The sequence below is a fragment of the Vombatus ursinus genome, unplaced genomic scaffold (genome assembly GCF_900497805.2).
Source record: "Vombatus ursinus unplaced genomic scaffold, bare-nosed wombat genome assembly UNPS02007284.1, whole genome shotgun sequence".
Classification (NCBI taxonomy): Eukaryota; Metazoa; Chordata; class Mammalia; order Diprotodontia; family Vombatidae; genus Vombatus; species Vombatus ursinus.
In genome coordinates this window covers 26,619,279-26,763,457 of record NW_020947062.1, presented here as the reverse complement: position 1 = coordinate 26,763,457, position 144,179 = coordinate 26,619,279, and the positions used below count along the sequence as shown (strand labels likewise).

The following is a 144,179-nucleotide window of genomic DNA, read 5'->3' as shown; positions in this document are numbered from 1 at the left end:
AGGCCCAGGTGCAGTCCAGAGTGGACAGCGCCCAGCTTGCCCGGCCCACCTGCCTCGCTTAGAAGCCGCAGCCCTCCACCCCCCAGGCCCCTTACCATCCCAGCACCAGGCCTGCGGTCACGACAAAGCAGGTGAAGACCAAGGCGATATAAAAGAGTGGTGAATACTCGTAGAGCATCACCAGAAACACGGCAGCCATCGGGGGAGCACGGCGAGGATCCCAGCCCTGCCAGGCCCTGTCCAGCTCCGACTCGACTGAAAACCACCCAGGGATCCCGCTGACTATGGGAAGCCAGCGTGGACAAACATGCTGGCTTCGCGTTCGCAGGGTGTTTGTGTACAGGGAAACAACTAACCCGAGTACCTGAAGCTGTGAACCAATCAGGACCCTGCATTACCCACCTCCGGATAAAGAACTGTTGTACACACGGAGCACAAAGAGAAACATTTGCAAACATGGCTGAGGTGTGGATTCATTTTGCTTGACTACACAGTACTTATTTTTATAAGATTGTTCTCCTTCCCTCCTTCTCTTGGCTTTTAATGGTGGCGGGATGAGGAGGGTAGGAGATGGGGTTTAGCAATAGTTATGGGGGGAAAAGGACCTTGAAACAGCTTTTTTTTAAAATGCACAGAAGGAACTAGGAGGTTCAGAAGGAAGCACAATCAGGACAGTATTGAATTTAAATTCAGAAAGAATTTATTACATGCTTTTTTTTTAAGTAAGAAGAATGAAATGGAGATTCACAGTTTCACAGAGAATCCTTTTTGTTCTGCTGTGTGTACAAAAATACTTTTTTTTTTAGTATATAAGTTAAAATTAAAATAAAAATTTTAAAAGAATTTAGACCTTTAAGAGATTAGGGTTGTATTAAAAGGCAAGGTGACAGTGCTGGTAACTTTAACTCTGCCAGAGAAGAGAATTTGCCACTACAGAGTGCTGCATAACCTACAACCTCAGAGAAAAAATGATGGTATATTAAGCCTTTTGTCTAGTGTAACTAGTGTCTTTCTGATTTGGGCCCAACTTTCCTAACTGGTTCTTGAAGAAACAAAACCACCAGTGTTAACTCTTCACTCCCACCCCACCCCCACTCCCATCATACATCCCACCTCCCCCCATGCAGAGTATATGAGAGAGACAAAGAGAGAAACAGAGATGAAGAGAAAGAGAAAGTACAGGGCAAGATCTGTAGAGTTAAAGAAAAAAAGGAAATATACTTCCATGAATTAAACTTATTTTAGAACACTCAGTACAGACTCAGAATATCAGTTTTTAATAGCTATGGCTGAGGGATCAGACTAGCCAACTAGCCAAATAATATTTTTAAATTTCAATTGCCCTTTACATAGACCACTTTGATTCTGGAGAGCTTTCCTAACCTTAATAAGCTTCTGGCTATTGTTCCAAAGAGTGAAGGCCTAGAGACTCAAAATATGTTTGAACACTAGGCTTTTATCTCTATCCATTGCATAACTTTATGTACAACTTTGATTTTGCTTCTGTTTTCTCTACTATGAAGAACAATCTTCAGACAAGGAAAGAGAGAACAAAGTGGTTAACAAGGAATCAAAATTCAAAGTAAGTGAGGAGGTAAGCTACGGGTCTTCTACCATTCCATGTTACAAGCCCTGAATGAATTACACACCAGGGTTTCAAATGGTCCTTATTGATCTCTGAAGAATCATGAATGGAAGATGCTTTAGTATTGTAGATGGGTGAATGTTGTTTTGATGCTCAAATAGGGAAGAAGATTGATTCTTTAACTCTATGCTATTTAATTTGATTCTTACTCAAATTCTAGAACATATTATTAAAGCCATGGTTTGTGTGTGAGCCTTCGGAAAGTCAAGTAAATGATAGAGACTAAGCCAGCCTAACGGGAAAAATACGTCATGCCAGATCACCCTCATTTCTTTTTTTAGTATGATTACTAGACTGGTATTTTAGTAGAATTCAGTAGCTAGGATTTAGTAGCACTGGATTTGAGAAAGAGAATTTACAACATCTTTCAAAATTAAAAACAAAATCTTTGTGAGCAACAGGAAGATACATGACTGAAATATGATACAGTCAGGCAAATTTAGAATAGATTAAATAGAAAGACTCAAGAGTAATCATTAATGGGTCAATGTCAATCCAGGAAGCAGTCTCATTAGAATGTTCTCAATATCTCTCCTTAGCCTTGTTCTGCTTAACATTTTTTTTTGCTTTTTGGTGAGGCAATTGGGCTTAAGTGACTTGCCCAGGGTCACAGAACTAGTAAGTATCAAGTGTCTGAGGCCAGATTTGAACTCAGGTCCTCTTGATTCCAATGCTGGAGCTCTAGCCACTGCACAACCTAGCTGCCCTTGCTTAACATTTTTGTCATTTACATGAAGGCTGTGGTAGAAAGAATACCTGCCAAGGTCCCCTACCTTGTAATTTAGGCTACTTTCCCCCTGAAAGGCAAAGAAAGCTTTCCTTGAGTCTTGGTTGTCTAGGAACTAAGGCTTTAACCTACGGGCACAAGAGACCAGCCCATAAAGAACTTGGAAGGTCACTATTCCTTGCCTTACTGAGCAGATGCATTTCTGTATAGAGATAGGGAGGTCTGGGGGCCTGTCTGGAGATGAGGGCCATGTCTACCTGAGTTAGTACCATATCTTTGCTAAATATCCTTTCCATTCCAAACTATTAAGTGTGCTGCAAGTACCTCATTTCATTCCAATCTTGAACCTAAACTACCTGACCAGGCTGAGTAAAAGTTGGCCTACAATATTTTGACAGTCAAAGGTGGGACAGGTATCATGACTCATACTTGGTTTCAATGAGATAAGGGCAATGTAAATGCAAAGGATGGGGTAACAAGATGGCCAGAGAGCAACGTGGCACCCTGTGGAAAGGGCCCTTCTGGTGGCATATCCTCTCAATGGAACAGAAAGAACCAACTTCCCCCCTTCCCCCCATGATTGAAAGCAATTAGCTCAGTGGAGGGATGCTAAAGTTGGCTAATAGAAAGGCTAAAGAAAGCACAAAGTCCAGAATTCCTTTATTATTGTTAATGATCCTAGAGAAATTTTCCAGCATAAGGAAAATGAAGGTGAACTGACCTGGCATATTCAGCAACTAGAGACAAAGTTCTTGGTTTTTAAAAATAGTGCCATGAAGGCAGAGCAGCTGCTAGAACTAGTGACAGCACAACTAAAAAGAGTGATGCTGATGGGGGCAGAGACCTACAGGCTTCAGGCAGGAACCCACAGGCCAAGGGCAAAAAATATAGTCTCTGACCCAAAGACCTTGCTTTGTCATTGTTCAGTCATTTCAGCTGTGTCCAACTCTTCATGACCCTATTTTGAGGTTTTCTTGGCAAAGATACTAGAGTGGTTTGCCATTTCCTTCTCCAGCTCATTTTACAGATGAGGCAAATAGGGTTAAGTGACTTGACCAGGGGTCACGCAGTGACTAAGTGTGTGAGGCCAGATTTGAACTCAGGAAGATGAATTTTCCTGGTACTCTACTCACTGTGCCACTTAGCTGCCCAAAGGTTTTGCTGGAAAGAATTTAATCTTTCTGAGAACAAAACTAGGAAGCAAGAGAATAATAGTTGGATGAAGTTGGAATTAGTATGAGAATTGGAAACTTCATCAATGGTAAGAAAGCTTCTTACTTATCCTATAACTTTCCTCCTACCTCTCAGTTTCCTTCACAGAGGGGTCAGAGGATGAGTGAGGTCTGACTACCAAGGACCTGAGGAAATTGCAGGAAAAGTTTAAACAGCAATTTAATGAATCATTGGAACAGTGGCTGATGAGAACCTGTTCTATATATAGCCAATGCAGAATCCTTTTCCACCCCGAAGTTCCATGGCTTAGGGAGACTGCAGAGGACTTACTTTTGCAAAGGCCTACTTATGTCCCTTTTTAAGTGACTAAGATGGATAGTTGCTAATGAAGATGAATTCCTTATGTTGCTTGTTTTTCACTAGGGCTTTGTGAGAGAAGGTGTGAAATTTTTTAAGAGATCAGTTTGGTGGACTGGATCTATATCACTCCAACATAGGCTTACCAGGCTCTCAGGAGCAATTAGATCCCACTTTTTGGGCAGAGCCATTTTCACTTATATGGCATGAGGCTTTAGCTATGGGTCTCTTCTGCCCACTATTGTATAGGAGTGGACAAATCATGTGGTGATTTTTTTAGGCAATTGGGGTTAAATGACTTGCCCAGGGTCACACAGCTAGTGTCACGTGTCTGGTCTGAGGCTGGATTTGAACTCAGGTCCTCCTGACTCCAGGGCTGGTGCTCTATCCACTGTGCCATCTAGCTGCCCTAATCTGGTGATATGTAAGCAGAAAATCAAGATAATCACAGTGGCCTTGTGGACAACTACAGATGCTGGTATAAGTGGCGCTCTACAGGTAGAAGAAGAAATGCTAGGTGTACAGAGGGTGCTTTGGTTGTGGTTGCTGAAACAAGGGGTTAAGAGGCAACAGAGGGTCAAACTATGGTGATACTGGTGAAACTGTACCATGATATTTGACAATGGAGCCCACAAAGATCGTTTGTCCCCACCCAAGCCTAATACATCTAAGGGAAGAAGCATCATGAGCTCTTGGGACTTGATACTTGTATAGGTCCTTTTGGTAACCTCTACAGCAATTACTGTGAGCAGGCCCAAACTGAAGTCCCTTAGAGTTGTCTGAGCCATTCCAGGAGTTAATAACAGGTCCCTAAGTGTGTGTGTATGTGTGTGTGTGTGTGTGTGTGTGTGTGTGTGTGTGTGTTTGTGTATTTCCTCACTAGTGATGAAGATGAAGAAGGCTGGAGCACTTCACTATATTAACTCCCCTTATGAAGTCTCTGTGTGTCCTGTTGAGGCAGGCAGATAGCACATGACAACACAGAGTAGATTACAGGGAGGTGAATAAAGGTGACATGTTAACTGCAGAAGCTGTTTCTGACCTGGTCAGTATGATAGATTATGTAGCTCAAGTTGCAGGTAAGTGGTTCAGTTTTTAATCTCACCAATGCTTTCTCCCACCTCTAATTATGTGTCTAAGACTAGTAAGGAACAGATCATTTTCACCTAGAAAGAAGTCCAATATGCCTTTACTACCCTTCCCTTGCTGACCTAAAAACTTTCCCTCATAATGCCATATTCTGGTGAGCAGAGACCTAAAAAAAGACTCCACTTTTGGAGAGCACTGACATTCATCACTATGTTGCTGAAATAATGTTGATCAAGCTAGATGAGCCCATGGTGGCAGAGGAACTTAAAGTTGCATGACAGGTATGTAAGAAAGCCTTGAAGGACAGGTCAGATAAGATCTTCTTTACATTAATTACTGGGTGGTAGTCACGCATCTTGCCAAGTGGTCTGTGGCTTAGAAAAGACTGGAATGGATAATCCATTTCCAGTCAAGACCAATAGAGGTTGCCAATGTCTTCCCCTTTAGCTGTTTGTGGGGTGTATCAGCACCTGAAATATATTATGTCCCATTTTGAAATGAAATAGGATGATGTTCTTATGAGACTGTCAGAAGTTGGGGGAGTGAACCCATTGCCTACCTCAATATAGGGGCTATGGTGCCCTGTTGTGCTAGGCCCAATAGGGTTCCTCATGCCAGAGTACCCACTTATCCCAAATAGTCTTCCACCTGTTCCCAAGTGGCAAACTGGTCCTCTTTCCCACCTCAGAGCAAGAGGTTCGTCCCCGCTAAACAGCTTTGTCATCATGCCTCTGAGTATCAGGAGTGGCTACCCCACCCCTCAGAAACCATGTTCATATTAAATCAAAGCAACTCTAGGCAAGAGAGGGCTCTCTGGTCCAATTGTTTCTCAGATCCAGCCTTCAGGAAGACTTAGCTAACTAGGATTGACTATTTTTGGACAGAATTCTACTTGATCCTCTCTGATATTTCTTTATTCTGTCCCCAGGCCTTGAGGTTATCTACCCACCCAGAGCGTCCCACACACCCTGGGGAAATAGCTCACCCTGTGAATACAGGTCTCGTTTCACCAGGAATGGTTAAAACAAATCCTTCCCAAAACAGGTTTGGAGGATCAAGAGGTGGTATTGTTGCAAGGTGCCTTGCTTCCTAACTTAGCTTCCTGGTCACCTAAAAGGACAGCACACAAGAAGTCAATGCCTCTTAGACTTAATAGATATCCCATAGCCATGTGAGTCACCACACCTGCCTATATACATTTCTGTACAAAGGCAATATCTACTGAACTACTTTATTCCTAATGAATATCCTTTTTAAACTACTGCTAAGTAAAAGTGAGACCTAGTGTCTTATTTCATTCCAATCTCAAACCTAAACTACCAGACAGGTCTGATATACAATAAAGGCAAAAATGGCATGCTTGTCCACCTTATAGATGACAGAAAACTAGGAGGGATAGCTAACATGTTAGGCAACAAACTCAGAACTCAAAAAGGATCAAAGGAGGCCAGAAACATGGACTAAATCTGATAACGATAATAACTGACATTTACATAGCACTTTATTCATAAAGCACTTTACATATGTTATCTCGTTTGATCCCCAAAACAACCCTAAAGGTAAATACTACAGTTTCCTATTTTACAGATGAGGAAACTGAGGCTTAGAGAAGTTAAATGATCTGTCCACAGTCACACAGTTATTATGTTTCAGAGTTATATTACCAGGTTTTCTAACTTTAAAGTCCAGCAACCTATACAATATATCCTGATATCTCCACAGCATGATAAAAGTCAACAACTCAAAAACTCATCTGCACCAGTAAAGTATGGGTGATGTGTGACTGACTGGACAAAAAGCGTTTTTGATGGGTTATAATATAGCTCAAGATGAGTCAATGGTATGTGTGTGATATGACAGTCAAAAAAAGCTAATGTGATATTAAGCTGTATTAGCATAATTCTATTGTCCAGAATGATGGTGGTAAAAAGCCTGAAGTACTATATTCTGGTCAGATCATATCCAGAATAATGTGCCCAGTTCTGGGTGCCACATTTTACGAAGAACATTATTAGATTGTAGATTATCCAAAGGAGGTTGACCAGAAAATGATACTGGAGGCTATGATATGAGGATCAAAGGAACTAAGAACTTTAGCCTAGGGAAACAAAGATAATCAAACTCAAATATATAAAAGGCTGTCATGGAAAGGAAAGATCAGATTTATTTTATTTGATCTCAAGAGGAGAAAGTGGAAGAAAAGTGAAAAGTTGCAGAGAGCCAGATTTCATTAGAAGAATAAACTTCCTAAAAATGAGAACCAACTAAAAGTAGGAGGGGCTACTTCACAGGATAGTTGGTTTCCTGCCAAGGGAGGAGAGGGGTGGGGAAGGTCTTTGACTGAAGGATAAATGATTACTTGGTTGTTGTTTTTTTTTTAAAGTAATTTTATTTGTCTTTGAAACAATTCTTGAATTTCTTGCTGTTATCCCATTATCTCTGGGGAGTCCACAGGATTCTTTCATCAGGCACTACTGGTTCATTTACCTTGATATTATAATATTTAAGTGTACTTTGGGGTTATTTTTGGAGGTTTTGCTCACTTTTTCTTCTCTTTTTAGAATCTTTTCTAATGGAATATTTGCATGTGTACTGGGCTTTTATTGAAGCTCTTTTCTTTACAGTTTTTGGGCATTTTAGTCTTTTCATTGTTTTCTCCTTCATTCATTCTTTGTTTTTCTTCCTCTCCCCACTTCTCCAGCAACGTGGTACACAATGGAAGGGCACAGACTATGGAGTCAAAGGACCTAGGTTCAAATCCTACCTTTCACAATCACTAGCGCAACCTTAAGCAAATCACCTAATTTTCTTGGGATTGTTTCCTCACCTGTAAAATGAGAGGGTTGGACACTTCCAGCTCCAGTGTTAGGATGGTAAGGATCCTAGAGTGAATGGGGAGCTGGCTTATAGGGTAGGCACAGATCCTGTGTTCCTTGCAAAGGGGTTAGAGGATAGGCTCTAGGCCAGATCTGGAGTAAGGAGCAGGCGTGTGTGTGTGTGTGTGTGTGTGTGTGTGTGTGTGTGTGTGTGGACACAACTGGTCCCAGGTGGTTTCTGGTCCCATTTATGTTAGGCCCAAGGGGCTATTCATCTTCAACCTGAGGGTGATAGTATTGAGTACCTAGTATGTTTTTGAGTCTGCCCAATTCCTTCTTATGCTCTCCTTTCCTTCCTATGACTGGGTAGAATTAGCAGCTGCCACTTATTGTGGGATGAGGGGGTTAGGGAGGTGTCTCTGTCCTAAATCCAGGCCCCAGCAACAAGACAGTACATTTTTAGACCACTTCCTCCTCCTCCTTTCCTTCACTTGACTGGGCAGAATCAGTGTCTTCTGCTTTCTGTGTAGTGGTGGGAGGGTAATACAAGCATTCAGTCAGGATCATTACAGCTACAAAGCATCCTAAGACTAGACTGAGTCACAAACTTGTGCTCACAATGGCAGGCAGAGTCATGGTGCCATGAGAACTCTAGGTATTAAAGTTCTCTATTGTTAATTCATGAGTTCTTTACATTGTTCAAGATGGGGAGGAGGAAGTTGTCATCACGTGAAATTAGCTGTAATGAGTCTACTTCTGTCAAATAATTCTTATGTTTTGGGGTTGGCAAAGGAAAGTAATACAACCCCACCTCCACCCCCCAGCTTTCATACATTTTGCTGGTAACATAACTAGATGTTACCGATAAAGGATATCGTATGATACTGTATTCACAAAATCTCAGAATTGGAAAGGACCTTAGGAAGTCATTCTAATATAATCATTAGCAAAATTTGAGTGGTACAGGCTAGACTACATGATCTTTGAGTTCCCTTTTAAGTCTTTAAAATAATTTGAAGAACAAGATCAACAATAAAGAGTCTTTTATTTGGACTCTATTTTCTTCAACAGTGGAAAACCTCTTAGGTAAACATATGTTTTCCAGTTTTGTCTTGCTTGATGTCAAAATGCTATCACAGAACAAAATTATCTTGGTATTCACACCTCCCTTAGAATTATATAATTTCACTGTGTGCATTGGAGACACCTCATTAAAGGTCAGTTCTTAGTCAGAGCTATGTACATTTTACTCAGTCAAATGCTTTTTAAACATCAATAAATAAGTTAAAATGATATCTTATATTCCATATGCCTTTCAGGTCAATTGTGAGTCTAAAAAGATGTGGTCAGCTATGAAAGAAGCTATGACTTTTTTCTTCTAATAATCAAGGATACCCTCAATATAAACATAGGACACTCTCAAAGATATTTTTTAAAGGTGAGAAAAGTAGGCATATGAGTAAGTAGTATCTGATGCCTTCTCTGTTGCTTTATCATCTCTGATCTTTTTCATACTTTAGAAGTTTCCTCTCCTTTTTAAGATCTGGAAAAATCTGCCTTTAAATGCTTTTAAAATTGCGTCCCTTCCAACTTAGATTTCTTCTCTCTGTAAGATAGTCAGGTGCAGTCACTCTTTCCAACTTCATTTCTAGTGCCACTGTAACTCCCTCACATTGTACAAAGTAGCACAGTCCAAACGTGATCGTTCCTTTATGTAACCAATTAGAATACATTGTTAAAGAAACGCCAGTCAGGACCTATTCCATTTGATATTTCTGTTGTCTTTCCAGTTTCAACATAAAAATGTTCTTCACCTGACCTGATTTTCCTACAACTCACTGCAAGCTCTTTTCTACTTTTAGCACTTTTAAATTTTCATCTGAATTCTCTCTCAAACTAGACTGCACTGATATTTGAGAGGCCCATTTTTAAAAAATTTCTTTCTTATGTGCATTGTTAAGAACTTAACCATTATCTGTTCGATGAATTTCAGCAAAGATTACTTAGGAAAAAAAATGAACCTTCCATATAAATAAGGGACAAAAAGAAAAATTCAATATTCAGCCTAAAAAGGTAAGTTTATGAAGCACGTAGAAATACTAATTATTGCTTCACATTCCCGGGGAGGGTCGTGGGATCCTAAGGCCCATGACGCCTACGGGGTGTTTACCTGTCGGGCCGGGGGCAGGTCAGAGGGGACTTCCCACGGGCCTCGGGGCCGCGTCCCTCGTCTCCTCCCGCTGTCATCCCCTCCCCGGTGACCATGACCTCCCCCCACGCCCGGCCTAGAAGCCGGCTCCCCCCTCACCCCAGGCCCCTTACCATCCCAGCACCAGGCCGGTGGTCACAATAAAGCAGGTGAAGACCACGGCGATGTAAAAGAGTGGTGAATACTCGTAGAGCATCACCAGAAACACAGCAGCCATCGGGTAAACTCGGCCAGGATCCCAGCCCTGTCCAGCCCTGACCCGAGTGAAGTATCCCGGAAATCCTGCTGACTATGGGAAGCCAGCGTGGACAAACCTGCTGGCTTCGCGCTCTCCCGATGTTGTGGACGAAAGTGAAACCCTGGAATCTGAATATCTCGAGTCTGGGAACCAATCAGAACATTGATGGGGTGGAGAGGCCCAGCCCTTTTGCCTTGGTGAGTGGTAGGATGGAGGTGCCCTCAACAATGCTAAAGGAGTTAAGAAGAAGAGAGACTTCGAGTTCCGTTTTGGATATGTTGAGTTACAGGCCTTCCAGTTCCAGATGGGAGAATGAAAATTAGCAGAGAGATTAAGGGTGGATAAATAGATGTGAGAATTATTAGCATAGATATGATCATTGAATTTATGGAAGATGATGAGATCACCAGATGAAATAGTATAAGGGTAAAAGAGAAGAGGACCCAGGACAGAACCCCGGGGGGCACACAGAGGGTGAAACCTAGGTGAAAATAGAAGGGAGACTAAAAGTAGTTAGGTGGGAGAAGTAGGAGAAAGAGTAGTGTCACAAAAAACTAAAGAGTGGAGGATGACGGACATTGTCAAAGGCTACAGGGAGGTTGAGAAGAATGATAACTGAGAAAAGGCCGATTAGATTTGGCAATTAAGAGATCGTTAATAACTTTGGAGAGAGCAGTTTTGGTTGAATGATGAGGTTAGAAGCCAGACTGTAGTGAGTTAAGAAGAGTGAATGAAAAGGAAATAGTGGAACCTATTATCGTAAATGGCCTTCTCAAGGAATTTAGCCACAAAAGGGAGACAAATGGGACAAAAACTAGCGGGGAGGGATCAAATGAGGGTTTTTTGAGGGTAGAAGAGATGTGGGAATGTTTGTAGACAGTAGGAAAGCAGCCACCAGACGAAGCAGCAGGAAAGATTGAAGATAGGTGAGAATGAGAATAATAAGGAGGAAGTCTGCTGGGATAAAATGAGGGTTTTGCATTGACAAGGAGAAGGGCCACCTCATTATATGAGAATGGGATGAAGTAAGAAATAGTGGCAGAAGGCATCTGGGTGATGTGATATGAGGAAGAGAAGAGGGAGGGTTTTTTGTTTGTTTGTTTTTGTTTTTGCAAATGACCCTATATTTTTGTTTTTGCAAATGACCCTATATTTCAGTAAAATATGAAGCAAGGTTCTCAGGAGGGTAGGGGAGTTTTGAGGAGGGATGGAAAATTTTGGAAGAGCTGCTGTGGTGAGTGGGATAATGTTATTTGGATGGTGTTAAAGAATTGCCTTGCAGTCATATGGACCCAGTTGAAGTTACATAACAAATAAAGTCAGGCACTGAATTCATTGAGGAAAGAAGGGGTGTCCTGGAGGTTGGGAAATAACTACCAGAATTTTAATTGAGTCGTACATGTGGAATGAGTAAACTTCAAAAGAGAAATTTCAGAGTGATGGTGGTAGATCAAGAACCTGGAAGTGGCATTGGAAACAAATGTGTTTCCACTGGATGAATGGGATGTGGGATATGTATGGATAACCCACCAGATCCAGACTGCATACCAGCAGCATACATGAATCTCATTTCATTGAACCAACTTCTGTTGACTCAGTTGCCTGTGTATCATTTGAAGGGAACAGAAAATTGACAAAGGGCTGTGTGAAGTAACACAAGCCAAGACTAAGTAAGGTGGCATTGTCAAATAATGCTTCTAATAGCACTGTATTGTTGAGACAATGGCAGAAGTTGGAGCTGTGCAATGAAGTACTGTACCAGACTGTTATTAATCTCACTCAATAGTATCAGGAAGCAGTTGGATGCCCAAGTCGTATCACTCAATGGCCATGAAAGCTTTATGTGATGGTTTTGGACATATGAGTTAAGAAAGGAGAGGTAGAAAGGTAGAAAGGGTAGAAAGAAAAATATTTTACTGATCCAAGACAGATATCACTGAGAGATGTGAGACTTCTGCTCACTGCTTGCAAAGTACTATCAACACATTTGGCTTATTTGGATAATATGAGTACTAGAAAACTTTTGGAATTCATTTGCATTAACTTCTACCACTGGAAGGAGATAGCAAGAATATATTGGTTGTGATAGATGGCTTTAGTAGTCATACTCAGGCATCTCCAATAAGAAACCATAAAGCCTCCACAGCTATGAATGTATTGTGGGAGAAGTATTTCTATGTATGGACTTCCTACAAGGATCCCCTCAGACGAAGGTAGTGACTTTAGTAGTATAATACTCAAAGAAATGTTGTCTCTGCCTGACATCAAGAAATGTAGGAAGCACCTTACCATCAAAGGGACCCATAATCTGAACATTTCAACCACACTGATAAACATATTAGGGACACTAAGACCAGAACAAAAACCTCAGTGTAACCAGCATATAGCATTTCTGGTATATATGTATACAACTCTTCCAGGAATAATGTCATATGCATTACCCTATACCCACTGTTTCAGTGTCAGCAACACCTACCTTTTGAGCTATGTTTTGGGGTCTCTGAGGAGAGAGACAGAGAGAGACTACATGTAGATGTTCATGACTAGAATGTTTCTCAGATTGAGAGAGAAGTTTAAAAAATTACACCTTGCTACATCATCAAAAAAAAAAAAGAATGTTAAAGGAAACAAGGGGATATGATGTTCCTGTTCGTTGTCAGGACTTTTGATAAAGTGACAGTGTCCTGCTAAGAAATCTTATTGTTCATGGGACACACAAATTAGCAGAAAAAGGTGTGTACTGGAGCCATTCAAACCAGCAAAAGAGCCAATTGTTAAATTTTCATCGTGAGCATTTATACCTCAGAAATCAGTAAACATTATGAATAAAGACTTAATTTATTGTTTTCTTGATTTTCTAGATATAAGAAAGTGAAGGAAAAAATGTTAATAGTGAAGATTAAACTTAATTTTTTGTGTGTTTTCAGAGAATGATTATTAAACATTTACCATGATGAAATGAAATGGAATGTTATTCCATACCTAGTTGTGGAGAGGCCAGGCAACTTGCCTGTTTACAAAATAGCCCCTGAGACTAGTGGAGGGACCAGTAAGGACAATTCATCACATTCACTTATTGCAAACTGGTGAGTTAATTGGGAAGACTAAGGCTGGGAGATGCTTACTTCAGCAGACTCTAAGCAAGAATTCACCTGACAGTCATTCAAAGATTGTCCATCCAGACAAGGGATCAGAAACAGACGTTTCAAAAGACAAAGACCCTGTATGCTATACTCCAATAACCAATTCAAATGAAGAAAATCAACTGAATCCAGTGGCAACACCTATTCTGCCTAATACTTTAGCCATAAGAACTCCTTGGGGACAGACATTTCCCCTAGGCAGTCACACAGTAGTGTGACTATCTAGCCTGGACCTCTTATATTTAGGTAGATAAGACTCTAATTTAGATGAAGATTATGATTAGCCTATAACAGAGGCTGGCATTAGGGTATAGTGGCAGATATATCCGCTCTCAGTGAATAGATAATTTACAACATCCCAGATGAAACTGGGAAATGGTTACAATGTAGCCAGACAAGAATGCCAATATTTACCTTGCAATATAATATATGCCTTGAATGCAATTGTAGATGTCCGTAAATGCATGTGTTTATTCAAGTATGCTTTTGCTTATTAGATTTCTATGTCACGATTTTTGCTTTGTATTAGCAAAATACCTGTTTTGTAGCTCCATTTGTTTGTTTATCTTGCTTGGTTTTCTAGTTGGTTTATCATACTGGTTAGTAGCTCTATCATTATTATTTCTATGCTCATTTGCTTTTGTTTTATGGATATGTTTGTCCTGCTGTGAAATGTGCATATTATGTCCTGCATGTAATTTAGACTGGTAGTCACTGAAGCAACCTGTTAAGTACTTCTCTGCAGTGTGCGGGTGGTGGAGGTGGGTGTTTTGGTTTGTTTTTTTGGTATTTGCTGTGTGTGGGTATTCTAAAGTGACTTCCTGGGATAATAGTTAATAACTTTTATTCTGTTATTTGATGTTATTTTATATGAGCACAGGTATCAGGCTTGTTATAGCTTATTTTGCAAGGGACAGCAAAATTACAAACCCCAGGAAGGAATGTAATAATCTCTGTTAACAATCTGGCTGTCTACAAAGACGCTGGGAGCTGTAGTTCTTCCTACCTTGGGAGGAGTGGAAACTAATGAATAATTAGATCTCAGATGGGAAGGTGGAGGTTTTTTGCTTATAAAGGGAGTTTTGAGGAACTCTTGAAGGAGGGTGAGGAGAGGAGAAAGGAGAGGTATTGTCCTAAGCTTAGGGTTAGGGTTAGAGTCAGAGGCAGAGTATATAGGGTTAGGGTTTGGTTCTGCAACAACACCTGCATCTCCCTTCTTCAAGAATGTGAGAGATGAACTCTAAATGGATAAGCAAAGAAGTGCATGACTGTTTTTTTTTTTTTCTGAGAGGCTTAGCTTCTCATTTCTGCCCTATCTCTGACCCATACTGGCTATGTGTGACCCTGGGCACATTTAACCTTTCAGAGCTCTAAGCAACTTTCTAAGACAGTAAAATGTAGAGAAAGTATTAATCTGCATTGGTAGAGGAAATTTTCTCAACCAGCAGTTTCCTATTCTAAGTTAATCACAAGTCCAGCCCCAATCCCCTTATCCCTAAATTATGGAATACTCTTTCTTATACAGAAACTGTCCCATTAATATGATCTCAGAACTTCAGCTTTTAGTGTTTACAGTATACTTCCCACCTCACCCTGAATTTGTACTTCCAAATTAAATATTTGATTTGATTCAGTTCAATAAATGTCTATGAACCAAGTACTTTGTGTCAGACACTGCAGTAGGTAGATATGTATTATAAATACAAAAACAAACATTACTTACCTTGAGGGTGTTTACAGTCTATCTTTGGACATTCAGTCCAAAGTGGTATAAAGGATGGAGAGCTGGAGCTGTAATTAGAAAATTCCAAGTTCAAATCCTGCCTCTGACACTTATATAACCTTAGTTAGCTATATAACTTTAGGGAAACCATTTAACCCTTCCTAACCCTCAATTTTCTCATATAACAACAGAACTTTTCTCCCAGAGTTTTTGTGAGGATCAAATGAAACAATACATGTAAAGTACTTTGCAAATCTTAAAGTGCTGTATAAATGTTTACTTATTATTATTTTGGGAAAAATAACTAAATGCAAAATTAAATAAAAAATAGTAAATAATTACCTGTAGGCTTCCTAGGTGGTGCAGTGGATAGAGTACTAGGCCTTAAGTCAAGAAGACCTGAGTTAAAATCTAATCTCAGACACTTATTAGCTGTGTGACCCTGAGCAAGTCATTTAACCCCAGTGTGCCTCAGTGGGGATAATTATAGCACCTACCTCTCTGGTTGTTGTGAGGATCAAATAAGATAATAATTGTTAAAAACACTTAGAGTGCCTGGTACATAGTAAATGTTATAAAATTAGCTATTGTTATTGTCTTATAAGAGCTAGAACTTGAGTTGACCTCTGAAGGAAGCTAGGGATTCTAAAAAAAGACTATGAGGAGGGAATATATTTCAAGGTTGAGTGTAACCTGTACAAAGGTATAGAGATGAAAAAGAGAATGTTATATATTTATTATCCTTGTTTGAAAAGGACCAAAATGATAGCACTATGTTGAAGTCAATGTACAGTGTGTCCAACTGTGGCTGATCAGACAATCTCCAAAGGCTCTGCCACAGGTTGGTCACAAATAGTCTTCATGAACATTTGGAATGTAGAAGTCACAAATTTATACTACTGCAATTCTGCTTTGCTCATAGAGCATAGCACCTTCTTCTACAAATTGATTCCAAAGTTCTTCAGAGAAACCTTGAGAAAGTCCTTGTATCACTTCTTCTGACTTCTGTCTGAGCACTTGCCTTGTGTGAGTTCTCTGTAAAATAGTCCTTCAGGCAAATGTACATTTGGCATTGACACAGTGTGCCTAGCCTGTGCAAGTTGCACCCTCTGCAATAGGGTTTGAGTACTTCTCAATTCAGCTCAAGAAAGGACCTTAGTGTCCGGTATCTTATCCTGCCAGATGATCTTCAGAATCTTCCTAAGACAATTCAAATGGAAGCGATTCAGTTTCCTGGCATGGCACTGGTATATTGTCCAGGTTTCACAGGCAGACAACAATGAGGTCAGCACAACAGTTCTGTAGACCTTCAGTTTGGTAGACAGCCTGATACCTTTTCTCTACCACACTTTCCTTTGGAGCCTTAAAAACACTGAGCTAGCTCTGGCAATGTGTGTATCAACTTCATTATCTATGTGTACATCCCTAGAAAGTATGCTGCCAAGGTAAGTGAACTTATCCACACCATTCAAAATTTCTCCTTTTGCTATAACCAATGGTTCCACATATGGATGGTGTGATGCTGGCTGGTGGAGAACCTCTTTTTTCTTGGTTTTAATTGTTAGGCCAAAATTAGAACAAGCAACTGCGAATCAATCCACACTTTGTTGCATCTCTGCTTCAGAGGCTGCATGGAATGCACAATCATCTGTGAACAAAAAGTCAGCTCTCCTACTGTAGTCTTGCCATGTAGCCTTTTCAAGTTAAATAATTTACCAACAGTACTATAACTGACCTTGATGCCATTTTTATCCTTGTTGAAGGCATCTGATAACATTGCTGAAAATGTCATGCTAAAAAGCATGGGAACAAGCACAGAGTCCTGCTTTATTCTGTTGGTGACTGGGAAAGCACAAGAGTATCATCCATTATCCAGAATCTATGCAAGCATGCCATCATGAAGCTGACATAAATATGGATGAACTTCTCTGGGCAACCAAATTTTGCCATGATTTTCACAAGCCCTCACAACTGAGTATCAAAGACTTTGGTCAGATTGATAAACATTGTGTACAGTCCTCTGTTCTGCTCCTGGCATTTCTTCTGGAGTTGTGGGGTAGCAAACACCATATCAACCATTCCTTGGCCCTTTCTGAAGCCATACTGGCTCTCAGATTGATGATTACTTTCCAGGTGAATGATCATTCTATTAAGGAAGACTCTGGCAAGAATCTTGCTAAGAAAGAGATCCCACTGTGATTGTCACAGGACAACCTATTTCCTTTTCTTTTATAGAGATGGACGATGGAGGCATCTTTGAACTCCTGAGGGATAACTTCTTCTTGCCATATAATCTGGAAAATTTCAATCAGCTTTTGTATGAACAATGGACTCCATGTCTTGTAAATCTCAGCTGGCATAGAATCAGCACCAAGTGCTTTGCCACAGGAGAGAAGCCTAATGACCTTCAAAACCTCTTCTTCAGTTGGAAATTTGGCTAGAGAGGAATTGACTTAAAGCTAAGGTTACATGGTCAGTGGTTTCAGCATTGATTGATGATGGTCTGTTGAAAACATTATGGAAGTGTTTGGCCCATCTCTCTAGGATCATGTCCTTATCACTAATCAATGTGACTCTATCAGCACTGGGTAGTTGAGATGCACCATAGGTCTTTGGCTCATAAATAGCCTTCAGGGCATCATGAAAGTACTTTGAATTATTACTATCATCATAAAACTTAATTTCATCTACCTTCTTGCTGAGCCAAGAATCTTGCATCTCTCTAAACTTTGCTTGTACTTTACTTTTGATGAAGTTAAATTCTGCCTTCTAAATGAAAACTCCTATGAATATTACAGCAAAAATCCAAAGCTCCTAAATAAAATAAGAAATAATGTAAGCAGCCAGAAAGAATTCAAATACCAACACCAAGGAGCTGCAATTAGGATGAAATAAGATAATAGCCACCAGCATAAAGAAGTAGAATACTTCTAACATGATATTCCAGAAGATAAAAGTTCTAGCTTAAAATGAAGAATAACTTATCCAGGAAAACTGAGTATAATCCTACAGGGGGAAATGTATTTTTAATAAAGTAGAAGACTTCTAAGCATAAATGATGAAAAGGCTAAAGCCGAGTAGAAAATATGACATATTAACATAGGAGCTAAAAGAAGCATAAAAAGGTAAACATAAGCGAGCAATCATATTCTCATAGTGGACTAAACAAGGTAAAACTGTATATATTCTTTTGTGGGAAGCTAATACATGTATCTCCTGAGAAATCTATCATCAGTGATTATAGGGGGAGTCTGATTAGACAGAGTGCATGGGAGTGATTCTATTATGTTTTGATGATTTTAAAATATGAGTGGAAAGAGATAGGAAAGTAGAATACACTTCAAAAAATGGGGAGGAAGGGAGAGGAAGAATGAAGGCATTAATCTCACATAAATGGAGTAACCAAGTAGAAGTCTGTACAGCAAGTAGAAGTGTGTGGAGGGAAGTAGTGAGTAACATTTGATTCTCACTAAAATCTGAAGTGGTCAAAGGAAGAGTACACATATACACAGTAGAGAAATATATTGTACCCAAAAACAAAACAGGAGAGGAGTTAAGGGAATTGGAGGAGGTAAGAGAAAGTGTAGATGAAGAAAGAGATTAGTCAGAAGCAACACAAACTTTTTTTTTAAAAAAAAAGTAATTTATTTTGATTTATCAACCATCACTTCCTTAAGCTTTTGAGTTTTAAATCCCCCCCCCTTCCCACATCCCTCCCTAGGACGGTGTGCAATCTGATATAGGCTATACATATACATTCCTATTAAACATATTTTCACATTAGTGATATTGTAAGTAAGAATTAGAACCAACAGGAGGAACCACAAGAAAGAGGAAACAAAACACAACAGAAGAAAAAAATAGCAAATAGTATGCTTCAATCTGCATTCAAACTCCATGGTTCTTTCTTTGGATGTGGATAACATTTTCCATCATGAGGCCTTTGAAGATGTCTTAGATCCTTGTATTACTGAGAAGGGTTAAGTCTATCAATATTATCTCACAATGTGGCTATTACTGTGTACAATGTTCTCCTGGTTCTGCTCACTTCACTTAGCATCAGACCATACAAGTCTTTCTAGGTTTTTCTGAAGTCTGCCTGTTCATCATTTCTTATAGCACAATAGTATTCCATTACATTCATATACCACAACTTATTCAGCCATTCCCCAATTGATGGGTATTCTCTCAATTTCCAATTCTTTGCCACCACAAAAAGAGCTGCTATAAATATTTTTGTACATGTGGGTCCTTTTCTCATTTTTATGATCTCTTTGGGATATAGCCCTAGAAGTGCTATTGCTGGGTCAAAGGGCATGAACATTTTTATAGCCTTTTGGGCATAGTTTGAAATTGCTCTCCAGAATGGTTGGATCATTTCACAACTCCACCAATAATGCATTAGTGTTCCAATATTCCCACATCTTCTCCAATATTTATCGTTTTCCTGTTTTGTCATGTTGGTCAATTTGATAGGTGTGATGTGGTACCTCAGAGTTGTTTTGATTTGCATTTCTCTAATCAATAGTGATTTAGAGCATTTTTTCATATGACTATAGATAGCTTTAATTTCTTCATCTGAGAACTGCCTGTTCATATCCTTTGACCATTTATCAATTGGGGAATGACTTGTATTCTTATAAATTTGACTTAATTCTCTATATATTTTAGAAATGAGGCCCTTATCAGAGAGACTGGTTTTAAAAATTATTTCCCAATTTTCTACTTTCCTTCTAATCTTGGTGGCATTGGCTTTGTTTGTGCAAAAACTTTTCAATTTAATGTAATCAGAGTTATCCATTTTGCTTTTCATAATGTTCTCCATCTTCTGTTTGGTCATCAATTCTTCTTTTCTCCATAAATCTGATAGGTAGACTATTCCTTGCTCTCCCAGTTAGCTTACAGTATCAGCATTTATATCTAAATCATGGACCCATTTTGACTTTATTTTGGTATGTGGTGTGAGATTTTGATCTATGCCTAGTTTCTGCCATGCTCTTTCCAGTTTTCCCAGCAGTTTTTGTCAAAGAGTGAGTTCTTATCCCAGAAGCTGGGGTCTTTGGGTTTATCAAATAATAGATTACTATATTCATTGACTACTGTGTCTTGCATACTTAAGCTGTTCCACTGATCCACCACTCTATTTCTTAGCCAGTACCAAACAATTTTGAGGATTGCTGCTTTAAAATACAATTTAATATCTGGAATGACTAGGTCACCTTCCCCTGTATTTCTTTTCATTAGTTTCCTTAATATTCTGAACCTTTTGTTATTTCAAATGAATATTGTTATTATTTTTTCTAACTCTATAAAATAATTTTTTGGAAGTTTGATTGGTATGGCACTGAATAAGTAAATTAGCTTAGGTAGAATTGTCATTTTTATTGTATTAGCTTGGCCTACCCATGAGTAATTGATGTTTTTCCAATTAGCTAGATCTGACTTTATTTGTGTGAACAGTGTTTTGTGATTGTGTTCATATAGTTCCTGGGTAACACAAATTTTTAAAGAGGGGTTGGGAAGACTTTTGGGTCACATGATCAACAAACTAGAGGACTAGATATTTTCTCTGATCCCTACAACCTCTCAAAGCTCTCCAAAACAGAAATTATGAGCCAAAAATAAAGCAACTTCAGCCATCTCTATGGTCTAGAACACCTGGAATTCAAAAGGTTAAAAAAAACCAAACCCCTAAACTGAAGCCTACTGTGAGTTCACTCAGCACTCCTTCCCTTACCACCCATGCTCTTACCTGCCTTGAGGCTATACTAACTGACCCCAAGATCCAGTATATGGGTTTGCATTAGTAGCCAAGGACTCGGAACAGGATTGCAATAAAACCCAATGCTATACCCTGGTACCTCTCTCTCTTTCCAGTGCCATAGAGATCCTGCCTCTAGGCTATGGAAGTTTGCTCAGGCCCCAAAAGACAAGTAGCATCATGACAACACTCCAGGTCGCAGAACCTTATTGGGTTCAAAATGGAAGAGCCAATGTAGAGTTAGTAACATTCTGTGCTACAAAAGATCTCCGCAGGAGAGTAGATGAACAGAGTGAAAATATTCATAATTGTCCTCTTATGATAGCAAAGAACTGCAAATAAAATAGATACCTATCAATTGGGGAATAGAAAAATTATTATGAATATAATGCAATATTGTGTTGTAAGAAAAAATTTGAAAAATTTAGATGAGCATGGGAAGGTTTATATGATCTGATGTGGAGTTAATCAGAATCAGGCAAAACAATATGCATAGTAATAAGAATAAAGGAAATGGAAAGCATGCTACTTACCTAGCTGTATGACCTAAGCAAAGGATAACTTCAATAAAATCATAAAAATCAAAAAATTTGAGTGCTGGAAATGACTTCAGCAGTCATCTAGGCCAACCTATACACCAAATGAATCTCTCCACAACTTATTCAATAAATTGTTGTCTAATCTCTCCTTGAGGACCTACGAGGAGTCTTACCATCTTTCAAGGCAATGCCTCACACATTTTTATGGCTGTAATTAAGTCAGGAAGTTTTTGCTAATATCAAGCCTAAATTGTCTTCTTTGCATTTTCCACCCATTGCTCTTAGTTGTGCACTATGAGGCCAAAGAAAACAAGTATAATGCGTTCCTGAGATGAGATTCATTTAAATACTTAAAGACAGGTATTAAGTCCTTTCAGAATCTTCTCTCTCTCTCTCTCTTTTTTTTTTTTTTTGCTTTTTGGTGAGGCAATTGGGGTTAAGTGGCTTGTCCAGGGTCACACAGCTAGTAAGTGTCAAGTGTCTGAGGCTGAATTTGAACTCTGGTCCTCCTGATTCCAAGGCTGGAGCTCTATCCACTATGCTACCTAGGTGCCCTCAGAATTTTCTCTTTTTCATGCCCAGTTTCTTCAACTGATCCTCATGTGACATGTAACCACAGCCCTTTACCATTCTGTTTGCTTTACTCTAGACAATCTTCAGATAATCAATATCTTTCTTAAACCATGGTGCTCAGAATTGAGCATGTCTCTAGATGAGATCTCATGAAAACAGAGTTCAGTGAGACTATTACCTCCCTACTCCTGTAAGCTATGCCTTTCTTAATGTAGCCTAATGTCACACTGAATCTTTTTTTTTTGGTTGTCACATTACACTGCTGACACATTTTGAACTTTAAATTCCACTTAACTGCCCCCCCATCTATTCCAGAACAACTTCTGTCTATAGTTATTTCCTTATCTTAGACTTGTGATTTTTTATCCAAATGTAAGACTTTACTTTGACCTCTCTTGAATTTAATCTTATTGGATTCAGCCCAACACTCTAACTTATCAAAACATTTTAGATCCTGGTTTTCTATGGTGTTAGCCACCCTCCTAACTTTCTGTTTGCAAATTTGATATTATCTCTGCCTTTATCCAAGTCATTGATAAAAAATATTAAATACCACAGGACTACAGATCTCTGGGGTAGTCTACTGAAAACCCCTGGCCCTGTTGACATTGAGCAATAGTTCATTTATTCTTTGATTTTTGTCCACAGGAAGAGGGGCAGGGAAGTGAGTGCCGTTAACATGTTTTCCTGGTACAGTGTGATTAATGGTGTGATTTGCCTTTCTCAGCAGTGACACCTGGTGGTTACATAGAGGAGGATTAATTGTTCATTTAAAAAACATTTTCAAAGTATAGAAGCTAAATATTGAGAAAAGGATTAGATGGAAGAGAAGGCAAGGCATAATAATACATAGGAAGGTTCTGGCTCAATATGAACGAATGTTTAATGCCCAGTGTTCAGTTATTCCACTTCCTTGATTCAATCTATCCCATAATCTTTCTCTTATTATGATTTTTTAAAAAGGAAAGAGAAGCACCTGTATCCTCATTCTTTTAGAATTCTTTTAGTAGAGAAAATAGCTGTGGTGGAGTAAGTTCAAAATGGGAGTGCAGCCCCAGTTTGATCTAAAAATGAAACAAGGATTGTCATTATTAAACAAAGAGCCTCTTGTTAGTCTCAGAGTGCAGGGCTACCCTGACTGTCTGTTGGTAGTATGTTTCTGTGCCATGAGTGGAGTGAACTTTCTCATTTTAAGGCTGCAGTATGATAAGGTCTTTGTTCCTTTGTTTAATACCCCCTTCTGCTTGATGAATTGCCCATAATGAACAGGCTATTCAAAGAGCAGTGACCTAATCTTTTGTTGCTTAACCTATCTTCATTTCCCTGTCTTAAATTTTGATTGAGGATTTATCTGAGGGGTTATCTTTGTTTGGAGAATTTCCTCCTAGCTGTAGTGAAAGTAGAAACCATCTATGTGTCAAAGGTTTTCCTTCAGAGCCGGTCTGTTTTTCTCTGACATACTAGAAAGGTCTTTGAGAGAGGCAGGAATGAAATATAAATCTCTTTGGGACAGAGAAAGGAAGTGTCACTGTATTTCTTCCATTAAAAATAAATTCTCAGAAACATGTTTGCTTTGACAATATTCCATTCTCCATTCCGTAGTGTCTTCACAATAGAACTCCTTGTTATAGTATACTTCACATTATACTCTCTTATATGACTAGAAAATTTCAGCTTCTTCCCTTGGATTTTAATTTTGACCACCAAGGAAGACATTTCTAAGCTTTAAAGTTACAAATTGTTCTTAAGTGGATTAAAAGTAAGAATTATAATGAAATCAAAAGTTATTGAAGAACCAAGAAAATAAACCATCAATAGGGAGAGAAAATATACAGCAATGAGTAAACCAATAGTAGTTGAATCTGAAAGAAAAAAAAACTTTATTTTTACTTTAGAGACTTGACTTAGTAGAGACATATCTAAATAAAAATGCTGAAATTTTGTTTGACTCTTTGGTACACTGCTACCACCATGTGTCTGATCGAAACATTATATCCTGATACTTTTCTGTTTTATGCATGTAACTATGCAGAGGATAAAAAAGAACCTGTGAAAATGTCTTTGCAAAATAAAAAAGGTTATAAAATTAAAATGTGATTTTCTGCTTGTTCTCTGTTAGAGTGATCTAGGTAAGCCTTTCATTTCAGTAAGAAATCATTTCGTTTTTATTCATAATACCATTGCTGTAGGGATAAATTTAATCTTGAGAAACACTGGCTATGTTTATATTAAAGATGTGAGTCACAGTGTGGATCTGCTAATAATGTCTTGTTTTGGGGAAACAATATGGCTTTTCACTGATGATGATGACATTTCATTTCAATATCATTTTAGTATTCAATTAAAATTCTGAAGTCAGATGAATGTAATTTCCAACAAGAATCTGATATGAAGATAACACCTAAATGTTATTTTTTTTTATCCACCACAAACGCATAAACTTTGAAGTAGTGTTTAACTAACTTTGACCCTAAGTATTTCTGTATTGGCTTTTAACAGGACTTTTGTAATTTACTAAGTAAGTTCAATGTATAACAATGTGTGCTTGAAGAAATAGCCTGTACCTTTTATCCTTTTGCAATAGATACTGCTTTGATCCAGTTAATCGTATACTGTTTTTATAGAGGTTTCAGCTATAGTTAATTGCCTCAACCCTATTATCATTTATATCTTTTCAAAGTAGGTGGTTCTAAACTTTATTTGTTTTTCTGTATTATGTATTATTGTACCTTCTTAATACAGAGAGTCAGCAAAGAATAAGCTTAGGCCTTAATGCTTCTCTGTATAGAATATGATATAAAATATGCAGTGGTAAAAGTGGGCCCCAAATGTATAAAGAGGCCAACATGTGGCAAGAAGAGCTTTCCTTGAGTGATTTAATGGAAGGTAGGATATCTCTAGCCCCTTTTCCTTTCACCCTTTTCCAAGGGAGACTTTCACTCCTCTCATGACAGGAAGCAGAAGGTTCAGGCTAGAGACCAGCACTTTCCTCTCCTCAGGAGGAGGGAATACTGGGCTAGAAGTATATCTATCCACACCTTTAAATATTGTTTATCTAGGAACCCATGATTGGGTTCCATCTAACTTTTGATTGCTTTCATTTTGGGGTGAAGGCGACCCCAAGTTCTATATCAAAAGTTTGACTCTGTTCTCTACCAACTGCACAATGAACGCAAAAATGAACAGCAAAGAAACCCATTTATCTAAATCATAGCAAAACATTAATCAAAGAAGGTATGCATAAGAGTGATGGGATGTGTGGGTGCTTGTACTGGGACCCCAATTTCTCCCTAGCCCCAGAAACACTATACCTGGCAGTTTCTCCTCAGCCCAAGGACACTGCCTAGCAATTACTCATGAGTGGGCCCCAGCAAGACCCTTCTCTCTTTCCCTGGTGCTGTTACAAACAACAACTGAAGGAATTATTAGTTTGAACTGGTTTTGCACTGGGTCATAAAGATATTCTTACCCACTGGACTATTTATACTACTGCCCTACCTCATTATCTACATCCTGGACTCCTCATTATCTGTATTCTAGACCTAAAACATATGTATCCTACATCTATCTTGTCAAACAAGACACTGACTGGTGGCAGACTGGACAACTCTCAGTTATCCCTGAACTCTAGTTAACTTAGTGATGTAGCAAGCCTAAAACCACACCTCCATGTGGCCCCACCTTGTGGTTTTTTCCCAGTGAACTCTGGGTAAAATGTCTGTGCAGTAGGTACAAGAAATGCATGTTCCTTTAAGAACTGACCACTCCTTAACCACTCCCTAATCCCATCCTGAATCACCTAGTTAGCATATTTGACACATGTTTTATTATATTTTATCCTATATAAACTTTAACTGTACCCCTCTAAGGTCGCAGTTTCCTTAAGAATCCTTGCCTGCTGAAAAGCATAACAATAAACTTTTTGCCAACTTGACTTAAAGAATGCTTGAGTCTGTGAATTCATTCCAGATGACCCCGTCCTTACTCCAGTCTTTGAGGGATCTCAACCTCTCAGACCACAACAGGAGTACATTCCAAACAATACAGAGTAAAGTAGCTTTCCCTTTGGGAGTGAGATAAATCAGCTCAATGGAGAGAGTATCTTTGGTTTTACCCAAGGGGAACCTCCCCAAAGTCTCTAAAATAGCAAGCTAGATGTAAGGACATTGGAGAATGCCAGCTCCTCATATGTCTTCCCAGAGTTTTCCTTCAGCAACCTGAAGTGGGGTTGACTTTTTCCATCTTCTCTTTTAAAGTTGGAAACCAAGAGTGCCTGAAGTGACTCAATGTCATGAAAAGACTCTTTTGGAGAGTACCCAAAGGAAACATTGGCTGAGAACAGAGGCTCTGGCCTCTCACCAACTCAGCCCCACCCCTTATGCAGGACAGGGCCTTTATCTCCATAAATAAGAAAAGAGTCCCAAACAAATGGGCTTGGAGACTGGAGTTACAAATATAATTGCTTCATATTCAAATATAATTATCTGGTGTGTCTTCTTTGCTTTCAATGAAAATCTGTTGATTATCAACTATGTCTTAGAGTTTCTCTTTTGGGTACCACAGCAAACCTAAAAGTAATTCTCTTGTGTTTAGAGTGTAGGGAAGATCAATGAACTCATATTGGTCTTCAGTGAGCACATGAATCCCTGCATATATAAATGAGACTATTCTGCTCCCCTACTACCTGTGTATTGATAAAATATAAATTCACATATGTTATTCATCCATGGAAACTGTTTGAGTTTTTATTTTCTTCATTGAAATTAGGTGTCATTCATAACCATCTTTTCCTAATGCTGAACCTGGAAAACTCATCCCTTACTGATTTTAGTCCAAGGTTTCCTCTTTAAGAAGTGTCATTTTAGGGCCAGCTAGGTGGTGCAGTGGATAAAGCACTGGCCATGGAGTCAGGAGGACCTGAGTTCAAATCCAGCCTCAGACACATGATACTCACTAGCTACGTGACCCAGGGCAAGTCACTTAACCCTGATTGTCTCACCAAAAAAAAGAAAAATGTATCATTTTATTGTTATTTATTTCATGGAAGTGAAATGAGGGAGAAGGATAAGATTTCCAGTTGACCTCAGCTCTCTCATCCCTTTTGTTATGGTTTCATGTGTTCTAGGAACTCATTTAGGGTTAGATATTCTTTCTAATAAGGCATACTCAGATTTTTTCCCCCTATTTTCTACTTCTTAGTTTATTTCAATTTTTATTATTTTTTTCTAAGTGTTTGAACTGAGAGAATTTTTTAAAATTACAAGGCAGTTAGTAGTTTTTGATAAACTTTGTAAACTTTGCATAATTTAAAGTTAGTGAGGAACAGGACTTCTTTATCCTGGTGCAGAGGTTCAGCTTCCATTTCCAACTATGCCCTTTTCTTGTTTAATCATTAGTCTTTGAAGGGATGAGAATCTGCAAAACAGAGCTTTTCATATGACCATATGACCATGTGCCTCACATATCATATTGCACTTGCCTCCAGCCTTCCCCCATCCCTATAGCATCCATTGGCATTGAAAGTAACATTTGTCTAGGCTACAGCTCTCTCAATCTCCTGCTCAAATTTCACCAGTGGATCAACCTACTTTGGTAGCCTGAATCTATTCAGGTGGGACTGTTTGGAATGCAGAGCCTAATTATCCCCCAGGTAGGTTGGCCATGGAGTCTAGCAGGCAGTGGGAAGAATAAATATAGATATAATCTATAAAACCTCTTTCCTTTAAGAATTTCACCCTCTCCCTTGCAGCTTCCCTAGTGGGGAACTGGCTATAGTGGGAATTCATGACTATTGTTCCATATATATGTAACTTCCCATGTTAGCCAAATGAAAAGTGACAAAAGATGACCTCTATGTAGAGAATATAATTGGTTCTTTTGAGTATGAAAAATTATTTCCTAAAACAATTCCCAAGCCTTTGGAACTGCTGTGGAAAGAGGCTTCTTGTTGGTTCCAGTTTCCCCCGCAGTCATTTTCCAGTGCCTCTTTAGTCTGCTGGGTGAACTTTTCTTGCAACCTTCCCAGTTCCTTGGGGGTGAAAAGTTTGGCCATCCCTTGCTCTCTCATGGAAGAAATTACATTCCTAGGAGCAATAATGGTACAAATCTGGGGCTTTCTTATAATCAGTTCCACTATTTCCTTCTCACTCTTCTCAGTCTCCTGTGTGATACAAGAAAATCTTAATATCATATTAAATCATCTTTAATATCATATTAAACTTATTTCCACATTAGTCATGTTGTGAAAGAAGAATCAGAACAAAAGGGAAAAGCCACAAAAAAGAAAAAAACAAACAAAAAACAAGAAAATAGTATGCTTCGATCTGCATTCAAACTCCATAGTTCTTTCTCTGAATGTGGATAACATTTTCCTTCATGAGTCTTTTGGAATTGTCTTAAATCATCTACTGCATAGTTCTTAAAATCCAAGAGTTCTATTTCTCATTTCTGAGTGGGCTGGTCAATTTACTTTCAGAAGTCTTATGCTGACACTTCAACTTCTACAGAATTGTTATCAACAAAGCCTTCTCTAGCAATTAGCTTGAACTAACTGATCTGCATCAACTCTTCCAATAAGAGTTAGCACTTTTCCAGTGCTTTAAGGTTCACAAAGTGCTTTACAAATATCTCATTTTATCCTCATGACAACCCTGGGAGGTAGATGTAATTTCGATCCCATTTTACACATGAGAAAACTGAAGCAGACAGATGTTAAGTGACTTTCCTAAGGTCATATAACTAGTACATGTCTGAAGCTAGATTTGAAATCAAGTCTTTCTGATTCCAGGTCTTAGTTCTCCATATATCATCAGAAATCCTGCCTCAGGGTGTCATGGTGCAATATCTTGACCTCTAATCTCTCCATGCTATTTATTTGCATTGCCTTTCCCCCTTTTCAACAACAATTCCATCTTGTCTCATTCACTGACTATACCAAATGCAATGGGCTGGTTTGATTCAGGACAGAACTCTGTTAGTTCAGGTTTGGTGTTGTTTCAAAATGAAACACTCATAGGTGTCAGCAGTTAACAAAAGGAGGTTTACTTAGCTATCACTTAGAAAGGATATTACTTAAACAAGAATATTGAATCATGTAACTTGGGTTGATAGGCTCCCCTTGCCTCCATATGGAAACCTGTCAGGTCGACAAAGTTAGGGCTTGCCAACTTTCTGGGGACATCTGCCAAGTCTAAAGGGCCTTGACTCCATGAGTGGGTCTAATCAATGTTAGAGACATGGGAACCTTGGCAGATAGTGGTTTTATCATATGAAATGAGGGACCACAAGGTGCTGAAGCCTCAAGCATTCTTGGAGCAGCTAGGTGGTGCAGTGGTTACAGTGTGGGTCTGGAGTCAGGAAGACCTTACTTCAAAGCCAGCCTCACACACTTACTAATTTGCATGACTCTGGACAAATAATTTGCCATCTCTTTGCCTCAGTTTCCTCATCTGTAAAATGAGGATAATAATAGTGCCTATACATCCTAGAGCTGCTGTGAGAATCAAATTAGATAATACTTGTGAAGCACCTAACAAAATTCTTGGTACATAAGTGTTATATAAATGCAAGCATTTGTTGTTGTTGTTCTCTATCCTCAAACAGATCCTCTCAGTTTTCTACTCAGTTCTTCTATCAGTCTGTCTCATATCTAACAGAAAAACTGTTTCTTCACACATGTATGTTAGTAGATTTTCATGCATAAAGAGGTTTTTTTTTTGCACTTGTCAGTTACCAAACTGTTTACATGTGACAAGGGTAATAACATATCTCCCTCAGTTGATTTCTTTACATAAAAGTTAAATTTCTGCCTCTTTCAACAAAATGCTCAAAAGAAAAAGGACGATATTAGGATTCTATGATCCTATAACTTATACTTTTAGAGAATTTGTGTGCACACCTCAAACACTCTGCTTAATGTGAAATAAAAAGATGGTAATTTCACAAGGTATATCTGAAAAGGGATCTGGAATATCATGAAAATATTGTTCTTTCTTACTCTACTATCTTTCCTATTCCCTACCTTCACTTCATTATAAACAGTGTAGTGTGTCAAATACAGTTATCTTTTTGTGGTAATAAACATCTGTGATAAAGAGAAACTGAGGCGCAGAGTTCCAAGCATGATCAATTTATTAGCAAGGCTAGCAATTGCCTGTAAAAGGGATCCAAGACCACCTCAGCTGGTACAAGGATATTCATGCCAGAATACAGAGCATTCTTACAGTTTAAAAAGATGAATTAATCAAAATACATATTCATGAAATTAAAACATATTCATGATATTGATGCATATTCATAGGATTTACAGGAATAGAGAAGTGTAACAGGAATAGGGAAAAGGTCAATTTGTAATAGTGAGCTTCAGGATATGTTGGGAGAATGCCATTCATCAAACTGTACACACTCCTTCTATCTGATTGGTTATAGCATTACAAAAGTTGTGACAAGTGGCATAATTGACATTATGGAATTCTGTGTCATACAAGGGAGTTGGTTAGGACCAGCTGAAAAAAGGAATTGGAAAAATAATACAGTTCCTGAGGAATAAATAAGCCTTCTTGTTGATTGACTGAAGTATAGGTATTGATTAATGGAATATTTTACACAAGCAGATTATTGACAGCATCAGACAGAAACAGGGAGGTTCTAAAATAGGACAAACAAAAATAGGGGAACTCTAACTGGGGAACTATCTCTCATACTCACTCTCCTGTCTCCTATTTGCCTTCAGTGAGCACTTCTCTTAAATCACGTTCTTTCGTAGCATAGCAAAGCCTAGCTCACAAAGCAAGGGTTAATTGTGATATAAAATGGAGTTGGTTGATTAATTAATTTCACATTTTGAATCTATCTCTCTTCTCAACTTACACTGCCATCTTAGTTCAGGATGGTACTTCTTGTTTGATATGCTAGAATAACCTCATAATTGTTCTTCTTTCTTTCAATCTCAAATTTTTAATCCATTCCCCAAAAAGCTACAAAGTAATATTCCTGAAACATGCATTTGACCATGTCCTTCTTCTGCTCATTAGCTTCAGTGGCTCGTTATTGCTTTACCATAAAATGCAAACTACACAGCTTGGCATTTCAATAATATTAGCTCATATTATTAATAATGTTTTGGAAGTCCTTTATATAATACATTAACACTGCGAGGTATAGGTCCTATTATTGTTCCCATTTTATAGATAAGGAAACCAAGGTTGTCCAGGGTCTTCCTATAACCAAGTCTAGCCTGCCCTCCACTATACTATGCTGCCTCTCATTTAAGGTCCCTCAAAAACTAGCTCTAGCATACCTTCACAGAATTATTTCATTTTATTCCTTTTCACACATTCTTCATATGCCTTGTGCCTAACACAGTGCTTGTTACCTGATCACTTAAAAATGCTTGTAAAATTGAACTGGATCTGGAAACTGAAGCAGAAGGATTAACTGACTTTCCCCAAATTACATAAGTAGTAAACCAGCAGAGCCAAAATTGAGACTTGCTATTTTGACATCAAATCAAGTGCTTTTCCCCCTAAATCATACCCACATTTCAAGATTGGGTTAATGAGAGTAGGTCTATTTGGCTGGTACATAGAATGTGTATAAAGATGAAAATAAAATATTCCCTGACCCCAAGGAGTTCATATTCTATTGGAAAGAAGCAACATATAGATAGAAAATTAAATACAAGTACATACAAAGTAACTTTTGAGGGGAGTATTCAGGTCTAATATAAAGAATAGTTTGTTAAGTTAAATACAGGAGGCCACAATGGAGGGGTAGGGTAGATTTGGATATGGGAATATCCAAGAATATGGGAAGAATTATAGGTTTGACTAGATGACCAGATGACTCGATCTATGATCCTACGATTCTCTACCCAGGTTGTCTATCATCCCTAGAATGCACTCACTCTGTGCCTATGATCCTTAGATTCCTTCTAGGTTTATATCAAATAATACTTCCTATGAAGAGCCTTTCCAGACCCACCTAGATAGTGCTCTCTACCTCCACAAATTATATTGTATTTACTCAATCTGGGGAAATGTATACTCACAGTAGAATATAAACTTTTCAAGGGAAGGAACAGTTTTCCATTTTGTCTTTGTAACCCCACCCAGTACCAGTGCCTCCAAGTCATTTAATAAATTCTTGTGTAATTGGATTATATTCTAAACAGACTAGATCAGATGCCAAGTCAGCTTTACATATGAATCTGTGGTTGCATAATGTTTTAATCACTATGTGATTCTCTATTACACAGAATCTAGCCTGGTGAAAAATTAATCCTAATTGACAACCCTTTTTGATACATCCAATTAACAGCATCTTTAGATGTATCAGAAAACTGTCTTTACTCAATCATCATCCATGATCTAGGCCAATCCTGGGAAAGGAAGTTTCCTTCAAATCGAACACAAAGCATTGCCTTTTCTATTAGAATTCTGTTACATTCTCACCAGATCTGAATTTTATGTCCTACACAAACCAGGCTTAGCAACAAGAATTTTATTGGGAGCAGAAATAAACCACTATTGTTCCTTTTTAAATGGATAAATTTAGATCGTATAAACCAACAGGAAAAAGGACAGCTGCCCATCATGTCTCCAAAACAGAATCTCTAAGACTTTGGTTGGTGCCCTGAGGAAGGTTAAGTGTAAAAAGAAGCAAAGAAGGAGAACTATCTTTAATTCTTTACCAAGATCATTCTATACATTATTGCCACGCTTGGATTTAATGGGTAGAACTGACCACCTTAAACTCCAGAGCCCCAGGGACCACTGACCAAATTGGTTGTAATGTATCCTACTGAGGAAGGCGATCCTAGAAAAGGGGGTGGGCGGGGGAGCAGAACTGGTGAGGCCATATCCCTCAGGGTGCGTAGGAGTAGGGAAAATGAGAGATGAGTGAGAAGAGGCGGAGTTTACGGTGTAGAAATGAGCCACTCCAGAGAGGCAGAGCAGGTGCCAAAACAAGACGCAGGGAGTATGAGAAAAGGAGCTCTGGAGGCTGAAGTGGCGACCCAAGTCCCGAACCCTAGGCCTGGGGGCCGAGTCCAGCCCCATGATCGGCCTGGCTATGTCAGATCGTGGTTTATCATGGTCTCTAAGGCGTTAAGGTGAGTACTCGCTTCCTCCTCCCTGTCTACCACCTTCTCAGGTTACTGGGCAGGACTTGTTCCTGTATGCCCCAAGGCCTTTCATTCCCCTTCGTCCAACTTGTTATAGTTTCCGTCTGGGCTAGTGAAGTATTCTGGGGCTGGTGGGAGGGGCTGCTGGTTGGAATAGGTGCAAGGACCTGCGCTCAGCCTGTCAGAGCTGATCTTCCTTGAAGGGGAGAATCATGCAAACCAGAACGTGGGACCCATGATATTTTGACCTGGTGCCCAACAGTGAAGGCAAAGCAGAAATCAAACGAGTTAAGAACAATTAGGAGGGACAAATTTCTCACAGGCAAATTGTTGGATTGGGGCAAAAAAAAGAGTCCTCCAAGTTCTGTTCATACGACTGCATCCTTAACCTCAGAAAAATATCTGGGGCAGAGTTGCTACAAAGCCACCCCACTGCTCAATAACTTCAAGTGACTCTGTATCACTTCTAGGTTCAACTATACATCTGATTGGCATTAGACACATTATTAAACCCTTCACAACTTAGTTCCCAATTACATTTCCAGTTTTATTTTATGTTCACTTTATAGTCTGGCAAAATTGGCTGTATTGCTATTTCTCCTATGACGTCCTGACTCCCATTTCAGTTAACTTCTACCAACTGTTCCTTGTTCGGCCTTCTGCAACCAAAATAGATTAAGTCTAATCCCTTAAATACTTAAAAACAACAAAAGCCTCCTTTGAATCCCATGACCTACTCCTTCACTCCCTCAGTCACACTTAGATTGTCACACACTAGATATCACCCTTATCTGCCAACTGTTCTGTTACCATAATTAGAAACTCTGATAGTGTCCCATGGACCATAACCTCCTCTTATTCCACTTCTCCCTAAGCCACATCTATCCTAAACTTATTCTTTGCCCTCACTGAAATCTCCAATCTTTCTACCCTTGAGTATTTTCTCAGACCATTATTCTTGTTCTGGCTTTACTTTCTTTCCTCTTAGATCCCAACCCAATAGCTATTTCAGCTTCACACTGTCCTCTGCTCTCAAATCCCCCTTGTTCCCTTGTCCTATAAACTCTCATCTCTTCCCCAACTTCTCCCCAGATCACGCCCAACATCGGTGTGTCCTTCACTACTACTCACCAACTGTTGAACGTAGCTGAAGTATGTCTCACAACTATGCTGAGAGGGTATTTATCCAATCTCAATTGCTCCCCCTCCCTGTCCTTCCCCCCTTTTCTCTTCTCCCATCTTTACTTCTCTCTTAGCAAAAATGGGTTTAACTATCCTCTCTATGCAAATGATATATATCCAGGTCTAGTGTTTCCCCTGACCTTCAGTCCTGGATCATCAATTGCCAGTCATACATTTCAAACTGCATGTCCCTTAGATATATCAAACTCAACAGGTCCAAAATTGAAGTAATAATCCCCCCATAACACCCCACTTCCAAAACTTCCTTACTTTTATTGAAGGAGTCACTATTCTTTCAGTTTCCCAGGCTCATAACCTTTGAGATCAACTTCTCACTCTTTAGCATCTCATATATCTATTCAATTGACAAATCTTGCTGTTTCTACCTCCAAATCACTTGAAACTGACGCCTTATTTCTACTCAGATAGCTACTACCTTATGTCAAGCCTTCATCATCTCTCGTCTAGATTACTAAAATTGTAGTAAGCCTCTCTGAATTCTCTTTCTCACTCTAGTCTTATCCTACACACTACCTTGAATTCAGCTACTATATATATATATATTATATATATATTTGTATTTATTAACTTTATTAAATTTTATGTTTTTCAATTTGTCATAATTTCCTAGACCATCAAGATCTTTTTGGATCTTAGTTCTATCTCTGTGGTAGCTCTCTCTCCTAGTTTTGTTTTATCTGAAAATTTGATAAGAATGCCTTTTCCCAAGTCATTGTTAAAAATCTTAATCAGCACAGATCCTTGGGGCACTCTCCTTGGAGAGATGCCAAATTGACATTGAACCATTAAAGTTTGGAAGCCAGATATTCAACCAATACTGAATCCATTTAATTGAACTAGTATCTAGCCTATATCTCTTCACATTTTCTAAAAAAAATAGCATGAGAAACTTAATCAAATACTTTGCTAAAATCTAGATAAAGCATATCTACCATTCCTCTGATCTACTAGTTTAGTCACTTGTCAAAAAAAGGAAATGTGTGGTTTGGCTTATTCTTTTTTGATAAAAACCATGCTGAATCTCTGTTTATGTATCTATCTCTTTAAATAATGCATTCTGGAACTTTAATGGAATATTAATCAAGTTCCTTTGCCTTTCTCACAACTGAGACAGTTATTCTTCTCCAGCCCTCCTGCATGTTGTTTTTTTTTTTCCAACAAGATCTTTCAAAGATCATTGGCAGCACAATGTAGGTGTCCATTGACTGGCAAATGACTAAAGAAATTTCAGCTATATGAATGTAATGCCATTTTACTGTGCTATAAGAAATTATTATCAATAAATTGATATAGAATTTAGAATAAGCAGAGCCAAGAAAATAGTATACATAACAACTGAAAATGTAAGCAGAAAGAACAACACAAAAATCAAAAGTGAACTTTACAAAATTACAAAAAAACCATCATAGCCCCAAAGATATGAGAGGATACATGTACCTTTGCAGAGGCAAAAAGTCCAAGAGTATGGTACATTGCACATATTTTCAAATATATTGATCAGCTTTGCTCACACCCCCCTTTTGTCTTTAAAATATTGTTTGCTCTATGAGATGGCTTTCATGGAGTGGAATACTAGAAGAATTTTGGTGATATGTAAAAAAAAACAAATCAAAACCTCAATAAAAATTTATTTTCAAAAAGATTTCTTATAGTGGCTCAACAATTACAGGTCATTATTTCATCTGGGCCTGTTGATTTAAATTCCTTAAAGGTCATCTCCCTTATTGTCTCCCTACTTATCTTTGTATCTTTGGTATTTGTTATCTATTTTTGTTCTGTCCTTTCTTATACCTAAATCATTGTCCTTGGCAGAGAAATCAGAATTAAAATAAAAATTGAGCAGCAACACCTTTTCTCTGTCATCAGTTATCATCACTTATTTAATTCCCCTTTTTCACTCTAGCTAAAGTTACAAATTTGAAAAGAGTGCTAAATAAACTGTATCTGATATGAATAGATATATATCTACAAAATTGATATTATAACAGTAATGGATAAAATATTGTCAAAACTATAAAATGTATAAATTTACAAAACTATATCCATAGCTAAGGAAAGAGAAAATTTGAATAAACCAAACTCAGGAGAAATCAACCAGGCCACTAAAGAGGTATCATATAAAAAGATATTAGAATAAAGAGGGAATTTTATTGAAGTCAAATAAAAAATTAGTAATAATAATAATAATAATAACTTTCATTCACACATAATTTTAAGGTTTACAAAGCAAAAAAAGTCTTACTGTTAATCTACTTGGGTACTAGGCTTATTTATAGTTAACTTTTTCATCTTTCAATATTTTGACAGCCTCAGGCTTCTCATCTTAGGTAGTGTTTGGCTCTTGCTCCCTGGTGCAAGCTCCACTGGTACAAACTCCTTTTCTAGGGTTCTAAAATCCCTTCCCTTGGGCAGAGAAGCCCCATTTTCTTTTAGCCATATATTCCTTCTTCCACAATTATACCTGCTTTCAATCACATTCCTGGACAGGATCCACATTTTTCCCCCCTTTAATGAGGTTTGAGTCACTGAGAGGAACAGGTAGAAATAATAATAGCTCCACCCTGAAAAACAAGGCTAATAGCTTGTTTGTGTTGAACACACCCAATATATGAGATTGAGTGAGTTGGAGCTTTAGGCTGTTAAGCTCTCTGATATATTTTCAAAGTGCTTTACTTTGAAGGGGGTGTTGTGCCTTATTATTGCAGCTATAATTATGCTAATTTGGTTGTATTTTTTGTTTTGAGTCAAGTAAATATGCATTTATTAAACACCTACCATGTGCTAGGCACTGTGCTAAGTATAATAGTCTAATTGGGAAGGCTGCCAAGAACTATAAACAAATTATATATCCATATACACATACATACATATGTGCGTATCCCCTTTATATACATATATGTATATATACAGAATAAATTAGTGATAATAGAAGGAAGGTACTACAAATAAAGGGAATTGGGCAAGGCTTCTTTTATTTTATTTTTATTTTTTTATGTTTTTAAATTCTTTCATTTTTTAATTAATTTATTTTGAATTATCAACATTCACTTCCATAAGCTTTTGAGTTTTAAATTTTCTTCCCCTCCCCACCTCCCTCCCCAAGATGGTGCCTGATATAGGCTATACATATACATTCCTATTAAGCATATTTTCACATTAGTGATGTTGTTAGTAAGAATTAGAACCAATAGGAAGCACCACCAGAAAGAGGAAACAAATCTCAACTGAAGAAAAAAAATAGCAAATAGTATGCTTCGATCTGCATTCAAACTCCACAGTTCTTTCTTCTTTGTGGACAGCATTTTCTATCATGAGGCCTTTGGAGATGTCTTAGATCCTTGTATTGCTTAGAAGAGTTAAGTCTATTAATATTAGTCATTGCACAACGTGGCTGTTATTGTGTACAGTGTTCTCCTGGTTCTGCTTATTTCACTCAGCATCAGACCATACAAGTCTTTCCAGATTTTTCTAAAGTCAGCCTGTTCATCATTTTTAAAAAAAAAAACTTTTTAAAAATTTTTAACGTGTGTTTTTAAAACTTTGGGTTCCAAATTTTCTCCCTTCCTCCCTCCCCACCCACCCTCATTGAAAAGGCAAGTATCTCAATACAAGTTACAGATATGTAGCCATGTAAAACATTTCCATAGTAGTCATGTTGTGAGAAACTAAGTATATTTCCCTTCATCCTATCCTACCCTACCCTCCATTTATTCTATTCTCTCTTTTGACCCTATCCCTCCTCAGAAGTGTTTGCTTCTGATTATCCCCTCCCCCACTCTGCCCTCCCCTCTATCAAGCCCCTGCTCTCTTGTCCCCTTCCCCCCTTATTTTCCTGTAGGGTAAGATAGATTTCCACATCCCATTGTGTATGTTATTCCCTCCTTAAGCCAAATCCTATGAGAATAAGATTCACTCATTCCCTCTCACCTTCCCCCATTTCCCCTCCACTGTAAAAGCCTTTTCTTGTCTGTTTCATGTGAGATAATTTACCCCATTCTACTTCTCCCTTTCTTCTTCTTCCAGTATAATCCTCTCTCACCCCTTAATTTTATTTTCTAGATATCACCCCTTCATCTTCAACTCACCCTGTGCCCTATATCTATCTATCTATCTATCTATCTATCTATCTATCTATCTATCTATCTATCTATCTATCTGTACATACATATAATTTTTCCCTACCACTACCTTAATACTGACAAAGGACTCATGAGTTACAAATATCATCTTGCTCTGCAGACATGTAAACAGTTCAACCTTAATAAGTCTCTTATGATTTCTCTTTCCTGTTTACCTCTTCCATATTTCACTTGAGTCTTGTATTTGGAAGTCAAATTTTATATTCAGCTCTGGTCTTTTCCTCAGGAATGCTTGAAAGTCCCCTATTTCATTGAATGACCATTTTTTTTACCCTGAAAGATTATACTCAGTTTTTCTGGGTAGATGATTCTTGGTTGTAATCCTATCTCCTTTGCCCTCCAGAATATCATACTCCATGCCCTCTGGTCCCTTAATGTAGTAGCTGCTAAATCTTGTGTTATCCTCATTGTGTTTCCACAATACTTGAATTGTTTCTTTCTGGCTGCTTGCAATATTTTCCCCTTGACCTGGAAATTCTGGAATTTGGCTACAATATTCCTAGGAGTTTTCCTTTGGGGATCTCTTTCAGGAGGAGATCGGTGGATTCTTTCCATTTCTATTTTGCCTTCTGGTTCTAAAATATCAGGGCAGTTTTCCTTGATAACTTCTTGAAATATGATGTCTAGGCTCTTTTTTTGATCATGGCTTTCAGACAGTCAAATAATTTTTAAATTCTCTCTCCTGGATCTATTTTCCAGGTCAGTTGTTTTTCCAATGAGATATTTCACATTCTCTTCTATTTTTTCATTCTTTTGGATTAGTTTTACAGTGCCTTGATTTCTCAAATAGTCACTAGCTTCCAATTGCTCCATTCAAATTTTTAAGGAAGTATTTTCTTCAGCTTTTGGACTTCCTTTTCCATTTGACCAATTTTGCTTTTTAGGGCATTCTTCTCCTCACTGGCTTTTTGGACCTCTTTTGCCATTTGGGTTAGGCTATTTTTTAAGGTGTTATTTTCTTCAGTATTTTTTTGGGTCTCCTTTAGCATCACTCTCAGTTTTTCTTCTACTTCTCTTACTTGCTTCTCAAAATCTTTTTTTGAGCTCTTCCATGGCCTGGGACCAGTTCATATTTTTCTTGGAGGCTTTGAATGTAGGAGCTTTGGCTTTGTTGTCTTCTTCTGGTTGTATGTTTTGATCTTCTTTGTCATCAAAGTAAGATAATATAGTCTGACTCTTTTTGTGCTGCTTGCTCATGATCTCAACCAATTACTTGAGTTATAAACTCTTTGTTAAGGAAGGAGTCTGTCTCCAGTGTGGAGAATGTACTGTCCCAAGTTTCAGGGGTTTTGTGCAGCTGTTTTTAGAGATACTTCTAGGACTTGTAAATTTTCAGTTCTTCCAAGGTGGTATGATCAAGGGTGAGGTATTTACTCCTTTCCTGTCCTGTGCTCTGGCCTATGAGTGACCACAAGCACTCTTTTCTTTCTTGGAACTGTGAGGAAGATTTCCTCTCCACAGCCATTATAAGCTTTACCACACCAGAGCTCCTCCTCGCCCCAGGACTGCCACCCAGAACTGTGACCCAGATCCAAGCATAGGCAAAGCAAGAGAATCCTGCACTAGCAGAGAGATCCCTGCAATCCCCCTCTGATCAGCCACTGAATTCCCCTTCAGTCTGTGGGCCAGAAGCTCAGGAGGCAGCCACCGCCCTGGGGCTGAGCTCGGGGCTAGAGTTGAGACCACAGTGCTTCTCTCTCACTGAAGAAACAGACTTTTCCCACTGACCTTCTAAGTTGTCTTTGGCATTCATGGGTTGAAAAGTCTGGAAACTGCCACAGCTGCCCGTGAGTCAGTCCTCTGAGGTCTGTTCCAGGTTTGCTGAGGCCTGCATGCCCACTCTGAACTGTGCTCCTCTCCCAGCTCAATGCAATATACCTTTTCAATCAACCATCTTGGGCTGGAAATTTGTTTCACTTTGTCTTTTTGTGGGTTATGCTGCTTTAGAATTTGTTTAGAGCCATTTTTTATAGGTATTTGGAGGGGTTTGGGGGAGAGCTCAAGCAAGTCACCACTTTTACTCAGCCATCTTGGCTCCGCCCTCCCCCCACCCCCCAAGGCTTCTTTTAGAATGTGAGAATTTACCTGAAACTAGGAAGAAGTCAGGGAAGCCAGGAGATGGAGATAAAGGTAGAGAATTCCAGGCATGGGAGGCAGCCAGTGAAAAATGAATAATAATAAGATGGACTGTCTTGTTAAACAACAGCAAGATGGCCAGTGTAACTGAATTGCAGAATACTTGGAAGGTGCTAAAGTGTGAGAAAACTGAAACATTAGGAAAGTACCAGGCTGTGAAGGGCTTTAAAAGCCAAATGGAGGATTTTATACAGTGTCCCAAAAACCACACTGACTTAGGATATGCTTATTTCATCCTGGATATAATAGGGACCTGCTGGAGTTTATTGAATAGGAGAATGACATATACAGACCTGTGATTTAGGAAAATAAATTTGATAGTTGAGTGGAGTGGGAAGAAACTTGGAGGAGGAAGACCAACCATAAAGATATCGCAATAGTCCAGATGTGAGGTGATGAGGGCTTGCACCAAAATAGTAGCAGTGTCAGAAGAAAGAAGGGAGTAAGTATAAGACATATTACAGAGTTTGAATTGACAGGGCTTATCAACTGATTGGATATAGTGGGTGACAGATATGAAGGAGTCAATGATAACAACTAGTTTGTGAGCCTGGGTAACTGGGAAAATGGTGACACCCAAAAAAAGTAATAAGAAAATTATAAGGGAGAATTGAGGTAGCAAGAACAAGAATAAATTCAGTTTGGGATGTTGAATTTAAGGTGTCTATGAGACATCCAATTTAAAATGATCGGTAGACAGCTGGAGATGTGAAATCAGAGGTTAGAAGAAAGGTTAGAGATCCCAAAATCCTCATAGAAATGATCATTGAATCCATGGGAATGGATGAGACTGCTAAGTGATATATTATAGAGGGAAAAGAGAAGAGAGTCAAGAATAGAGCCTTAGGGAATTCTCAGGTTTAGTGAGCCTGACCTGGATATACATCCAGTAAATCTTAGGAGTGGTCAGACAGGTAGGAGAAGAGTCAGGAGAGAATAATGTCCCAAAAATCTAGAGAAAAGAATATTAAGAGAGTGATTGACAGTATCAAAGAGTGCAGAGAGGTCAAGAAAGATAAGGACTGAGAAAAGACCATTCACTTTGGCAGTTAAAGAAATAATTAGTAACTTAGGAGAGAACCATTTCCATTGAATGATGAGGTCTAAAGGTGGATTGTAGAGTTAAGATAAGAATGAGTAGAGGAGGCATTAATTGTAAATAGCTTTTTTAAAGAGTTTAGACATGAAGCAGGAGATAAAATATGATGATAAGTACCAGGTATGGATGGATCAAGTGGGGTTTTTTTGAGGATGGGGGAAATATGAGTATCTTTAATAGGTAGTAGGGAAACATACAGTAGACAAAGAGAGACTGAAGATTATTGAGAGATTAGGGATGATGGAGAGGGCAAACTATTGGGAGAAGATGGGATAGAATGGTATGCTTTGCAGATGTGTAGGGGTTTACATTGGCAAGGAGAAGCACTGTCTCTTCATGTGAGATGGGTCAAAGGCATCTGAGTGATGTGAGATGAGGAGGAAGGGGAAAAAAGGAGCTCTGAGCAAGTGGCTGAAGTATTTTCCATAAAAATGTGAAACAAGGTTCTTCGCTGAGAGTTGGAAGGAAAGAGATCCATGAGAGTTTTGAGGAGGCATAAAAAGATTTGAAAAAGTTGTTGTGGTGAGTAGGATAGTCAATTCAGGAAGTATGAAATGATTGACTTATCAAAGTAAGGGCCCATTTGAGAGTATATAAAATTTTGTAGTAGTCTCAGTCAGCACAGTTTCATGATTTCCCCCCCTCAGCTTCTTTCAGAAGCACATGAGTAGAAAAAAAAGAGCAATGGATGATTAGAGTAATACAAGTCTGTGACTTGACACTGCAAAATTGGCAAAAGGATAAATGGACAAAGGACTAGAATGAAAAGGACAATGCAGAATTGACCTGGCTCCCCAGGGATCATGATGGGGAAGGGAGGAGTGTGTTGTGATTGTTGGGGGTAATTGCCTGGGAAAGAACTGAGGGGTGAAGGGCATTGTGATGAGGACAAAGAACAGAGCTAGTGGTTGTAAGGCAGAGGGAGATGTGAAATGACAACAGATCATGATCAGATAAGGAAATTTCAGATTGCACAAACAAGGAAGTTGAACATTTTTGTGTGATGACAAGATCAAGGATATAAACATCTGTGTATAGCTGAGGTTATGGTGGAGGAGTAGGGTATGGGGAATATGTAATTTGGGAGGTTATTTTGTTGAGGGAGTGTCAATGTGTATATTTAAATCCTCTCTTATGAAGGCAGAAGTAGGGGAGGAGAGAAATACTGTGAGCCAGGAACTAAAAACTCCTTGACAAAAAGAGTTCAAGTTGGTAGATTACAGCTACCAGAATCTTAATTGAATGGAAAATATATGAATTGAATGAACCTTGAAGAAAGAGTAGTTACTGAGTGATGGTGGTAGAAGTAGAGCCTGGAAGTGGCAATGGGGAGTAAGGAGTAATCCAACACTTCTACCTTTAGCAGTTATTCGGAGATGAGTGAAAATGCAAACAGGACTGGAAAGGGTAGCCTGGGAAGTTCTGTCACTGGGAGAGAGCAAAGTTTCAGTGAGGGTAAGAAGAAGGAGCAAAAGAGGAAAAAATTCAGATGAAAGTCAGTTGTTTCTTAGGGAACAGGCATTCCAAAGAACATGGTGAAAGAGTTGGGTAGCTTTACAGTGGTACATTCTAGGGACTCATGTTGAGTTAAGATACGTGTTGAGTTGAGAGGGATGGAAAAGTACAAGGGAGGTCAATGACAGATGTTTTGAACAATGATTTTAAAAAATACATTTTTATTTATTTTGTTAAATATTTTCAAATTATATATTTTTTCAAACATTAATTTAAAAAATTTTTGAACTTCAAATTCTCTCCCTTCCTCCTTCCCCTCCCACATTCCATGAGAAGGCAAACATGCTGCAAAAGAAAACACATAAATGAAAAAAAAAAACAGAAAAAATAAAGCGACAAAAAATATGCTTCAATCTTCACCCAGAGGTCATCAGTTTTCTCTCTGGAAGTGATTAACCTTTTTTATCATGATTCCTTTGGAATTGGCTTGGATCATTGCCTTGATCAGAGTAGTTAAGTCTTATGCAGTTGATCATTGTTACAATATTGCTGTTACTGTGTATGGTATTCTAGTTCTGCTCACTTCATTCTACATCACTTCATATAAGTCTTCCCAGGTTTTTCTGCAATCATACTGTTCATCTTTTAGCACAATAATATTTCATCATAATAATATACTGCAACTTGTTTAGTTATTCCCCATTTGATTGTTATCTCCTCAATTTCCAACTCTGCCACCACAAAAAGAGTTGCTATAAATACTTTTGTACAAATAGGTCCTTTTCCCCTTTCTTTGATCTTATTGGGATACAGACCTAGCAGTGGTATTGTTGGGTCAAAGGATATGCACAGTTTTACAGTCCTTTGGGCATAGTTTCATTTTGTTCTCTGGAATGGTTGGAGCAGTTCTCTACTACACCAACAATGCATTAGTGTCCCTATTTTTGCCACATCCCTTCCAGCATTTGTTATTTTCTTTTTCTGTCATGTCAGTCAATTTGATAGGTATGAGGAGGTACCTCAGTTGTTTTAATATGAATTTCTGCATTCAATAGTGATTAAGAGTATTTTTTCATGTGACTGTTGATAGTTTTGTCTTCTTCTGAAAACTGCCAGTTTATATTCTTTGGCCATTTATCAATTGGGGAATGGCTTGTATTTTTATAAGTTTGACTCAGTTCTCTATAAATTTGAGAAATGAGGCCTTTATCTGGGAAACTTATTATAAATTCACCCCTCTGGCCCCCCCCCTCAGTTTCTTGCTTTCCTTATCATTTAGTCACATTAATTTTGTTCATGAAAAACCTTTTTAATTTCATGTAATCAAAATTCTTGTGATCGTTCCATCTCTTGTTTAATCATAAATTCTTCCCTTCTCCATAGAGTTGACAGGTACAATTTTCCATACTCTCCTAATTTGCTTAAAAGGGCGATCCCTTTATGTCTAAATCATGTACCCATTTTGACATTATCTTGGTACAAGGGATGAAATGTTGGTATATATGGTTTCAGCCAAACTGCTTTCCAGTTTTCCCAGTAATTTTTGTCAAATAGTGAGTTCTTACCCCCAAAGCTAGGATCTTTGGATATCCAATCTTAGATTACTGTGGTCACATTACTACTATATATTATGTATTTAATCCATTCCACTGATCTAATATCCTATTTCTTAAACAGTAGCAGATTGTTTTCATGATTACAATTTTATGACATAAATTGAAATTGGGTACTGCTAGGTTGCATCTCTTCACATTTTTTTCTTTGATTCCCTTGATATTCTTGACTTTGTGTTCTTCCAGATGAATTTCATTACTTTTTCTAGCTCTGTAAAATAATTCTTTGATAGTTTGATTGACATAGCACTGAGTAAATAAATTAATTTAGGTAGAATTGTTATTTTTATTATAGTGGTTCAGCCTATTTGTGAGCAATAATATTTATCCAATTGTTTAGATCTGTCTTTATTTGCATGAAAAGTATTTTATAATTGTGTTCATATAGTCCCTTGGTTTGTCTTGGCAGGTAGACTCCCAAGCATTTTATAATGTCTGCAGTTATTTTAAATGGAATATCTCTTTCTGATGTATTTTGTTGGCAATTTATAGAAATGTTGATGATTTATGTGGGTTTATTTAAATCCTGCAACTTTGCTAAAGTTGTTTCAACTAGTTTTTTTTTAGGTAATTCTCTAGGATTCTCTAAGTATACCATGACATCATCTACAAAGAGTGATGGTTTTGATTCCTTATTGCATATTTTTATTCCTTCAGTTTCTTTGTGTTGTCTTATTGCTATAGTTAGCATTTCTAGTACAACATTCAATAATTGTGCTGATAATGGATATCCTTCCCTTACTTGTGATCTTACTGGGAAGGTTTTAAGTTTATCTCCATTACAGATAATGCTTGCTCTTGGTTTTAGATAGATGCTACTTATCATTTTAAGAAAAGCCTCATTCATTCCTATCCCTTCTAATATTTTTAATCAGAATTGGTGTCGCATTTTGTCAAAAACATTTTCTGCATCTATGGGTATAATCACATGATTTTTGTTGTTTGTTGTTATGGTCAATTATGTTGATAAGTTTTCCTAATACTGAACTAGCCCTGCATTCTTGGTTCAGATCCCACCTAGTCCTAATCTTTGTGATATACTGCTATAATACACTTGTTAGTATTTTATTCAAAAATTTTAAATTCATTAGGGAAATTGGTCTATAGTTTTCTCTTTTTGTTCTCCCTGGTTTATATATTAAAGCTATATTGGTGTCATAAAAGGAATTTGGTGGGCTTCCTTCTTTGCCTTTTTTCAAATATTTTATATAGTATTGAAATTAATTTTCCCCAATATATTTGGTAGAATTCACTTGTAAATTCATCCAGTCCTGGGATTTTTTTCTTAGAGAATTCATTTATAGCTTGTTAGTTTTTTTCTAAGATGAGGTTATTTAAATATTCTCTTTCTTCTGTAATCTGGGAAATTTGTATTTTTGTAAATACTCATTTATTTCATGTAGATTAAGTTTTAATGGCATTTAATTAGGCAAATAACTCCTAATAATGACTTTAATTTCATTTTTATTGGTGAAGTATTCACCCATTTAATTTGTAACAGAAGTCATTTGTTTTTCTTCTTTCTTTTTTTAATCAAAATAATTAAGTTTTTCTATTTTATTGCTGCCCCCCATAAAATCAGCTCTTTGCTTCATATATTCATTTTTTACTTTCAGTTTTAATGATCTTTCTTTTGATTTTCAAGATTTCCATTTTGATGTTTAATTGGGGAATTTTAATTTGTTCTTCTAGTTTTTTTTGTTTTATGTCCATTTTATTGATCTGCTCTTTCTCTCTTTTATTGATATAATTGTTTAGAGATACAGATTTTTTTGGTATTACTGCTTTGTCTACATGTCACAAATTTTGGTGTGTTATCTCATTGTTAGCAGGCCCTTAAATGAAAATATTAATTTGTTATTTGATTCATTCATTCTTTAGGATTAGATCATTTGGTTTCCAATTAATTTTTAATCTATGCTTCCATGGCAATTTTTGAATGTAATTTTTATTGCATTGTGGTTGAAAATGATGCATTAAACATTTATGCTTTTGCACATCTGTTTGTGAGGTTTTTATGCTCTAATACGTGGTCAATTTTTGTGAAGGTGCTAGGTACTACTTAGAAAAAATGTATACTCTCTTTTCCTTTCAGTTTTCTCTGGAGGTATGTTACCTTTAATTTATTTTTTTAAGATTCTATTCCTCTCTTTAACTCTTTCTTATCTATTTTATAGTTAGATTTATCAAGCTCTGAGAAGGGAAATTTGAAGTCTCCCAGTAGTATAGTTTTACTGTAAATTTCTTCTTGTAATTCATGTAACTTTTTCTTTAAGAATTTAGATGCTATGCCATTTGTTGCATGTGTGTATGTATTGTATTGATATTTCTTCATTAGATACATAATTTCTTTCCTTATCTCCTTTCATTAGGTCTATTTTTTGCTTTAGCTTTGTCTAAGATCATGATTTCAACCCCTGTCTTTTTTTTTTTTTTTACTTCAGTGGAAGCGCAATAAATTCTGCTGCAGGTCCTTATTTTAACTCTGTGTCTTTCTGTATCAAGTATGTTTCTTATAAACAAAATATTGGATTCTAGTTTCTAACTCATTCTGCTGTACACTTCCATTTAATGAATGAATTAATTCCATTCACATTCACAGTTATTATTACTAACTGTGCATTTCCCTCCATCTTATTTTATTCTGTGTATCCTTTTTTCTCTCCTTTTATCCAGTCCCTCCTCTAAAGTCTATGTTGCTTCTGACAACTGCCTTCCTTTATCCATTCTCCATTTTGTCATCCCTCCTCTCTCTTATCCCCTTCCCCTCCTACTTCCCTGTTGGGTAAGATAGATTTCTATACCCAATTGAGTGTGTATGCATTTTCTCTCTTTGAACCAATTTAGATGAGAGTGAGGTTCAAGCATTGCCTCCCCCACTTTCCCCTCCACTGTAAAAACTCTTCCATGTGCATCTCTTTTATGTGAGATGATTTTCCCCATTCTTCCTCTCCCTTCCCCCTCTCCAGGGCATCTATCTTTCTTGTCCATCCATTATTTTTTACATCATCCTGACATAATCAACTCACTCCCATTCCCCCTGTCTATGCAGAATCCTTCTAATTGCCCCAATAATGATAAAGTTCTTAAGAGTTGCAAATATCATTTTCCCATATCGGAATATAAAGAGTTTTACTTTATTGAATCTCTAGTGATTTCTCTTTCATGTTTATCTTTTTTATGCTTCTCCTGAGTCATATTTGAAAGTCAGATTTTTTATTCAGCTGTGGTATTTTCATCAGGAATGCTTGAAAGTCTTCTGTTTAATTAAATATCAATTTTTCTCCTTGAAGGATTAAATTTAGTTTTGCTGGGTAGGTTAGTCTTAGTTGTAATTTTAGTTCATTTGCCTTATGGAATATTGTATTCTAAGCCCTCCACTTCTTTAATGTTGTAGCTGATAAATCTTGTGTGATACTGACTTCAGCTCCATGATATTCAAAAGGTTTCTTTCTGGCTGCTTGAAATATTTTCTTTTTGACCTGAGAGCTCTGGAATTTGGCTATAGCATTCCTGGGAGTTTTCAGTTTGGGATCTCTTTCAGGCAGTGATCAGTAGATTCTTTCAATTTCTATTCTGGTTCTAGGATATTGGGGCAGTTTTCTTTGATAACTTCTTGACTTTTTATTTCATCCTGACTTTCAGGCAGTTCAAAACTTTAAAAATTTTTCCTCCTTGATCTATATTCCAGGTCAGTTGTTTTTCCAATAGATAGTTCATATTTTCTTCTATTTTTCATTTTGACTTTATTTTATTTTTGTTGTTGAGGCAATCAGGGTTAAGTGACTTGCCCAGCATCACACAGCTAATAAGTGTCAAGTGTCTGAGGTGAGATTTGAACTCAGGTCCTTCTGACTCCAAGGCCAGAGCTCTATCCATTGCACCACCTAGCTGCCCCATTTTGACTTTATTTTACTGTTTCTTGATATGTAATGGAGTCATTAACTTCCACTTGCCCAAGTCTAATTTTTAAGGAATGATTTTTTTCAGTGAGCTTTTGTATCTTTTTTTTTCCATTTGGCCAATTCTGTTTTTTTAAGGTGTTATTTTCTTCAGTACTTTTTGTGCCTCTTTTTTTTTTAACCAAACTGTTAATTGTCTTTTCATAATTTCTTTCCTCACTCTCATTTATCCAATTTTTTCCTCTACCACTCTTATTTGATTTTTTTTGAGGAAATTGGGGTTAAATGACTTTCCTAGGGTTACACAGCTAGTAAGTAACTGAGGCCACATTTAAACTCAGGTCCTCCTGACTCCAGGGCCAGTGCTCTATCCCCTGCATCATCTAGGTGCTCCTCTTATTTGATTTTTAAATATTATTTTAGCTCTTCCAGTAATTTTTGTTTGGATTGTGTCTAATTCACAATATTTTTTTCATTTGAAATTTTGCTTGTAGTTATTTTAGTGTCATTGTCTTCTTCTGATTTTACATCTTTATCTTCCTTGTCACTCTAGTAGCTTCGTATGGTCAGGTTTTTTAATGTTGTTTATTCGTTTTTCCTGTCTATTTCTTGGACTCTGTTCCTAGCATTGGGATTTGGGGGAGAGACACTGTCTCAAGTCTTAGACTTTTTTGAACTGTTGTTTTCAGAGCTAGTTCTGGGGGTGTGGAAGTTTTTGGCTTTTCCAAGGAGATATGATCTCGAGATGCGGTCACTGCTCTCCTGGTATGAGCTCTGCTCCTTGCCCTGGAAGGGCCCCTGAGATTGCAATTAGTAATGCCCCTCAAGGCCCCTGCTTTTTTGGGACTGAAAAATGACACTGCTTCTCAGGGACGCTGCTCCCTTGTGACCAGGAGTGATTCTGCTCTTTTGGGCCCCTGCTCTTTTAGGGTAGCAAGCAGGGATACTGCTCCCTCATGACTGAAAGAACTACTCCCTGCTCTGGAACTGTGACCTGGAAATGGGTATGGGCAGTGGAGTTGCCAAGAAGAACCCTGTCCTGCACCAAGTGCTAGAACAGGGTAGTATCTTTCTGACCACTTGCCAGATATCCTTACTGTCTTTGGCTTGAGAACCCCTAAAGCTGCTGCTGGTGCTGCTGCTGCTGCTGCTGTCATCACCACAAAGTCCTACCATGGTTTTGTTCCATGTGGGCTCCAGGTCAGCCTCCACTCATGTATCATGGATTTTTTCCTTCAGACCTCTAAGTTGTCTTAGGCTTTAAAGAATGTCTGACCCTGACCTTTTATTGGCTCTGCCACTCCAGAATTTAATTTGAGGTGCTATTTCAATAAATTTTGGAGGGCAATGCTGGGAGAGGTTGGCTGAGTGCTTCCTCTATTCCCTCATCTTGGCTCCATCCCTGGAAGATCAAACAATGATTTGAGGATGCTGGAGTGGTAGAGTAATGCTGAAAAAAACTTCTTCATGAACTTGATTGCACAATAATATGTTTTTAAAAAATTGTTAATTGTTAGGTTTACCTTTGTACCCACATTTTCAAGCAGTTGTCCTTTCCTCTCCTCAATGTAATTATTTCATTTGTCTTCAATATTTTTTTTAGAGGGCTTCCCCAATCGATCCTCATCTGAGTCATGGATTTTTAGCCCTAAATTTTAGTTTCCTTCTTTCCTTCCTTCCTTCCTTCCTTCCTTCCTTCCTTCCTTCCTTCCTTCTTTCTTTCCTTCTTTCCTTCCTTCCCCTGCTCCCTCATGACTGAAAGAACTACTCTCTGCGCTGGAACTGTGACCTGGAAGTGGGTATAGACAGTATAGTTCCTTCCTTCCTAACTTTTAGCAGAGCAACACCAATTCATTACAAATGTATAGCAGTAGTTGTCCCACATCTGTCCCCTCTTCTATCCCTACCTTCTTTGAAACCCTGTCATGATATAGTTGATGGCTGAAAAGACTACTCTGGGAAAGTAGAATCTATTTTTCTTTTTCCCTTTTTCTCTCTTCCCCTAACACCTCAGTATCCATCATGTTTATTGGTATCAAGTCAGGATCTTTACTTATGACATTCTCAACATTTTCCCCATCAACTCCCAGCACCTAGACTTGATGAGTATCAAAGGGCAAATAAAGCTTTCTTAGTTATAATGTCAGTTGTGGCTTTCAACATTAGTCCCTATAATTTAAATGTGACAAGCTGGATGTAGACATGAGAACAGTGTTGGAATGATTTTGTAAGCTTTATATGCTTTGCAATTTTTTGTAGATCCCTTTCACACTCTGGACCAAGACTCAGAAGAAAGGTGGTCTCTCTGTATGAAAGCTTTGTTAACAAATCATTAAAAGAACATTTTTTACCACCTATTATGGAAAAGGTTATTTTCTTTAATTTTTGTAAGTATGAACATTTTATAAGTTTGACTATGACAATAATAACAAAAACAGTAATTATTTATGTTTTTCTGAATATATAACATAGGGCACTAGTAAAGCAACAGATTGTAAATATAGCCAGTTCTCCCTTGTGTAAAGTGGACCATTTTAATTTCATGTAATTAAAATTATCCATTTTATTTCTTGTGATCCTCTCCATCTCTCATTTGATCATAGATTCATCCCTTGTCCAGAGATCTGATAGGTAAAATTTTCAATGCTCCCCCAGTTTACTTATGATATTGCCCTTTATGTGTAAATCATGTACCCATTTTGACCTCATCTTGTTACAAGGGGTGAGATGTTGGTCTATACCTAGTTTCTGCCAAACCACTTTCCAGTTTTCCCAGTAATTTTTGTCAAATGGTGAGTTCTTACTCTTAAAGCTAAGATCTTTGGATATGCAACTTTAGATTACTGTGGTCATATTACTACTATATATTGTGTACCTAATCCATTCCACTGATTCATCATCCTATTTCTTAGCCAGTAGCAGATTGTTTTCATGATTGCCACTTGATAATATAGGTTGAAGTTGGGTACTGCTAGACTGCCTCACTTTACATTTTTTTTCTATGATTCCCTTGATATTTTTGAGCTTTTGTTCTTCCAGATGAATTTTATCATTTTTTTCTAGCTCTATAAAATAATTCTTTGGTAGTTTGATATGGCACTGAATAAGTAAATTAACTTAAAGATACTTGTCATGTTTATTATATTGACTCAACTTATCCATGAGCAATAAATGTTTCCTCCAATTGTTTAAATTTTTCTTTATTTGCGTAAAAAGTATTTTGTAATTATGTTCATATAGTCCTTTAGTTTGTCTTGGTAGGTAGACTCCAAAGTATTTTATACTGTTTGCAGTTATTTTATTTTTTTAAATATATTTTATTTTCCACAATTATATGTTAAAACAATTTTTGACATTTAAAAAAATTTTGAATTCCACATTCTACCTCTCCCTTCCTTCCTCCCCTCCCTAGATGGTAAGCAATTTGATATAGGTTATACATGTCCTGCAGTTATTTTAAATGGAATTTCTCTGTCCATCTCTTCCTGTGGATTTTGTTGGTAGTTTATAGAAATGTTGGTGATTTATATGGGTTTATTTTATGTCCTGCAACTGCTGAAATTGTTAATTATTTCAAATTTTTTTTAGTTGATTGTTCAATTATAATTGAAAAGTTCTTAGGAGATACAAGTATCATCTTCCTACATATGAACATATGTTTAATTTTATTACCTTTTTATTTTTCTCTTGGGTCTTGTGTTTGAATGTCAGATATTCTATTCAGCTCTGGTCTTTTCATCAGGAATGCTTGAAAGTCTTCTATTTTATCAAATGTCCATTTCTCCCCCAAGGGATTATATTCAGTTTTGCTAGATAGGTTTCTCTTGGTTGTAATGCTAGCTCCTTTGCTCTCTGGTCCTTTATGTGGAAGTTGCTGAATTTTGATTTTACCTCCTGGGACTAAGACAATGGGGTGGTTTTCCTTTATAATTTCTTGAAATATGATGTCTAGGTGCTTTCAGGTGGTCCAATAATTCTTAAATTATCTCTCCTCAATCTATTTTATAGGTTGGTTGTATTTCCAATGAGATAGTTCATATTTTCTTCTGTTTTTTTCATTCTTTGACTTTATTTTATTATTTCTTGATATGCTGTGGGGTTATTAGCTTCCACTTGCCTAATTCTAATTTTTAAGGAATTATTTATTTCAATAAGCTTTTGTGCCTCTTTTTCCATTTGGGCAATCCTGCTTTTTAAGGAGTTCTTTTCTTCAGTGAATTTTTGTGCCTCTTACCAAGCTATTAATTCTCCTTTCATAATTTTCTTCCATCACACTATTTCTTTTTCCATTTTTCCTTCTACCATTCTTATTGCTTTCTTTAACTCTTCCAGGAATTCTTGTTGGTGTTGTGTCTAATTAGCATTTTTCTTTGAGGTTTATGTTGTAGCTGTTTTGATATTTTTGTCTTCATCTGAGCTTGTGTCTTGATCTTCCCAGACACCATACAAAGTAGTGACTATTTATGGTCAAATTTGGTGTGTGTGTGTGTGTTCATTTTCCTAGCCTATATCTTGACTTTGGACTTTATGTTAAAGTTAGGCTCTGCTCACCTCGTGGTGGTGGGGCACTGTCCAAAACTTCAAGTTTTTATGTGCTGTTGTTTTCAGAGCTAGTCTTGGAGGTCTGAAAGTTTTCAGTGCTTCCAAGGTCATGTGATCTGGGGAGAAATGTGGTCTCTACTATCTACTGTGCTCTAGTTTTTATCCAGAAAGGGCCCCTGTTCCCCTGTAGCTGCAAGCACTAGTGCTTCTCTTGGTGCTGGAAGTGTGATCAAGTCCTCTCTTCTCCTGCAGCTGCAGGTGCTAGTGCTCTTCCCTGCCTTGGAACTAGGATCATGGTCCTTGTCCTTCTCCACCTTGAAACTGTAATACAGAACTCAGTGTATGGGCAACAGAATTGCCAATTAGCACCCACTGCACCCAAGGCCAGCAGAGGGTCCCTTGTAATCTCTTTCTTACCAGTTGTATGACTCCTTTGCTATCTTTTGGGCTGCGAGATTGCAAAACTGCCACTGCTGCTGTTACAGCTGCCTCCAATGCCCACTGCTGGTGCTACCACCATGTGTACTCTTGGCCAGTCTCTCCCTGATGTCATAGACCTCTCCTGCAAATTTCCTAAGTCACATTAGGCTGGAAAAATATCTCACTTTGACTTTTTGTTGACACAGCTGTTCCAAAATTTGATTTGAGGCATTATTTTAAAGTGATTTGGAGGGGAATGTTGGGAGAATTCATGTGAGTTGCTACCTCTACTCTGCCTTCTTGGCTCTACCACTATCAATTATTTTCTTGGGAATTAAGTGCAATAGCATAAATTCAGAAAACAAACTCACATTGGCAATCCATCATTTAGTTCATAATAAAAAGATACAATTTGGCAACTGACTTGTATTTTCCAGGGAAAGCTCCATTTCTAGTGGATTTGAAGAAACCTGCATCTTGTATTCCACACACCATTAATTTCTATATTAAACCTGAAAATGGAATAACTTTAGGTGTCTGGTAAGTGTAGTGATGTGAAGAATATTTCTAGATGTATTTTAATGTAAAAAGGATGGGGAAGAAGCATCAGGCTCTCGTCTTCATTCCATGTGGAGGGAAGGCACAGGTGTAGAAAAATTTGTGAATGGCCTCAGAATATGTTGAGTATTTCTATATATCTATATAATCTTTGGGATCCCTTGGTTGGGGTTTGAGGGGCATATGGGAAGATTGGGGAGGCAAGTGGGGACATTGACTCACAACTCAACAAATTAAAAAAAACATTTAGTAATGCCTACTATATGCAATATACTGGGCTCTGTACTACAAATATTCACTATTATCTGCTTTTTAATGGTATTTTATCTGTTTTTATTTTTATGATGTGCCTTCAATTTGCATTTCAGCTATCTGGGTTTTTATAGCTAATTCTAGAGTTTTTAAGAGCCTGTCATGCCTTTTTGGTGAAATGAGGTTCAGAGAGGCAATGTACAGGCTTTTGGTTTACCTATCATTAAGAATGTTTGGGTAATAAAAGCAAACTTCAAACTTAGTTTTATGTTAAAATTTACTTCTCATATACTAATGTCTAACACATTACTCTGTGTAAGTAGGTACTCAATTAATGTTGAACTCATTTTTTTCCTGTAAAAACTGATCTTTACATTATCTCCTTGATGTTTCCCTTGATGTAGCCATATTCTTATTTCAATTTTCATTTTCCATTTGTTTCTACATAGGGTAGATATAAGAAATTAGAAAGGCTACAGAGGATAGTGGAAGAAAGAGGAGAAATAAATTATTTGATAAGGCTGGAGGGGGGAATCTATGTACAAATATTTGTTAATGTCTCATCTTTGATTTTCAGGCATATAGTACCTGAAAGCAGGGGGGAAGAAGCAAAAGGGAAGGACCGGAGTTGGTATGAGACAGCTCTTCAAGATGGCAACCCAATTATAATTTGTCTACATGGTAGTGCAGAAAACAGGTCAGTATCCTGCCCTTAGACAGCATTTTTTGAAATAATTTCAGCCCTGGGAAAAGTAAGAGGCTATTCTTGTTTTACCTCGGGTTCACTTTAAATTCTGTAAGCATATTCTGTCATGCTACTTTTTCCTGTTGAAACCTGAAGGTATACTCATGGGAGATTATTGCATTTTAAGGAAGAGAACAGGGAAAGGGCATGGATATGGGAGAATTAGTTCTTACTGTGTGCAAGGAACAAAGAAAGGGCCAGTTTGTCTGGATTGCAAAGTAGTATTTTGTTTTAAATTTGGGAGTTATTTTACAGAGTGGGTCCTTATTTGAAGGGCTGATCCTAATCTTAAGAGGATATAGTTTATATGAAATGAATGAACATAATAAATTTTCATGTCAACAAATACTTATTGAGTATCTGCACTATTTAGAACACTAAAAGTCAGTAGCACAAAATAAAGTTTGAGGCTTGCTGTATTACTCCTTTTTAAATTAATTCTTTTTTACCTTTAGTGCTAAATTCTCTCCTTACCCACTCTCCTGACTCATTGAGAAGGCAAGAAATAAGATACCTATTATATACATTCAGTCACATGAAAGTTATAAATGAATCATATGTTGACAAAAGGGCAATCTCATATTATAAATTGACTTGTCCGTATAGTTTCAAATTCTCATTTAAAAAATCTCTTCTACAGGGCATCTCATCATAGAATCAAGCTTTTGAAGGTATGTTTGAGTAAGCCTCAGGCCATTCATTTGAGAAGTCTTTCTTTTTTCTGGGCTACAAATTCTGCCTCCCCCAAATATCCGATTCAGGGACTGGTAACTTCAGAATGATAATCTATATGACTACTTATCTTTCCAGGGCCATTGGAGCACAGATCTATGCCCAAGACATGGATGTGGTTGGAAGCAATGTTACTATTTTTCATTTTCTTTGGAACAAAATAGATGTGTGTGTGTGCGCGTGTGTGTGTGAGTGTGTGTGTGTGTGTGTGTGTGTGTGTGTGTTACAAACCATGAGAGTTAAGTTTCAGCTTAGGGTCACAGAAGAATCCCATGAGTTAGTTCACAATCCTTTGGGTCCCTTTTGGCAAGATGGAAAAGACATGAATTTTATTTGGCTTCATTGAGTGTTGGAAATAAGAAGGTGGTATGTGAGAGTATGTGTAATTTTCCACATTTCTATAAATGAGATCCTTTGAATTGTTTTCAGTCAGACATTGGTCTCAGCTTCTTTATGCTTCATGAAGTTAAAGTGATGACATCATCTTTTTCCTGTTTCCTAATATTCTAGTTAATCTCAGTTGTTGGGAAATCCTAGTTAACATGCTGACCAGAAGTGGTGATATATTTGAGTTTTTCTATCCAAGTGTTTGAGTTTGAAGGTAATAGTTTGTATGTCACCAAGGTGCTGAGTGAAGGTGGATTTCATGTTCTGGCTATGGATTACAGAGGTAATGTGTTAAGAGTTAAGTACACAGATTTTTTTTTTTACTGCTGTACTTTTTTATTGCATTTGTGAAGTGGTGACCTTGGACATGCTTTTTGATTGCAGGATTTGGGGATTCTACAGGTAAGCCCACAGAAGAAGGCCTGACCAGGGATACCATTTATCTCTATGATTGGACCAAAGCACGAAGTGGAACTACACCTGTCTGTCTCTGGGGTCATTCTCTAGGAACAGGGTAAGTGAAGTAAGCAAGTGCTTCATCTTCATTCCACCAGAATTGTTCTGTTATACAGTGAAAAGAGGCAATGTGGCATTTATGTGTAGTGTAAAGAGCAGTAGATTGAGAATCAGACCAGAGTCCTAATTTCCACTCTCCCCTTAGCTTGCTATCTGACCTTCAGAAATTCACCTAACATTCTGTACCCTCAGTTTCCTTGACTGTAAAACTAGTTGTTAGACTAGTTCTTGCCACTGAAAGTATTTAAGAAGAGGTTAGATGACCACTTGTCAGGCACATTGCAGAGAGCAAAGTACAGGCTCATGCCTACTCAGTTAAGGGTTAGACTAACCAGGTTGGACTAAACCACTGACAGTCCCTTCCAACTCTTAGATTCTGTAATAGGTTCTACAACTAGACAATTTATACATTTTTTTCCATCCCTGTGATCTATTACTATAAAGGCTTCTTCAGAACTCTTTTTGAAAATTACTGTCCTCTCAATTCAAGAAAACAAGGGCTATCCTGTTGAAGTTGTGCTAGAATCTAACATTTGACCAGAGAAAACTACTCTTGTAATTGATTTAAGTTCAATTATTCTACATTGTAAAGTATTTGGTTAAAATCAATTTCTTATACATTAATTTCCTCTTAGCATTTATTGAACAGACATTTTTAACAGTTGGTCATTCTTTAAAATCACAATCTTGGTTTTGCTGAGTACTTTTTAAGTATTTAATTTCTACCATACCTAAAAAAAAATAAGATGCCAGTTGTAGAAAAAGCAATGGATTTGTGTCTAAATTCCACCTCTACTATATACTACTGTATGAACATGGTCAAGTTATTGTCTCCTGTATAAAATGAGCATAATAATACATATAATACCTCCTTTATAAGGTCATTCTGAAAATGAAGTAATGTGGGTAAAACAAATTGATGTGGAACACTATATGTAGTTACAATATAATGTGTGGTAGTATTTATTGTTATCAGAATATATTTAAGATTACAGAACAGAAGTAAAAGCATTTATTTGAAGTGGAATATGGTTAAGTTCAAGTGTAGTAAGAAGACAACCAAGCAACAAGCATTTATTGAGTACCTACCATGGGCTGGGCAATAAGTTAACTGCTAGGAATACAAAGACAAAAGTGAAAATCCCCTGTCCTGTGGGAGCTTACTTTGATGGAGAATCCAACATGTGTGAATATAGGTGCATACAAGGTACATATGAATAAAAAATAAGATAACCTTTGAGGAGAAGTAGCAGCAGCTATAGGGGATGAGGAAAGGACTCCTGTAGTAAGTGGCACTTGAGCTAAGTCTTGAAAAAATACTATATTCTAGGAGGTGGCAGTGAGGAGGAAGATCATTCCAGACATAGAGAATAGCTAGTACCAATAGATAGGGAGTGATTGATGATTAAAAAAAGAAAAAAGGGGATTGTGGGACAACCTCCCAAAGAATATGGATTATCATTGTTGTTCAGTCATGTCTGACTCTTTATGACTCCATTGGGGTTTTCTTGGTAGAGATACCAGAGTGGCTTGCCATTTCCTTCTCCAGCTCATTTTATAGATGAGGAAATTGAGGAAAACAGGATTAAGTGATTGTCCAGGGTCATACAACTAGTAAGTGTCTGAGTCCAGATTTAAGCTCAGAGAGATGAGTCTTCCTGACTCCAGGCCTGGTACTCGATCCATTATACCACCTACCTGCCCCAAAGAATATGGGAGGAGATGGGAATTAAGTGGACATATAGAGGGTTTTGTGTTGGTAATGAGAAGAGCCACCTCTTCATCAGAGGAATTAGTAGAGGATCAACTCGAGGGATTGTTAGATTCTCATCTTATATCTCATCTTGCAGCCTAATGCAAATAATTATGTCCTCAGCTTAGAGGGAAGAAGCACTGTGGGAAATAGGATTGAAAATCAATTTAGGAGTAAAAATCTTGCCTTCCTGAAGTGAGGACTCAATTGAGATTAGATATCATAAATTTGTAGTGGACAGTTAGCTTGCTAGCATGACTTCTTGTTTTGTTTATCAGCATTCAAGCAGAAACAGAGGATGCAGATGGCAGGAGTAATCCAGGGTTGAGGGTTGGCAAGTTGTAAGGGGTGTTAGGACAAGGGAAAAAGGAATTTGAGAGTATGCAATGTCATAGATTTAAAATGGCTCACTAAGGGGTCAAAATTGCAAGGGTGGTAGGAATAATCCAGGATGAAGATTTGGCAAGGTGAAGGGGGTTCTAGGACAAGAGAACAAGGGGTTTGAGAGTAGAAGATGTCATAGAACCATAGAAATGGTTCACTAAAGGGTCTAAATTGGCAAGGAGAGGAGAGTATAGTTAGAGCAGGGGTAAAGGTTTGGAAAGGAGCTGAGAGGTAAAGTGAACAAGGATGAAGACTAGATTTAGGAGAAATAAGGCATGGAGAGATGGAATGGTGGAAGACTGTAAACAGACAAAGGAACCTATAATGTCTTGATCATGGAAGTGGACTTGTGGGTGATGGATCAAGATCAAGATCAAAAGTGTGGTCATCTTTGTAGCTAAGGTGGAGTAGAGAAATTGAGTAGATTGAGGGACAGGAAAGTTAGTGTATTTGAGGGAAAAACAATATGTATGTTGATGTACTCCAGTATGATGGAAAGAGTTGGAGTGGAGATGAAGATTCTGGGTCAGGCAGTGAACTCTTTGAGAAAAGGGGAAGGATGTCTTGGAGACTGGTAGACAACAGGAACCAAGAAAAATGTTGATGGAAATACTCTGCACAATCCATTTATTACTTCTGCTGGATCCCCAGAATAATGGTTTGATAATTTATTATGGTCATTGGTATTGAGTTCCTAAAACTGGTTTTATGTTTGTATTCTGTTTAATTCTTTTGAATGTTCTATTGTTTATATACTTTTTTTTTCAATAGAGTTGCAACAAATGCTGCAAAAACACTGGAAGAAAGAGGTAATTTAAAAGTGGGTTAAAATTATTGTTTTAGATGAAGAAAAATTTAAAAACAGAGGCCTATTGATTACAACTTACAATTACAAACTCAAATCACAAAATACCTGTTATGAATACAAGCAACAGATATTTGAATTATCCAAGCCAGAGATAGAAAAAGTTTTAGTTTAATTTTCTTTTATAATTGATATAAAGTAACAGCTGCTGCCCTAACATAAGAAATTCAGGAAGGATTCTTAGGGAAGTAATTTAACTATTTTAGAAAAGGCACTCTTTGGAAAGTACTAGTTTCTTTACATTACTTCTTTAAGAAGTAATGAAAACAGGCAAGACTTGACTTCTAACTCTAACCTTCATCTGATTAGGCAGAAACAATAAAACATTTTAAAACAATCTATCCAGCATTCTTTCTATAAAACAGTTATTAATCAAGTAATTCAGGTGAAATTGAGGCATTTTTCTTAATTATTTAGATACCTAACTGAAAACCTCAATTAATCCTTTTCTTTTTCTTTTTGTATATGTACTTCACTTTTAGGATAAGCAAATGATAAGAAAATGGTCTTTTATCAGGGTTTAAAATTTTTTTGGTTAATATGCATTCAATATAATCTATACCTTCTAAACTTAATGCTTTCTACAATAAAAATATTACATATCATAGAACAAGTGCATGCAAAATTTACAATGAATATTTTTGATTGATAGGTTGTATGTAATGATGTGGGTTACAAGATTCTCCATCACTGAAGAATTAGACTTAATTATACTTATGATTCTCTACTGAGGAAGGATGGGATATGGGTTAATACATGAGAAAAAAATTTAACAATGTGTGTTGAAGTAAAAGCAGTTCTCTAACTAATCATATATTAATTAAAAAAATCCAATCAATCATAACTCTATTATTAATCTCAATTAATCCCATTTCCTGATCATGTTGATTAAGGAAATTTTAGCTATAATTGTAGCTATATGGATGTAGCCATCCTGGAAGAATATCCAAAGTAATTTCTCACACAAATTCTTTGGGTAGCATGGTCATCATATTAGCATGATATTGCATAGGACATAGCTTTTTGGTAAAGATGTATTTGCAAATTTTATTGATTTTTGGAGAAGCAGATTAACAAAGAGGAAAAGTTTGGAACTGGAAGAAGTACGGTTCATTGTAAATAACATTGTACTGAGATTTAGCAGACATGGGAAATCACTTCATTTCTTTGGGCAATCTAATGAAACTTACGGATCCCTTCTCAGGATGATGATTTTAATATGTAAAATAATTTTACACAGGATCACAAAGGAAACAAATTATATGGAAATAAAGTTATAAAAATATTTAAGAAAAAAGTTCACATATCCTAGGTTAAGAACCCATAAATTAAAAATTAAAATTCCATAAATTAAAAACAAAATAAATTTTAAAAAAGAACCCCTGGACTAGATGATCACTAAGCTGCCATCCAGTTCTATTTCCTAGATCTTTGACTTCAGACTTATGGTTCATGCTTTACAGTGAGATTTCCCGCCTTGTACTCCTTTGCTGAAATAAGGTCCTTTAGAGAATAGTAGTCTGGGGTTGCTGGGGAAGAGGAGAACATTTTAGTTAGGAAATAGCAGGATGGATTTTGATTGGGACAAGCATTTTATATGTGTTGCTGATTTCTTTTTTGATCATAAAAGGGTCCCCAGTGGATGCAATCGTTCTAGAAGCTCCATTTACCAACATTCGTGATGCATTTGCTAATTATCCCATATTAAAGGTAAGGAATAAAATTCATCTTCATATCTGTATTAAAGTATTAGAAATTAGAGTTCTTCAACAGTCTAATCATTTGTCTTTTTGAGGCTAGACACCTTATTAATTGTGAATTTTTCTGGAATTCAGTAGTGAAACGTAAATGGGTTTGTGATGTCTTGAATTTTGGCTTTGGTAATCTCTTTCTAAAGCATTGGGAGTATTAGTTTCAGAGTTTCTATCCAGTCTGTGAGATCTGAGTGTTGTTTATGTCTACCTAATTTTGACTCACAGTATAAAGGAAACCATTTGCCATGTTAAGTAACAGAATTAACCATGAATAAAAATGGGAGAAAATAAAAGATTTCTGCAAGATGAATACTCAACAAGCTTGAATCCTTTGTCTTTCAAGTTTTAATTTATCTTATTTTTAACTAAAACTGCTATAGATCTTAGGTATTTAAGTTTGTAAGTCAGAATTTTCTCCCTTAATAGGAAAACAAATCTCATATTTATCTAAATGAGTAGACCTCTGTATAGATAAGGCCAGGAACAGCTCTTTCACTTCCATTTTGTACTTATTAAAGACATATCCTAAATTCTAAATCTATTTTGGGAATATTGAAGGAGATTATACACATTTTGTAATAAGGTTCTAGATAGAATCAGCTAGTCCATACTATGAAAGAGAGAAAGTGAAAACAGAGAAACATTGTAACTTCAGAGGACAGATGATGAAGCATACCTCTTGCCTTTTAGAAGGGAAGCCATGGACATTCATTTTTAGACATGGGCAATACTTGTTTGTTTGATTGTATTTGTTCCATGGAAATATTTGATTTGGGGAACCTCTGGCAAGCCATTGGAAAGTGGTAGTGATGTGAAAAAAGAACAATTAAATGTTTTTGTTTTGTTTTGTTTTGTTTTTTAATAAAATTAAGCCGGTTTACCTGGCATTTGATTAACTGACATATTTTGTCATATCCTGTACTATGATGATAATTGATGTTTGTTATGACTTAAAGCCACTATAAGATCCTAAATCACTTTCTATTCAAAGATTAAATTACTCTATTTGGTTTATATATTTTTAAAAAATATTATGATTCCTTGAGAATTGATCACCTATCTATGATGCCTAACCATGATAGTGCTTGAATAACCAGAATTCCTTGTTCTTTAACTTCTGGTTAAGAATATTTATGGGAGAAGTATAGTGTACTCCTCTATTGGCACTGCTATTTAAGAGTAGCTTCTTCAAATCATCACAGTTCAAAAGGGGGAAATAAAGTAATGCAATTTCTGTTATAGAAAACATTAATTTTTCTTCTCTTAAAATAGATGTACCATAAACTTCCAGGATTTGTACGTTTGTTTCTGGATGCACTAACGGTAGACAAAATTGTCTTCCCTAATGATGAGAAGTAAGACTAATACATTTTCTTTATTTCTGTACCTGCTATAGTGTTTTTTGAAGTAAGTTTTTAGTAATGTCTTTTTTTTACATCATTATTCTTTTCCTTTTAATTTCAAATTGCTTTGCAAAATGATTTACAATTCATAACTCCACCAACAATGCACCAGTGTGCCTATTATACCACAACCCCTCCAATGTTGACTATTGCCATTTTTTGTTATCTTTGTAATTTTGCAGGACATTTTCCCTCCTCAGGAACCATCCCATAAAAATAGTAGTTTTTAATTACAAAATTTTTAAAAAGAAAAAAGAGAAAAAAAATCAGAACAACTAATGTAATTATTGAAAAAGTCTGAAAACATGTGCAGTGGGCAACACTGTGGACCTCTTACCTTCTTGAATGGGTGGGTTCGGAGTGTCCTTTTTTATCTCTTCTTTTGGCTCTTGCTTTAAATTTAAAATTTTGCAATATTTGCATTTGATTTTTTGTGTAAGGTTGTTCTTTATATTTATATTGTTGTAGTCACTGGGTATATTATTTTCTTGGCTCTGATTACTTAACTGTATCAGTTTGTGCAGATTTTTCCATGTTTCTCTGTACTTATCACATACAACATTTCTTACAGCACGGTAGTATTCCATTACATTTGTATATCATAATTTGCCTAGTTATTCCCCAATTGATAGTCATGTACTTCATTGTCAAATTTTTGCTATTACAAAAATACATGCAATAAAAGAATTGTTGCATATGGAGGCTTCTTATCAATGGCTTTCTTGGGGTATAAAACTCTAGGTCAAAGGGTATAGACATTTTGACTACTTTATATAATTTCAAATTGCTGTGCGAAGTGATTTACAATTCATAACTCCACCAACAATGCACCAGCGTGCCTATTATACCACAACCCCTCCAACATTGACTATTGCCATTTTTTGTTATCTTTGTCATTTTGCAGGACATGAAGTTAAACCTCAGGGTTGTTTTGATTTGAATTTTTCTTATTAGAGATTCAGAGAATTCTTTCATGTGGTTGTTAATTTTTATAATTCTTATTTTGAGAATTTCACAGTCTTTGTTCATAGTCTTTGACCATTTATGTATTGGAAACTGACTATTAGTGATATACATACACATATATACATATATACCTATATGTTCATTGTGTCTCTTAGATACCAAAACCTTTTTAGAGAAATGTGATACAAAGATTTTTCTCCCATTCAACCACTTTCCCTTCTTATCCTAGGTACATTAATTTTGCATGTGTAGAAGATTTTCAGTTTCATATAATCAAAGTTACCAATTTTATCTATTATAATTACCTCTGCTCCTTCTTTAATTAAGAATAAATCTCTTACCCATGGTTATAAGAGGTATAAGATATGCTTCTCTTCTAATTATTTTTTTATCATATGACCTATAATAATATCTTATACATTTGGATTATATTGTAGAATATGATGCAAGGTGTTGATCTAAGCCAAATTTCTGCCAGACTGCTTTCTAGCCTGCTGTACTGTTAGGGAATAAATGATAGTATGGATTACTTGACTGAGAGATGAGAATTCTGAAGCCTATTTGTGAAAAATCAAGTCAACAAACATTTGTTATGCACCTTATATATGCTTGACACCATATTATGTGCAGTAGGATTTGAAATCACTCAGTATAATTTAAGATCTTTGAGGGTATGGATTGTTTCACTGAAATATAAATTTTGAACTCAAAGACAAAAAAATTGCTTCCATATAAATAACACAACACCAAATAAGAACTGTATATTAAACAATGAATCTCTATTTCATATCATTTATTTTTAAAGAAAGTATATTTCTACATTACTTTTAAAAACATTCTGGTCACCTATATTTTCTGTACTCTTCTCTGCATTTAAAACAGTTTTAATGGCCCTCTTTATTTATTTATTTTTTTGGTATTGCTACCCATCCCTTTCTCTACCCTCCCTAAACTAAAAGTCAAGAGAAAGGAGACAAAATGTAACAATTAAGTATGGTCAAGCAAAAATAAATCCACATATTGCTTGTGTCTAAAAATTTTTCTATTTTGTTATGCCCTGAGTCCATTAGCTCTCAGTTAACAAGACAGTACCATGCTTCATCATTGGTTCTATAGAGACATTGTTGATCATTGCTGTGATCAGAATTCTTAAGCCTTTCAAAGTTTTTTTTTTCTCCTTCAAAATGTTGGTGTCCTTGAATAAACTGTTCTGGTTCTACTTACTTTACTCTGCATTAGTTCATATAATCTGGTACACTCTGGAATAGTCATTATGATTCCACATAAAGCAATAATATTCTATTGCATTCATATGCTACAATTTTGTTAAGCTGTTCCCCAACTGATGAGCAGCTTATTAGATTCTAGCTCTTTATTTTCCCCCTTTAGTCAAAATCCAGAAGTTTGTTGTGCTTGTGACTATTCTCACCCAGTATTATCCATCTTCTTAATCCATGCTTTTTTTCAGTTTTAAATTTGATGTATTTCTATACTAAATTATGTGTTTGTTCAACCCTCCTATGTCCATTAAAGAGAAGAGTGAGGTCCATTTGATGCCCAAACCCCACTCCTTCCTTCATGTTTTTATATTCTTCTCACATACCCTAGTTATGAAAATTAACAACTCTCTTCTTCCTCCTTTCTATACTAGTGTATTTCTTTTACTCTTACTTATCTTTCCCCTTATAAAACCCTTAGAACAGAACCAATCCACTCTCAGGTCCATTGTTTTCTTTTCTTTTTTCTTTTCTTTTCTTTCCTTTTTTCTTTTCTTTTATTGTCTTTCTCTTTTATTCTTTGAAATCCCTCAATATCCTTTGAAGTCTTTAAAGGTCTGGAAGGCACACTTTCTTCTTTTCTTTCATTAGAGTATTAGTACTACATCATCAAATAGCCCCTTCCATTTGCACAAATTAATGTACTTTTCTAGGTGTCTCTTGATGCTTATCTTTGAATTCCATAGTTCCTACTCAGCTTCAGTCTTTTCCTTAGAAATGTTTGAATGTGTTCTATTTCCTCTCCACTATCACCCATAGGATTCTAAGCTTAACAGGGTAAGTTACTCTTGGTTGTAAGCCTGTATCTTTTGCCTTGTGAAATGCTATATCCCAAGATCTCTCATTTGTAGTAGAAGTTGCCAGGTCTTCTATGTTCCTTTGGTATTTAAACTACTTTCTTCTAGATGCTTGTAGTATTCTTCCTTTGATATGTAAGATTAGACTTTTGGTTATGAAATCTGAGACTATCTTTTATTTTTAGGAGGTGATGAGTGGATTCCTTCTATCTTCTAGTTTTTTGCTGATGTTCAGTCATTTCAGTTGTGTCTGATTCTTTGGGATCAGATTTGGGGTTTTGTTGGCAAAGATATTGGAGTGGTTTGCCATTTCCTTCTCCAGCTCATTTTATAGATGAGTAAACTGAGGCAAAAGGGTTAAGTTACTTGCTCACAGTAACGCAGTAAGTGTCTGAGGCCAGATTTGACCTTAGGTCTTCCTGGCTCCAGGCCTTGTTTTCTATCCACTGCATCATCTTGCTGCTTCTATCTTCTAATATCTGAGATCTGAGTCAGTTTCATTTACATTTTCTGGGAATGTACTGTCCATTTCTTAAAATTATTATTTACAGGAATTCCAATGACTCTTAAATGATCTCTTCTTGGCCTGTTTTTCATCTTACTTGCCCTGGTGAGACCTCATCAGGGGTATTATATTCAGCTCTGTGCACTATAAAAAGCTATATTAGAAAGGACACTGATATGTTAGATGGCTTTCTGTGGAGGGCAACCAGAAAGGTAAAGAGGTTTGAGGTCATACTGCACACCAGTTAGAAATGTTTAGTCAAGAGAAAGGTACACCTAAGGGCAACATGATAGCCATATTTGAAGGCTATCATTTGGAAGAGGGATTACATTTGTTTTGGTTGGGCACAGATGGTAGAGTGAGGAGTAATGGATAAAAGTTACAAAATGGAAGATTCAGACTTGAATTAAGGAAAAACTTCTTAACAATTAGAACTATCCAAAAGTAAAATGGGCTATTTCAGGAAGTACATAGGGGACCCTTTTCCCAATGTAGATTGAGTTAGATGGCCTCAATGGTGCCTTCCAACTCTGAGATTTTATCTCTGCTTGTTCATAATTAGCATAGGTAAAAGGAAAACTAGAAAGAAAATTGTAGTTTTCCACTAGTATTTGTTGCAGAAGATATTGAAGGACAGAGATTCTATGAAGAACTTGATTTTGGATCTTCTTCCAAAGCAAATCAACATACACTTTGATTCTTCATTACAAAGAGCCCAGGATGGGGGTGGGGGAAGAGGAGAGAAGGACACTAAAAGAATGTTGGAAAACAGTTCTGATTTAAGAAATGAAACAAATTTGTAGATTGCTCAGTATCTTTTTCCATGTATATAATAAAAATTTTGTCAGTTAGATATTTGTAAGTTACCAAGCATGATGAAATATCATCACAAGAAATATCACCTATATCTTAGTAGAAATGGACTTGTTACTAAATGGGCAATCATTTTATGATAAACTGTTTATGTCAAATCAGATGAAAAAATAGAAGATAATGCATTCAGTTATAAGAGCTTCAGTAAGTCCTGTTTAAACAAGTTGATGTGTGAAAAATTGGTAACATAAAAATAAAGACAGTGACTGATTATTGCTATTTTAAGAACAATTACTATATATCAAGAAAGTCAAATGAACATGGAAACTGCTTCAACAATTCTTGATCTTTAACAGACTCTTGATCTGCTTACCAAGGAATCATATAAGCCAAAGAAATCAGCAATTTAGGATACAGGCTTATTTGGTATATAATACAGAATAAGAAGATTAAAAATCACACAATTTCACCTCAGAAATCACTGGAGGGCAAAGTGAATTTCAGAATGCTTGACCTAACACCCAAATCAGTGAAATCATCTGAAAAGCATTTGTAAATGAGAGAGGAATAGATATGCCAATATTTCTCTAGCTATCTATTCTTATCCTCAGTACAATATATGAGGAAGTAGCAATGCAGAAGAACTTGGGAAGAGTGGATGGATTTAAACCAATGCATAAAAAGCCATGTCAGATGTGACACAATTTTTAATGTTACTCAAAGAATGATTTTCAACATATCTTAAAAAGAGGAAAATTCCAAAAGAATGAAAAACAACACAGGTAGCATTATTTAAAATAAAAAGGCAACTATAAAAATAAGCAAAATTTGACCCATATGCCTTCTTGTTATATGAATATATAACATTAGGAGCCTGGCCTATGCATTTATTGGGGTGTCTTAAATGAAAACATTTTCTACAGTAGACTGTATCTTTAGTCACATAATTGAGTGTGCAAAGAGAATACAAAATCCTATTGTGTTCATTGTCCCTCATCAGAAGAAATCTTTTTATTTTATAGAGCATAAGCAGTCTTAAAGTCTCTCTTCCAATGGTATCTCCCTTGAATTCTTTGATTTTTTGATAGATGAATAAAAAGAGAAAATTTGGTTTAATGACCCTGTATTAAGTAAGGCAAAAACTAGAAGATGTGATTATGAAATGGTGTTCATCATTGTTTTGGAGACTGTTGGGTACAAAGTTCAGATGGAAGAAAGATTAAAGCATTAGTTTGCAAGAGCAAAAATCCTTATATATTTCTTTAGCTTAAAGTATTCTTTCTCCTTCTTTCCTAGTGTTAAGTTTTTATCCTCACCTCTTCTGATCTTACATGCAGAGGATGACAAGACTGTGCCTTTAGAAATAGGCCAAAAGGTAATTATTATTTTAAAGTTATACTTAAGTAAATACTTTGAATAAAATTAATAACAGATATCTTGCTATTCTCTCATTTAGTCTGTTTTCCCTTGAAAAATTACTTTGTTTTACAGCATAAATAGGAGTTTATGATATTTTAGGAGGTGTCAGTGTATTAATTTTTTTTTCTCCCTGATTGTGGATAGAGGTGATGATTGTAATACATTAGAGAAACACATGGTGGATATAAATATATTGTAGCATATTTCCATTGATGACTTGTATGCAAAAGGTGACATTGAAAATATCATCAAATAAATATGAGAAAAAAATAGAAGGAGCCTAAAAATTATTGCTAATAATTATGAAATCTCAGGCAAAAAAATGAAAATCATAGGGGCACAGGCTGTGTTTTCTTAACTGTTGCTCACAGAAGGTAAAGATACAAAAGACAAAAATGAATTTGGGAAATAGCCATTTGATTAAGAAGGTGTTGTCTGTGAATGGGATTTGTATTTCTGGATCATGATTTATAATATAGGGATGATTGATTTTTTGTCAGAGTTGGAGAAACTCTGGTTAGGTACATATTTAAATGTTAAGAAAATATTTGCCAGTTGTCTTGCAAATCTAATCAAAAGGGTTTTAAATTATAAATAAATAATATAGGAGAGAGAAAACTAAGTATATCTCCTAAGTTAAATACTACAAAAATTAGCTACAAAGAAAGAAGAAGGGAAGATACCCTCCCCCCCAAATAACAGAATATAAAGTCTAAAAAAAGTATCAGCAGTAAAATCTATAGCCTTAAGTATATATACATAAATGCCTTAAATTAGACAACAAACAAAGAGGAACTATTTTCTGGATAAGAGAAATGACATTGACACTAATAATTTCATTCAGAAGGTAATCCAATGTAAATTTAACGGCTACATTAAACAAGATCCAAAAAGCTTGGAAAGTTCCTTGATCAGCAAACATCTGATAGCAAACAGAAAAAAATGACAGGTTAGATTATGAACTTGCCTGTAAAATCTTATAAAAAAGTATGATAGTCAGTTATTATAAATATCATTTCAAAAAGCAGAGGGATTGGAAGGTAAAATGAGTTTAAAGAAAGCTTGCCAATATGTCCAACTAAGCAAAGTCATCCCTAAGAGAAGAATGTAAAAATAAGGCCTACAAAAAAAAGAAAAATGGAAAAGATTTACAAAAATCCTTGAAATACACATTTAAAAAAACCAAATATGCTGAAACCAGTATAGTTGGACCTCAACATCACAGCTCTTTAAGTTCTTATAGAGGAGGTAGAAATGGGAATAAGAGGGAATAAAGATGGGAAAAGCAGCTAGACTGGACCAAGTATACATAGAGGATATCCATTCTGGAGGCATTACAACTGTGAGGGCATGGGGAGATTGATGTACAAGGTGTCTGAGGAAGAAGAAGATACCAAAGGCATGGGAAAAACATCCTTGACATTCTTAATAATGAAAAAAGGCAATCAAGAGAAAATCAACAACTACTAACATATATGCCTATTCTCCTGAGTATATAATTTCTTTATGAGTAACCCATTCACCAATTGGAGACATCCTTGATAATGGTATAGCTTTATACCTTTAGCTCTTTAATTAACTACAAGCATAATGTGAAAGCAAAGTTCAGTCATTCTGAGGAGACATATTTGAGAGATGTTACAAAGGTGAAAGTGACAGGCTTTAGCAACAGATTATCTATGGGTGACGAGAGAGAGAGGACTGAAGGATGGAGGATAGTTTGTGAACTGGGGGAACTAGAAGGATAGTAGTGTCCTTTTCCATAATAGGGAAGTTTGGAAGGGAGTAGAGAGTTTAAGTTGAAGTATAATGTGTTCTATTTTGCACACATTGTGTTTAAGATGGCTACAGGAATCCATTACAGGATTCTCATAGGTAAAGATACAAGACTGAAAGTCAGCAGAGAGGTTAGGCCTGGGTAAGCAAATGTGGGAATCATCAGCATGGAGGTGATAATTGCATCCATAAGGACCTATGAAATCACCAAATGAATATAGTATTCAGGGAGAAGAGAAGGGAAGAGGGTCTAGGACACAGCCTTTTGAGATACCCATAGTTGACAGGCATGACCTGGATGAAGATTCTGCAAAGGAGACTGAAAAGGATCAGTCAGATCCTTTTGGTAAGAAGAGAACCATAACAGAGAAGTGTCCCAAAAACTTAAGAGGGAAAAGAATATCAAGGAGAAGAGTTTGATTGATTGTGTCAAAGGCTGCAGAAAGGTCAAGAAGGATAAAGATTGAGAAAAAGGCCATTGGATTTAGAAACTAAGAGATATTGGGAACTTTTGGAGAAAATAGTCTCAGTTGAATGATGAGGTTGGAAGCCAGATTATAGAGAGTTATGAAGAGAGTGACAGTAGAGGGAGTGGAAATACCTATAATAGATGGCCTTCTAAAAGAGTTTAGCCAAAAACGCATAAGAGTAATGAGATGAAAAATCAAATGAAGGCTTTGTGAAGATGAGGGAGACATAGGCATATTTGTAGGAAGGAGAGGGAACAAGCATTTAGATAGCTACTATGAACCAGGTACTGTGCTAAGTGCTTTTACAAATGTTAACTCATTTTGTATTCTCACAACAACCTTGCAAGATAGGTACTGTTATTAGTTCCATTTTACAATTAAGGAAACTGAGGCAGGTAGATTAAGTGACTTGCCTAGAGATAGTAAGTATTTGAGAATGGGTTTGAACTCAGGTCTTACTGTCTCCAGGCCCAACATACATTGTGCTATCTAGCTATCTCTTTTGTAGGCATTAGGGAAGCAGCTGGTTAGATAGTGAGAATTTGAAGATAAGTGAGAGAGTGGAACGATAGAGAGGGTAATCTATTGGAAGAGGTGGGGTGGAATGGGATTAATTATATATGTAAAGGAGTTTGCCTTGGCAAAAAGAAGCACAACTTCATAATTTAAGATAGAGATGAAGGAGGAAATAGTGGCAGAAGGCATGTGGGTGATATGAATTAAAGAGAAGAGGGAGCTTTTGAAGAATGGCCTTAAATTTTTCTCCAGTAAAACATGAAACAAAATTCTCAGTTGAGAGAATGGGGTAAGGGGAGCTATGGGAGGTTTGAAAAGGAATGAAAAAGTATGGAAGAGTTGCTGTGGTGAGTGGGATAGTGAGTTATTTAGGGAGGTGTGAAAGGATTGCCTAGTAGCAGTGAGGGCTCATTTGAGGTTATATAATATAAACTTGTAGTGGACTCAGTCAAGACAGTTGTGTAATTTTCTCCAACTTTGTTTGGCATCGTATTTGCAGGAGAGATCCAGGGCACAATTGAAAATATGATAGAGGTCTAAGTGACTCAAGAAAAGAGAACAGTATAGGGATGAATTGGTTCACCAAGGGGTCAAATTGGGTAAAGGAGGAAAGTGTGGAGTGCAGGGGTGGGAGGGATCTAAGGGGTCAAAATATCAAAGGTCACCATGTGGATAAAGAGCAGGGTTTACTATTGAAAGGTAGAAAGAGAGATAGAAATGTAATATAGTTTAATCAGATAGAAGAATATTAGATTTCATGAATGTGAAGGTGGTGTATTTTATGTCAAGGTATGATCATCCTTATGTGTAGCTGAGGTAGGGCCAAAGAATAAGTCATGGGAAAAGAGAAAATTGGTGAACTGGGATGTTAGAGTGAGTGAATATCAGTATGTATATTGAAGTCTCCTAGTAGGAGAGCAGGAGTTATGGAGGACACAAATATTGTGAGCCAGGTACTGAACTTATTGAGGAAAGGAAGGGGGAGAGCATCCTGGAGGTCTGTAGACAACATTCATTAAGGTTTTGATTGGGCTATATATGTGATTGCATGAACCTCAAAGGAGGAGAGGTTACTGAGTGATGATGGTAGGGAGAAAACCTGGAAGAGTCAAAGGGGAGCAAGGAGTACTCAAACTCCTCCATCTCAACCAATGAGTCAGGTGAGTGAGTGGAAGTTCAGCAGAAAAACAGTGGCTCAGGTTGCTATATCATCAAGGAGGGAGCCAAGTCTCAGTGAGACCCAGAAGAAGGAAGGAGTCAGAAAGGAAAAAAAATTAAGCTGAATATAAGTTTACTTCTTGTGGAATGAACATTCCAGCGACCATGGTGAAAGCTTTAGAGTGGGTCTTTGGGGAGGGGGGAAGGGTTAAAGAGAATGGGAATAAGGAACCAAGGCAGCAGGGGATGGGGAATGAGGTTGGGTGATGACATACTGGGTTTCAGAATTATTGGGATATGGAGCATATATCAATGAGGGGTTTGTTAATCACTCAATAAAAATTTGGAGATTTTCAAAGTCAATAGTATTATGATCTCTTGGGAGAGTCCTTTGAGAGTCTTGGGCAGTTCAAGTGTGGGAACAAGAACTTGAAGCAGAAGGAGTGGTAATATTCTCCTTCTCCCAAAGCAAGAGACTAGTCTGGAAATGTGATAGAATGAGATCTTCTTCCATCATCTCAGCAGCAAGAGACTATTTTGATGAAATGGTGCTTCTGTTCTTCCCCCTGAGGATAAATGAGGGATATGATGTTAATATATCCAGCTCTCCTCCTCTTACTTTTACTGGAGGCTGGAGACCAAGCAGAAAACTCAAGGAGATCATATTGCTTATGGAATGAATCTGCCTCTGAAGAACTAAAGATGAGTATCACACAGAGTGCAGTGAAGAGGCTAATCATGGGTGTGAACTGGCTACAGCATATAACTAAGAAGGAACTCTGAAGAATAGGCTTAAAGGATATTCAAGGAACTATATGACAGAAAGAGAAAATGGGCTAGTAAAAAGGATAAAAGATAGGGATATGGGAGGGGAATTGATTAGAGCTGAGCCAGTAGGCAACTGAGAGGACTTCTGGTGAACAGTATTTGTAGCCTATACCTCATTTAAATGTTTGTATCTGTTTATTAAATAACTAAGTTTGTATTTTGAGACTAAAAGAGGGGAAGTTAATCTGATTTAATTTTGGATGTGGAATTGAGACAGAGAAAGAATTTTTGTAATTTTTTTGAGACTATTCAAGAATATACCAAGCAGACTGACCTGAACTTGTTGAGAGAAAATTTATGAGAGGTGAAGGTGGGGGGAAGAGGTCAGGGAGTTTGTGTGTTTGTCCTTGAATATACCATGTATAGTCTAGCACGATGTACCACAGCCATAGTTTTCTAAATCAGAAAACTTTTGTTTGCACCAGTAGGCATAGGTGGGACAAGGATGAAGTTTCTTTGAGATGCTTCTACTTTGTTGCTATGAGATTAATTAGGAATGTGGTAGAATCATTGTGTTCCCCAACTTTAAGTTCATCTTATTAGTTCATCTGAACTAATTAATAGTCTTTCTTTTTAAGCAAGAAAAACATTCAGTGAATTTTGTTTTAGAAAATACTTAATTCAGACTCAAATGTTGATCTTACTTCTTTAAGATTTTTATTCTCTACCCTTACAGGTATATGAAATTGCCCATAATGCATACAAACACAAAGAAAGAGTGAAGATGGTTATTTTTCCTCCTGGTTTCCAACATAATTTCATATGCAAAGATCCTAGGTTGGCAATGATTGTGAGGTAAGGATTAACTGCTCTAAACATTTTTCTATCAATGGAAACTGAGTACATGAAGAATAAACAAGCTAACATTTATACTCTTTCTTCAGAGATTTCCTGAGAGAGCAATGGACATGAATAACCAGAGTAAATTCCACCATGAAGAAGATAGCCAAGATTTGCAAACTTCCTACATTAAAAGTTCAAAGCTTATGCAGATGAGCTGGAGTGACTCATATGCTTATACACTAGTTCACATATATTAAACCCAACAAACAATGAAAAATATTGCTGTAGTTTCTACAGCATCTTAAATTGGCTCAAGAACTTTTGTATGAAATTTACTTAAGCATCCAAATAATACTGTTCTTTATAGAGTAGAATTTTATTTAAGATGGGAAGAGACAACATAATCTAATGGAAACACCATTTTAACAGGTAGCTTGAAGACTTAGGTTCAGTCATCTTCCAACAAGATTTATCATGTCCTCTACTCAGGAAATCTTCAGTATTTCCCTACTGCCTCTTCAACTCCCCATTTAAAGTAATTTACAATCTGGTTTCAGTCTACTTTTTAAAAAAATTATTATTTATTTAACATTCTTTTTAAAATTTGAGCTCTGAATTTTCTCCTTCCCTCCAAGCCCTTTTCCACCACCTGAGAAGACAAGCAAAATGGTATCGATTATACATGTGAAATTGTGCAAAACATATTTCTATATTATCCATATTTCAAAAAAAGCAAGAAAAATAAAATGAGAAAATTATACTTCAATTTGCACTCAGAATTCATCAGTTCACTCTCTGGAGATACCATAATAATGACAAAGTTTTTAGGACTTACATGTATTATCTTCCCACATAGGAATGTAAACAGTAACTTTATTGAGATTCTTATGATCACTCTTTCATGTTTACCTTTTAATGTTTTTCTTGAGTCTTGTGTTTTATGTCAAAGTTTCTATTCAGCTCTGGCCTTTTCATCAGGAATGCTTGTTTTTCTTTTGGCCATGAACTCTGAGTGTCTTCCCCTCCCGGTTTGATTTTTTTTTTTTAATTAAAGGGCTATCCCTATACTCACTTCTTAAAAAGGCCTGTTCATTAAATGGGTGTTGCCTCAATCAAAGTGACAACTGGAAAAGACCTTAGTTTAAAAAGGTCTCCCACTGTATCCTGGGCCACCTTCAGTCATATTGGTCTATATCTGGCCACTGGACCCAGATGGCTGTGGAAGTGAAAGTGAGACTGGTGACTTTGCACAGCTGTCCCTTACTCAAATCCAATTCAATTGCAAGTCATGTCATCACCTCCCTGATGTCATGGTCCTTTTCAAGAATGAAGGACAAACCACACAAGGGTATAAGACAAATCCACATAAGTACTTTCTATTCTATATATTTAACCTACAAACTCAGCAGAAACAAGGGGAGCATATCTTCTAAGATACACCCAGGAATTATATAAATCTAGCTGTAAAACACCCTTTGCAGAAATAAAAACAGACCTAAATAATTAGAGAAGCTTTAATTACTCACAAGTAGGTCATGCTAATGTAATAAAGATGATAATACTGGATAATCTAATTTATTCAGTCCTGTGTCAATTAAACTCCCAAAAGAATATTTTAAAGGGGCAGAAAAAAATAATAAAATTCATATGGAGGAGGAAAAGTTCATGAATTTGAAGAGTAATAATGAAAAAGAGTGAGAAGGAAGTCTTATCAGTACCTGATCTTAAACTGTATTATAAAACAGTAATCATTAAATGATTTTGTACTGGTTTAAAAAAAGAAAGGTCAATAATTGGAACAGATTAGGTACACAATGTACAGAAGTAAACAAACCTAACAGCATAATGTTTATATGAATCCCAAGAGCCCAGTTACTGGGGGAAGGACTCATCATTGGGCAAAATCTACTGGGAAAACTAGGCAGGTTTTCTTGCCATACACCAAGATAAGCTCCAAATGTTTACATGACCTAGGTACAAAAGATCAACTCATAAAATAAATTAGAGGACTAAAGAAGAAATTACTTTCAGATCTATAGATAGGGGAAAAATTTGGTGACCAAAAAAGTAACAATTTTGATTATATAAAACTAAAAGTTTTTGCAGAAGTAAATTTAATGTCAAAATCAGAAGTAAAATGGGTAACAGATATTTTTAACAAGTTTATCTGATAAAGGTCTCAAAGATATATAAGGATGTGATATAAATTTATAAGATAAGGGTCATTCTTTTTTTTTTTGACTAGGCAGTGGGGTTAAGTGACTTGCCTAGGGTCACACAGCTAATAAGTGTTATGTGTCGGAGGCCAGATTTGAACTCAGGTCCTCCTGAATCCAGGGCTGGTACATTCTTTAGTAGACAAATTGTGTAAGACAGTTTTCAAGGAAAAAAAATCTAAGCTATCAACAATCACATGAAAAAATGCTCCAAATTACTAAGAGAGATGCATACCAAAGCACCTTTGAAGTTCTACCTCACACCTACCAGATTGACCAAGATGGAAACGAATAAAACAATACACCAGATTACCTTTGAGGTACGTTCATCCAAAGCCCCCCTTAGCATGTCACCAATTATGCTCAGCCTGGGATCACTTTCACCACCCATCACTCTTTACTTTCATTCCTACATATACAGCTTACTTTGCATATACTTATTTGCAAGCTGTCTTGCCCATTAGATTGTAAACTCCTTTATGGCAGAGACTGTCTTTTGCCTCTTTTTATAAACCCAGCACTTAATACAGTGCCTGACACATAGCAGGTGCTTAATAAATGTCTATTTATTAATTGTTTGATAATGTTAGATGGTTATATCAAGAATTCTGAAAAGCTTTTTATATAAAGTACCCCCTGGTTTGTATCCAGAGATAATGTTAGTTTCCAATATAATAAAATTATTATATTTTCGTTAATTTGACACATTTGTATTACATTAAAAATCTGAGTATTTTTCTGTCTGATCAGCTTTGGTAATGGCAGTAGATCACCACCTAGTCTTATAAAATAATTGGCCCCCTTAATAGTATTTAAACTCTCTTAAACTTAAGTTCCTTGAACTTAGCCCTTTATTCAATCCCATTAGATAGACATTTTTCTTCCAAAAGATAATTGAAACTACTTACTACGGTTTTATTTTTAAAAAAAGGAATATTGCAAAATATACTTAGGCACAATAAAATATTTGGCTACTACTCCCCCTCCTCCAAGATTGTTCAGAACTCCATCTCATTGATTCATTTACCATTTTATTTATTCAACACCTCTCTAGGTTCATTAGGTAGAGGGATCTTCAAGTCTGAAGGTTCCATACTCCAGATGTCCTTAGCATATTCCTTAATTGTTCGGTCACTTGAGAACTTTCCTGAGGCAGCTATGTTTTTCACTACCATTCTGGTCCACTCTTTTGAATTCTGTAAACAAAAAATATACTATTATTATACTCTATTCTCCTATTCACTTGGGAAACATTTGACAAATTTGGTTTATCTTAAAATCTCACAGAAAACAATGACAACGTAATTTTCTTATGTTACAGAAAATTATAAATAGGCAGTTAGGTGGCCCAGTGGCTTCAGGGCCTGGAGTCAGAAAGAACTGAGTTCAAATCTAGCCTCAGATACTTAGTAGCTTTGTGACCCAGAGCAAGTCATTTAATGTCTGTTTGCCTCAGTTTCAACTGTAAAATGGGGGGAAACCCCAACACGTATGTCACAAGATTGTTGTAAGGACCACATAAGATAATACTTGTAAAGCACAGAGCACAGTGCCTGGTACATAGTAGGTGTTAATATAAATGCTTATTCCCTTCCCTTTCCTTCTTAAGTTATAGAAAATTATAACTAAGCAACTAACAACAAAACTAACAGTAGGTTTGAGAAACTAGATATTGTATGTCATTTGCTTACTGAAACTCTAGATTATATTTCACTGGAGACCAGAAATACTAATTTTACAAATTGTTAGCTCTGAAGTACCTTTGCTTCAGTAGTCATTACTTCTTATAAAATTGGAGGTTCTCTAAGTTTGTATTTTTAAGAATATTTACCTACTGTACTGAATTCATATGTTTCAATTTGTAATTAACAAAGCTGCTACTTCCTAGTTTATGATGGTAACATAAGCTTTCTGGAAATCCTGGCAATTTCAAAATGATTAATCAAAATTTATTGAACATCTGACAATGCCTGTCACATTATAAAGACAGAAAGGGGGTAACAATTTAGTTTCAGTTGTAAAGTAACTTTTACAATACAGACGTATTCTAAATGATGAAGAATATAAACAGGCAATTTATTGTAAATCTGAATACTGATAGAGAGGTAAGTATGGAGTTGGATGGGTTTATTCCATTCTCAGTATATTTTGAAAGTGGGATACAGATAGAACACTAATATTAGAAGTGAAAACTGGTCTTCTCAGCTCCTTCCATTCTCTTCTCTGCAGATTTCACAGCAGAGAGGCAGATCTTCCCATAGCAGAAGGGCCAAGAAAGTGGCAAGTGTCCTGGCCCTGGATTCAGGAAGACCCAAGTTTAAATCTTGCCTCAGGCACTTACTAACTGGGTAACCCTGGGCAAGTCACTTAATCTTCTCCAACTCCTATCTCCTACCTGTAAAACAAAGGAGTTGGATGTCACATTCTCATCAACCCCTCTGATTTTGACTCCAGGAACATCATACTACCCCTAGGATAAGCTCACCACCAGAAATCTCATCATCATGGAGAATGCTTTAGCTTGGATATGCAACCTACCCTCAATTGCATCCCTTCTCTGATTCCAGGGATGGAGTTCAGTGTAAAAAACTCCTCTCAAAGTCTCCCTTTATAGAGGGCTCAGGCTTTTCCAGCCAAGTCTTCATTTCTCATCAGTTATTTTTCTTGATTTTGACTTAAAAATATCATGCCCCGTGCTGTATATACCCTCTGGCAGCACCCCTCACCCCATTTTGCTTCTTTTTGTGTTTTGTCTTCTCCCATTAGATTGTAAGTTCTGTGAGGGCAGAGATTGTCTTTCTCCTTATGGATTTCCATCCCTAGCACTTTAGCACAGTTCCTGGAACACAGTAGGGACTTAATAAATGTTCATTGAAAATTTAATTGGCTAATGGCCTTTATAATTCCTTCTAGCTCTAAATCTATGAACCAAAGTATCTTATATGGAATATTACCTCCTAGGTACATATATGTTCATGGATAGATTGAGCCAATATTTTCTCATTTTACATTACTAGCTATAACACAAGTGAACCATCTAGCTAATGCTCTACAAATCTCATTACAAAGATATACTCTGCCAATATAAATGGTTATCTTTTAGCAATTTGGAAAAGCATTTTACGTATTTATACATTAATAGTAAACTATATACATTCACTATAAAAAACTGCCATTTTAAAACTAGTTCAAATATATGAAATATCATTTTAGAAAGTCTGATGCCATGACCACAAAAAGTTAGTTATTTACATTTCATGGAGTTGGAGCTAAGGTGATGGAGTATCAAGAAGCAGTCTGAGGAGCAGTGAGCTCCTTAAAACTTCTCCAAAAACATATAGAAAATGCTGAACCCTGATAAGGAAATCCAAGAAAAAGTCACAGTGAATCAAGCCTAGGTCAGCTTAGGGAGATACACTGAGAGGTCTGCAGAAACTTGTGATGGATTGGCCAAGAGCAGCTAAGTGGAACACTCCATTGCCTAGGGAGGGGCTATGCATCTGGGAAAGAGGAAGTCCCAGACCCATTCTCATGCACTGCAATGGGAATGGGTGCCAACTGTCATCTTTGTTACCTACTACCTAGTTCTGGATCGCAGACACAGGGTGGGCCTGTGTCCAGGAGTAGCATGCTTTTACACATAATACCTCACTCTCTTGTTCTAAACATCAGGAAAAACTTTTTTTTTAATTGATACTTATTATAAGAGAGGCTACATGCCCTAAGCAGTGTGTGAAGAGAAGTTCTGAAATAAGCAGCAGCTGTGGGACTAAGACTATGGGAACAGAGTGGGATCCCAGTCTTATCTTCTGGCTTATTCTGGAGCCTACCAAGAAATCATGATAACAGGAATCCTAGACTAATGGAGAGGCTTTAATTCTGTTACTTGCTGTACCAGCTAACCAATAGGTGCAAGTCCAGCGGTAGTCAACTACTGCTCAGACCTAAACCCAGGTTAAGAACTTACAAAGTTCAAAGGCCAGGAGACAGCAATCAGACTTTTGGATTAGATGATTTTGGGAGTACTGAAAATCCTAGAATAACCAAGAAAACAGCAATAGGATGAAGCCCAGACCTTCCTTCCAGAAATGCTCAGATCCTGTGTTAATATCAAATCTGATGTTAGGAAGTAGGCTGGGAAAATAAGCAAAAAACAAATGAAGAAAAAGAAATCTACCATAAAAAGACCCAGAAGACAATGACTCAAAAACATCTACAAGGGAAACCTCAAAGAACAACAGAGTTTGGGTACAGGTTCAACTAGAATGCCTGGAAGAGATAAAGTAAGAGTTGAAAAAGAGTTAAAAAATACTTTTCATTAATGAAATAAGAGTGCTATAGGAAAAGACCAAAAAAGAGAGCTGTGGAAGAATTGGAAAGGGAATTAACAGCTTAGCACAAGAGGTACAAAACTTTGCCAAAGCAACAAACTTAAAAAAAAAATTAGAATGGACAAAATAGAAGCCAATGAATGCATGAAACTATAAGAAATATTAAAATATAGCCAAAAGATTGAAAAAAATTGAAGAAAATGTAGAGATAATTTAATAATCATCAAACTAGCTAAAAGTCATGATAAAAAAAAAAAAGATCCCAGACATATTTAAAGAAATCTTGATAGAAAACTGCTTCTCAGAACCAGAGTGCAAATTGGATATAGAAAGGATCTACAGGTCACCTCCCAAAAGAAACCCCAAATAAAAATCCCAGGAACATTATAGCCCAAATCCAGAGCTTTCAGTTCAAAGAAATAATACTGCAAGGATTCAGAAAGAAAGCATTCAAGTATTAAGTAGCCACAGTCAGGATCACACATGATTTAGCAGCCAAAGACTTAAAGGAGTGGGGAGCTTGGAATATGACATATCAGAAGACAAAGGATATGGGATTACAGCTGAGCAAAACTGAGTATAATCCTACATAATGGGAAGGGATCCTTAGTGAAATAGAACACTTCCAAGCTTTCCTAATGAAAAGACCAGAACTCCATCAAAACTTTGAAGTTCAAACAGAGGAGTTAAAGAGAAACATAAAAAAATGGTAAACACAAATAAACAACCACAAGGGACTAAATAAGGATAAACTTTAAAAAAAAAATAATTTATTTATTTTTAGTTTTCAACATTCACTTCCATAAAACTTTGAGTTTTAAATTTTCTCCCCCCCCATGAAGGCATGCAATCTGATATAGGCTCTACTTATACATTAATATTAAACATATTTTCACATGATGTAAAGAAGAATTAGAACTAATAGGAAGAACCACAAGAAAGAACAAAACCAAACAATAAAAGAAAAGGAGATCAAATAGTATGCTTTCATCTGTATTCAGATTCCAAAGTTCTTTCTCTGGATGTGGAAAGCATTTTCCATCATGAGTCTTTTATAGATGTCTTAGATCCTTGCATTGCTGAGAAGAGCTAAGTCTATCAAAGTCAGTCATCACACAATGTGGTTGTTACTGTGTACAGTGTTCTCCTAGTTCTGCTCATTTCACTCAGCATCAGTTCATATAAGTCTTTCCAGGTTTTTCTGAAGTCTGCTTGCTCATCATTTCTTACAGCATAATAGTGTTCCATTACACTGACATACCACAACTTGTTCAGCCACTCTCCAATTGATGAACATCCTCTTAATTTCCAATTCTTTGCCATCACAAAAAGAGCTGCTATAAATATTTTTGGGTGCTTTTCACATTTTTATGATCTCTTTGGGCTACAGACCTGGAAGTGGTATTGCTGGGTCAAAGGGTATATGTACCGTTTTATAGCCCTGTGGGCAGAGTTCCAAATTGTTCTCCAGAATGGTTGGATCAGTTCACAATTCCACCAACAATGCATTAGTGTTCCAATTTTCCCACATCTTCTCCAACATTTATCATTTTCCAGTTTTGTCATGTTAGCCAATCTGATAGGTGTGATGTGGTACCTCAGAGTTGTTTTGATCTGCATTTCTCTAATCAATAGTGATTTAAAACATTTTTTTCATATGACTATAGATACCTTTAATTTCTTCCCCTGAAAACTGCCTGTTCATATCCTTTGACCATTTATGAATTGGGGAATGACTTCTATTCTTATACATTTGACTCAGTTCTCTATATATTTTAGACATGAAGCCTTTATCAGAGACACTGGCTGTAAAAATTATTTCCCAGGTTTCTGCTTTCCTTCTAATATTGGTTGCATGATAAATTTTTGATTCTAAAATGGGGAGATGATACATGTGTTTCCTCTGAACCCTATCATCATCTGGGGTCACAGAGGGTGTCTTAATTAGGCAAGGCTTAGCAGTGATTTTATTATGTCTTGATGACCTTAAGAGAAGAATGGAGAGAGGAAGAAGAATACACTGTGAGGGAAAGGGAAATGAGGTTATGGAAAATGATATCACATTACCAGGGTGTGCAAGTAGACATCTACATAAAAAAGGATGAGAGGTGGGGGGTAGTGGTTGACATGAAATTCACTCTAATCTGAGCTGGTTAAAGGACGGAAAATGCACAGCTGGATGCAGGAATACATTTCATTTAACCAGAAGGGAAAGGGGAGAAGGAGGAATTAGAAGGGGAGGTAGATTAAGAGAGGAATTTGCTTAGGACTAATTAAGAGAGGAATTAGTCCTAAGCAAAACAAACTCTAAGGATGTATGAAATATTTGTAGCTATTTTTAGGTGCTAAAAAATGAGAATATGAGGGGTTGCCCATAAATTGAGGAATGAATGAATAAACTATTGTACATAAATTTGATGGAATATTTTTAAAAATTTGAATGAACCAAATAAAAGTCAGTTATTTGAGATGATCTTCAAAAAACCTAGGAAGACATATCAACTGATGCAGTATGAAATTAATAGAACCACAAGGACAATTTATATAATGATAACAATGTAGCAAAAACAAACAATTTTGAAAGAATTAGGGACTTTGATAAGTGTAATGACCAATTGGAATTTCAAGGAAGTAATGTTGAAATCTGCTATTCACCTCCTCATAGAAGTGAAGGATTCAGAATACAAAATGAGATATACACAGACATTCATATGTGTGTGTGCATGCATGTGTGGGTTTGAGACAGACAGAGTGATAGAGACATACAGACAGATAGACATGGCCACAAGGCCAATGCTGAAGTTTGTTTTGCTTAACTATACAAATTTGTAACAAAGGTTATGTTTTTCTTTCATTCTCACTTGGGCTGGAAAAGGTGAGGTGGAACAGAGGGAAGGTGGAATTTTGCTCTTTGAAAATAAAGAATATAATTTGAAAACATTACATGGAAAACAACAAAAGTTAATAATAGTTCCTTCACCTCTACATGGACTTGACATCAGCATCAATCAATCAATCAATCAGTCAATATTTATTAAGCACCTACTATGTGCCAGGCACTGTGCTAAGTTCTGGGGATACAAGAAGGTGCAAAAAATATGCTATCCCTGCTATGAAGAAACTTACAATCTAATCAGAGAGATGATATACAAATAAATATATACAAAGCATGCTATATACAGGATAAATAGGAAATAATTGAAAGAGTGAAGGCACTAGAATTAAGAGAAAGGCTTCCAAAGATGGGATTTTAGTTGGAGAAGGAAGAAAGTCAAGGATGTCAGTAGGTGAAGTAGAAGGGGGAGAATATTCCAGGCATGGAGGACAGCCAGAGAAAACACCAAGAGCTGAGAGATGGATGGAGTGTCTTGTTTGTATAACAGCCAGGAAGCTAGTGTCACTGGATCAAAGAGTATGTATTAGTGATTAAAGTGTAAGAAGACTGGAGAGGAAGGAGGGGACTAGGTTATGAAGGCTTCAAATGCTAAACTGAGCATTCTATATTTGATCCAGGAGGCAATAGAGTCACCGGAATTTATTGAGAAGGAGGGTGAAATGATAGGACCTGTGCTTTAGGAAAATCACTGATGGCTGAATTGAGAATGGATCAGAATGGAGAGAGACTTGAGGCAGGCAGATCCACCAGCAAATATAGTAATGGGTAGAGTTCATAAATATCAAGATTAGAGGGGTTTTTAATAGAGAAAGAACAAACAAACAAACCAGCTAATGTATTAACATGTTTTAGTGCAAGAAATAGATTTATTAATGAAGGTGCCATTCAGTACCCAATGTGTCAAATAGCACACTTGTTTTTTTTCTTTGTTTTTTAACATGTGGTATAATTCTGAGACAATACAGTGTGTTATTGTATTGCATTAACATTTATCTTTTCCTTTCCTTTTCCTTATTTCCTTTCTTGACAATTCCCTGTTTATATTTTTTAGCCTGTCTACCTACAAAGTACTCTAATTTGAGACTAGTGGGAAAAGATTAGAATTAATTCCATCCTGGGGATTGCCAGTTCAAGATCTATCTAAATTTCATCCTGTTTACTTTGATTTTCTGACCTTTATCTGTACCACCTATGTTTATGTGTACACACACATGTGCATGTAGATACACATGAAATATGTTATATACATGTACTCATACATGTATATATCTATATCTCTCCAAACAAAGTAGAAAAATGTCAGTGTCAGGGAAGCATATGGATCACTTTTGAGTTGATGATAACACTGTCATTTTCTGTTTCCTGATTTGTCAGAAGCAATAATCTTAAAATTAAAGTGAGAGTACCTTAGTGTGCTTTTGGGAACTTGATGTAACTTAATATAAAATAAGGTTACAGTGTGTAAAGCAGCACAGACATTAAGTAATCTTATAGTAAAACCCAAATATAGTACAAATACTAGAAGTTGGGACTATACCTTGTTTCCTGTGTCCCAGAGAAAGCATGTCAATATATACAAAGCTTTTTTTATTTTTGAGATTTAAATTCTGTCTTGTTTCAGTTTTTCTGTTTTTGTAAAAATTCTTTTTAATCATGCTTATACCACATCCAGAATGGTGTTATTTATGTTTAATGGGCAGTAAGATTTCTCATGATATAGTAGATCTACAGCTGTAACTCAGACCAGAATTCCAAAATAAAACTGAAAAAAAAGGCAGGTCATGCATGAGTTGTAGCCTAAGTCCTGCCCTGTTGGCCATTTATCCACTAATTATTTTCTTATGCTAATTAAGCAAAGGTCCATGTGATTGGACGCATAAACTCCTATAACACATTTCATATACAGAACTAAATGCTTTAACTCTGGCAGAGGATGTTATTTGTGGAAGATTGATAATTTGGTTTGCTGAAGGTTACTCATTAGTCTCTATTAGAAAAGTGCAAAAGTCTTCTTTTTATATACATATAAATACCACCCAAATACTTCCCCACATTGTAGAAGAGCTATTTATTTTTACCATGAAGAGGACAGGTTTATAAAAAATTTTCCTTAGATGATCTACATATAAAGATATGTCACTAAATGCAAATCAAAACCCCATCTCTGACCAATTAAAAGCAAATTGAAATTTTTTTTGCCTGAACGAATAGGAAAACTGCATCTCTTCTCCATTATGATCTAACAACAAGGCCTAAGTGTATGAGAAACATATCTGAAATGGGAAAATGGAAAGTTTTCCTTGAACTCTCCAAAAAATGGCTTCCTTTTTAAATCTGATAGGTGAGACATTAGAGATGCTCTTACCATGTATAGTTGACTGACTTTTTCTTGACACTTGACATAAGATTCATAATCTGCAAAGACTTTAAACCTATTTTATTGAGGGATAGAAAATGAAAACAAAATAATTATTGTCACATCCTATAATTTTTGCTATAATTTTATTTAAATTGCACCTTCCTCTGTGATCTAGTTAGACTATTTGGTTAAATGTTGACACAATTCAGAGCAGCTACCAAGAATTTTAGCTAGCCCACATGATTTCCTTCAGCCTTTTCTATACTTAAGAAATGCCATCATGTTGATACATTTGATAGTAGGACATACCAATTACATGAGAAAATCAGAATACTAGCTTTGTCAGTTTTATTTTAAAATTACCATCCTTATTTGATAAAAATCCAATTTTTCTTCACTGGCTCTCATTCTTTCTGATCCGGAGTCCATGCTCACCTACTATGTTTACCCACTAGTCTTTTCCCCCAGTGAGCAAAAAATAGGTTCCCCAAAGTCATACCCTACATGTCCATTCTGAATACTGACCTATCATGACAGAATAGCATGTTGATGATGTCTTTGAAAAGGTCTGGCTGCTTTGGAGAGAAGAAGCCACTATCAATCTGATCAATGGCCAGTTTCAGTTCTGGAAGTTTTTCATAATATTCCTTAGCATCATACCTAAGGATGGGGTTGATGAGGGAAGAATTATATATAATACACAAGAAGCAGCATTAGAAATTCCATAAGCAGTACAAATCCCATGACTTTCTAATTAACTATTATTAGAAGTTCAGGCAGATTTCATGCTTCTGATATTGTATACAAGGTCCTTTTAGAGCTTTCCTAATGCCTTTCAAATGTAATTTAGTTATTATGTGTAACAGAAGACTCTAATGATAACAGATTATGAAAAATCATAAGTACCATGTGCTGTCGTAAATGTAGTATGGGAAGGTTATATATTCAAGCAAGCTGCATTTAATTCAATCTAGGATTTTTAAAAAAACATATTTTAAATAAGCAGATAGCTAGGCCAACATACTAAATTATATATTGCAAGGATAGGTAATTCAGTGTATGAAAAGTCAACAGTTTAATTAAAACATACAGAAGCACACTTTCTTTGATTATTTTTTAGTAGTTTTGCACCTAATATAAATCAAGTCCTCTGCAAGGGAGGGGAAATAAATGCTTCATATTGTTTTTCAAATTTAGATCTGTCCCACTACCATTTTCTTTTAAAATGTTTTCATACAATAATCATTTCCAGATATCACTCCAGACTATTACCCACTCAATGAGTTCTACCTTGTAACCCCTCCCAAAAAAATCAATTAATCAAATCCAGTCAACACAATTATTTAATCTCACAATACCTAGAGTTCCCTACTTTTCTACTAAAAGAAAAAAAGGTGAAATTTTTCAATTTTTTGGGGGGGCAAGATCCCTTACTAATATCTGCTTTCAAAATTTGAGAGGAATCTGATGAATTAATTAGAATTTAAAAATTTAGCTAGCATGTTGTTCAGATTTAGGCCAAGTTAAAAGTAAATATAGATAACGGGTGGGATCTCTGAGGGAGGTAGCAATACAGGCAGGATGATGGAAAGAACAGTGCCTTTGGAGTTAGAGAACCTGTTCAAATACCATTTGTCATCTATCAAGTGAACTTGGGCAAATTATTTAACTTCTCTTGCTTGTTTGCTAATCTGTAAAATGAAGGGGCTGGACTAGAGAGATCTCCAAGCTATCATCCAATTCAACAGGTATGATACCATAAAACAGTTTTACTAAAGAGCAGTTTGAAGTTGATTGTTGTGAAATAACTCAACTCTGTATCATGCTTTATCTTCATGTGTTGCCCCAGATTAAATAATCTACCTGAAAGAGGCCTCATGAAATTTCTGGTGTGAAATTTTGGGCTTCTAAGACTCTTGTGATTATGAATTGCCAAAATGCAAGAGAACCTTACCCTTTGCTGTCCAAAGCAGCAACATCATCTACCCTCATGCCAAAGATGAACAGGTTCTCTTCTCCAGCTTCCTCGGCCATTTCTACATTTGCTCCATCCATCGTGCCAATGGTGAGAGCTCCATTCAGCATGAATTTCATATTGCCTGTCCCTGAAGCTTCTGTGCCAGCAGTTGAAATCTGTTCTGACAAGTCTGTGGCTGGAATAACTACCAACAATTTGTATTCAAGTTAATGATTTTGATCTTTGATTCTTTAGCTCTTTTCTTCACAAAACTAGCTAACACCAAAACCCCTCAAATTCTATGTTCAAGCTTTTAAAATTCTAATTATACTGTTATTCTATGGTGTTGTATTCTTGTATTGTTATTCTGCTTTCTTTACATCTGACATATTCAGAATGAAATAGTCCACATGCAAACATATTTGGGACTAGAGGCCATAATTCTGACTTTGTAACTATTTTTGCACACAGGCACACAAGAGTGCCAAAGACATTCTTTGAATGTAGAAGCTACCAAATCAATGCTCTACTCTGAGAGTACATTTATATATTATAAACAATTTAAGCTGAACCCCCTGGAGGGGACATTTTTGTAATCTTCAATGCCTGAAGAAATAATGGGGTCTTCCTGGGTTTTGGTAGGTCACAGAATGACAGTTATCAAATGTCCTTATAATGCCTAAGGACACTATAAAAATGATTCCTTGATAACTTTGGTACTTGGGAAATCAGTGCATGCAAAATAGGTATTTGCATTTGGGGAGTGCTTTGCAAGCATATGAGTATAAATAAGAAAAAGGGTGCCAGTGCTGAAAAAAGGAAGTGTAGCTATTAAGCAAACTCATCTACCTCCATGTCTTAACTCCTCCTCCTGGAGAGTGACAATCTAAGACATATCCAAATCTCACTCCTTGGCAACCTGATCTATTTCCTCGCTCCTATATGAACAAATGGCAGTAGCTTCTCCCAGGTTTTCCCACACAATGAGAAGAAGAAAGTTTTGTAGCCAGGGAGTTCCAAGATTAAGGGTTAAGAACCCAACAAACTTATCATCTTATAAAGAAGACCAGCATCCAACAGGAAAGAATTCTAGATACTTACTATTAACACCTAATTTTCCTTAACAATGAAATGCACTTGAAGTACAGCATGATAATATTCACTTTGATACAGCTACATCAATCTCATTGTCAGTCAGATAGGTATATAAACCTTGAGTTCTGCCCACATGTGATACCAAAGAGCTTACATGTTTAGCATTTCCCATTAGATTACAAATGTCTTGACAGCAGCAATTGTTTTCTTTCTAACATGTAACCCATATATTGTCAGTTACTTTGCTCAGTACACACCCAGTGCTCAATGAACCTTTGTGGTTCAAAGATTTGGTTTTAGGAAGCCCTGGGTTTAAATTCTACCTTATACATTGAATAGCTATGTGAGTTTGGGAAAATCACTTTAACTTCTCCAAGCCTTAGTTCCATCTATAAAATCAGGATAATAATAGGACCCACCTCACAGAGTTGTGACAAATGAGAAAAATATATGGAGTGCCTTGTACAACTTACAGTGCTACATAAATGTTAGCTGTTGTTTTCATACTACCTTTTTCAGCCAGAGACACTCTATAGTTCTGTAAGAAGATGACTTTTAACTTGTTTCCAACAACAGGGTCATTGTTCACCACATCAGCCACAGATGTAATTAGCTTGATGATCATTTTAGCCATGTGGTATCCTGGAGCAGCCTTTTGAAAACAAACAACTCAAACATTTACTATGTACTAAATGACAGGAAAACACAAACTTCAAAATCCATCCAATGAGATAAACTTACTTTGCCTCCAATTATAACTGTTCTGGGCACAAATGGCTTCTTAGGGTCTTTTTTAATGCCTAAAAAAGATTGGGAGTGGGGAGAGGGAAGAGTTGGTGAAGATAGTAAAAAAAAAAAAAATACGTGGGTACTGCTGCTTCCTCCACTCCCAAGGGTTTAGAAGGGCCCCACTGCACATGAAACGACCAACTCACGGTTATACATTGTAATGATGTGAAGGCAGTTCATGAGTTGTCGCTTGTACTCATGGATCCTTTTAACTTGCACATCAAACATAGAAGACGGATTGATCTTTACTTTGTATTCCTTCTCCAGGAACTGAGAAAACTTGAATTTGTTTTCCTATTGAAATAGAAACATAAGAGCTCTTCTGCTCTGAACACATCTGGTGTGACAGACATAAAATAATGAGGCAAATGTCCAGGTGAACATTGCCATGCTGCCAAGTCTCACCTGCTTCACATTGGACACTTCACGTAGAAAAATATCATCAGAAACAAAGCTGTGCAGCTTGGTCAGCTGGCTCAAGTCTTTCACGTAGTCTTCCCCAATTTTCTTCAAATTTAAAGGAAAAAGTTTTGTTGATGACTTTCCAGTGCCTTGCACATAGCAGGTGCTTCATAAACGCTTTCTGAATTGTACTGAATTAGCATCCATAAATGATACCAAATTTCACATGGAAAAGATTCTAAGTATGTTTGCAAGTGGTATTTACTTACTACACAAAGAAATATCGAATAAAGGGATAGTTTCTTTTAATAGTTAAAAGGCTGTAAGTTTTATTTATAAAATAATATTCAACTGCCTAACTACCTTATATTTGGATCACTATAACACCGGAGATTCTACATATAAAGTGAAAGGAACATGTTTGGGAGTCATGAAGCCTTGGAGTTTATTCTAGGCTACTTCCCTGAATTACTGTGTTTTCTTGGGTATCTAACATTATCTGTGTGGGTTTTTTTCTTCCTATATTTTTGTCCTTCTTGAAATCTTTCATAACAAAGAAACTCTTTCTCTTGGACTCGAGTGACTTTACAATTATGAAATCTGAGACAATAACACTGATTCAGCAATTGGGATGCATCTAGATAGGATGTCAGAAGTTTATGAAAGCCATATAGTGGAAAGAAACTGGAAAATCAGCAAATTTTGGTTTTCGTTCAGGCTCTGCCAATGCCTAGCTGTGTTACATAAGTGAATTGATATCCCTAGGTTCTCATTTTCTACATCCATAAATTGAGCATTTAGGATTAGATTATTTTAAGGTACCTTCCTGATCCACAATTCTATAATTATAATCAGAGAGCATGACCCACATTGATATGATTTCATGTTAACTATTCTTCACACATGCACCATTATTTTTAAGAGATGAGCTTCTTCATGAATTTCCTACATATCAATTTACTCACACAAATATACTCAGTATTTCCTATAGTTACCTCTGCTATTAACTCTGCAAGTCCTGGGTTACAGAGTAAGAGCCAGCGCCTTGGAGTTATCCCATTGGTTTTATTCTGAAATTTGTCTGGTTCTATCTCACTGAAGTCCTTGAATCTAAGGGTCAGAAAGTTAAAGAGTTTGGATCATGGAAGTATGGTTCACGATTAATCAATAAAACCTCAATGTAACTCCTGGGTACCCTATGAAGTCAGTAAACTAACAAAGTAAAAAGTGGGAAAAGGATAACTAGCATCTTTGGTTGTCAGTCTGAAGGAGGATAAAAAATATGCAGTGTTTATTGTCTATACATAATAGCAATATCCAAATTCTTTTTGACTGAACAACATTGACACACGAGGTTTTTTTAGGAAAGGATCTCTTTAGTTTCTAAAAGTAGGTTCAAATTGGCCAAGAGAGATTTCTCAATAGAAACTTTGTGTAGAAGGGTGTCATCTTTAAACATTTTATGTCTGCAGCCACCCTAACTGTAGATAAATTAACAAGATCTGAGTTAATTAATTAATCAATTTGTGTTAGCCCGGGGACCAGAGTAACCAAGGCTCACACTTTAGTCTTCACAATGTCAGAGTGAATCTTAGCCACACCATTCACAGCATGAGAGCCCACGATACAGAGATGCGCCATATTTATCCTTTTTCCCCCTTCCTCTTCTATTAGAGACATCCTTCTGAGACGGTTGTCATCGTTAGGGAACAATGATGCAATTCTCTAATCACAGGAAGAAAGAATGGTCAGTTGTTTTTGAATAAAATAGCTGTTAAGCACCATGAATTATCTTCCAGGTACAATATTTGATGAAGCCTACTCAGAATGATAGAAATATAAAAGTAACACTGTGAGGATTCGTTTTTAAATGAGCATCTTTTTAGAAAGGCAAACAAACTAGATTCTTGGTCAAATGTAGAAATTTCTTCAGTTTCAACAAAAAAACACTCTATTAAATGATATTTCATATTACATTTTATAAAAAGTCAGAACCCCCTTTGGCAACTTAAGAAAGTTTACTCACATGCAAAGGCAGTAGGAAGAAGGCTTGAAAAAGACTTACATCTAAGTGTTTCTGATTGATCTCATAGATGATTTGTAAATGTCGGGGGAGAAGTTTTTCTACAAGTTCCACTGGCCAGCGCTCTAATGCTTCTGGGAGGACAGTGTGGTTGGTATATGCAAATGTCTTTGTAGTGATTTTCCAGGCCTGAGAGAAATTGAATGGTTAACTTTCCCACCTTAGCAAAAATGGCTACCTCCATATGCATAGACCCCAATTATAGGTAGCCAAATCTCACCTTAGCTCTGTTATGCTTAGATATAGCCATGGGATAATAATCTGTCTTGAGCTGGATAAATTTAATTTCAGTAATGGTTTTCCTTGAAACGTATGGAAATGACAAATTTCCAGGAAATATGACCACGCTTTTGGCAAGGAGCTATTTTTAAGTTTGTCTGATAGAAGGCAACATTCTATTGATCTACTCTACAACCCTATTTGCATTTCTCACATTTTTTAAAGAAAAGACTTTCTAGAGAAGCACTTGAGTAATGCCTTTTTATTTTGTTAAGCTTTTAAAAATATCAGCTTCTAAATCTGTAGGGACACTTAGAATTAGTACAGTTAATTATCTGTTATACTCTTAGTTGAGAACATTCTATCTTCTGTTAGTCATTGAAAGAAATGTGAAAAAATTTCAATATTTATGCATATTTACTCCCCTAATTATTTCATTTGTTTTGCTAACATTTTCAGTAAAGGACAATGGTAGAAAAAATGTCAAGTTCTACCACCTAGGAAGCTACTGGTACCAAAAAAATTTACATGAAAATCTGGACTGGAGAGGATGGATTATGAAACTTACCCTCTTGTCTCAGGAGACAATAGTATTAGAATGGCATGAGACATATATTATCAGATTTCTAAATGTATTTGTTTTTCCTTAACTGTACCAATTTATTTACAAGGAAAATTCTAGTGAGGTGAAGGGGTTTTTATTAGGAAGTAACAGTAATGTTTAGAGAAATTAATAAACAATTAAAAATGTAGTGGTGTTTTTGGCAATATCTCTTAGTCTTAATATAAAATGAATCCAAGTATTTTACCAACCTTAGACCAGGGCAATCTTTCAATGTCCACCAAAATCCTCATCAACTCAGGGATAGCAAGGGCAGGGTGTGTATCATTCAGCTGAATGGCAACCTGCATAAACACCATACTAAATTAGGGATCATGGAGAATGTATTTTACTTGACTGAAGCATGAATCCAAATATTCATTTTCAAATAATTAAAACTACTTCCAGAGTTATTTTTGTTTGGGTAGAGGGACAGGGAAGGGACTTTCTCGAAAAGAGATTAAGGACTTCTTCAGGTTCCTTTCCCCATGTTTAGTCCCCATGAACTAAACAAATGCATCCTATCCCAAATAGATCTTCCCCTACACATTGGAAACCAAATAATCCAGCATAGTTTGTTTCTCTTAGCTGTAACTTAAGATATATTGATTACCCATCTATTGATCTATCAAAAATTTTTTTGTAAGTGACTATGGCTAGGACTCTTAATCTCAGGTCCATATATCTGTTTTTGAAAAATATTTTGATAGCTATATTTCAATGTAATTGGTTTCCTCTGTAATCCAAAGTGTTTTATTTTATTGATTTTTTAAAAAAATCATTCTGAGAAGGGGTCCATAATCCTTATTTTTTTAATTAAAAATTTTTTTTAAATTTTTAGGCAATTGGGGTTAAGTGACTTGCCCAGGGTCACACAGCTAGTAAGTGTCAAGTGTTTAGTCTGAGGCCGTATTTGAACTCAGGTCCTCCTGACTTCAGGGCTGGTGCTCTATCCACTGCACCACCTACCTGCCCCCATAATCCTTATTGGACTAGAAATGGAATCTGTGTCATAAGAAAGATGAGACACCTTGGGCTATTGCCATGATGTTTTAAATAGTCCGCTTCTGGTTTGCTTGACGTGAAGAGAGTTCTATCCTAAAGCTTTCAAATGGAAAAGGAAAGCTGACCATAAATCTGTGGCTATTTATTTCATTGTCAAAGACTACACTGATAGGCTCCTTACCTGATCTGGAAAAGCATCAAATACTGTACCAAACTTGGAGGCTTTGAAGCGTCGGATGACATCTTGTAAAGTGGCAGCCACAACAAAGTACTCCTGCTTTAATCTCAGCTCCTTTCCTTCAAAAAACTACAATCAAATATCATATTTAGAATATTTCACGGAGTAAAAGGCATGGGAAGAGTCTGCCAAGACAAGGCATGGGACTTTTTTCATGGATATCTTTAATTTAATTCAGACATTTATTAAAAACCTGTTGTGTGAAAGAAACTGTTAGGTACTAAAGATACACAGACAAAAATAAAACAATACTTGCTTTCAAGAAGGTTACGTTCTATTGGAGTAAGAGGAGAAGAAAAAATAACATTTATACAGATAAGTAAATAAAAAGCAATTTGAGGTGGGAAAGTGTAATAACCTCTGTGTTTGTGTGTGTGTGTGTGTGTGTTTATGTACACTTACATACATGCACATTGAGGGGGAATGATAAGCAAAAACTTCAAGGAGGAGACTGATCAATCAACAAATATTTATTAATTATCTAATGTATACTAGGCCCTAGAGATACAAGTACAAAGAATGAAACAATCTCTATTTGTCATGAACTTTCATTCTAATGGAGGAGATAATGTACATGTATAGATATAGATAGTATAAATGAAAAGTTAATAAATACAAATGCACACAAAAGAATTAAATATAAAATAGTTTGGGAGAAAGGATATTAATGGATGAAGGGATCAGGAAAGGATTCATGCTGAAGATGAGGCAAAGGTAGGGAAGGGATATATTCTAGGGAGGCACTGAAGCAACATCATGTAAAGGCACAGAGACAGAGGGTCATGGGGAGGAACAGAGAAGGACAGTTTGGATGGACCACAAAATGAAGGAGGGGAGTGATCTTTCATGAGACTAGAAAGGTAAGCTGAGGCCAGCTTGTGTAGGACTTTACAAACTAAACAGAATTTATATTTTATCAGAGAGCACAGTTTCTTAACTTGGGGTCTGTGAACTTATTTTTAAAAATGATCTTGATAACCATATGCCAATATAATGAGTTTGCATTTTATTTTATGCATTTGAAAAACATTATTCTGAGAAGGGGTCCATAGGCTTCATCTCTCTTCAGCCACTTGCATTCAGGTTTTCATTTCCTTCCTACTCTATTAAAACTGTTTTCTCTAAGTCTACCAATTACCTTCTAGTCACTAAATCCAATATTTTTTTCAGACTGACTACTCCCAAATTTCTGTGTAGCGTTTGACCCTGCTGACTGTACCTTCTTACTGGATACTCTATCCTGTACTGACACAATAAACTCTTGATTCTTCTTCTATCTCTCTAGTAGTTTCTTCTCTGATCCCTTCACAGATTCTTCATTCTCTCCCTGATCCCTTAATGTGGGTATCCCCAAAGATCTGTCCTTGGATCTCTTCTCAACACAATCTATTGTTGCTTTGATTCACTCTCTTAGGTTTAAATATCACCTCACCAGAAATAACTCAAAAATCTTTCTCTCTAGTCCTCACCTCTGTTCTCAGCTACAGACCTTTACTTCCTACTGCTTATAGGCTATCTCTATTTGGATGTCCCACTAATGAATGACTCTTCAACATATCTAAAACTAAGCTAATTTTTTTCCCACCAAACCTATTCCTTCTTCTGGCTTCACTATTTATATCTCTTATTTATTACTTTAGTGTTATCTTTGATACTTGCTCCCCAATAATTTCTGCTTTCTGTTGATTTAAACTCTACAACAACCTTCCCATCTTTCCCCTGATCTTTATTACTATCATTGTCCTAGTTGAAACTCATAATCATTACTGCTTACATTACTGCCATAGCCTCTTCTCAGATTTTGCCATCTCTTTTCTCTCTTCCCTCTGCTGCTAGAGTAATATTTCTCAAGTATAGGTCTGGTCATCACTCTTTTACTCCAAAATCTTCAGGTTTTTCCCTACTGCCTTAGGATTTAAGTGGAAACTCTTTTGCCTAACATTCAAGCCTTCTGTCAGTCTGTCCTACGTGAAAGGTTAACTATCTCATGTTATCACCCTCCATGAGTTTTTCTTCCTAAATATGTATTCTCATGCTTCTTTACACCTTAGCCCAAGGTGTTCCCATAGTCAATAATTCCTTTTCTCACCCTCTTCATCTGTTGAATTTCCACTTATCTATTAAAACACAACTAAAAAACACCTCAGAGCTTCATTTCATTTGTAAGACTTTTCCCCTTAGACCTCAGTCAGCACCTTATTTTTGTTTTTAACTTTTTAATGTACTTATTAAGTGATATTGTATGTCATAGCTATGAATTGGTATCTTACCTTCTTACTAGATTATAACTTTCATTAGGGCAGGGATTTATTTCCAGTGTATCTTCCCAAGCACTTAACACAGTGCTTGACACAGACTATATATTTAATACATGCTTGTAAGTTGGGTGGTTTACATCTTAGTAGTGCTAATTTATTTAAAAAGCAAAGAGACCTGAAATGCAGATCCAAGAGAGGCCTTTTGACTCTGTAAATGAAATTTTTATTTGGAAAGGAAGTATCATCTCACCAATGACTTAAACTTTTACAAAGAATATTGCTTTTAAATCCTTTCTCAGAACCTCTTGAATTTGGTAATTTAGGCACCAATTGAATGTTAAGTATCAAATCTGACTCTATGTATAAGATGAATCCTTCATTTGTGCAAAGAAAATCTGCTAATCTAGATGGAAGAGGAAAAAAGTATTCATTTCCTGAGGTCGAATTCAATATTAAATGGCCAGATTTGTGTGATTGTTGAGTAGGCTGCTTTGAAATACCTTTTCTGAAAAGACTAGCTTCCATTTAAAAATAAGGCAAATCACTTACATTATCATTGGGATACAGAACACGGGAGATGTTTTCAGCAAGATTTCGGTCTAGAACTGCCTGAATATAGTCACCGACATTAACTAAAGAGAATGGTGAGAAAAAACAAATATTTTGTCATTTCAAGTTACCTGACTTTATATAGTGCTTGCTAGGTAATTTATAGGACCACTGCTGGAAAATGAAAAATGACCCCAAAGTCAAATGGTTTCCAAATTGCTTATATTCTATGTTCCCACATTGGGGAATAATGTTCACACACATGTGACTGTCAATGGAAATTTCCTTCTTGGTTCTATTAGCTTTCTAAAAAAATACCTTCTTGTATAGTGAAAAGATGATAAAATCAAGACATTTTCTCAAGTTTACCCTTTATATGAAACACTTAGCATGTAAACTCTATCTGGATCTAACAGAAAAACCACTAGATTTACATTATTAAAAAAGGGAAATAGGAAAAATAGCAAGAACCCAATTCAGTACTCACAGATACTGAGGTTAAAGTCATTTGGTGCCCGAGCAGACCAGAGTCGCATGGTATTGACAGTATTATTCATATATCCAGGCACAGGTGTGTCATAGGGTAGTGCAAGGATCACCTACATAATTAAATAGAATAATTGATAAACCATTTTTTCCCCTTGGGAAGTTGGGTCTGGCAAATTAGCCTGCAAACTGATTCCTAGTTCTGTTTCTGACCTGATGTGAAACTAAGGAAATAGTCACAGAAAAATCTTAGTTATGTATCTCTCTTTGCTTTCAGGAAGAAATGAACTTTAAAGATGCTATCTTGCAGTGTTATGGAAAGATTATTGTACTTGCAATAAGGGAAACTTTGCATTCAGATTCTGCCTTAAGTACTTTGTAGCTTTGCTACTATGGACAACTCATTTAATTTCTCTGACTTTAGTTTTATTATTTATAAAATGGAAATAATACTTTACAAGAATTAAAGCAGCATATAAATGTCCACTATTGTTATTCTTAAGAATGTTTATCTATTTATTTTGTTTAACAATGGGGTTGTGACTTTCCCAGGGTCATACAGCTAGTAAGTGTCAAGTGTCAGAGGCCAGATTTGAACTCAGGTCCTCCTGACTCCAAGGCCCATGCTCTATTCACTGTGCCACCTAGCTATCACCTTAAGAATGTTTAAGCAAGAAGATTCTACCCCTTCCTCTTTGTCAACTCGGGTTTGATAATTCGTTATCGAATCCAGATGTTGTGACATTTAGTGAGTTGATAAGATTGAAGTATTGAGAGATACTTATTCCAGTCTATCAGAGATGTTTTTAGATCTAAGCATAGCTTTAAGAAAGTTGAACTTTTGAAAGAATAACTGTAATTCATCATTTGAGACAAATGAACTTGAATAGACTAGGTAGCTGAGCTATTGGCTTCATAGCAAACAGAAGTGATGTAATGGAATAAACCATTTTCTATTCCCTACACTATCACAACCAAGAAATAAAATGATAGAATCTTTAAAATGGAAAAAAACCCCTCAGAGATTATGTAATTTAGCCTTCTCATTTTACAGACTGGGCCAAGAGATGTTAAGTGGCATACAAAGTAAAACAGCTTGCCAGTTTCAGAACAGTGCCTAAGATGAGGCGATAGCAGTTTTGTCCCAGAGTGGGAAATGAAACTGGTGAGCTGACTGTTCTTCTTTAAGGAAAAAGGGTGGGCAGAGCTGTTTCAGGGCAGACCTATGACTAGAGGCACCGGCAGGATGGAGAGAGGTGAAATGAAGGCAGTCTTCTGCTGGGAAAGCAGCTTGACTATTTCTCAGGGGAGAGAGGACACAAAGGCCACAATTAAGAGGATGAGAGCTCTAGCCAAGCCTTGAGGAGAGAGATCTATGGCCCTGATCCTAGGAATCTGTCCCCTCAATGCAGATACAAGTAGTCCTTCAGGGACCACCTCCACAGTCTGGGGATGGGCCATACCCTAAACACATGGCCTGGGGTCAAGGTAATTTTAAAATAGGGAATAATACGCACTTCAGCCTCAGCTTCTAATTTCCCAACCTGGACCTTTTCTTTCCCTGGAAGTTTTTGCTCTTTTTAGCTTCTCAAACTTAGGCTAAGGTTGAAAGTATTGCGGGCTGCCCTATGAGTCTACAAAGGGACACTTAAGGTCTCCTTAAGGGACCCAGAATCTTTTATGGAATAGAAGATAGTTTGCTTAGGGAGGGAGAAATGCTAGACCTAAGAACTATCTGAGGATCCTGCCCCTAAGCACTGTGTCCTGGGAAAGAGGTGATAGTGGTGGTGGGGAGAGGAGTTGGCAGATGGTGATGGAAAGTGAGAAAGAAAACAGCCCATTGGCCCCAACTAGACAGTCACGCCTTCTAGACAATCTGGGTCTTTCTATCAAAGCTCTGTTTCCTCCACCTCCCTAGATGGTCCTTCCTGTTCTGGAAGGGTGTGTGTGTGTGTGAGCATGAGTACACCTTTCTATGTACAAATCAAATTTTAACAACCTAGCTGAAAGAACATTAGACTGGTAGTTAGAAGATTTGTTGGAGTCTGCTCTGACACTGACTCAAGTTCTGGGTTTCCTCCTTTGTAAGTTTCATAAGTTTCACATGAGTAGGAACTGAGCAAGGTTTCTATTGGAATGTTGGGTAAATCACTTCTTTCCTCTATAAAATGAAAGAGATAGATTCCCTATGGCCCTTTCTAGTTTAAACATGATGTTTTGAAGGGGTTGTCTTTAAACCCTATTTCAGGCCCCTCACCAAAAGCATCTATTTGTTTGCTATAACATTTACTATTGCCAACCCCCTCTATAATCAAGCTTCTTGAATGCCAAATGTAAGTAAACAATTAACTTAGGCACTTAGTCATCAAGAATAATTTGGTAAACTGAAAACTACCAAGTAGCCTACTTACTCTTGCGGTTGGAGATCTTTTCTAGCAGCAGTTTCATGGTGTCTCAGAATTGCACTCCCACATCCCTTCCCAGAGCTGTGTCCAAACTCACTGCTACCTGAAGGTGCCTTTCCTGCAGCTTTCTTAGGACTGGTTTGTGGCAATTGCCCCAAGTGCAAAAATTACTTATGGCTTTGAAGCCAGCACTATCACTTGGGTTTTTTTTTTTCTTCCAGTCTCTTTCTATTGTATTTCCTCCAGTCTAACTGTGTTGAAATTCCTTTAGACTTATCATTTTGCTCTCTGAATTTTGAATGCATGAGGTTTACAAGATATATTATCATATATAACAATCATATAAAATAAGATTCTATATCACAAGTAATATTTAGGTTTCATTAATCAATATAAGTGAATGAAATAATTTAATGAAAAATAAAGGTCCAGGAAGAATTTTTTAAGAGGCAATTTATGATTAATCATTGGATCATATATTTAGAGCTGGAATGGACCTCAGATGTCATCTAGTCTAAACTCATTTTATAGATGAGGAAACTAAGACACAGAAAGTTCAAGTGATTTTCTCAAGGTCACACAACCAATTAATAACAGAAGTGGGATTTGAACTGAGGCTGACTCCAAATTTAGTATTCTTTCTCCTATACCACACTGTCTCTAAGATGAAGTTAAAGTAATTCATAGAATTCATTTTGTTCCAAATTAATTTGTCTTTCTGGCTCTGGGAGCATAATAAAATAAAAAAGATAATTCCTTGCCTGCTGTATAAACAAAATATGCTTGACCTTGTGCATTCTGTTACTACTGGCTACTAATCTGGAAATGGTCACAGGTGGTTACTTAATTCTAGAAAATCATATTGGATTTGAGACTTGATCACCTCAGATTACTTCGATTTCTGTAAATTTATCTTCATAGCCACAAAAGAACAGACCTCCTCTATCTGAATTTCTGGGAACTTTCTGAAGAATGTCATTGTGTTCTCTAAACTTTATACATTTTGTACTCAGCTAAGGCAGCGGGACCTGTGCTATTAACAGAAAGCCACCAACCCTCATAGAGTATTGCAACTGCATGGAAACAATCTGTACAATATTATTATTTCAAAGTTTTCTAATTTGCTCATTTTAGAAAATAATTTCAATTATAGTTTACATATAATTAGGTAAGAAAATTACCAGTGCTATTATGAACATATTTGTCATTAACATGATTACTGTGTCTTTGAATGAAGCATTTGAGTAGTGTTTCCTTGGTTTTACAGAAACTTGGCACCTGAAATTTCTTGATGTAAGATCACATATCCACATATATGTATATATACATACAGATATATAATATATACACATGTACATATAAAGTACATATGTGATACATATGATATCTAAATAATATACATAATAATGTATTACAATATAACATAAAATATAGAATACATGTATAATTGTTACACTGAACATCCGTGCACATATAAAATACATACCTGCATATGTGTGTGTATTATACATGTATGTATTATATATACATGTACACAATCAACCAAAATGACTGCAAAATAACAAGGGACATTTTTAATTCTTAGCCATCTTTCCTGTTAAGTGGTTTATCAAAAAAGCCAAGAGTCTGGAGATGCTAGCTTTTCAAGGCTAAGTTCTAATCATTGTCCTATTGTTGACTTATTACAGGACTTTCAGCAAATGACTTATTCTCTCCATACTTCTATTACTTCGTTTGTCAAAATAGCATAGAGAGACTTTTGAAGGTTGTCAAAAGGAATAATACAAAATCCAGATAAGACTATGTAAAATGGATATTCCATGTAATTGTGTTAAGTACCTGAGTATCAACCCATTTGGTTCCATTCTCAGTATTGATTACTCTACCATAGAAGTGGACAGGGAGCATGAATTCTGGACGAGCTTTCTCCCAGGGATTACCATGTCTAAGCCAATCATCTGCTTCTTCTACCTGGAAAAAAGACATAACACATATTTCCCAAAGGTTAAACTCTAAGCCCTAAACAAACAAATGAACAAAAAGCCTCTAACTTAACTCAAAAACTCTACTCTAAGAAGAAGGATAAATGTAATTTACACTGAGAAACATTTGCCAATTAGGTTGCTCAGAACATATCTTTTCCTGCTATTGCAAACAATGCTTAACTTCTGTTTTAGAAGTTGTTTGAAAATTGTAGTATATGAATATCACTGTGGTAGTTACCGTACAGTTAATGACTTAATGGACTCTGTGATCTTAGAAAATGGGTGAAACAATACTGAATAAGTACAAAAATAAAACAAAGAAACAATCCGTTAATATTAAGTATAGGCAAACTGAGTGTGGTGAGTACAGAGGTATTCATAGATGTTACAAAGACAGAGAAAGTAAGGGGAATTCATTATTTTTTCTCATTAGCCAGGGAAAGCTTTATGGAAGAAGTGGGATTTATAAAGGAAGTAAAAAGACTTGGTGAACTGGAAGATCAAGGATATTTTAGATATAGGATAAGTCCTAGGGAAGGCTCTAAGTAGAAATGCAACAAAGTCAATATAATAAAATCTAGAATTTATGATTAGAACTTCTACGTAAGTCATGATACAAAGGTTTTATTTTGGTTTTTTTTGGTCCTACAAAACTCAGTCCGAAAATAGCAAAAAAAAAAAAAAAAGGAGGGGGGTTTAAACAAAAATTTCTTAGTAGGTAGATAACTGTTTCCAAACCATTCAAATCAGACCTAACTAATTTGTTACTAAAAACTCTTCTAGTCAAGGTCAAATATGTTTTGAATTAAAAAAATGGCCTATGTTTGCTTTACTGTGACAAAGACAATTTGTGTGTTAGCATAAGTCACAATTAAAAAAAACAAATTTAATGCTTTATCATATTGGAAACCAAAGCTTAACGCAAACTTTGAAAACTAGTGCGGGGTGGGTCTGAAACTCTGAATGAGAATTGGAGAGAGAGAAGCAGAAGTAACATTTTACCAAAAAGAGCATTTAAATGGAAAAAAACCAACATATCAGTGTCTGTTCTCTTCCCTCAAGAAATAAAAATGTTCAGAGATGAGAGAGTGGATTCCATTTTCCCTGGGCTATATCACATGCCCCCTGGTGATTTAGATAGGATGAGTCATTCAGTTTTTTGATGGCAATGTCTCAATATGTTATAAGATTGAGGGACTAATTTTTAATTCCTCCTTGTGAATCTTTTTATTTTTTTTAACCAATGTCACCTTCCTATCAAACAATGATCTGCTTTGATTTGAGTAGGATGACAAGGTCCATGGGAATCCCCCCCCTCCTTCTTCCCCTTTATCTTGTATATCTGTTTGTTTGCAAGATGTTGGTTAAAAGTTCCTTGATTTCAACAACTCATGTTTAAGATAAGGGGGAATCCAGGTCATGAAACACTTTTTCATAGAGGATCTGGCAAAATATGAAAAGGTTTTCAACTAGCTTTGTAAGGAATCCAGAATGAAGATGAAGATTACTTTCTTTCAGATTAATGAAGGTATAAATTCAAATTCCCCTGTGGCTTATTTCCTTAAAAGCTTTAAAACTCATCTTTGAAGAAAACAGGGTATAAATGAGGGAGAGAAACACAGAACAACAGTTATTTACATCAAATCAAGTTTTTACTCCAGTTTCAGCATTGGTATCATGTAAGACTCAAAATAAATAATGCAAGCTTCAGTATGTAGTGTTCCATATTCTACAGCAAAGCATTCAAGTGCCAACCTGTGTGGATTTGACACTGTACTTGAAGAATTACTCAGTTAGGCCCCCTGTTCTTAACAAAATGACAGCATGGATGAATTCAGAGTATTTGACTGATGACCTAAACAAAAACTTTTACTGTCTGATCAGTGAGTGGCTTAAAGAATAAATCATAGAAATAATCAGCAATTTCATTAAAGAGAATTACAATACTGAGACAGCATATGAAAACCTATGGGATACAGCAAAAGCAGTATTCAGAGATAAATAATTTTTTATCTTTAAATGCTTATATCAATAAAATAGAGAAAGATCACACCAATAAATTGGGTATGCAATTAAAAAAAAACTAGAAAAAGTACCAGATTTTAAACTGTATTATAAGGTGGCAATTATCAAAGCTATCTGGTACTGGCTAAGAAATAGAATGGTGGAGCTTTACAATACAAAGTAGTAATACAAAACAGTAAATCATTTTAGTGACTTAGTGTTTGATAAATGTGAAGATTTAGGCTTTGAGGATAAGAATTCATTATTTCGTAAAACATTGTTGGGAAAACTGAAAAGTAGTCTGGCAGAAACTAGGTATAGACCAATATCTTATACCATTTGCAAAGATAAGGTCAAAATGGATACATGACCTTGACATAAAGAACGATATCATAAATAAATTAAAAGAACATAGAACATATTATCTATCAATTTAACAATAGGAGAAGAATCTATGAATAAACAAGAAATAGAGAGCATTGTGAGATATAAAATGGATCATTTTTATTATATTAAATTAAAAAGGTTCTGTACAAATAAACATAGCCAAGATTAGAAGGAAAGTAGAAAATTGAAAAAAAAATTAGCAGGTTGATTTAAAAAAAAACATGGAAAGACTTGAATAAAATGATGAAGCAGGACCAAGAAAACATTGTATACAGCAACAGCAATGTTGTTCAAAGAGTAACTGTGAATGACCAAGCTATTCTGAGTAATATGAATATTCACATCAACTCTAAAGGACCTATGAAGAAAGGTACTATCCACCTCTAGAGAAGGAACTGATATATAGAAGTTTGTATTATATGGTTTCACATCTGTGTCAAATGTTGTCCTTGTCTAATGTGGGGTTGGGAGGGCAGGAGAGAGACAGCTTAGAACTCAAAATGTAACAAAAATAAATAAAATAAACACTAAAACAAATAAAACTGTTTCTATTTTGTTAGTGTATGTTTTAGTGACATAATTTTCCCCCAGAGGACTGCTTTAGCTCTGTTCCAGAAGTTTTTCTATGTTGTATCATCATTATTATTTTCTTTCATGTAATTATTAATTGTTTCTATGATTTATTCTGTGATCCAATCATTATTTAGGATTTCACTGTCAAGTCTATTTGAATCTGTCTTTTGCTTGTGCCCCATGAACTAGTTATTATTTCTATTGTATGATGGTCTGTAAAGGATATGTGTATTTTTTCCTACTTTTCACATTTTTCTCTAATGTCTCTGTGCCCTTTTGTAAAATTTCCATATGATGCTGAGATATACTTATGCTATATAAATATATCCAGATATATTCTCTATTCATTTAGAAGATGCCACATTTTAGCTTAAATTCCTTAGCAAATTTATTCAGTTCTACATTTCCCTTTTATCTTTCTGCAAGAATTATTTGATACTGAGAGAGGCATCAAAATCTGCCATTATTGTATTATTGTGTATATCTTCTTATAATTTATTTAAGGTTTCCTTTGTGAATTTAGATGTCTAATACCTAATACCTAAACCATAAAAGAAAGTATCATAGAATAACTACATAGCAATATTATTAATGATTTAAAATTTTTAAATAAAATACTATTGGATCTATTACAGCACTTTATCTAATGAATTATCCATTGTGATCAAGTTGGATTTATACCAAGGATGCAAAAAAATTGCTCAACATTAGTAAAAGAATCAATTATTAATAACAAGAAACCCCCAAACCATGTGATTATCTCAACTGATGCAGAAAATTTGAGAAAGAAAAATCCACATTTATACTGAAAGTAAATTAAGCTGCCACATTCAACAGCTAGTCAGAGATCTGGGCAATGAAAGACAAAGAATAGCATAATATAAGAATAACTTATGGCAGTGAAAATGACAAAGATGGGGAGTTAGAAGCCAAGTCAGGAACCCACCCTATAATTTATGACTGAGATAGTAGCATTGACACTGCAAAAGGGTAACAGACTTGAGGTAGAGACTGGGGAATTTCCACCAGGGGTCAGAAAGTCCCAGGCTTGTCTTACCACTGCTCCCAGGAGAATGTGACTGTATGCTCCCAGGGAACAAGCTGAGGGTCAACTCTCCCCACCAAAGAGAGATGGTAATTACAGGAAAAGCTGGATTTGATAGGTTAGATTTATTCTACTTTCTCAGTGAGGGTTTTTTCCCAAAGCTCTTGATCCATTTGGATCATTTAGGGGAGGGCAGTCCATAGAGGTAAGGCAGTATTTGTGTGCATCTTTTCAACAACCTCTAGACATTTTACTGTGGATAGGAACAAATGGAAATTCTTAGAATTACCTGAATCATCCCATGAAGTTATTGCTATACAATATTGGGTCCCCAGAAGGATGAAAGCAATTTTTTCTCCAGTAATGGAGATGAAGGAAGCTGGAGTGCTCTGTTATACCAAACTACCTTACAATAACCTTGTGTTACCTGTGAGGAAGGTAGATGGTACCTGGCTGCTTATAGTGGACTATAAGGAGCTAAACAAATCTCCACAACTATCTAACTCCACAACTGTTCCTGATCTCATCAATGTTGTAGACCAGGTAGTCCAGACTTAAGGTTAGTGGTATGAGTCTAGCAACCTTGAAAATATTTTTTTACTCTATTTCTGTAGCTGAAACTAGTCAGGAGCAGTTAGTTTGCTTTCACATGAGAAACAGTCCAATATACCTTCACTGTCCTTCCCCAATTCTACTTGAACTCTCTTTCATAGTGCCAAATTACGGTGGGCAGAGACCTGAAAGAGGCTGCCTTTCTTGGGAGAGCTGGTATATACTTCTGTATTGATGACATAATATTGACTGGGCTAAAGAAGGCCATAATGGCAGAAGCCCTAGATCAAATGGTAGTCCATATGAGAGATTAGGGATAGGAAATCAACACTAAGAAAATCCAGGGTCCAGTTTGCTCAATCAAATTTTGGGAAATTCAATGGGAGGGAAAACTCAGACTCTGGGCCCCAGAGGATTCCAAGTTCAGTGTGAAATTCAGAGACTTATTGGATTCTTTAGAGTTTGGAAAGCCTAGATTCATCATCTGGATATTATGATGGCCATTATTTACCTAGTCAACCAAAAGTCAGTGTCTTTCAATTGAGGTATAGAACAGTCCTGGAAGATTTTAAGAGAGCTGTACAGCAGTCTCTCTCCTTGGGCCCTTATGACACTGAAATATCCATATTTCTGATTCTCCTTTCCCCCTTTTTCTTACTTTAGTATTACTCATGATAGGAGGATTGTTTAGTTATTCAAATGCTGAAAGTTCCTTTAGAATATAATTAGGACCTTGCCACCAAGGGGTTGGATGTGGAAGGAAAGCAATTTCCCCACACAACTCCCCTTACCATGACACAATTTTCCTCCCACACACAACTCCCACACAGCTTCCTTTAGCCCTAGCTTCTCTGAGGTAGTTTCCTGGCCAAGGACTAATAAAAAGCCCAAGCCATGTGTGGGCCCTGGATCTCTTAGATTTGGTGAGTGCCTGAGATAATGCAAGTCTGACTGACCAGACACATTTTCAGTTTGAGATAAGGGAAACTGCATTCAGAGAAGCTGCAGCTTGCTAAATTCTTGCTGGGTTAGGGTAAAGTAAAGCTTCTTTCTTAAATGTTCAGTGATTCGTGAATTCCTCATTTTGTCTCAACATCAAAGCTGAACTAGAGGGGCACTAGATTTAGAACCACACCTACAACACAGCTGAATGGGGGAAAAAATCTTTGTATCAAGTTTCTCTGGTAAGGGTTTAGTACCCAAGATATAAATAATTTTTATAACTAGATATAGATATAAACAATTTATAACAAACAACATATATAATATATAAATACTAAACAATTTATATATAGAGATATCTATCTATATTTATATCTCTATCTAAAACCCCCATATACACAAAAAATACTTATAGTACAACTTTTTATGCAAAGTAAAGGATTGATGGGGGAAAAAAAAAGCAGACACCCATTGAATGGAAAATGGCTAAACATATATATATGTGTATATATATATATATATACACACATATATAGGATATACAGTATATTACTGTGCCAGAAAGAACAATTACAATACAGCCAAAGGTGAAAGTTGCAAAATTCAAAGAATAAACAGGACTCCAAAGAAGAAATCTGAGAAGACACCCCTACTCCACCCCATTGCAGAGGTGGGAGGTCCCTGGGGGTGTTACATTGCATATATTTTCAGGCTTTTCTTATGCATCAGTAAATTTTGCTGATTTTTCTCTTTTCTTTTTTCTTTAAAATATTTGTTACATTGGGTTGACTCTTGGGAAGGAAAAATGGGAGGAATACTGGGAAAATTTTGTTGATATAAAAAAGATGTCAATAAATTTTATTTTCAAAGGGGGTTTATCAAAGATAAAGATAAAGATGCTTCAAAGGGTCTGATTTAAACCATTAAAAACCTACAGGCTATAATGAAATCTAGATTTAAAAAATGGACTGATTATTATATTGATAAAAAATTTCAAGATGAATTGTGAACTCAAGGCCAAATTATATAAAATAAGTGAATTTAACAAAAGGAAAGTATTTGGCATATTGAACAATTTAAAAGATACAAAATGTAAGGTTTATTGTGGAAGTTAAATTTATTTTTAAGAAGAATTTAACTGCACACAGTAGCATAGAAAACTTATTTATTGCTGATTAAAGATATTTATGTATTTAAAGAAAGAAAAGTATAAAAATTTGGCCAGGTTCAGTAAATATAAATAGCAATCACGCTTCCTTTCCTGATCACCAGAGAATACAATAATAACTAGATATATCATTAAACATATTAATAGGTTAATCTGTGCAGGAATTGATTACAACACTCAATATTATTTGTGATCTTTGTTTCATGTTACCAACAACAAAAAAAGGAAGACTGGTTTCTATACTGCATGATACTAAATAATGAATGCAAAGGCCAGGCCTCTGTCATTTTAATCAAAGCTTGTGCCTTGCCCACAGAAGTACTTAATATTAAATAATGAAATAGACAAAGAAATTATTTAAAAATAGTGTACTTTTGTATTTTAAAATATTTAATGTGTCAAAAAATTACAGAAACAACAAAAAATTCTGAAGAATACTCTGATCCATACCTCAAAGAGGAGGAGAAATTATAGGTGGAGATTTACAGATATGTACCTGCCAACCCTCTCTGATCTTCTGATTGAATATTCCATATTCATATCGGATTCCATATCCATAGGCTGCAAGTCCAAGCGTTGCCATAGAGTCTAAGAAACAGGCTGGTAGATGAAAACACAGAGAACATATTAATTTATTTTTTAAATAATATTTTGTTTTTCCCAATTACACATAAGACAATTTTTAATGTTCATATTTAAAAATTTTGAGTCCCAAATTCTCTCCTTTGCTTCTCTCATCTCTCTCCATCCCTGAGACAGCAAACAATTTGATACAGGATACAGGACATATTAATTTAGTCTAATAACTTTTTCAAAAATACTCCTAAGACACAGACTCTGTAAAAAATTACCTCTGTGGGAGGCCAAACAACATACCCAGATACACTGGCAATTGAAAGGTGATTATTTTAACATTAACCATTACCACCAAATTACTAGTTTCTTGAAAAGGAATAGATGCAAGAATAAAATTTACTGCCCTCTCATGTCTGTGAATAATTACTACACACACACATAAGCAAAACATTGTTGTCTTTCTTTTTGAAAAATAGTAAAATAGTGCTAACATTTTTTTGACTCTAAATCTACTGTATGAACTTTTGACCAATTCCATAGACTACTTTAGAAATTAAGACTACTATTTCGTAACTACCTACTTACCATCTTTCTTTGTAAAATCCTGACCAACTTCTTGGGGTGGCTGGTTATTTAAGATGTTTATTGCTGGCCTTTCAAAGAACTCAGAATTGAGCAAAATTCCTCTTGTAATATGTAATTGAAAATCAGGTAATTTTGTAGTTACTTGTTGGGTGGTAAGAAAGCCATGATATTTCTTTTATGAAAATGATGGTGAAATATTTTTGTTCATTCTCTTAAATAAAGAATGATGTATTTGGCAAAATTAATTAAAATCCTACAGAAGGAAAAATGAGCCTTTAATGAAATAGAAAATTTCCAAGCATTCTTGATGAAAGGCCAGAATGGGGTAAACACTTTGAAATGACACAAGATTAAAAAAAAATAGTGAATGTATTTGTTAAACTGGAAGGTGTGGTAACAAATTGTCCAATAATTTCAATAAACATTTATTATGCACCTATTATGTACCAGGTACTGTTCTAAGTACTAGGGACAAAATAAGTAAAAGAAAGATGTGTTTCTGCTCTGAAGGAACTTACAATCTAATGAAGGAAGACACACACAAAAGGAGACTGGAAAGCAGGGCTTATGAGACACCAAGGGTTACCCAGTATGGGGGCATCTTGTTTCATGGTGTTGAAACCATGCAGAGCTGCAGATGGAAAGTGGCATTAGCTAGAAGTCCAATTTCTGCCCTCTATAAAGGAAGACATTGGGAGGAGTTTAGTACTCTATCCTCCTGTCTTTTGCTACCTTCTTATTTGTAAAGAGAGGGATAGAGGCAGAGAAAAAAAACAAGAGGATAATGATAGAAGAAAATAACTAACAATTGTAAGTATGAACATGAATGGAAAGAACTCAAATATAAAATGAAAGAGAGTAGCAGAATGTATTAGAAAGCAGAATCCAAAAATATGTTGTTACAAGAAACATTCAGAAAATAAAGATTCGTGTTGAGTTAGAATAAGGGGCTGGGCAATAATCTATTATGCTCTAGGTCAACTGAAAAATCAAACACCACCCCCCCTCCAAATAGCAGCAGCAGACTTCTAGGAGCCAAGATGTCAGAGTAAGCAGTAAATTGTATAACTCTCCCATATTCACCTCTAAGCAACCATAAAATAATGCCCTGAAACAAATCTTGGAACAGCAGAACCAGCAAAAAGGTGGGGGTAAAACAATCATTTAGCCCAAGAAACCTGGAAGATTGCCAAGAAAGGTCTGTCTCACTCAGGCAAAAGCAGAATGCAGCCCAGGAGAGAAATTGTCCCAGTAAGGCAGAGGCAAGCCCTCCCTCAGCAAACCAGAGGGACATCCTGAGCCACAGTAGGTGGAGCAATGTCAAAATGCCTATGGGCAAAACCCCCCCAAAAATTGAAAGTGGTTTCAAGCCCAGAAAGAGCTCAATGAAAGAGCTCAAAAAAGGAGCTTAAAAATCATATAAGAGGGGGGCAGTTAGGTTGCATAGTGGATAGAGCACCGGCCCTGGAGTCAGAAGGACCTGAGTTCAAATCTGGCCTCAGACACTTGACACTTACTAGCTGTGTGACCTTGGGCAAGTCACTTAACCCCATTGCCTACAAAAAAAAAGAAAAAAGAAAAATCATGTAAGAGAGGTAGAAGAAACATTGTGAAAAGAAATGAGAGTGATGTAAGAGAATTATGAAAAAAGAGTCAACAGCTTGGAAAAAGGAAACAATTGCTTAAAAAGTAGAATTGGCCAAATGTAAAAGGAGATACAAAAACACTGAACAAAACACCTCCTTAAAAAATAGAATTGGCCAAATGGAAAAGGAAGCACAAAAGCCAACTGAGGAAAACAACTCCTTAAAAATTACAATTGGGCAAGTGAAAGCTAATGACTCTATGAGACTCAAGAATTAATCAATCAAATAAATTCAAAGAATGAAAGGAAATAATTAATATAATTATTTTTTCTAAAAATAAAAATGTTTAAAACCATATAATAATCTGAAAAACTGCTGAAAATAAAATCTGATAAAATAAAACATTCATTATACTAAAAATCCTACAATATTAAAGGCACAGAATGGTATTTAATATAATAAAAAGGATTTATCTAAAACTAAAATCAAGCATGATATTTAGTGGGGATACAGTAGAACATTTCCCCAATTTATAGGAGTAAAACAAGGAGGTCCACTGTACCATTTATTACTTTATATAGTACTAGCAACACTAACAATAGAAATAAGACAAGAAAAAGGAATTAAAGGCATAAAGCTAGGTAAAGAATAGACAAAACTATCCCTATTTGCTGATGATATGATGGCTTATTTAGAAAATCTTAAAGGAAACAGTAAAGATACTGAGGTAATCAGCAAAGTCGTAGGCTACAAAATAAATCCTCAACAATGAATTGTATTTTTATATAAAAAATGACAAAATCCACGTGACAATAATAGTAATTAGAAATTTCATTGCAAGTAGCTACAAAATACATGAATACATAGTACGTGAATACAAAAATACATGGGGATCAATCTTGGATTAATTTACAAAGTGTTCCTTAAAGAAATAAAGAACATTTTAAATACCTGGAAGAATATTTACTTTCTTAACTAGGCTATGCCAATATAATAAAAATGACAATGCTGGCTATGACAACAGCAGCAACAGCAGCAGCAGCTTCAGGAGCTCTCATCCCAGAGATGGTAAGGGGGTCAGGCAACTGGTCAGAAACAATTTACAGGTGATATTTTGCTGGCCCTGGGTGAAGATGGTACTGATTTACAACTCTATTGCTCATAAGCAATAATGGGTCATAGTTCTAAGGCTATGTTCTTGTAGCTGCAGGGGAGCAGAGGTCTTTCCTGAGTAAAGACTAGAGTATAGGGGCACCTAGGTGGTGCAGTGGATAGAACACCGGCCCTGAAGTCAGGAGGACCTGAGTTCAAATCTGGCCTCGGACACATGACACTTACTAGCTGTGTGACCCTGGGCAAGTCACTTAACCCCAATTGCCTCACAAAAAAAAAAAGACTAGAGTATAGACCAGGAGAGCAGTGACCATACCTCTCCCAGGATAACATCACTTTGGAAGTACTGAAAACTTGCACAGCTCCAGAACTAGCTCTGAAAACAGCTATAAGAAAAAACCTAAAGCTTGGCATAGTGCCTTCCTGTCCCCAGATGAGCAGAGCCAAACTTTAACGTGAAGTTCAAAGTCAAGAAATAGACTGGAAAATGAGCAAACAACAACAATAAAAATTTGACTACAAAAGGCTATTATAGTGTCAGGAAAAACCAAGACAAACTTGGAAGACAACAACAATGTAAAAACAACTACAAGTAAAATCTCAAAGAAGAATACTAATTGGACAAAGGCCAGCAAAAATTCCTGGAAGAAATTTTAAGAAGATAAGAATGGTAGGGGGAAAATTGAGAAAGAAGTGAGATTGATGCAAGAAAATTATGAAAAGAGAATTAACAACTTGTTAATAGAGGCAAAAAAAAAATACTTAAGAAAAATATCACCTTCAAAAACAGAATTGGCCTAATAGTAAAAGAGACACAAAAAAATCATTGAAGAAAAAACTCCTTTAAAAATAGAATAGGCCAAATGGAAAGGGAGGTACAAAAATTCATTAAAGGAAAAATTCCTTAAAAATTAGAATTGGGGAGGTGGAAGCTAATGACTCCATGAGACAGCAAGAAAAATAAAACAAAGTCAAAAGAAGGAAAAAAATGTGAAATATGTGATTGGAAAAACAACTGACCCAGTAAATAGATTGAAGAAAGATAACTTATGAATTATTGGGCTACCTGAAAACCATGAAAAAAAAAAAGAGCCTAGCTATCATGTTTCAAAAAATTATAAAAGAAAACTGCCCTGATATTTTAGATCTGAAAGGTCAAATAGAAATTGAAAGAATCCTCTGGCGACTTCCTGAAAAAAGTTCCCAAAATGAGAATTCCAGGAATATGATAGCCAAATTCTAGAGCTTCCAGGTAAAGGATAAAATATTACAAGCAGCTAGAAAGAAATAATTCAAGTATTGTGGAGGCACAATTAGGATCACACAAGATACAGAAACTTCTGCATTAAAAGGAGTGGAGAGCTTGGGATATGATATTCCAGAAGGCAAAGGAGCTGGGATTATGACCAAGACTAACCTATTGAGCAAAAATGAATATAATCCTTCAGGGCAAAAATGGATATTTAGTGAAAGGGTACTTTTAAGCATTGCTGATGAAAAGACTACAGTTGAATAGAAAATTTGACATTAAAACACAAGACTCAAGAGAAGAATAAAAAGGTAAACATGAAAGAGCAATCTAAGGGGCTCACTGGAGTTAAACTGTTTATAATCCTATATGGGAAGATGATACAAGTAACTCCTAAGAAATTTATCATTATTAGGGCAGTTAGAAATAATCTTCATAGAAAAAGGTCACAGGTGTGAGTCAATTATATTGTGATGATCTCCAAAAAAAGAATGTAGGACTGAGAAAGAGGGATGCACTGGGAATAGGGGAAAGGGAGAAGTAGAACAGACAAATTTACTCACAAAGAAGAGCTACACAAGGAAGAGCTTTTATAGTGGAGGAAAAATTGGGGTGGTAGTGGAAGGCAATACTTGAATTTTACTATCATAATTGGTTCAAAGAGTGAAAAATTATATATATATATATATATGTGTGTGTGTGTACACATATATATAAATATGGGTGTATACATATACATACATGCATACATACACTCAGTTGGGTATAGAAATCTACCTTACCCAACCGAGAGATAAGAGGGAAAGGAGATAAGAGATATGGAAATGGATGATAAGAGGGAGGGTGTATTGGGGGAGGCAGTGATTAGGAGCAAGGCAGACTTTTAAGGAAAGATAGGATAAAAAGAGAGATAGGGATAAATAGGGGTAAACTGGGATAGAGGAAAATGTGCAGTTAGAGATCATAACTGTGAATGTGAACAAGATGAGCTAACCCATAGAATGGAAGTGGATAGTAGAATGGATTGGAAACCAGAATCCAACAACATGTTTTTATAAGAGACACATTTGAGACAAAAAGACACACACAGAGAGAAATAGAGATCTGGAATAAGACTCTATTATGTTTCATCTAAAGTGAAGAGGGCAGAGGTAACAATCATGATTTCAGACAAAACAAAAGCAAAATTTGACCTAGTTGAAAGAGATAATCTGGAAAACTACATTTTGCTAAAAGGTACCATAGACAATGAAGAGGTAACGAAAAATTTTAGAAGTTTTTCTGATAAAGGACTTTCTCAAATATATAGGAAACTGAGTCAAATTTATAAAAATAATAGCCATTCCCCAATTAATAATCAATCAAAGGACCTGAACAGAAAATTTTCAGAAGAAGAAATCAAAGCTAAATGCTCTAAATTATTATTGATTAGAGAAATTAAAATCAAAACAATTCTGAGGTACCACCTCACACTTATCAGAAATGACAAATGCCTCCAAAGGCCTCATGATAGAAAATGCTATCCACATCCAAAGAAAGAACTATGGAGTTTGAATGCAGATCGAAGCATACTATTTGCTGGTTTTTTTTTTTTTTTGCTTCTGTTGTGTTTTGTTTCATCTTTCTGGTGGTTCCTCCTATTGATTCTAATTCTTACTTACAACATCACTAATGTGAAAATATGTTTAATAGGAATGTATATGTATAGCCTATATCGGATTGCAAGCCATCTTGGGGAGGGAGGTAGGGAAGGATGAGGAAGAAAAATTTAAACTCAAAAGCTTATGGAAGTGATTGCTGATAAATCAAAATAAATTAATAAAATTTTAAAAAAAAGAAATGACAAATGCTAGAGGGAATGAGGGAAAACAGGTACATTAATAAACTACTGGTAGAGTAGTAAGCTGGCCCAAACATTCTAGAGAACCATCTGGAACTATGCTCAAAGGACTTTAAAACTGTGCAAATTCTTTGATCCAGCAATACCTCTGCTAGGTCTATACCCCAAAGAGGTCAAAGAAAAGGAAAAGGACCTATACATACAAAAATATTTATTGCTGCTATTTTTAATACTGGCAAAGTATTGGAAATTAAGGAGATGCTCATCAATTGAGAAATGGCTGAACAAGTTATGGTATATGATTTTATTAGTGTATTTTTGTGCTATAAGAAATAATGGTGGTGGGAGTGGTTTCAGAAAAAAAAAAAACATAGCAAGACCTATATGAACTGATGCAAAATGAAGTGAAAAGTACCAGGATATCATTGTGTGCAGTAACAGCAATGTTATAATGATGATCAATTGTGCAAGACATAGCTAATCTGATCAATACAGTGATCTGAGACAATTCAAAAGGACTCATGATGAAAAACTGCTATCCACCTGCAGAGTCAGAACTGAAGAACTCTGAATGCAAATTGAAGTATAATTTTCTCACTTTGTTTTTCTTGTTTTTTTTATATGGCTAATACAGAAATATGTTTTGCATGATTTCACGTGTATTATTGATATCATATTGTTTGCCTTCTCAATGGGCAATGGGGGGTAGGAGGGAAGAGGAGAATTTGAAACTCAAAATTTAGAAAGAAAAGATTGTTAAAATAAGTTAATAATAAAAATGAAAATGCTACCAAAGTTACTTTACAGTTTTAATGCTGTTTAATAATTTTAATCAATAAAATTATTAAAAGTATGCTTTACAGAACTTTTTTAAAAAATAAATATAAATATAGTAAAAATCATTTGCTAAAACACCATATCCAGAATATCAAGAGAAATTTTAAAAAAGTCATTGGGGCTTGGGAAGAACATTAATTTCGTACTTTAAAATATATTACAAAGAAGCAGTCACCAAAACCATTTGGTACTGGTTAAAAGAAAAGAGGTAGATCAATGGAACAAACTGGACAAGGGAGAATCAGAAATGCACACATACAGGCACAATATATGCATATATGTATGTGTGTATAAGCATATATATTATATATGTATGTGTCCAAAAGCTGCCCCCAATAGATAAGAATTCAAAGTTAATAAACTTTTGAGAACTCTCAGGACAATTGCAAACTATTAACAACCACAGGAAAAATATTCCAACCCACTAATAATAAGAGAAATGCAAATCAAAGCAACCCAGAGAGTTCTACCTTACTGTCTGCAAAATGGGAAAGATTACAAAAGATACGAAATCAGTATTGGAAGAGTTGTGGAAAGCTAGGCACATTAAGCATTTTGGCTGCAGCTATGAAGCTGTGGAACCATTTTGTAATTATGCAAATTAAATTATTAAAATATTTATATTCTTTGACCCAGGCATTCTGTTGCTGGGTTTATACATGCAGAGGCCATTGATAAGAAAGTCTCCATGTTCAACAAAATATTTATTGTAGCACTTTTTGTGATAAGAAATAATTGGAATCAAAAGAGATGCCCATTAACTAGGAAAAAGTGAAACAAATTGTGGTACATTAATGTAATGGAATATTATTGTATGGTAAGAAATGATGAGGGGCAGCTAGGTGGCATAATAGAGTGCCAGACCTGGAGTAAAGAAGATTCATCTTCCTGAGTTCAGACTGGCCTCAGACATGTATAGGTTGTGTGAACCTGGGTAAGTCACTTAATCCTTTTTATCTCAGTTTTCTTATATGTAAAATGAGATGGAGAAGGAAATGGGAAACCACTCAAATATCTTCAACAAGAAAACCCCAAATGGGGACACAAAGAGTTGACACAACTGAAAAACAACTGAACAACCACAAAATACATGATGAATTTGATGCATAGAGAAAAGCATGTTAAGATGTATGTGAACTGATGCAGAATGAAGTAAGCAGAGCCAGGAAAAGAATATTCAGAGTAACTACAACAATGTAAATAGAAAGAACAACCACACATAAAAAAAATTTTAAATGAATGTTGCAAAATTATAAAGAACAAACATGACTCAAGAGAAGACATACTCCCAACATAGCTCTTTGCAACCTTTTTTGACCTATGGATATGCTGTTTTTTTCTTCTTCTTTTCCTTTCCTTGTTTTAAAAAACACTATTTGTTTTATGTAATGGCTCATTTGATGGAGGAGGGGGAGGATACTGGGGTAAAGTGTGCTGATGTAAAAGACACAAGACCAACAAAACTTATTTTTAAAAATGTAGGTATGATATTCAATATTTAATATATTAAGAGAAAGATTAAAATTATATCTAAACACTAACTGAAACTTAATAAAAACTTATACAAATGTCTAAGTGTAATATTTCTTATTGGCAATATAAAAAACCCCAAAATATTAAGTTCCTAGATAAAATAAAATTACTCAAAACAAACATGAACTTACTAACTAAATAAAGGATGGTGACAGGATTTTGATCTAAGAAAAGCCCCTTTAAAAAAAACCCTCAAAGTATACAGAAAGGATAATAGGATTTTTAAAGCCATCTCCTTTTGTTCAAGTTTCCTTCTCCAATGTTTGTTGTTGAGAACTACTCTTCACTGTACTAAATTCAGACATATTTATTAACCAAGTATAAAGTTTCACTCTGCCTAAAGATTAATAAACTAGCTTCTTTAGTATTGATGTGCATGGAATTAATTTGCAAAGGCTGCCATATTCCAACTTCACAAGCTGCTGTAAAGATCTGACATCAAATATCAACTGTGACTTACCAGCAAGCCTCCCAAGACCTCCATTACCAAGTCCAGCATCTTCTTCAATTTCTTCTAGCTCCTCTATATCTAATCCAAGCTGAAAATGAAAGAAAAATGAGATTGGTTACTGCTTCAAATGCAATGTCATATCTGAGGTAAGAACCAGGGACAAATGCAATGCTGAGTCAAGAATTCAGTAACAATATGAGCATTTTGCTTTGCCATTGAAATCAGATGCAACGATCTTGATGACATGGGAGCACTGTCTGTATAAGCCTAGTACAGGTCTGACATTAATCTGGTCTATATAATCAAGAAAATTATCAAAAAGTGTGAGATCACACAACGGTTATCCTAAAAAGGAGCTTCTTATAACTACCTTATATTTAAGGAGCATAATTCTTCATATGGTACAGAATGAGGCATATTTGTTTCCAGAAGAGCAGTAAGTTACTGTTCTGACTTGAAAACAAGAAACCTTAGGTATATGGTCCCTAAACTACAAGTTGAGAAGAATTTTTGTCATGTCTGCTTTTCCTTACTATGGAATTGAAGCTGTTATGACCTTGAGATATAGGTGGAATTAGGTTCCCAGGCAGCTGAATGCCCCAACTCAAAGTTTTGGAATTCCATTGACCTTGTTATGGACCTATTACATGGATTATAGATTCATATAAAATTGGAATGGATGAATATTTAGAAATCTTTTGGAGATCTAGATGATTAGCTAGAGGCAGAAACTAAAATGGTATTCTCAACAGACATCTAAACAGAAAGTAGAATTAGATGAGGAGTTTAGAAAACAGATCACAAGTTTGAAATCTAGTTTGATGGAGTTCTTTTATTATGTGAATATCTCCTGTAACCCTCTCTTTGCCAAGGAAAGAATAGCTAATAACTTTATGGTTTGTGTTAATAATGCAAATGAATGAATGAATGGATGAATTAATGAGAGGAACTGATATTGAAGCTTGATTCTCACCAAGATAAAAAAAAGAAACTAGTTGCTAAAGTAGATATGATGGAAATCTATGAAATAAAGAAAAAAAGAAAACTTGGAGTAATTTGACACACATCCTTAATTTCTGGATAGTATATTCATAAGGTCTCCATTGAGAGACAAATAAAAGAATTGATGGAGTTTGTTTATTATATATCCAAAGACAACAGGAAACATTATTTCATGGGACATTTCTAATATACAAATATCTGTTGCAAAGGATTTGGATGTAAAGAAATTCCAAAAACTCATTAAGATCTTTCAATTAAATGCATGTTATATATAGAAAACTGAGTTGAATTTATGAAAATACAAGTAATTCTCCAATTGATAAATGGTCAAAGGATATGAACAGCAGTTTTCAGAAGAAGAAATTAAAGCAATCTATAGTCATGTGAAAAATGCTCTAAATCACTATTGATTAGAGAAATGCAAATCAAAACAATTCCGAGGTACCACATCACAACTATCAGATAGGCTAACATGACAAAACAGGAAAATGATAAATATTGGAGAAGATGTGGGAAAATTGGAGCACTAATGCATTGTTGGTGGAGTTGTGAAATGATCCAACCATTTTGGAGAGCAATTTGAAACTATGCCCAAAGGGCTATAAAAATGTGCATACCCTTTGACCCAGCAGTAGTACTTCTAGGGCTGTATTCCAAAGAATTCATACAAATGGGAAAAGGACCCACATGTACAAAAATATTTATAGCAGCTCTTTTTGTGGTGGCAAAGAACTGGAAAGTGAGGGAATGTCCATCAATTGAGGAATGTCTCAACAAGTTGTGGTGTATGAATGTAATGGAATACTATTGTGCTATAAGAAATGATGAACAGGTGGACTTCAGAAAAACCTGGAAAGACTTGTATGGACTGATGCTGAGTGAAATGAGCAGAACCAGGAGAACATTGTACACAGTAACAGCCATGTTGTGCAATGACTAATGTTGATAGACTCAGCCCTTCTCAGCCATGCAAGGATCTAAGACATCTCCAAAGGTTTCATGATGGAAAATGCTATCCACATCCAAAGAAAGAACCATGGAGTTTGAATGCAGATCAAAACATGCTATTTGCTATTTTTTTCTTCTGGTTTGTTTTGTTTCCTCTTTCTAATGGTTCCTCCTATTGGTTCTAATTCTTCTTTACAATATCACTAATGTGAAAATATGTTTAATAGGAAAAAAAGAAATAATGGGCTCAAGGATTTTAGAAAAACATGAAAAGACTTGCATGAAATAATAATGAGTGAAATGAGCAAAACCAAGAGAACATTGTATACAGTAACACTAATATTGTTTTTAAGAACAGCTTTGAGCAAATAAGTCATATTGACTAGAATAAATACCCAAATTAACTATAAAGGACATATGAAGAAAGACACCATCTCACCATCCTGAGAAAGAACTGATTAATGGATGTATAGAATAATTTTACCTATATCTGTCTGTATGTATATATTTACACACACACACACACACACACACACATACCTATTTGTGTCTAATGGTGCTTATCTCTGGGATGGGGGTAGGGAAGAAAAAAGGGAAAAAGATATTTACATGATAATTTTGTTGTATACTTGAAAGGAATACCAAGTTGTACATTATAGACTTGCAGTTTCATGTGCAAACATCTTTTTTATTGGAATATGTTATGGAAATATTTGTTTTTTCCATAAATTAAAAATAAGATAAGTTTTTAAAAAATGAAATAAACCTTTAACTTGATCTTATTTTGGAGTTCTTTCCCCTTGCATATGACCAAACTATATAAGATTCTTTGAAAGATATCATTAGGGAAAAACACAATTACAAATGTATTCTAGAGAATAAGTTAAAATTTTCCAGCCCATGGCAGCTTAGGAAAGTAGAATGGTATGCAGACACTGGGGAAGGGACTAAACAGGAAACCAGCATAGAGTAGCAGCACAGTTTAGCAGAGGCTCAGCAGACAGTACTGTGGTAGTAGTGGGATCATTCCAGCACACAGGGATGGTAAAGGAACTGAATACCCAGGCAAGAAAGACTTAGGCAGAAAGAACTCCCAGGGCACCCCCATACCAGCATTTGCAACAAGAGGAGTCATAATCAATATCACATAAGATTTAGTAGCTACCCCATTAAAGGAGTGGAGGGCTTAGAATAGAATATTCTGAAAGGCAAAGGACCTACACATAACCAGGAATAAAAACAAGAGGGGAAAGTAGGAATAGGAAAAAAAAATCCACTGAGCACCACCTGAAAGAGATTTATGAGGAAAACCCACAGGAATATTATAGTCAAATTCTGAAACCCCCAGCTCAAGGATGAAATATTATGAGCAATAAGAAAAAAAAATTAAATATGGTGGTACCACAATTAGAATCACACTAGACCTAACAGTGGTGACACAGAAAGACTGTAGGTCTTGGAACACTATCAAAGAGCAAAAGAACTGGGGTTCTGGTCAAAAATATCATACCCAGCAAAGCTAAGCATAACCCTGAATGGAAAAAATAGACATTTAATGAATTGTCAGACTTTAAGGACTTTGTTTAAAAAAAAAATCTGAACTTAATGGAAGATTTGGCATACAAGAGCCAAGAGAAATATAAGGAACATACCGAAGACTAATTACAACGGGCTTAATAAGGACAGACTGTTTACCTGTTATGTATGTAAAACGTAAAACATGTCTAAGGTTTTTATGAGTAATTGGGTAGTTTGAAAGAAAGGTTGGGGTAGACTTAATATGATATGACTTTTAAAAGTAAACCATTTAGGAATAGCTAAAAAGAGTAATTATACAAATGAGGCATAAGGAAGAACTGACACAGAGGAACTAGAGGGGAAGGTAGGCTGGTAGTTCTGGAACCCTACTCTCATAAGGATGGGTTCAAGAAGGAACAATACATATACATCTAGAAGAGTATAAAAGTCTTAATAAAATGCTAAGGGGATAGGGAGGGGTGAGAAGATAAGGGAGGGATTTCTAGAGAGGAGGGTGAGGGAATGGGTTTAAGGGTGGTATAAAGGAGTATTCAGATTAATGGAAATGAGAAGATAAGGGAGGGATCATCAGAGGGAAGGGCAAAGGAATAGGTCAAAGGTGAGGGGTATAGAAGAGTATTTAGATTTATGGGAATGGGAGGATAAAAGAAGGATACTTGAAGGGGGGGTAGGTTAAGTAATAGGAGGGCAAGGTAGCTTGAAGAAGTAAAGTAAAGGAGTTAGGAGGGACAGGAAATAAGAGATATGCACAAATATAAAAACAAAGATCAAGAGTAGAATTTGTTAGAGAAAGTATATGTCTATATATGTATGTATGCATATTTATGTGTGCGTATGTATGTATCTTTTATCTCTATATAAATATATCCACACTTAATTGTAACTTTCTGGGGGGGAGGGGAGGGAGAAGGGTGGGGAAACAAATTAAAAAGTGCATAGCAGAGAATAAAAGAAAACTTACAAGGAAACAAAGGTGGACAACTCTCAATGCAACATGTAGTATTTATTATATAGGCTTTCTTGAAATGGAAATTTATTGCCATGTATTTGGAATCCTCTCTTACATTCTGCTGTCCACATGACATGCTTTTTTCCCCTTTTCTTATTTTGTATTTCAGTTTCAATATTTAAGTTTATAATGTTTCTTTTTCTTTTCTTATTGTGTATTTAAGTTTTAGTAATAAAAAAGAAAAAAATAAAATGTTATATTCCAAACAAAAAAAAAAAAACCCAGACTTAATTAAAAAACACGAACAGGGAAAATACATTTTGCTAAAAGGTATCATAGAAAAATAAATAATATTAATATTGAATATGTATGTACCAAATGGCATGGCATCCAAATTCTTAAAGAAAAAGTTAAATGAGCTATAAGGAAGAAACAGTAGATTTATACTAGTGGGAGAATCTCAATTTACCCTTCTCAGACTTAGATAAATCTAACCATAAAAAAAGCCAAAATAGAAGTTAAAGAGATGGATAAAGTTTTATAAAAGTTAGATATTAAAGACTTCTAGAGAATATTGAATGAAAATAAAAGCAGTATACCAATTTTTCAATTGTGCATGGCATCTTCACAAAAAATGACCATAAAAATCTCACAAACAACTGTAGAAAAATGAAATTCACCTTTAATGACCATATTCAATGAAAAATTACATTTAATAAAGGGCCTTAGGAGTATAAATTAAAAATTAATTGGAAGTTAAATAACTTAATCCTGAAAAAAGTGAGTGGCTTAAAGGATAAATTATAGAAACAATCAACAATTTCATTAAAAATAATAATGAGACAACATACCAAAATTTGTGGGATAAAGTCAAAGCAGTATTTAGGGAGAAATTTATATCTCTAAGAGGGTACATCAATAAAAGACGGAAGGTAGATAAATAAAATAATAAAGCATGCAACTAAAAAATTTAAAAAACAATAAGTTAAAAACCCCATTTAAACCCCAATATAGAAATTTTGAAAATCAAAGGAGATATAAAGAAAACTGAAAGTTAAAAAAAACATTAAATTAATAAATAAAAGTAGAACTGACATTTAGGGGGAAAAGTAAAATAAACCATCTGCTAATTAATTAAAATAAAAGAAAAACAAATTACCAGTATAAGAATGAAAAAGTTGAATTCACAATCAATGAAGAGGAAATAGAGCTATTTGTAGCTTTTTTGTCCAACTATATACCAATAAAACTGACAATCTGGAAGAAATTGGATAAATATTTACAAAAATATGAATTGCTCGGATTAATAGAACAGAAAATAGAATACTTAAAAACTCTATCTTAGAAAACAGAAATTGAATAATCCATAAATGAACTTGCTAAGAAAAAAATATCAAATGGCTTTATATGAATTCTATCAAACATCAATTCCAATATTACATAAACTGTTTGGAAAAAAATAAGTAAAGAAAAAGTCCTACCAAATACCTTTTATGATGCAAATATGGTCTTCATACGTAAACCAGAGAAAGAAAACTATAAACTAATTTCTCTAATGAATATTGATACAAATATTTTAAATAAAATACTAGCCAGGAGAGTACAGCAATATATCACAAAGGCTATATACTACTTCCAGGCTGGATTTATACCAGGAATTCAATATTAGCAAAACTATAAGCATAACTGACCATATCAATAACAAAAACAACAAAAACTACAAGATTATTTCAACAGATGCAGAAAAAACTTTTGATAAATATTTTGATAAAACACAACACCTATTCCTCCTAATAACACTATAAAGCACAAGAAGAAATGGAGCTTTCCTTAAAATGAAAAGTATGATCTATTGAAAACCAAAAGCAAGCATTACTGATAATGGGGATAAACTAGAAGCCTTTCCAGTAGGATCGGGGGTGAAGTGAGAATGTCTGCTATCACTATTACTATTCAATATCATACAAGAAATCTTAGCTATAGTAATAAAAAAAAGAAAAAGAAACTTAAGAAATAAGCATAGCCAAAGAGAAAATCATCACTTTTGTGTGGTTTACCTATAGAACCCTAGAGAGTCAACTATAAAATTTATCAAAACAATTAACTCCTGCAAAAGTTTCAGTGTATAAAATAAACTCACAAAAATCATCAGTATTTCTATATATTACCAACAAAACTCATCAGGAAGAAATATTGAGGAGAAATCCCATCTAAAATAACTGCAGATGACTAAAATACTTGAGAGTCCATCTGTCACAGTATTGTAATTTTGCAATTACAAAACACCTTTCACACAAATAAAGACAGATCCAAATAATTGGAGGAATAATAATTACTCCTGCCAATATAATCAAAAATGATAATTCTACATAAATGAATTTATTTATTTATTCAGTGTCATACCATCAAACTACCAAAAATTACTTTGTAGAGCTAGAAGAAATAATAACAAAATTCATCTGAAAGAACAAATGATCAAGAGTATCATTGAATAAGATAGGAAGGAAAGGGGGACTAGTAGCACTAGATTTCAAATTATTTGGTACTGGGAAAGAAATAGAGAAGAATTTGATCAGTAGAGCAAATTAGGTATGTGATACATAGAAACAAATGAGCATAGCAAGTATGCATTTGATAAACCCAAAGATCTCAGCTATTAGGGCAATCACTCATGACTTGACAAAAATTGTTGGGAAAACTAGAAAGTAGTTTGGCAAAAACTAGGCATAGACCAACATCTCACACTGTACAACAAGAAAAGCTCAAAATGTGTACATAATTTAGACATAAACAAATTAGCACACCAGGGATAAAATTATCTGTCAGATCTATGGCTAGTAAAAGAATTCATGACCAAACAATAGATTGAGAGGTTCATGGGAGATAAAATGGATAATTTTTTATTATATAAAATTTAAAAGTTTTTTGTATATTAATAAAACCAATACAGCTAAAATAAAAGAGAAGAAATTGGGAGAAATTTTTTTGTAGTAAGTTTCTCTAAAGGTCTCATTTCCCAAATGTATATGGAATTGAGCCAAATTTATTAGAATAAGAGCCATTCTCCAAATGATAAATGGACAAAGGACATGAACAGGCAATTTTCAGAGGAAAAAATCAAAGTTATCAATACCCAGTATCAATAGAAAAAATGCTCTGAATCACTATTAATTAGAGAAATGCAAATTAAAAGATCTCATGCCCATCATATTGGCTGAGGTGACAAAAAAAAAAGGAAAATGACAAATGCTGGAGGGACAATAGACACACTAATGCACTATTATTGGTGGAAAGCAATTTGGAACTATTCCCAAAAGACTATTAAACTGATCATACCCTTTTACACAGCAATGTTGCTTTTAGGGTTAAACCCCCAGGAGATAAAAGAAAGAGGAAAACAACCAATATGTGCAAAAATAATTGTAGCAGCTCTTTTTGTGGTGATAAAGATTTGGAAACTCAGAGGATGCCCACAAATTGGGGAATGGCTAAGCAAGTTATAATATATGAATATGATGAAATACTATTCTGCTATAAGAAATGATGAAAGGTATGGTTTGAGAAAAACCTGGGACAATCCATATGAATGGAGGTGAAATGAAGTGAGCAGAACTAGAACAATCCCCAGTAATAGAAATATTGTAAAGATAATCAACTTTGAAAGACTTTGCAACTGATCAACACAATGGCCTGCCACAATTCCAAGGGACTCATGATGAAACATACTATTCACCTCCAGACAGAGAACTCCAGATACAAGGACTCAGAGTGCTGGATGAAGCATTTTTTTTCCTCTTTTTTTTTTGAACATGGCTAATATGATAATTTGTTTTGCATGACTAATTTGTTGTTGAGTTTTTTCAGTTGTGTCTGACTCTTCATGACCCATTTGGGGTTTTCTTTACAAAGACACAGGAGTGATTTGCCATTTCCTTCTCCAGCTCATTTTACAGATGAGGAAACTGAGGCAAACAGGGTTTAGTGACTTGCAGGGTCACACAACTAGTAAGTGTCTAAGGCCAGATTTGAACTCAGGTCTTCCTTACTCCAGGACTGGCAATCTATGCACTGTTCCACCTAGCTGCCCCCTGTATGACTATACTTATTTGGAATACATTTTGAGGCTTTTTGTTTTCTCATTGGGTAGAAGACAGGTAGAAGGGGAGACAGAATTTGAAACTGAAGGAAAAAAAGAATAAAAACTGCCTGTGCTTTAAAAAATAAATAAAAATTCAATTTTAAAACATAAATTAAAGATTGTAATATAATGTTAAAAACAAACCTTTATAGATGAACTTTCCTAGTTTTACTTAAATATAATTTATTTCATCTAATTAAATAGTAAACTAATTGAGGGGAAAGACTGTTTTCTGTTTTGCCACATAAAACATTAAAGAAAGTTGAAATGGTTTTATACTTAGTGAATATTAGAAACTAATCTGTTTGAAAGGAGATAGGTTTTAGTGGCAAAGAACTCCATAAACAAATTGAAAGCACTGTATGTACAAAGGAAAGGTAGGGATTTGAATATTTTTATTCATGGAATTTAGCCAAATGCTTTACACAAAAACTGTGTATCTCACTAACCACATCCAACAAGTCTGAGAACTATATGCAGTTTGTTTCCTTCATGCTTCCGTGGAACTGGAGGAGAATAATATGTAGAAGTTAATTACTAAAAAGAGACTGTTTTATGAGGTTGTGGAGCTCAGTATTTCTTTAAAAAAGAAGTATATTTCACACCTTGTAAACAATAGGGTGGAGTGACTCAACAGAGAAATCTACAAGGTAATTTGAAGAGTTTACAGAGTTTATTCTTTCTCAGTTTTGAAAACTAAAACTTAAGATGCTCCAACAAAAAGCAAAAGTAACAACATTGTTCAATTTTACAAAAGAAGATAGGAGAAGTAACATTTAGGTTAGAAAAAAAGAAGAAAAACATTTTCAAAAACCTTTTTTTACATGCTAACTTTAGTTTTAAAATGTTGTCATTGTTTTATCCTTTGTTCTCAAAGAGGATTAATGACCTCATGAGGGTAATATCTTGACTTAAGCATAAATTGAATTCAAGTGATGCAGAACTGTGCAAAATCATCAGCCTCACTCTCTCTGCAAGAGTCATCAAAGTCCAGTGGCAAGACAAAAGTCAAGATGACTGGCAATGGCTCAGGATGCAGTGGAAGACCTTGCAACTAAAAGAGGAAAAAGTTTCTTCTTTTTAATTTCAAAAGAAAGATCTCAAAAAGTACAGCCAATCATTTTGATTCTATTTCTGTTTTCTATTACTTAATCCAGAGGTGATTAGCTGATTACATTTCTGTTTTGAAATGTTCATTGCCAAAAATACAGTTGTTAAATCATTTCATGCCAAGTAGCAAGGGCTGAGAAGGAACACAGTGAGAGTTTGAATTGGTGTCAGGAAGCCTTGAGTTCAAGTCTCTCCTTTGACACATACTAGTTATGTGACTCTGGCAAAGTCACTCAACCCATCAGTGCCCCTAGACAATACTCTGAGATTATAAATAACAGGAATTACTGTCCCCAACCAGGAGTCCCCACACAAATGAAAGAACATATCCTGGTCAACCTTTATTCTTCTTTCTCTCAAAAAAAAAATATTGTTTACTCTTTGCAAATAGTTAACTCTTTACAGTCTAAAGAAAAGCGATAAGAGAAAATGTATAGATTTACCTGGTAAATTGCCTCATCACAAGCATTCTGCAGACCAAGATTAATCATGGTGTTCTGTAAAGTACGTCCCATGTAAAATTCCAAGGACAGATAATAAACTCTCTGAAACAAAGAAAAATAGAGGGACTTTTTAAAGGGGAACCTTGATTTTCCTAGTAAAAGTCAGGGAGACATGCTGAGTCATCAACAAAAGAGGAAAAATTACTTTTCAATATATGTATACACGAGCCTTTCAGATGTATAAAATTGACTAATCTCCTGAAACATAATATAATGCCTATGCAAACTTTGCACTGTTTTTGGGCTTCAGTTAAAATGGGATGATAATAATACTTCCTCTACTTTTAAGTATATAACTTCCTTGTATATATTTATTTGCTTGTTGGCTCCCCCATTATATTGTAAGCTCCCTGAGTGTAGGGAATATCTTTTTTTTTATATCCTCAGCCCTTAGCACAGTGCCTGACACATAGCAGTACTTTAATAAATATTTATTGAACAATTGAAAAGCATTTTAGAGATCATAAAGCACACTGTAAATGCAATATTTTTGCTATTTTTGTTGTTCTTTTGAATGAAACCATTTTGACAACATTAGGTTTTAATTTGTGAAGGTGAAGAATTATTTTCCCTTTACTGAAGACAAGGTAATTTCAGTGTTATTAAATATTAAGAATATCCACTATGACAATACCCTACACCAAAACCTGCACAGAAAACCCTCATCAACACTTAAGAAAATTTCTTTTGAAATCCTTTTGTAGTGTCCTTATCAAAGGCCTAACTAGTTCCTAAAGGGAAACTAACATGGAAATAATTTATATAATAAAAACAACACTGTAAAGATAAACATTTTTAGGGGCAGCTAGGTGGCACAGTGGATAGAACAGGAGGATCTGAGTTCAAATCTGGCCTCAGACACTTGACACTAACTAGCTGTGTGACCCTGGGCAAGTCATTGCCTGGCAAAAAAATCAAACAAACAAAAAAATAAAGATTAACATCTTTAAAAGATTGAAGAACTCTGATCAATACAATGACCAGCTACAATTCCAAAGTCATCAGATGAGGCACAGTACTCACATGCAACCCATATGAATTAGTGGCCCTCATTTCTACTCACGTTTGATATCACTGCTCTAGAATGAAGGGAGTTCCTTCTGTTGCCACTTAGTCTCAATTGAGGTTGAACTTCTGAAGTCTTGAACTTACCAATCTGACACCAAAGGTAGGAATGTCCTGCACAGAATTGTATACCAATGCTCAGGTAAAGAATCTCTTTGGTAAGAGACATTTTCATCTCCCCTTTCTTGTTTGCATTCTCAGTACAGAGCACAGTGTCTAGCACAATTTAAGCACTTAATAAACGCTTTATCTAAATAATGATGATGATGGCAATAGTGATAATGATGATGATAAAAATGGGGTGGCCAGAGAGTTCTCTAGCCTAATACATGTGTTTTATATTTCAGGTGCAAGTAGTTATCATTTCTGCCATGGTAAGAGAGGGGACCTGGGGCATAGACTCAATAACAGTGTCAAAAGCTGAAAAAAAGATCTTGAAGGTTGAAGACTGAAAAAAAAAAGGTCATTAGATGTGGCAATTACGAGATTATTAGCAATTTTGGAGACAATAGTTTCAGTTGAATGATGGATCGTAGAGAGTTAAGAAGAAAGTTAGATGAAAGAAAGTAGATACATTGTAGATGGCCTTCTCAAGGAGTTTAGCCACAAAAGGGAGAAGAGATACCAGATGACACCTAGTGGGCTGGATAGATCAAATGAGGTTTATTTTGAGAACGGGGACAACATGGGCATGATTGTAGGCAGTAGGGAAGCAGCAAGTAGACAGGAAGAGATTGAATATTAGTGAGAGAGCAGGGGTGATCAAGTAGTCTGTTAGAGAAGGCCAGATGGAATGGGATTGTTTGTGCATGTTGAGGAATTTGTCTTGGCAGGGAGATCTACCTCTTCACGTGGAACAGGAGTGAAGAATGCGATAGTTGCAAAAGGCATCAGAGCGATGGAAGATGAGGGACAAGGGAGAAGATGGAGTTCATAGTGAGTGGCTTCAGTTCCCCCTCCCTCCAGTGAAATATGAGGCATAGTTTTCAGCTAAGAAGGCAATAAGAGGGGCAGCTTTTGAAAAGGGATGAAAAGGCTTAGAAAAGCTACTATGGTGAGTGGGATAGAGAGTCAATTAGGGAAGCGTGAAAGGATTGCCTTGCTGTATTGATGGCCAGTTGACATTATAGAACACTAATTGTAGTGTGCCCAATCATCACTGACAGCAGTTTTCTTCAGCTTCGTTTATGAGTCCATGAGTAGAAGTGAAGACAGGGGATGCTTAGTGTTAATACAAAGCTGGGATTCGGCTGCACAAAATTTTTAAGAAGATAAAGTAGCAAGCGAAGAAAACAGTGTAAAGCTGAAGTGGTTCACCACAGAGGCAAACAGAGGTTAAATTTGGGGTGAATCAGCTAGTAAGTGTCTAAGGCTGGATTTGACTGCAAGCCAAGCACTCCTATCAACTGTGATTCCTAGCTGCCTCTAAACTATCACATTATCTTGCTGGGATCTAGGCTTTCACGGCACTCCCTGGTCATGCCCTCCTCATGCTGTTTATACTCTGGACATCATCCTTATTTCCCCTTTCTTGCTTGCTTGTATTTGTACTCCTAGTGGCTCGCATTTGTAAGCATTGTATGCTTTTAACATTGGAAGCATTTAACAAATGTTTTATTTAAATAATAACAATAACTATTATTATTATTACAAATATAGTAACAGCATATACATAACATTGTATATGTATTTCCAAAAGATATATCAATAAAACAAACATTGTAATAAATCCATTACATAGTAAAATATGCAATTTATACACAATACAGCAACAAGATTACAATTACAGAACAATGTTATATAAGTTCTAGCTGCACAAGTAGCTACTTCTGCAATGTGACATCAGTCTAGTCTAATGGAAAGTATGGTTGTGGTGCTTTTGTGACCTATTGACTTTCTGTACGTATCTGAACTTACTAATTAACATAGACTAGGTGTTCTTATTTCTAAGTTTTACAAATGGTCTGTTTTTCTTTGGTATTTCTATAGGTGAGGTTCTAGATAGGAAAGGGTTGAGTCCTTTCCCTTTGATTGAACTGAGGTCCTCCTTGTATTTAGGCAAAGTTATTGGATTTCTATATATTGTGTCTGATTTACTCAAAGCAAAAGATTTTTTCTTTCCTTTTCTTCTTTTTGGTTTTGTTTTTTTGTTTTTGTTTTTGTTTTTGTTTTTTGCTTTTACTACTTCTGTGCTTACAGGAAAGCAAACTGAGCTTCAGCATTCTCGAGTTACTATTTCAATGTACCTTTTTTATAGTTTTTTTTTAATATAAAGGTAAGGATTTGTTTCAACATCTGGCTGTCTATATTTAAAAGATGAACATCTTGATGTTTTTGTGAACATGTGTTTGTCCCACTTAAATTTCCACTTTTTTTGAGAAATCTTGCTTTCAAGTTTTTTTTTAATCTGGTTATATTTTATATCTGGTTTTTCTTTAGTTTCTATTTCCAATCTCTCCAATATTTTCTGAACCTTAAAGCCTTTCAGCAAAACTGTGTCATCTTGTTTCAATCTTGAGAACTTGGGCATAATACCATCGTTTATTTCTCAGTACTAGTTCCTTGCTCATGAGTTTCCTCTGAATCAAGTGCTAATTTTCATTTCAAGTGTACCTGAATTATTTATGGGAATCCAGTCCATATCTGTCACTGAAAATAGTTCTGCTTTTCCATTACCTCAGAGTTGTGTTCTTGTAGCCAATTGTCATGATCTGACTAATAATGATGCCATGTCTACTGTTTACAGGATCTGGCATGACCTGCATCTCTAGTCCCACCTTTGTTTCATAAATGCTGATTTCTTAGAATTTAGTCTCTCACACACCAACTTTACAGTCACCACTCAAAGGCCCGTCCAGGCCACAGATGTAAACAAGGTAAAGCTGTTTCTTTGGTCATACTGCACAGAAGGTGATCTGGCATCAGACTATTGTGTTACGACCTTTGTCCTCTTGGTCCTTTGTTTTCAAAAGTAATATGATTTTGGTCAAGATTCCATATTTCAGCAGATTCTCTATACACTTCTGTCCTTAAAATTATGTTATCAGTGCAACTTTCTTGCTGTACTTCTGTAATCCATACAAGAGAAGATGTTTAGGTGCTAATCAAAATTTATTTTTCCTGAATTGAGCTACTCAGTACACATCTAGCCCATTATTCAAATATTCTTATTTTTCTCTTAACTGTTTATAAGTCAATTATTTATTTTCTGATGTATTTATTAGATATGCCTTTAGCCCAGATAACCCTTGCCTGTAAGTTATTCTGACTGTCTTAATATTATACTATCTACCTTTGTCACAAATTTGGATGTCTATTCCCCTTTGTGCTGAATACAATTGCTGGAATTTCAGCATTTGCATGAGACCCTAAGTGCTACTCTAACTTTTGCAAGCAGTCTTGATACGTGATTTTATGTTGCTTTTTTTTTTTCTGCTCTGCAACCTCAGGAGCAGGTCCTTTGATATTTTCTACCCAGCTACGCATTTTGTTTTCTCAGCCTTTTAGTTACTCTGTAACATAACCAGTACAAACTTCAACTGATTTTTTTTTAGGAAGAGATCCTGTCTTGAGAAGATTCCTAACATGGGCCTATATTTTTGTGGTATAACAAATCTATACTCTACACTACTTATATGTTAAGCATTTTTCACTGACTTAAGTATGTTACTCAACTTCTCTCCTAGAAAATTTTTACTGTACAGGACAATTCAATTTTTAAAATTAAGTCCTATTCTGAGGGTGGTTTAGGGGTCAATTTTTAGGTGGTACCCCTACATTCATTATATTAGGGATCTTTGAATGATCAACACCTGGTGATTTTCAAGGGAGTAGTAGAATAGTTCCTTTTTTAAAATTAAATTTTAATTTTTCAGCAGCAAAAAAATCTGCCCTCCTTCTTTCTCCCATCTTATCTATTAAGAATGAAAGAAAAACAAAAGCCTTGTTCCACACAGCCAAGCAAAAAGCAAACGTCTGCATTGGCCACATCTAAAGGAAAAAAAAAATATGTGTGTATCATTCTGTACTCTGAGTCCCTCATTTCTCTACCAAGAAGTCAGTGGCATGTTTCATACTCTGAAATTGTGATTGGCCATTATGCTAATCAGAGTTCCTAGTCCTTCAAAGCTGTTTGTCTCCACAATATTGTTGTCACCGTACAAATTGTTTCCAGGTTCTGTTCACTTCCATCTACATTAATTCACACATTTCTTATAGCACAATAGCATTCTGTCATATCCATATGCCATAACCTGTTTAGCCATTCTCCAATTAATAGGCACTTCAGATTCCAATTGTTTGCCACCTCAAAATGCTAAAAATATTTTCATTCATCCTTTGTAAAAGTTTATTTTCCTTAAGAATAATCCTTTCACTAATCTAACTTCTCTAATCCCCCATTTTCCCTTCTTCTCTTTCCTTTTTTTAACCAGTTGAATGAAATGTATTTCATGTGAGATAATTTCCCCTAACCTTTCTTAATGGATTCCTCTTTCCCTCACTTTCCATTCTTCTTTTTAAGATCATTAAAACCTTACAGAACCTCTCCAAGACCTATCTAAATAATGACCCTTGATGATAATAGCATTCAAAGGGACACACATATCATTTCCCCATATGGCTACTGGGAAACAACGTTGTATTGCATTATCAGACATTGTAACTATTGGGTATTTTGGTTTATTTTTCTTTGTTAGTAGGATGGATTCCATCTGAAGTGGGACAGAAATTTTTTGTTTTTCCTAGAAATGACCTTGCACTAAATGGTATTAGTACTACCTACTTCACAGGTTTGTTTTTTGGGGGAAAGCTCTGTAAACCCTAAAACATTATATAACTACTCACAAGAAGTCACCTCCACATGGATATCCCACTGGCACCTCAGCCTTAATAATGTATAAAACTGAGCTTATTATCCATGTCTGAAACCCTGAAGTCATGTTGGGAATTAAAAGTGAGGAAGAAGAAAGTCAATTAGTGATAAAATTTTATTAAGTACACCTCTACCTCATCTCTCAAGTTTGTTCACTTTTCGATATTCCCACTGCCTAGGAGCAGTGAGTTATAGCAGGAAAAGCGTTGAATTTAGAATCAATAGATCTTGACTTTAGTACTATCTCTAATTACTGCCTATGTCACATTGAGCAAACTGCTTATCCTCTCTGGATGCCAGTTTTTTAATTGCAAAATGAGGGGGTTTGAGTTGGTCACATTCTAGCTCTACATCTTCCTTACCATTGATTTAGACCAGGTACCAAACATATGACTCAGGGTGTAGGTAGCCCACAAAATTCCCAACTGTAGCCCAAAGTAGATTAAAAGGTAATTGGGAAATATTTAATAAAATAAATAAAAAATAATAAAACATATAACATAACATAATAAAACATGTTAATATGTGGTTTTCTAAGTCAATATGCATGATTTAGTCAATGTACTAAATTGTACTAAGTCAATGTACTAAAATGTACTAAATGTACTAAGGTTTAGTGGCCCTTGTTTCTATTTGAGTTTGACACCACTGATTTAGACTACTAAAATAAATAGCTTTCTTAACAGATATGCTTGAATTCCTTCTCTCCTTATCTCCCATAACTCTTACTCCATCTCTCATACTGTTGCCAAAATACTCTTATGTACAGATGTGGTCACATCTTTTGGACCTGAAAATAGCCAGTGACTACTTATTGTGTATTGATTAAAATTCAAACTCCTTTGATCCTTATCCAATGCTCTCCACAATCTGGTGCTACCCTGCCTCTTCTGCCTTATTTCATATTACTTCCCTAATGTACTCAATGCAATAGCCAAACTAGAACTGTGTTTTTGTGCTTCTGCTCACTTTGTCTACATTTCAAATGTTCTCTCTTCTTCTTTGCCTGTGCCACCCTTTATAGCCCAATTCCAATGTCACCTTCTCCATAAGGCCTTCCTTGATCCCTTGCTAATCTCCCTGATTTCATATAAGTATTTTGTTCTTATATGACCTTAATACACTTGTGTATCACTCTCTATTGAAATTACTGTATTTATGTCTATGAGCAAAAACAATGACTTGGAAGAAACTTTGGGAAATCATATAGTATAAGTCTTTCACTTTACAAATGATAAGGTTAAGGATCAGAGAAGTTAAATGACTTGTTCAATATCACACAAATAATATACTGAAAACCTGGAATTCAATCCCAGATGACATAATTTCAAGTTCTAAAGTTGTTTCCACGATTACCGTGATGCCCTCACCTAGATTGGAAAGCTACAAAATGTCAAGGAACATTTCTTTCTGCTCTTAGTTCTGTCTGAGGGCAAAATGATAAAGGAAAAGTACAGTTTGAAATGTCTGCTTTATTGTTTTGAGAAAGTATTTAATGGAAGAGAGGTTCAAAATGTTGCCTAAAATTGAAGTTTTATTATTATTTATCCATATCTCTCCTCAGTCCCATTTCTAATCAGAGAAAATAAATAGGTGACATGATAAATTAATTATGTAATTTTTTCCTTCAATTGTGCTGAAAAAGATTTAGATCATCCTAAAGTTCCTTTCTACAACTATTGTCCCACCCTCAGCTGATTCTCCCATTTCCCCAGTCCTTTAAGAAACTTGAACAACTGTAAATATTCCTCTGGCTAGCTAATCCAGTTCCCTGTATACTAACAGATATACAGTATAAATGCAAATAGTTCTGTGTACATTATAATCACTCAAGTTGATTAAGTTACTTGGATAGTCCTACCTGAGCCTCAATTTCCTTACCTATAAAATTAAGAAGTTACACTAAATGTCCTTTGAGGTCCTTTCTAGCTCTAGATGTGTTATCTTACAATTTGATGCTTTACCAGGAATTGTCCATTTAAAATCATTTTGCTCCATAGGAAGTGAGCTCTCACAAAATCAAGTATTATCAAAATCTACTTACTAAACAAGTCTATGCCCAATGGAAACAAAAGTGGACAAAATATGTCTTGGCACAATGCTTTAACCAATACCAGTTAGGCTACAAAAGTATTTATACTCTAATATTCTTTCCTGTGGTTTTAGGGTCAGACTAAATCACTTCAGAAAAGCTCATTTCTATTAGGTACTAAAGATTAAATTAGGCTTCAGGGTGATATTGCTGAATTCCAAAGGGAAAAAAAATTTAAAAATACAAGTAATGCAGCAGTTACTGGGCAATTATCTCATTTGACCCCTGTGATAGTACTACCTTCAGCCCAGCCATACCTCATTGTAATTTCTAGACAGTCATCCTTCTGAGGCCCTGATCCCACTATGCTGGCAAAGCAGACGGCTCACAAAGGGACAAAGAGAATTATAGTGATAATAGCTTCCATTTTAAATATAACAACTTAAAATTACAAAGCCGTTTGGTCATTATCTTGTGAGGTTCCTAGCACAAAGGTAATTCCCACTTTATAGATAAGAAAACTGAGGCTTGCCTAAGGGTGACAGAGCTAGCAAATGTCAGAAGCAGGATTTGAAACCAAATTCTCTGAATTATGGGATAATAGACAGAGTTTGTGGAAAAGAACCTAGAAGTCTAGTCCAACACCCTCATTTTATAGATGAGGAAACAGGACCAGAAATGTTAACTATGATATTTTCAAATATCATCTCCTCCATCAAGCCTGCCTTGATCTTTCCTCAGCAAGTAATAACTTTCCCCCCGAATTCACACACTTTGTTTCGTATCTTTTCAATGCCCCTACAGTATATATTATAGTTAGCTGTGTATGTGTCACATCCTCCTACCTTGTGAAAGATAAGGTCCATAAAGGCAGCTATCCCTGATTAAATAAATTCTGTATCTCCTTCCAGTTCCTACTGCAGGGTTTTGCATACAGAATGTACTTAATAAATGTTTGTTGCATGAAATAAGAAATGTATCAGGGAAAAGGTGGGAAGGGAAGTGTGCAGTAGGTTAAGTCTAAGTTTCAACATGCTGTGACACCATGGCTAAATTACAATAATCTCCTGGTGTGTTTACCCATCTGTAAAGTGGGAATTATTGCCTAACGCTGAGGTCGAGCTGAGGGGTTTTTTTTTAATACCTTAAAGCACTGTGTAAATGTTGTCTACCATTATAAGCATGATTATAGGGATGTGGGGGGTATTCACTAATAATTTCCAAAAATATCGTTGGCACTGAAATCCTGAAGTAACAGGTTGTTAGAACTGAAGGGACTTTTGAGATCAGATAGTCACATGCTCTCATTTTACAGAAAGAGTAAAAAGTGAAAAGAGGGAAAAGTGAAGCCTAAGAGGTGAGGTAAATTTGCCCGAGGCCATTTAACGAGAATTAAGTAGTGGAGATTGGAATCCAAGAAGTCTGTTAGCAAATTCAACTCTGTGAAGCTGGAAGTGGTGCATCAAGAGAGCAGGGCAGCAGGAAAGGGTTCAGAAGGTCTAGGTTTAGGGTGCGGAGGATGAAGAGTGGCTAGGAAGAGGGCAGGCCTTTTTAATACCTTGGGGTGCTTCTCGTAGTAGTACTGCTGAGTGCGGATCCAGCGCCCCACCAGATGGTCACGCACAGTGTGGGCTAAGGCGAAATAGTAGTCTCTAGGTGTGGCCACATTCCGATCCTTGACCAGAGTGAAGTGCAAGTGCCGATTAAAGCCCTTCTTCAACTCCGCCACGTTCTCAACGCCCACGATACCACGGATACTAATCTGTTTGCGCTTCTCCTGATCAGTCAAAGGCCTAGCCATGGCTGTGGTGTGGACGTGTGTCCACTCCAGAGAATGCTAGAATAACTTGTCTAGCTGAGAGCGAAAAAAGTGCAAGTAAGAAGTTATAGGGTAGGATGGGGCACAGAGAGAATTGCTGCTGCTTGAGACTGTTTAGGGAAGTTTTGAGACTCCGCCTCTCTGAGTGGAGGCACGTCTGATTGGTGTTCTGCACTGCGCCACCCTCCACACTGTAGCAGCAAAGCCCTAAAATTGTGCTATGCCGGCGGAGATCCTTAAGGGGGACCGTGTCACCAGTTAGACTACTTGCTTAGTAAATCCTTGTTAATTAAGTGATTGAGTGGTAATAAATCCCTTGTACATTTCTGCTCCTGTGATCCCACTTCCCGTTCCCACAGAGACATTGACCTGCTGTGAGAGATAACCTAGATGTCAAAGGGAGGGACAGTATTCCTAGTATATCATTCCCTCGGCTGCTTTTGACTCCTTTAACTCCTGGAGTCCTGGGAAGGAGGCAGTCACACAATTCAAAGAATTGAAAGGAACCCAGTCCAATCAGCATAACTGAAAGAACGTCTGCATGGCTTTTCAGCTAGCTTCTACACCTGGGTTAGTTTTAAAATGATAAAAAACACTTGTGTTTCAAAGGGATCAGATTTTAAATTTGATTTCTCACTGAAACTTTCCTGTTGAATCATCAAGTATCGCAAATAAATAAATAAAGGAATAAATAAATAAAATTACTAATAGCAACAAAGCGTTTGTGAACATATACTTTTAAAAAGAAGTAATTGAAGGTTTTCAAATATTATATTCTTTATAATCCATTTGTCCATATTAAATTCTAATTCTATTTGTAATCCTTGGCTCAAAGTCTATTTGCATAGGATTCTCCTCACTGGTGAAAATTGAATACTCAGGGTTCCAATGAAATGTGGAGTTGGAAAGAGTTGGAGAGAGGAGAGACTCTGGTCTCTTGGCTTCCAGCTTCAAGAAGATATATAGTTCGAGATTTTCTTCAGGTCCCCGAATCAGTCAATAAATACTTACTAAGTGTCTATTATGTGCCAAACACTGTGTCAAGTGCTGGGGATAGAAAGAAAAGACAGTTCTTGCTCTCTGGGAGCTAATAAAGGAGGCAACAACAAGTAAACAACTAGGTACAAACTATACACAGGATAAACTGGAAATAATCAGCAGAGGGAAGGCATGAAAAATTGGGAAATGTTTTCTGTAGAAGGTGAGAATTTTAGCTGAGACTTGAAGGAAGCCAGGGAACCCAGAAAGTGGAAAGGAGGGAGAGCATTGTAGGCATGGAGTATATAACTAGTGAAAATGCCTAGAGTCAGAGATGCAGTGTTTTGTTGGAGGAACAGTGTAACTAGATCACAGATTATGGGAGGGTGCAAAGTGTAAGAAGACTGGAAAGTGGTGATGGTGGTGGTGGTGGGGCAGGTCATGAAAGGTTCGGTCAAATGTCAAACAGAAGATTTTATATTTGATCCTGGAGGTAGCAGAAAATCACTAGAGTTAAGACTCTGGGAAGAAGCCATTGTGATCCCAATATCATAGTGTTGTTCCCTCCAAATTGGTTTCTTTCCAAAGTCTTTCTTTCCCTTCAGGGAACTGAAGAGAAGCTAGAAATCAGAAGACCAGGATCTCTCTTCTCCCAAGCTCTCAACAACTGCCCTCCTCCTGAAGACACAGGGCATAAAGTAATCAATCTTCACCAATGAGGAGAGCCTTAAGCAAATAGGCTTGTATCCTAGGTTACATATGACTATAAATATTCTTTGTGGGAATCAGAGGCAATATACTTTTTAGAGAGCCATTCAAATTTAGAGCTGAAAGGAACTATGGAAACCATTTGGTCCAGGGTTATTTGAAAAATGAGGGACTTGAGCCTCAAAAGGTGATGTGAGGTTTTTTTTTTGTAAGGTTAAAAAGTGATTTAATAAAAGAACTATCAGCTGGGTCTTCTAAATCTCAGACTTTGCTATACAACTTAATATTCATGCACAGACTTTTGGTAGGAGCTGTGGTAGAGGGGAAAGATAGTGGGACTAGGTTAAAAAAATATACTTGCATCTTGAAGGAGATTAAGAATTCCAAAGAGTCAGAGAGAGCGTCCAGCTTGAAAAGAATGGCTACTCAGGAAAACAACCCTGAAAATATGCAGTGTTCAGATGAACACTCAATTCACCTTTCAAACCCAAATATCTCAGAAGTGAAAGAAGATATTCTTTACCATTTCAATCTTGGAATTAAAACTCGTGATTTATAGGCCATGTTTGGAGATGTAAAGTTTGTATGTGTTGGAGAAAGTCTTGGTCAGATGAAAGCTTTCATTAGCTGTATAGTTGAAGAGCTGGGACTTGTAAAACCTGGCATGGACCATCCTAACATTTGTGAAGGAATTGACTTCTATTTCATGTATAAGATTGGACCTGTATTATCAGTTAGCCATGGTATGGGAGTTCCTTCCACTGGAACCATGTTACATGAACTCATCAAGTTACTGTACTATGCCAAGTGTCCCAGTGTTGTCATCATTCCCATTGGTACATGTGGTAGAATAGGTCTAGAGCCTGGTTCAGTGGTGCTAACTAGAAAAACTACGGAGTCTTGTTTCAAACCTGAATCTGAACAAATTGTTTTGGGGAAATGCATAGTGTGAAGTATGGAACTTGGTGATGACTTAAATCAGGAATTAATGGCATGTGCCACGGAGATAAATAAGTTTAATACTGTTATGGGAAGCACCATGTGTACCTTAGACTTCTGCGAAGGTCAAACTTGACTGGATGGTGCTTTCTGCTCTTATACTGATACTCTTATACAAGGATAAGCAAGAGTATTTACAAGCAGCTTATGATGTGAGAATCAGAAACATTGAGATAGAATCTTCTATCTTTGCAGCCATGTGTGGTGCTAGTGGCATCAAAGCTTCTGTTGTGTTGTGTTACTCTTCTAAATCATCTCAGTGAAGATCAGATTAGCAGCTCCCATGAGGTGCTTGTTAAGTATCCAAAGAGACCACAGAAGTTAATAGGATACTTCGTTAAGAAACATCTGGGAGGAAAATCATGAAAATCTTGTTTTTGCTTTTCATTTTAAGAAAATCCTGTAATTTTTGCAAAAATAATGGATCCCAGTTTTATTCTTTCTAATATTTTGTAAGTCAAAATATCAAATAAAAGTGACTTGTTCTTAAAATATATATGTATATATATAATGTATATATGATTATATATAATGTATATATATGTATATATATACTTAATAGTGAAGGAAGGGGACTCAGAATAACTAGATTATGTCAATAAATCAATCAATAAATATTTGTTAATTACCCAGCTGAAAATATCTCTACTTCTGTTCCTGGGATACCAAGCATTACTGGATAAAATAATGAAATTAAGCCATTTTCCCCCACTATAAACTTGTGGTGTATAACCCTACCTGGGCCCTCATTACTTCTTGGCATTTTCTTTATTCTACTTCCATTGACTCTACATCCAGTTCTCCATAGCTACTGTTTTTAACATTTTTCTTTCTCTTCAAGCCCCAACCATAATATCCATTCCTTTTCTTTCCCCTCACATAGAGCAGTGGCCCAGTCTCCATATTTTATTAAGGACATTAAAATCATTTATTTGAAATGCCTTTAATTGTCCTCTTTTCCTCAAAACATCTTAGAATCATTATGCATTCTCTGTTGTTTTGTATGAAGACAGGGAAGAACTGTCATGTTTATAAGCTACTTCTACATGTACATTTGATCCCATCTCTTTCTTTTCTTTCTAAGACCCTGTTCTAAGCAATTATTTTCACTTTCTCATGGATCTTTACTCTTCCACTTTATTGGCTTTTCATCCATTACTCCAACAACTAGGCTCAGTTCTCTCCAATCTCACATTCTAATTATTCCAGTTATCATCTCATTTCTTTCTTTTGTTACTGCTAAACTTGAAAAAATTTTCAACACCTTATTCTTTTTACTTCCCTAACAATTGTTTTCTCCTCAAGTGTTTGCAATCTGGCTTCCATTCCCATCACTCTACTGAAACTACTCCCTCAATGGTAATGAATGAACAAATCACCCAAACCAACATTTTGTTTTGTTTTAACCTTTGTCTTCCCTAATCCTTTTGCCATATTTGAGACTCTTTGTATAACACCTCCCTTAAGTCAGGGCATATACATCTCAGGATTTGTAGTCCAGTGGTTTAAAGATTGGTCTCTTCTATTCCTGGAAAAAAAATGCAATTTAATTATTGTCTTGTGTAATAAATGTAGGAGAAAATTGAAAGAATGAACTTAACTATTATACTCAGTCTGAAATGGGACTGCTTCTTGCTGAGTGTAATCAGAGAAAGTAGATTTTATTCTGAACCTCAAAATAGAGAGACAGAAGAGTGGTTGCTTAGTAATGACCAACTTCTGTTCCAAACAAAGGTAGATATTGAAGTTTTCCTTGGAGTATGTAACAGAGTTTTCCAGAGCTTATCCATTTAAATATATTACTGCAGTTCAGGCTGCCTCAGGTCCCAGGGCCAAGGCTTATACTTTGTGATATGAGCTGATCTGTATGACACCTTAAAGTTTTATAACCTGTTATCTGGTTATATTTTATGTATTATTTTACCCTAATTGTCTCATCACATAAATCATATGTAGTTGATCTCAGGCATGTGTATTTCATTGTGTCTAATTTAAAACCATACAGTATGGGGGCAGGAAGGTGGCAGAGCAGATAGAGCTCTGGCCCTGGAGTCAGGAGTTTAAATCCGACCTCAGACACTTGATACTTACTAGCTGTGTGACCCTGGGCAAGTCACTTAACCCTGATTGCCTCACCAAAAAGCAAAACAAAAAAAAACCAAAAAAACCCAGAAACAAAAACAAAACAAAAAACCATACAGTGTGCAATGGAGGATGGACCTGAGAGATTTTTTTTTTTCATTTCATAGAGTGTGTAGGTTGGAAATTTCTCCCTTCCAGTTTGGTAGCTAATGGAAGCAAGGAGGCAAGAAATTGTTGATGCTGATTTATTTTATTTATTACCTACAACCCCTATAATACTATCAGAAGGCAGAGAGCCTTTGGAATCTAGGACTTTCTCTATGCACTTTTGACTACAATTTTGGCTTCCCCTTTCCCCTCCCCAAGAGACTAGCTCACATGGGCTCCTGTGGCTAAAATATCTTTCACTTCTCCTACATTAGAGAAGGGTGGGATAAGGAAGGGCAAAAGAGGATCAAGTGAAAAGATGTTCAAACCAGTCCATCCTCATCAGGTATATCTTTCTGGAGTCTAGATTAGAGATATTACCTGAATAGAGAGCCCTCCCCTTCCTGAGGATAACATCAATTCCTCTTGGATATGAATTTTAGAAGGGACCCTTATGAAGGTAGACAGTTGTATGACTATTGTTCAGCAGAAGCAAATCTAAGATGGGGGAAGATGAACAGTTTGCTAGTTAGAAGCAGGTTGAGGACTAGGTAGGATTGAACAGGAAATGAAGAGTCTCACCGTAGTTGTCTTGTCCTTAGTTTGAAGGTCCTGTCCAGAACAATGCGGCACCACAGTTCCCATGTCCAAATTGACAATAGACCCACTTCCCAAACTCAACCATTCTCTT

At 36.0% G+C, this 144,179-nt stretch overlaps 3 protein-coding genes and 1 pseudogene across 9 annotated transcripts in view; 2 read left to right on the top strand and 2 right to left on the bottom strand.

The window, feature by feature from the left end:
• The window catches only part of CGRRF1 (cell growth regulator with ring finger domain 1), a 50,344-nt gene extending 40,022 nt beyond the window's left edge, over positions 1 to 10,322 (bottom strand). For 2 of the 3 annotated variants that reach the window (XR_003567984.1, XM_027848966.1), the window contains exon 1: positions 10,130 to 10,322. Coding sequence is in view for 2 of the 3 variants with exons in the window: in XM_027848966.1 (XP_027704767.1) it covers positions 10,130 to 10,233 (104 nt within the window). In the remaining variant the exon portion in view is untranslated. Of the gene's footprint in view, positions 1 to 95; positions 268 to 10,129 lie in introns of those variants that run through there. The other variant, XM_027848967.1, reaches the window with a different exon arrangement.
• Positions 10,323 to 32,935: 22,613 nt separating this feature from the next.
• On the top strand, positions 32,936 to 79,348 carry ABHD12B (abhydrolase domain containing 12B). 3 transcript variants are annotated; one of them, XM_027849071.1, is made up of 13 exons: positions 32,936 to 33,103; positions 50,922 to 51,049; positions 54,062 to 54,164; positions 55,012 to 55,131; positions 55,820 to 55,850; positions 56,536 to 56,581; positions 56,683 to 56,812; positions 59,723 to 59,760; positions 61,447 to 61,526; positions 62,843 to 62,925; positions 68,628 to 68,706; positions 74,175 to 74,293; positions 78,727 to 79,348. In XM_027849071.1, exons 1-13 carry the CDS (start codon positions 32,973 to 32,975, stop codon positions 78,839 to 78,841), a joined length of 1,203 nt encoding a protein of 400 aa, XP_027704872.1. In that variant the 5' UTR covers positions 32,936 to 32,972; the 3' UTR covers positions 78,842 to 79,348. The 3 variants fall into 3 exon arrangements, with proteins under 3 accessions (XP_027704872.1, XP_027704873.1, XP_027704874.1); XM_027849072.1 differs by lacking the exon at positions 78,727 to 79,348 and adding an exon at positions 74,383 to 74,489; XM_027849073.1 differs by lacking the exons at positions 50,922 to 51,049; positions 54,062 to 54,164.
• Positions 72,792 to 138,684, bottom strand: PYGL (glycogen phosphorylase L). 3 transcript variants are annotated; one of them, XM_027849070.1, is made up of 21 exons: positions 138,314 to 138,684; positions 128,726 to 128,827; positions 118,606 to 118,684; positions 109,323 to 109,426; positions 102,010 to 102,141; positions 97,767 to 97,878; positions 97,280 to 97,362; positions 94,416 to 94,541; positions 93,442 to 93,534; positions 92,392 to 92,538; positions 91,888 to 92,051; positions 91,322 to 91,436; positions 90,330 to 90,431; positions 90,071 to 90,218; positions 89,877 to 89,935; positions 89,646 to 89,787; positions 88,038 to 88,245; positions 86,609 to 86,743; positions 86,090 to 86,156; positions 77,525 to 77,693; positions 72,792 to 73,236 (listed from the first exon to the last, which is right to left on the bottom strand). In XM_027849070.1, the coding sequence occupies exons 1-20, from the start codon at positions 138,554 to 138,556 to the stop codon at positions 77,529 to 77,531; spliced, it is 2,526 nt and encodes an 841-aa protein (XP_027704871.1). In that variant the 5' UTR covers positions 138,557 to 138,684; the 3' UTR covers positions 72,792 to 73,236; positions 77,525 to 77,528. The 3 variants fall into 3 exon arrangements, with proteins under 3 accessions (XP_027704871.1, XP_027704869.1, XP_027704870.1); XM_027849068.1 differs by lacking the exon at positions 72,792 to 73,236 and adding an exon at positions 74,588 to 74,930; XM_027849069.1 differs by lacking the exon at positions 72,792 to 73,236 and having other exon boundaries at positions 77,331 to 77,693.
• Positions 138,685 to 140,708: 2,024 nt separating this feature from the next.
• LOC114033571 lies at positions 140,709 to 141,625 on the top strand (annotated as a pseudogene).
• The last annotated feature ends 2,554 nt before the right edge of the window (positions 141,626 to 144,179 follow it).

Excerpts from the sequence above, each read along its gene's own strand:
- ABHD12B (XM_027849071.1), top strand. The coding sequence starts at position 32,973 with ATGAGAAAAGGAGCTCTGGAGGCTGAAGTGGCGACCCAAGTCCCGAAC. Across the intron at positions 55,851-56,535 it reads ATAGAATCAAGCTTTTGAAG|GTGCTGAGTGAAGGTGGATT; the intron begins GTATGTTTGAGT and ends TATGTCACCAAG. Across the intron at positions 68,707-74,174 it reads CTTTAGAAATAGGCCAAAAG|GTATATGAAATTGCCCATAA; the intron begins GTAATTATTATT and ends CTACCCTTACAG.
- PYGL (XM_027849070.1), bottom strand. The coding sequence starts at position 138,556 with ATGGCTAGGCCTTTGACTGATCAGGAGAAGCGCAAACAGATTAGTATC. Across the intron at positions 118,685-128,725 it reads GTGATGAGGCAATTTACCAG|CTTGGATTAGATATAGAGGA; the intron begins GTAAATCTATAC and ends TTTCATTTTCAG. Across the intron at positions 102,142-109,322 it reads AGATCAGAGAGGGTTGGCAG|GTAGAAGAAGCAGATGATTG; the intron begins GTACATATCTGT and ends TCTTTTTTCCAG.